Source organism: Ictidomys tridecemlineatus, chromosome 2 (assembly GCF_052094955.1).
Source record: "Ictidomys tridecemlineatus isolate mIctTri1 chromosome 2, mIctTri1.hap1, whole genome shotgun sequence".
In the NCBI taxonomy this organism is placed as follows: Eukaryota; Metazoa; Chordata; class Mammalia; order Rodentia; family Sciuridae; genus Ictidomys; species Ictidomys tridecemlineatus.
In genome coordinates this window covers 106194816-106298153 of record NC_135478.1, presented here as the reverse complement: position 1 = coordinate 106298153, position 103338 = coordinate 106194816, and the positions used below count along the sequence as shown (strand labels likewise).

General features: G+C 48.8%; 2 protein-coding genes, 1 long non-coding RNA gene and 1 pseudogene across 9 annotated transcripts; 1 reads left to right on the top strand and 3 right to left on the bottom strand.

Moving 5' to 3' along the window:
* Nucleotides 1-36312: 36312 nt before the first annotated feature.
* LOC101965185 (translationally-controlled tumor protein-like) lies at nt 36313-36775 on the bottom strand (annotated as a pseudogene).
* Nucleotides 36776-47451: 10676 nt separating this feature from the next.
* Nucleotides 47452-50020, bottom strand: Ran (RAN, member RAS oncogene family). The gene is made up of 7 exons (XM_078039405.1): nt 49873-50020; nt 49654-49699; nt 49483-49567; nt 49291-49416; nt 48278-48465; nt 47946-48116; nt 47452-47852 (listed from the first exon to the last, which is right to left on the bottom strand). The coding sequence occupies exons 2-7, from the start codon at nt 49687-49689 to the stop codon at nt 47808-47810; spliced, it is 651 nt and encodes a 216-aa protein (XP_077895531.1). The 5' UTR covers nt 49690-49699; nt 49873-50020; the 3' UTR covers nt 47452-47807.
* A 4945-nt stretch (nt 50021-54965) lies between these two features.
* Nucleotides 54966-62096, bottom strand: LOC144375286 (uncharacterized). Its single transcript, XR_013434919.1, has 2 exons — nt 61809-62096; nt 54966-61459 (listed from the first exon to the last, which is right to left on the bottom strand). It is a non-coding gene; the product is annotated as an uncharacterized LOC144375286 (long non-coding RNA).
* A 5-nt stretch (nt 62097-62101) lies between these two features.
* On the top strand, nt 62102-102956 carry Stx2 (syntaxin 2). 7 transcript variants are annotated; one of them, XM_078039402.1, is made up of 11 exons: nt 62103-62241; nt 67254-67362; nt 82067-82141; nt 86148-86247; nt 89207-89281; nt 91744-91817; nt 92547-92655; nt 93513-93586; nt 93690-93827; nt 95891-96001; nt 100878-102956. In XM_078039402.1, the coding sequence occupies exons 2-11, from the start codon at nt 67339-67341 to the stop codon at nt 100968-100970; spliced, it is 873 nt and encodes a 290-aa protein (XP_077895528.1). In that variant the 5' UTR covers nt 62103-62241; nt 67254-67338; the 3' UTR covers nt 100971-102956. The 7 variants fall into 7 exon arrangements, with proteins under 7 accessions (XP_077895529.1, XP_077895528.1, XP_077895527.1 ...); XM_078039401.1 differs by having other exon boundaries at nt 67247-67362; XM_021733929.3 differs by lacking the exons at nt 62103-62241; nt 67254-67362 and adding exons at nt 70576-70789; nt 97884-98005.
* The last annotated feature ends 382 nt before the right edge of the window (nt 102957-103338 follow it).

The following is a 103338-nucleotide window of genomic DNA, read 5'->3' as shown; positions in this document are numbered from 1 at the left end:
AGAAATTCAAAAAAATCCTAAACAGTGAAAATGAAGACATGACATACCAAACTTTGCAGGGAACAGATAAAGCAGAGCTTGTAGGGAAATGTAAAGCCTTGAATGACTGTTAGAAAAGAAAAAATATGTCCAGTCAGTGACTTAAGCTTCAGTGATAAGAAACTGGAAAAAAAAATAGAGTGAAATAAATGTAAACCCAACAGAAAGGAAAAGAACCACTTTATTCAGTAATTATGTTTTGGGGCAGGGAAATTGTGGCAGAGCCTAAGTTATCGCTCCAATGCCAATGCCTGGGAGTCTTCGATGATGTCCACTGGGACAGAGGGTTACTAATCTGTCCCTGCAAGTACAGCTTCATGTAACTTCAGCTGTCATCCTGTCCCTCTTCCCAGCCAACCCCATGCTCCAGCTGCAGCTTATCACTCCGCCCGCCCTGGGGGTCCAGCTTCCTCTCGTGAAGGCCACCAGCCCCAGGACACACCCCGCTGATTGCTCAGCGTCCAGGTGCTGGCTGATGCGTCTCACCTGCTCCACTTCATGGGACATTGCTGACCCTTCTGTGCCGTGGCCACAGCAGATCCCACTCTACCTGTGCCACAGCTGGGGCCACGGGAGCTCCTGAGAACGTGCCTTGGAGGCCACCTGCGCAGTTAAATTGCCGTCCACTTTCAGTTTGTCACTCAAGGGGATGGAACTGCCACTTCTCGGTCACGTCCGGGGTGCCAGCCCTGCTCCCAGGGTCGGCCTCACCTGCTCGCAGCCTCCGATGCCTCCTGAGTACCCTCCCTGGGTGTACTCTGCTTGTTTGTCCTCAGTGTGGTGTTTGTTAGTGTCCCTGGAATGAGTCCCTCTTGCCAACAAGCTGGGACAGTGTGGGACAGGAGACAGCCCCCGGCACTGTCAGTTTTCCTTAAAAGTCGCTCCACAAAAGTACGGGCGCTCCCTCTGCAGTCCCTCCTTCTCCGTGTTACTGAACTGCCCAGAGCCAAAGACACTGTCCCCCTGAGGCCCCAAGTCACGGTCATTCCTGGGGCCAGTCTGCCTGTTCCCAGTGCTGTCTCTGGCCTTGCACGGAGAAGACCCTGCTTGGCTGGTGGGTAATAAAGGGGCGAGAGACGGCCGTCAGAGGCCCTCCCTCTCCGGCAGACAGAACCTCACCTGTTCATCTTCTCTGTGCGTGAAGAAGATCAAACACCATTTTCAGAAATAAAGAAAGAAAAGACAATTTTACTGAGAGTCTAGTTGATTACATTGCAAAGAAATCCCTGCACATTTCTGGTCCTAAAATCCTTGGTAATCCTGGCAGAAGAGTTCACAAACTTCCCAGCTGTTAGATTTCTTCCCTGGTTGGCCTCATTTCCCATAAAAACGTACAACTCACTAAGAATTCTGGAGGAGACGGGTCATCTCACATGGCGCTGTCTGGAACAAGGCAGATGCTACTGCCGCCTGCGTGGGTCTGTAACGCCATCGCTGGAAGGGAATGGAGGAGACAGGACCTGGGCAGGGTCTCATGCTGGGGCGCAGTCCAGAGGACAAGCACCCTCACTGAGCAGGAGCCTGGGGTGGCCAGTGCCCACTCAGCATTGGCAGTGGCCCAGCACCCAAGCCCAGGGCAGGGGGAGGCCACAGGGAGCACAGAAGCCAGTCATGCTGATGGCTTGATCCTTTCTACATTTTCACAGCATTGGAGGATTCGTTTAGATGCCCAATCAGTTAACGTTTCTAGGTCTGTCATTTGGTTCATTTCCCTGGCCCTAAGTTGTGGACATCGAGAGCCACACCTGAGGAAGTATCTAAGTCATAATGTGCAGGATTTGGGAAGGGCTGAGCTACAAGCCCTGAACTCACCTGTCTGCCTCTCACATACAAATTCCAAGGTGCTCCACGTCACTAGCCATGCAGTCACCAAGGGTGATGTTTCCTGAGCCAGGGTCCGAGCATACACTCCTGCATGTTGCTCTAGACCAGCTAATTAGCATTAGCTATATTAATGAGCCGGCTGTCCGGAGACCTTTTGCCTCCGCTCCTTTCCCGTCCCTTCTCTGGTGCTCCTGGAATGCAGGAATAAGCCTTCATCTATCGCCTTGGTACGTGTGCTCGGAGATTGTAATTGGACAAAGAGAATGCCAAGTAAAAATTGTAAATGGAGAAAATACTAGTCTGCAATCTATTTAAATTAAGTATATTGAACTACAGAATGGCTTTTTTTCCCCTTGAACTGGAGAGGGAACCCAGGCCTGGTGCATACTCAGCAAATGCTGAGCTATAGCTACAGTCCTATTTTGATTTTCTGGTTTTTTTTTATTTGAGACCAGTTCTCACTTATTTGCTTAGGGCCTTGCTAATTTGCTGAGGCTGACCTTGAACTTGCAATCCTCTTGTCTCAGCCTTCAGAGTTGTTGGGCTCTCAGGCATGCAGGACCGTGCCCAGCATATTCTGAAGAGCATATTCTCCTGACAGCATTTGGTCTAGTTTCCAAACCATATATTGGGTGTGGAGGGGGTAGACTGGCAAAAGTTCCTCAGAGAACTGGGGCTTCCCAGTCTCCCTGACAACTTCAGTGAAAGCTTTCAAAAACCATTTGCAAGAGTAGATGAAATTCCTCTAAGGAGGACAAGCACTGGGAAGGGTGATGTATGAGAGACAAAAGGGGTGAGCTGTTGATGGTGAGCTGGCAAACACATTGTCAGGAGCCTACGGATCCACACACGCCTTCCCCAGACCTACACGAGCAGCTATTAAGTACGGGGAGGAACAGCCCTTGCATGTAGCCTGCACCATAAACACTACTGTGTCCCGACCCATCTGTCTTCCCTTCAGTAGGAAAACAACATTGAAGCCATGTGACTGCCCCGCTGGACATCCAAGACCCCGTGTGCCGCAAGGAGGCAGTGGGATGGTCAAGCCTTAATTCCTTCTAGAAGACAAGAAAATGCAGCCGGAACCGGGACCTTTTGAGGCTGCTAATAACAAGTGTGTCTTTGGTTGCTCCTGAACTCGGGTGGTAGTGTGTGGTGCCGGTAGGAGAGGGCCAGACTGTCCTCCCTTCTGCTTCTCCACCCTGAGCTCCCATCAGAGACAACAGTGTCCTCATCATCGCCATCGCCGTGGCCATCTCCAGCCCTGGAGCAGATGCTCACAGGCCGTAACCCTGCAAGTGGCTCTGGGTGATCGCCAGAGGCACCTCCCTGTGCCCCAGAGCCACCCAGAGAGGTGAGTGCTGCCCCCAGGCTTCCTCCAGGAAGAGGGCTCTGAGGCCCTGCAGGATCTACAGGTAAGGGAGGAAGGTGCAGACCCAGGGAGTCTCACTCCAAGCTCTCAACACCCGGCAGGAAAGGAAAGTTTCCAAAAACTAAACGTGCGTTGATGAGCTCACTGCTAACCCAACGTCAGCCTAACAGTGCACGAGAGGTTCCCCCACCCAGGGTCGCCCTGCCCTCTCACTCACAGCTCAGAGAGGCCTGTGGGCTCAGGAGCTCCACAGGAGGGACTGGCTCTGGGTTTTCTCCTCCACTCCACCTCGACAGCACACAGGTGCGGAGACCTTCCTGGTCTCAGAGCCTCGTCCTCACTGGAGAACACGACTTTCTTCCCCATGGACACTCCTTCGTATCCCATCTCTGCGGAGCCGCTGGGTAACTGACAGCGCATCCCCTGGGCCAGGATGGCAGCCTGCACGCCCCAAGCACTGTCACCCAGAAAGAAGAACGGGTTGCTCTGAACAAATCTTGCCTTTCAACGAATTATTTTTCAAGGCGATGGTCCCGTGGAAGGCAGAGGCAGATTCGTCACACAGCTGAAACACCCCTGAGTTCACTGGCTTTCCAATGGGAGGGGAAATGACAAAGTGGGTGATTAGCCGTGGACTTCCGGCAGGACTGTGAGGATGATCAACGCAGACAAGAAAACACAAGTGTCCCAGGAGGCAGCAAGCCTTCTGGTGTCAATTCTCTGGCCCATTTGAGTTAAAATGATTGTGAAACGCTCGTCAAACGGGTCCTGCGATAGCTGCTCTGAGAAGAGTCATCATCAGGTTGCTTTGGCTGCGTTCCTGAGCCGCTGTGGCCCATAGACAGGTACTTGGAGCCCGGATGGTGCCGTCAAGCCAGTAGCATTCACATCGGGTGTGGACTGTGGCCATCTTTTGGTCTTTGGCGAGGCAGGGTCAGTAGTGAAGAGAGACCGAGCATTTGGGGAGAGGGTACTGCAGCCAGAAGAGCCTGGGAACCCACACGCGCCCTGTGGGCCGGCGCCCTGCGGGCCTGTGCCCTGCTGTTGCCAGTCCACTTGATGGAAGCAAACGGGAAAAGGCAGCAAAGACAGGCTACGGGATGGGCAGGCCAGGGACATGGGTCCCAGCTTTGCCTGGCAGCCTCTGCCTTACCCAACGTTGACAGAGGTGCTGGCAGCTAGGCCTGCCCACCACGGGCTCATTGTAATGGTGCCAGGAGACCAATTTCGGGTATCCAGAGAAGCTGGCATTCGTCATCAAGGAGCAGGATAGAAGGCGCCCAGTGGTTCAGGCAAGTGAATGTGCAGAAGGGGCCATGGCAAGGAGGGGCACTGCCAGTTTTCCCAAGAGGAACCCTGGCTCCCTACAGACCCTGGGGGAGGATCCTCAGGACGATGGGGACTGGGGCAGCCTGAAGAGCTTCAAGACTGCTTCTTCCAGGTGCCAGAGCTAGTCACCCAGCTGCAACCTCGAAGCTGTGGTGCGGGGTGCTGGCCCACAGGCTGCGATACGCAGGCAGTTAAAGTGGCAAGATGTCCAGGTCCTAGCGAGGGCGGATGGCTCAGACAAGAGACCAAGAAAGCCAGCTGGACCAACAGAACCCATTGCCAGAGGTGATGTCCCTCAGCAACTCGCAGGGCTCTGGCCTCCTCTGGTCCAGGGAGGAGGCTGGGAACTGTGGCAGCAGACCCAGAAGGGCACACTGCTCTGAGAGTGCTAGAGGGGCAAAGCCAGAGACCCCAGCCCTTGCGTGGTCCCCTGCATGGCCGAGTCCCGTTCTACAGAGGCTCCTCATTCTAAGAAGCCGGCTCAGGCACTGTGTGTTACACATTCAGTTCCTCCGTCCCCTCTTGCTTTCCAAGTGCCTGTGATTCACTCATAGAACATTCAAGAACCGAGGGAGGCCGCGTGGAGGGCAGCTGCCTCTCAGCCCACCCCACGTGTGAAGCTGGTGTGCCCCTCGCTGCTGCTCAGCAGACAGGGACACTCCCCGCCCGTTTCTAGGAGGTGGAGCAGCCTGAGGGGTGTGCTGTGCCCGGCAGGTTCTGACCCGGCTTAGCCTCTGGGCTGGTGGAACGTAGCAGATTCCAGCCATTGGGGACTCCATCCTGTGCTGCCCTGGGGGAGTACCTGCCCTCACTCGGGATGGTGGGATGACGGAGCAGCTCGAGCTGGAACCACCATCAGGTGGGCAATAGGTCTCAGGATGGCTGGGATGGGAGGGGCGGGGGAGCCACCGAGGCTCCTCACAGTCCTGCTGGGAAGACAAGGGAGCAAGGACACAGGTGACGAGCGGTCCACCCAAGGGCATCGCTGCAAAGCACCGACAGGAGGAAGGGCCGGACAGCAACAGGAGGACAGGGCTGCTCCCAGCTGCCCTGTAGATCAGAGAGTGGCAGAGGATTCCAGCCCGGTCCCCAGGTCTCCCTGCCTGGTGGTTCCCATGTGCTTCAGGATCTTCTCTGGCCCTACCCAGCCCTAGCAGCCCCGAGCCTCTATTCTACTGACAGAAAGCAAATTGGGCTCAATCTCTGCTGCCGGGTTTTTCCTGGGCCCTGATCGAAAGAGCTCAGGTTTCCTGGGCAAGGTCCAGCAGGTGTCCACTGCCCTCTGGCTCTTGGAGGACTTCCAGGGAGCTAGGAGGGGCCCTGCAGGAGAGGCGCTGTCCAGGCATGGCTAGGGTCCCCAAAAGGGGAGAGGTCTGGTTCCAACAATGCAGGAGGAAGCTTGGGAAGCTCAGGGGCCAGAGCTATCCTGGGACAGAGACGCCAGATGCTTGACCTCATTAGTCATAGGAAAACGCAGACAAAAGCCACCCTGACTTCCCACTGTGCACGTCATACCCACAGTGCTGACATTAAAAGACTGGAGACCCCACATGTGGTGAGGACCTGGAGGTGCCTCCCTCCCAGACTGGGTGTGAGCAGGTGGATTTAACTACTTCGGCAGCAGGGTGCTCGAAGGAGAGAGACTACTGGCCTCTAAGCAGCCCTGAAGCCAGCTGTGCCTGCTCTAGACACCTCTCAGATGCCGGGGGTCTTGGGACACAGTCCTCCCTACCAGGCAGAGCCAAGACCCTGTTTCCCAGGATCGGATGGGTTTTATGAGTTCTGTGGAAATGCTGGGAATTCCAAATTATGTGTAAATCCCTTTGACTCTTCATCATTGACAATTCAAATATCCTGAAACTACATACACAGGCCAACTCAGGCCTGGGGCTACCATTTTTCAATCCCTGTAAAGATAGGTATTGATAAATGTTCAAAAAGGATTTGGCAGAATAACACCAATCATGACACTCAGAGAGGGGGTTGTGCTGACAGGGCTGAAGGCTGGAGGCCCAACGTCTAAGTCCAGGGACCCTCCGTGTCTGCTGAGGGCTGCTTCCTGGTGAGCAGATGGCACCTTGTCTCTGCTCGCCAGTGGTGGAAGGGGCAGGGGGCCCTCTGGTCTTTCCCAGTCGGGAGGCCTAATCACTTCCCCCACCTCCTGACCATGGCCTCAGGGTGAAGAACTCAACATGAGTTGGGGGATAGACACAAACACCCAGGCCTCAGCCAAGACCAGCACAGATGTCCTAATACCTAGAGCAGGACCCTGTGTCACCCCTGCTCACTGGTGAGGAAGCCACCCCAGGTGGAGACGGCTGTGCATGGGGTGGCTCGGTGCTGTCCCTGAGAACTACACGCCGCGGGGAGTTTGGAAAATTGATAACCGCTGTCCTGTAATCTTGCTAAGCCCTCCAAAATGGTGTTCTGCAAACCTCAGAACATTTGTTTTTTGACGAGGAAAACAGAATTTTTAACTTGGAAAAAGACAATTTCTGTGTTTCGCTTTCCTGATAATTTTGCATTCCCTGGTGGTGTTAAATGTTGCTTAGATTTATAATAGAAGGCAATTACCAGACAAATCCACCATCTTCAGCTAATACGGTTCCCTTCAAAATGCAATGTTTCTGAAGAAACAGATAAAAGCTGGGCTTAAATGATCACATTTTGGAAGGCAATTCCTTTTATATCTTTTTAAAAGTGATTACAGACAGATTTGCTTTGCCAAAAAAGCCAACGCCTAGTACACTTGTACTTTATTTTTTTGGCATCCCTCAGTCCCTTAATTTTTTTGCAATTAGGGAAATATTTGATGATGGTAACTTCTCGCCCTTGAGTCAGACTGCACCTCCCCATCATCCCTCCCAGCTCCTCCAGCTCATCCAGCCTCCCCCATGCTGACTCTTCGCAGGGCCCTTCAGACCCAGATCCCTGTCACGTTCCTGCACTGCCTGTGGGTTATCTGGATCTGAATTGCTGAGTTTTACTGCAAGCCTTCTGGAGCAGAATGGAGGGTGCTTCAGTTCAGGGGGAGCCTGACGACCCTTATATCAGGTGGAAAACAGAAACTGAGCAAGGGGTGGGAACAGATGCGGCCTGTGGACTGGAGCGGAGCTCAGGGAAGCCCTTGTCAGTGGGTGAGGCCCTGGGTTCCATCCTCAACCCTGGAAAAAGAAGACAGGCAAGACCTAGGTGTGCATCCAAGTTCCATAACTGCTCGGCTGGGAAACCCTCAACGGCCTCTGAACTGAGCTCTCTCAGCTGTAAAATGGAAAGAACAGCATTTACTCCTTAGGTGGTGCTGAGGGCCTGCACAATGCCGTGGCCAGGTGCCCAATGCCGGGAAGCCGTGGAGCCACTCTGCACCCTGGGAGAGGGTGCTCTTTTGAGATCTACCCGTCCTGTCCCTCTGGGAGCAGAGACTGACCCTCTGCCCACCCTGGAACCAGGATGTCCTCCCTCCCTTCATAGGCACCATGGCAGAAGCCCTCAGTACTCACTGGCCCCCTCTGGCCCCCATGCCTCCGGGGCCCTGCAGTGGGTTCCGGGAACTTGAGCAGATGTGAGGCTCACTATCCACCCCACCCGCCACTCCAGCCCAGCCAGGGCTTTTATACTGCGCTTGGTGTGGCCTCACCCTTTTATGCCTAAAGCAGAGGGTGCTGAGACTCAAGGGAACTCACTTTGGAAAGGCCGGGGTCCCCGACTTGCTAGCCCCCACCAACTGGGAACACCTGCATTATATGGAAAAGAAAGAAACTATCACATCAGCCCCTAAAGATTTTGGAGGAATTTGCCATTACACATGGACGGGATAGGAGGCGCCCCGCTGCCATGTGGAGAACCAAAGGGCACCAGTGCCTCTATTTCCCCCTGGGCATGCTGGCGGTGAGCCCGCAACTCAAGCTCTGTGGTGGGCCTCTTCTCTAGGACATGAAGTCTCCCAGAAGCTGTGGACAATGTGTCCTCACAGCATGGCCTCAGCGGGGACTCCCCTGTCCCGACTGTCCAGCTTTCTTAGCTGGCTCTGTTTTCTGAGCCTGACCTCCAGCCCACAGGATTCTGTGAACTCCGGTCCCTCTGTGCCTAAGAAAGCCAGGATCAGCCTGCTGCCTGCACCAAGAGCCCTGACCAACACCCTTGATATCAGAGGGGAAGAATGTTTACACAGACTGTGCCGATTCTCGGCCAAGCTGGCCACGCCCACCTCCCAGCCAGATCTGACACAGCGCCAGAGCAGCCCCACCCTTGGCAAGGCCCGCGCGGACATGTCTTTTGAATTTATGACCGTTCAAACAGCCAGTCCTGGTCATCCTTTGGCCATAGAACACTCTGGCAGAGAAGGTCCTGCAGGCCGTGCCAAATTCCAAGAGCAGCCTCCGTTTTCTGAGCATAAGTGATAAAATCCAACTCCACCAGGAACATAGGCAGGTAACACCCAGTCCAGGCACCAGGAAAGGCGCCTCAGAAGACAAGAGCCTGGCGTGACTTCTTGAGGACCTGCTTGTTGTGTCCCCTCAGCCTGTTGCAGTCCTGCCAATGCCAGAGTCCCCAGGGTCCTCCCCAAACGGCCATGCCCAGGACGTGAGGAAAACCCAACTCTGTGCAGAGGCAAGACCATGCGCTATAACAAACAGCCCCAATTCACAGGGCCCACGGGCCACGGAGCTTTGCTCCCCACCCACAGCCCCGACGGTGCTCCCGAGACGCCCTCCCCAGGAGGTGTCCAGGGACCAGGTCCTTCCAGCTGGGGCTCTGCTCCTGGACACCTTAATCACTGCATCAGATGTGGAGAAGAAAGACAGCAGGGTGGGAGGGAGCGTTTAGAGGTCAGGGCAGGGACCAGGAGGCACCACCTCTGCCACTCAGTGAGGCCAGGACATTAGACCACCCACCAGTCAACCCCAGCCTGGGACAAAGCAGGAGCTGGGGTCAAAGGCCAACGGCCTTACAGAGACCTGACTGCAGAGCGCACGGCAGCAGCCACCCATCGGGGATTTAGAGAAAGAGCTCAGTGACCTCATGGGGCTGGCATATCAGGAGGCACCTGGTCTGCTCCTGGGAGCTGACACTGGTGACAAGACAGCAAAAGTGCAGTCCCTGTTGGTCACCCCGATGTCAGCACAAGATCTGTTTCGGGCATCACTGAGACCATTGTGGGACCGGCATCCTGAACTATGGGCCACTCTGGAAAGTGGCCGGCCCTCCACGCACCAAGATCCTAAGGCCTGTCTCCTCCTCTCTCCACCAAACAACCAGGAAATCATCCATGCTTGCCACACCCAAATGCTCCCCTCAGGTCCAGAACTGGCCACTGGCCTCAGGTCGCCCACCTGAGCCAGGATTCTCCTCCCGCCACAGCTCCCTCCTTCGTATGCAGCTGGGCAGAAGGCAGAGCCCCACCAGCACCCACCAGGTAGCATGAAGACACTGCACACTCCCTGGACTTGGCCACCTGTCCCCACACTTCCCACCCCCCGCCTCGAAGCTAATTGGGGCTCTAATCACCATTGCCATCTGGCGAGCCTCATGAGCATCTGCCAGGCCCTGCCACAGGGCAGGAGGGGAGTTGCCAGGGGACAGGGCAGACATACGCAGGCTCCTGGTGAAACCTGCCCAGCACAGGAGGAGCCCCTCCTGCCCTCTCCACAGCACTGCCCTAGAAAACTGCCATCCTGAAGGAAGGTACAGGGGACAACTGGAATAAACAGGCTGGCGTGGGCGTCTGCCCAGTTTTTCAGCTCCTCGGGGAGGTCTGGAAAAGTCCCCGGGACCCTTGGATCTCATTCAGATCTCATTCGAGGGCTCTCAATGCCTCTGCTCTGCTGCCCCCTGGTGGACAGTCTGGGCAGCCCTGATTTCCTTGGCTCTGGCTGGCAACTGGAAGTGATCCAAGCTGACAAGTGTGTTGTAAGTCTGCCAAAGGAGAGCCGCTGCGCTTCCTGCAGGAAGCGGGGGCCAAGACCCGCTCCCCTTTGTGCACAGCGCCCTCCACTGCCCCCCAAGGCAAGGTGACCTGCTGCCCAGTGTTGGCAGCATCCTTCCCAAACCCTCCCCAGCCCTCACAGCGTTCCAGCCCCTCGGACCTGCAACTCGTCCCACAAGCCCAAAAGGGCTCTTCACACATGGTTCTGCACCCCACCTGTGACTCTCTGGGCTGGCTGGCCCCATGCCCCTGCTAGCCTCCGCGCACGCTCCTGTCCTGACTGCTGGAGCTCCCTCCGGCCTCTGCAGAGCTGGGTGCTCCGGGGCATTAAGGCCAGGACTCACTAGTGTGTGCGAGTCTCCCAGACAAGGAAAGAGCCACCCTCAGGCCAGCTCAGCTGCACTTACCACTACCTCCAGCCCCAGTGAACTGGGCCTCCTGACGCACAGCAGGCACTCAGCGTTCTGGGCCAGGGGCGAGATGGTCGCTGCAGACGTTGCAAATGGGTGCAAGGTGGCCACTGCCCCTTGTGGGCCTCTCTTGGTGACAATGGATATTGTGCCTTTATACAGAGGTGTAGCCCAAAAGTGAGCTGAGTCAGCTGGGAGCTGGCTGGAAAGGTACTCTCAGGCTCAGCTGGCACTGCCAGTCATTTCCTCCCTGAACCATGAGAGGATCTCAGGTAACTCATGTGTGCCAAAGTGTGGGCAGCCTGCGGGGTACACCTGGGAAAGTGCATGAACCAGCCAAGCATCGGCAGCCTTTGCCCCAGTCCCTGTGCTTGGGCCCTGCCCCTTCCTCGCCCCCAGCAACAAGGCCTAATGTCCTCTAAAATCTTAGAAACAGGAGCTCTGGACAGGGTGACAAACCCTTCCACCCCCTTGACCTTCAGAAGGTTTTCCAGTCTAAAGTGAGGTATCTGGTGGCGCTTGGTTAACTAAGCCGCTGTATGGATGGATGTCAGGATCATCTCTGCCTCGAGGCCTGCCAGGAGGTCTCGCTAGAGTTCTATTTTATGTTTTCAATGATTGATCCTCCACTGATTCCATTTAAAAAAAAAAAAAAAAGGCTTCAGAGGCCTCTTTTGTGAGGACGTCGGCTGGACTTGCCCGGGAAGGGTCAGTGCCTTTCAGTGGGGGCTCAGAGGACACCTGGCCTGCTTGCCAAGCACTCACAGATCTCATCAGCTGCGAGCAAATACTGTTCTGAAGACCTAGAACTTGCAGCAAAGGACCCCGTGCCTTGTGGCTGGGCAACCAACTCCCTCTCACCCTGAGGAGGCAAATGGGGGCTTTTCCTTCCCTAATCACATGTAGATCCACGCTGCAGCTATTCCCAAGGACGGGTTTCTCCACCACCCTTTGAGAAGGAGACTGGAGGAGCCACTGTGGCGGACCCTTGGCACCCATTCCCTTAAAAAAGCTGTGGCCAAAGTGTGGAGTGTGAGCGCCCCCACGTGGCTCACAGGGGAAACGTCCCACCAGCACCCTTCCTGAACCGGGAAGCTGAAGTGGGAGGCTGGGTGGTCCCTGCCAGGAAAGGACTTCTCAGCGAGCAGCGGGCACCTGCAGCCAGTAGAGCTTGTGCCTCACTGGGCCAGTCCCCCAGGACGGGCCTCTGTTCATTCCCCAGTGACTTCTGAGCATCTAGAACAGGCGGTGCCCCGAGAGCACGAATCAGAGAAATAAACAAACGCTATCCTAAGACCACAGCAGGCACCAAGTGGTGGCCGAGCTGCTGCAGCGTGGCCCAGAGCCAGGGGTGCGCCTCACTCCTCCGCTCCGTCTGTCCTGTCTGTCTCCCTGTCTCTCTCTTCCTGCCTGTCTGCCGGCCCTCTGTGTCTGTGTCTGTCTCTGCCTTTCCTCTACTTCTGTGTGTGTGTCTCTCTCTCTTTTATTTTTTTTAATGGTGGGGGCAAGTACTGGGGATTGAACCCAGGGGCACCCCACCACTGAGCCACACCCTCAGTCCTATTTGTATTTTATTTAGAGACAGGGTCTCACTGACTTGCTTAGTACCTGTCATTGCTGAGGCTGGTTTTGAACTCGGGATCCTCCTGCCTCAGCCTCCTGAGCTGCTGGGATTACAGTCATGGGTTGCCACCCCCGACATGTCTCTCTCTCTCTCTCTCTCTCTCTCTCTCTCTCTCTCTCTCTCTCTCTCTCTCTCTCTCTCTCTCTCGTTTAAACTGAGACTGGACTCCCAGGAAGGAACCCAGCCTGAGATGGGTGTCTGAGCATCCCCAGGCCAGGGCACCCCATCATCAGGACAGGCCAGCACCAGGCAAGCTCCGTGAGGGTTCCCAGCAGTGCAGTTGAGGGGTGGCCTAGCTGTTGGGTCCCCCCACACAGCCACACCGTCTGCCTTGCAGGACCAGAGTTAAGGAGCTTGCGTGGAAGGTGACCCTGGGTGACATGGTCTGAGCCACAGGTCCCCCCAGAGGGTGCAGGAGGTGGAGGCTGAGACTGGAGAGGGCAGGGGGGCTAGGGCAGTCTAGGGAGGGACGTGAGAGGACTCTCCCTGCAGCCCAGAGGGCACCTCCCTGGAAGACCTACAGGCTCTGCACTGTGAGAGGATGAATTTGTTCTGAGCCACTAAAAACAGAAGAGGAAAGGAGAGAGAGCAGGGGGAAGAGGAGGAGGAGGAGGAAGGTTGGTGCTTCCCAGGCCTGGACACAGCTGGGTAGGGCTGAGTCAGGCCAGGGGCTGACTACTGGCCACCTGTGGGCTTTGAGGAGGGTTGTCTGAAAAATAACTAAAGCTCATTGATTAAAAAAGTAAGCAAGGGTCACCTGGGAGGCCTTCCGTGTCACAGAGTTCTGCTGCAGGCCCAGGGGCTTCCAGAGACATCCCTGGCTCTGCAGTGGAGGCCAGGTCCACACACCCCACCCAGCAGTGGCCAGTCCTCTGAAGGCACAACAGGCTCCACGCTGCAGATCAGACGCACTGGATGGCGAGGGTCCTGGAGACTCACGTCCACTGCAGACCCAGTCCCTCCTCGTGAGGATCTTTACCCCCCCATTGTGGGGCAGAGCCCGGGTGTCCTCACATCCAGATGATCTGGAATTGGGCTAGTGTGGGGACGTGGCCAGGTAAGTCTCCCCGCCATCCTGCTGTGCTACTGCAGAGCCACAGAAGAGACCCCCAAACAAAGTGATGACACATGGGGGAAGTGGACCACTCACTCGTTGCTGTGTCTGTGCAGTGGTGCTGCTGGACAGCCTGCTTCCCTAGGGTCCCCACCTAGGTACACGTCCAGCTGAATGGCTCTTCAGGGAGTACTGTGCACAAACACTCAGCTGCCCAGGAGGAGGATCGAGCCAAGCGTTCACCATGAGCACCTCCACCGGGTGATGTTACTCAGCCCAGGAGGAGCAGGTTCTGCTGGGCCAACCGTGAGCAGGTGACTCTGAGAGCAGGCCAGACACAGGCCAGGCCTGGATGCAGCACCGGGAATAGATGTGCGGTCGCAGGGCCCAGAGCGGCTACCAGGGGGGACAGGTCTCCCTTAGGGACTGCTGAGGGTTGGGTAGGTGTCCCCCAAGCCCATGTGCTGAAGGCCTGCAGTGCTGTTGGGGGGTGGGGGACCTTCAGGAGGTGGGGCCTGGTGGAAGGAGTAGCCCACTAGGGGAATGGCATTGGAGGTGGTATAGGAAGCCAGCCCCTTTCCCAGCTACCATGAAGGGAGCAGCTTCTTCCTGCAAGCACTCCGCCACGCCACAGGCTCAAAGCAACAGGGCCAAGCCACCCTGGACTGAAACCTCTGAAACCTTTCCTCCTTGTAAGTTGATCCTCCTGGGTATTTGTCACAGTCACAGAAAGCTCACTAACACGGGGTGTGGAAGTGAGTGTGGCTGCTACACACTAATCCTACCTAATGCCACTGAACTGTGTACCTGGAAATGGTAGGAATGCCAGTCTCACATGTCCTTTACTATTAAGTGGAAGGAATGATGACCCCATGGTAGGGGGCTACATGTGTTTGGAAGCCAGCCCGTCCAGCCCAGGATTTCAGATCTTGTGCAAGATCCTGGGATGTGCCCAGCACACACCCACTGTCCCTTGACCATGATCTACTCCACTGACCACAGCTTCCCCAGCTGCAGGGTCTGCTGTGGACACGGGCACCAAGCAAATCCAATGCAGGGACACACCGTGGAGGCTCTCTGGGGCTGCTGTAGGGCAGACTCATGCTCCTCTGGCTGGGATCCAGAGGAAGAACTCAGGGTCATCCTGCCGCCCCTTGGAGTTTCTCAGATGAAGCCCAGAGGAGCAAAGAGGAAGCTGAGGGGATCCTGGGCAATGGAGGCCAGCAAGCATCTCTTCAGGCGACTCCTCCACCCACGTCTTCTTGGTCAGGTTCCAGGGTTTGGCCCGTTTCTGAAATGTGGTTGCTCATGTTCTTCCTCCCCCTCGAGTGCCAGGAGTCCCTGATATTCCGGCCACAAGTCCTTTATGAGACAGTGACTCTGGGACCCGCCTCCCCCCGGGGCTCACGGTGTCACCCGAAGGGAAGAAGTCCTGGTGTGAGGACGTCTGCTGGTGGCTTTGTTGCTCTCAGATCGTGTCTGTGGTGCCAGATCTAAGGATTCTTTGCCTCACCCAAGATGACAAAAGTTTTCTCCTTTAAGTCCAGGGATCCTTTTGGAGCTAATTTCACATAGAATTCAAAGTTCTAACCATGGGTTTTCTGCCTCGGGTACGGGTCTCAGCACTATTTGATGGGAAGCACCCTGGACTGCATTCGCACCTCTGTCGAAGATCAACCGGCCACTCTCCTTTGAGTCCACGTGTGAACAGAGGGGCGCCCTATCCGTCTGTCTTTGTGCGCGGCCACACCACCTCGTGCAGGATGGCTCTGGAGTAAGTCCACCACGTTAGGATCTCACACGGAGTCCATTGGCTATTCCAGGTTTCTCATGCTTCAGTAAAAAATTTAGAATCAACTTGTCAATTTCATCAAATTCTGCTGAGATTTTTATTGGAATTGCATTGAATTTGTGGATCAATTTGGGGAGAATTGATGCTGGGGAACCTTGAGGCCTCCAACCCCTGAGGGTCAACGGAGGAGGCTTCTGGCTATGCACTGAATATGTGTCCCTAATATTGGCCCTCAACTAATCCACCACGATGGTACCAGGAGGTGGGGACTTCGGGACATGATCACACTGTGAAGGCAGCCCCTTCCTGAGGTCCTTGCCCTCATCTTGGAGACCTGGGACCTTCCTCACCCTCCCGCCATCTGAGACACAGACAAGAGGGGCCACCCAGCAGTCAGAGGCCCTGATGAGACACTGAACTTCCTGCGCCTTGGTTCTCGGACTTCCCAGCTCTAGACCATGGAAGCTGAGTTTCTGCTGCTCCTGAGCCATCCAGTTCACGGCCTCCTGACGGATCAGCACTGAGAAGTGCCATGTGAGGGTCAGCGCAGTGCGACATTGGGAGTTTCCTATGGTTGGATGAAATGCTGTTTTGGACACTTTGCAAGGAGCTAGCTGGCCTCAGCAAGACGCCTCGCTCCAGGGCTCTGGAACACCCCTGGGCAAGGGCTGGCCTTTTCAAGTGTGTCCACCCAACCTGCCCAGCTCCAGGGAAAGGCGGTCCACAGTCGGCCAGGCAAAAGACCTCTCGGGGCACATGTGGTGGCCACAGGAGGCAGCGACAGGACACGTGGCTGACACTCAGAAGCACCAGCTGTTGAACCCATGGAGCAGACGCTCTTCAGGCAGATGGGTGGGGTGACCGCAGCACACCTGAGGGGAGACAGAACCGAGTGCCAGGAGCAGTGTGTAGTCACAGAAGAGGAAACGGACATGTTGAGGCTCCTTGATATGCTGTCCCAAGTGCCATCAGATGCTCCTGGGACTGACCAGGTGGGGGCATGGCCTGGCTTTTAGAGCTAACACTCTCACTGGGTATGGTGGCCAGGCCTGTTATCCCAGCAACTTGGGAGGCTGAAGCAGGAGGATCATGATGAATTCAAAGCCAGCCTCAGCAAAAGCAAGGCCCTAAGCAACTCAGTGAGACCCTGTCCCTAAATAAATACAAAATAGGGCTGGGGATGTGGCTCAGTGGTTATGTGCCTCTGGGTTCAATCCCTGGTACCAAAAAATATAAAGCCAATGGTCCGGGCTGACCTGGGGGAAGGCGGCCTGGGCCGAGGGGAGCTCCTGCCCACTGGCACACAGTCCCTGCGAGTCTCTTCCTGGGAGCGCACACCTGCTCCTGCACTGCATGATAACTCCCTTATTTTGAATCAAGAGAAGTCCGAGACATCTTACCTGGCATGTGTTATTTAAAGGCCTATCAAAAAAAGGTCCAGCTTGTTTGCAAAAAAAGGAGACACAGAGCATACCCAGCGTGTTTGCAAAGTCAGTCCAGAGGTGGGTAGGCAGCCCCGCTCCCAAGCAGAGGTTGCCTCAAACCCGTCTGATTTTCTCTGGGGACATAGCACCGTCGTGCTACCTAAGCTAAGGAGACTTGGGGTTCCCCATCTGCCTTGGAAAGGTTGACAGCCAGTCGCCGGTGAATTTTCTTCTCTAAAATGTCCCGTCCGGCAGGACACATCAACGGCAGGACACATCAACGTGGACAGCGAACCTAGATGGGGAGGAATGAAGGGACAAGAGACAAGAAAGGTGACAGCAAGACAAAAGTTCTGATCAAGCTGCAAACTTTTATTGTTCACACAGGGGTATTTATATGCTGGGGATGGGGAAGCTCTCTAATCAGCAATTGCTGGATGTGGGTGGGTATTCATATGCTGGGGATGGGGAAGGTCTCCAATCAGCAATTGCTGGATATGGGTGGTAAAACTGCCAGCTGCAAGATGTCTGATGATCCTGATAACCGCAGGATGTTCCAGGGAGATAGGTAGCTGCAGGATGCCTCCCAGGCAGGATGTCTCCCAGGGGGCTGTCAGGCTAATCTTTGAAGGAGAATTTCCTTCTAGTTCCCAACACTAAAACACTTTCATTTTGGGTCTTTCCTTCCCCCTGGGCCCATCATGTCACGACCATTGGATGGAAGCAGGCTGTGACTTGGGTTCAGGGTGACATCAGTAGGTCAATTCCTGAAACTACAGAAAACACAGAAAGGAGGTGGGTGCAGCTGAGTGGCAGAGCATGTGCCTAGCATGCCCGAGGCCCTGCGTTCCCTCCCCAGCACCAAAAAGGAAATGTAGACAGAACTTCACTTCACGTTAAGACCACTAACTCTAACACGAGAGAACGCATCACAGTCAACATTCTCTCTTCAACCTGGGAATAAGTCTCACCCCTTCTTTACAGACAGACAGACAGCTAAAGGAGGAAAGGCACATGGCCTGTGAGCCATGGTCACGGGTCACACCCAGGACAGTGTCCCCAGCTGGTTCCGGTACCCAGGAGGTGAGTCTGCACTGGACATCACCCCTCATCATGACCAACTCAGGAACTCCTGACCCCTCTCCACAGGAATGCCACATAGGAACCAGCAGAGAGCCACCAGGTGTCACCTGAAAGCCTGAGCCCTGGACCCACACTGCAGGGGGTCCAGAGGCTCCTGGCCAAAAAGCATCAATATCCAAAGTGACATCAGAGAAAGGAGGACAACACCAATTATACATGAACAGGAGATAGGGATGCAGGGCGGAGAGAGGTTGGACTTAAAGGAAGCATCCAGAGCCACTGAGATGGAGAAGGCACAGAGGTAAATCTTGAGCAATACGCCCGTGGCCCATGACCTTGTAAAATGAGGGAAAACTGTGAATTTGTGCAGCTCCACCCCAGGTCCACCTCCAGCCCTGCCCCTGATACGGCCCTCCTATAAATACTGGACCCCCCAGCCCGAGGCAGGGCTGCTCCTCACTCTTGACAGCCCGCACTCTCCCTGAAGGTCTATCTACCTTCCTAAATCAGCCTGTCTGCCTCCTCTGGCTCTCACTGAAATTCTTTTCTATCACGTATGCCAAGAACCCTGCTGGTCCCGAGTCCAGTTCCCCCTCTCTTCTAGGAAATCCTCGGACCCTTCTCCAGAGACATCTCTTCCTCCAAGACAAACTGATGCTAAAAACCCGGCTGAATCCAGGCACAGTGGTGCACACCTGTAACCCCAGTAGCTCGGGAGGCAGGAGGGAGCAGAGTTCAAAGTCAGCCTCAGCAAAAGCGAGGTGCTAAGCAACTCAGTGAGACCCTATCTCTAAATAAAGTACAAAATGGGGCTGGGGATGTAGCTCAGTGGTGGAATGCCCCTGAGTTCAATCCCCAGTACCCCCAAACGCAACAACAACAAAAACAAAACCCTGGTGATAAAATTAAGTAACCATTCTAATAAAATCTCTCTACTTAAATTTCCTAAGTGCTAAAAGTTATTTCCCAAAGACCAAGAATAAAGATCACTTAGAAAGGTCAACACTAACATGTTTCCCATTCAACCAGGAGCAGGGATCGGCTGCTTCGGGGTGTGCAGCACCTACTCGCATGCTCAGGCCCAGGTCTGGCCCGGCATTGTCCACACCACCAGGAACCAGACACCAGTGCCCGTGGCCATGTCCATCCAGCATGTTCTAAGCTGGGAGGGAAGGGGGCATCAACAGGAACACCACAGGTGTAGGGCACAGTCGTGACTGCACACAGGGGCAGTGGGAGACGGGTCAGGTGGATATGACAGAGAGAACCCTGTGCAGACGGTGGATCAGAGGTAAGCCTCTAAGATGTTTTCTGTGTATTGACAACACCCAATAAAGCTGAAAAGGAAGAAAATAGCCCATTGGTCGAAAGTGATATAAATCCAATAATAATCTTAAATACAAGATGAATTTTAAAATACAGTATGTTGTAAAACAAGACCTACAGAAATGGAAAATATACTGTATCCCTGGATGAGAAGAATTAATATAAGAAAGACTCTCCTCCATTTATTCTAAGTATCTCTAAAGATGCCAATGGAATCCTTGTTTAAATTGGATACAACGTTTTTAAATACACACAGATTGAGAAATGTTCTTATGTCAGGCCAAAGAAGCCAAACCCGGAAGGTCAAGGGTCGAATGTTTTCTCTCATATGAAGAAGTTAGTTAGAGAGGAAAAAGAACAAGAAAGGTGGTGGAGAGGTTCTCATGGAAACTGAAGGGAGGTCAGTAGAGGACAGGGCAGCAGGGGGGAGGTGGGAGGGAGGGGACCATGTCAGCCCTAGTGTACAGTGACGCTGTGTGCAGGTTATGAATGTGCAACAAAGAATCCCACCATCTGTGCCTGACTATATGCACCAACAAAAAACAGGGGGGAAAATGAAATGTTCAAGGACAGCTAAGGGGATTCTGGAACACAGAAAGGGGATCTGCTCAGCGAGAGCAAGACAGTCCGAAGCCCTGACTAGAGGATGGAGGGACAGGAATAGACTCATGGGTAACAGAACAAGGAACCCGGAGAGAGCCTCAGCTCTAGAGGATAAAGCATAGGGAGGAGCTGTCAGGAGACAGTGGGCAGGGCTACTGGACCCCTCTCCCCGGTAAAACCTGACTCCAAGCAGGTCAGTACTTTACTAAAAGCAAAATGAGAATATTAGGATCCCGTATGAGACCACACGTACAACTTAAAGTTGGGGAAAATGTTCACAACCCATAGAAAAGAGGATGTTATGATCCAGAGAGAAAAATATTTACTCAGGTTTTATTGCGTGGCAAAAAAGGTACGAAATATAAGTAGGGAAAACATTTGCAGTCCGTGAGGCCAAAATTCTCTCCCAACTCAATACCAAATAAAGACCGAAAGATAAGCAATCTGATTTTTAAAGATCTGAGGACACAAAAAGGAAATGCACCGAAGTAAAACTGAAGGAGCTTGTGCCAATCAAAGGATGCAGGACCATCCTGGAGTCAGAGAAATTCAAATTAAAATGGCAACGAAATGTCGCTTTACATCCAGTCCACTCACAATTAGCCAGAGCCACAGCGGCTGCAAGTGAAGCCAGATTTACAGATAGGTAGTTAGTGTAGTTAGGTAAATCTGGTCTAATATCCAGTAAAATCAAGAATGAAGGCCATATTGAGAATGGAGTCCAGGAAAAGGGGAATTGAAATGTTAATTTCAATTAACATCTCAAGGAAATGTTAATGAAGCAGCTCCCAGCAAACAAGGAGATGCTAATCCAAAAGCCCTTCCTGCCCAGATTCCTGCGCACACCTGTCCCCCATCCTTTGGGCCTTCCCACCTACATTCCATCTCTGCAAGATAACAGAACCGAGGACTGGAAGGCATACAACAGAAATGTGGGAAAGCTGAAGGAAGACCTTAGGCATAAAAGAGGGAAGAAAGACATCGCCCTTCCATGGATTCCACCTCTTGGGTCCCCTTCTTCCTCAGGGAGAAGACTTTTCTGCTGTCCTTTATTAAAGCTCCTACTTTCTACTCTACACTTGCCTCGGCATGCTTCTCTGGTGTTATACTTCAGCATTGGGGAAGCAAGGACTCGTCACCGGTAAACAGCGGTACGCAAGGACATAGGAGGAGGCCTGCTGGACACGCTGAGCTGGCGACCAGTCTGGAGGGAGCCCAGGTGCACTGAGAGCTCAGTTCTGTCACGTCCAGCCCTGGAGGGAGAGCACCCGGCAGGGCTATTGGTCCTCAGAGGGAAACCTGGGAGCAGCCAATGAGCCATGAGCTTCATCGAGGGCTTCCCCTCCACAGGGGAGCATGACGCTCCCCGAAGAGATGGAGCATGTGGAGAGGGAGGCTGGAGAGGCAAGCAGAGGCACAGTGAGCCTGGTCCCAGGGGCTCTGGATGGCGGGACACCAGCACGGGGGGGGGGGGGGGGGGCGCGGGGGACACGCATGGACTGTAGGTGGCTCGGCTACATGGTGCCGCAGAGAAGAGCTCATCTTTTAAAAAAAAAAATGGGAAAAGATCACAGATACAAATTTAATGAGCGTTCATATATTCAGAGACATTTTTAAGGAAAAGATCACAACGCCCCTTTCAAAATCAGATTTAAAACAGCAATTAACCAAAAACCACAGGAACTAGGTAAGGAAAGCTGAAGGCGCTGCTGGGACCATGAAGGGTGGGGTGAATTGGCCCGCAGGGCACCCGAGAGCCTGCACCCAGCCCGGGGCCCAGCCTCCAGTCCCAGCCCCACCAGGATGCAGATGGACCTTCTGGTCCCCTCACGGTGCTCTCCTTGCACACACACATTCGCTTTCCTGCCGGGGTTCTTGTCTCTCACCCCAAGGGCCTTATTTGTCTTCACCCGCTCTTCCAAGGCCCTGTCTCCAGATACACAGCACCTTGAGGGCCTGTGGCTTGGGGCTGCCATGTGGGAGTTTCAGGGGACACAGTCCAGCCCTTAACCAGGACTCAATGTTAAGACACTGTTCTTGTTTTTGTTGTTGGGTTTTTTTTGTTTCCTTTTTGGGTGCTGGAGATTAAACCCAGGGGTGCTCAATCACTGAGCCCCAGCCCTTTCTATGTTTTATTTAGAGACAGGATCTCACTAAGTTGCTTAGGGCCTCAGTAAGTCACTGAGGCTGGTCTTAAACTTGTAATCCTCCCTCCTCGACCTCCTGAGTTGCTGGAATTGCAGGCATGGGCCACCGTGCCTGGCTGTCCTGATGTTGATTTATAAACATGACACGTTGCCAATAAGAATAAAACCAGGGGGTTCTTTTGTTGTATCTTGCTTTGCTTCATGGGCACTAGACAAGCACTTGATTCTAAGAATTAGGACAAATAAGAGAAAAACAGGGAAAAATAAGAGAGGTGGCCAGAGACAAATACACTAATGTATGTGGGAAGGAGTCCAAACCCACTGAGATAGAGAGAGGCACTTCAAGCTGCTGTCGTTAAAACCTGTGCATCGTCCAACAGGTGACCGTCACAATTCTACAACTAGTGCAGGAGTGAGCCTGAATACCTTGGTGTGATGGGCGCACCTGTGACTTATCAGAACCATGTGCCTGCCCTTCAGAGACTACCTTGAAACTCGCACAGCTACAGATCGCAACACTAGCCCGGCCTCCACCTCACACTGAGAGCAACCCCAGTGACAAAGATGCAAACAGGAATTTAGAAATGAAATTACAGCCAGACACGGTGGTGCACGCCTGTAATCCCAGCAGCTCAGGAGGCTGAGGTGGGATGACCACAAGTTCAAGGCCAGCCTCAGCAACTTAGCCAGACCCTGTCTCAAAATAAAAAATAAAATGGGCTGGAGATGTGGCTCAGTGGTAAGTGCCCCTGGCTTCCATCTCAAGTACCAAAAGATAAAATTATTTACCAAAATGAAATTACAAGCTAGGCATGATACAAGATCAAAATAAAACAAGAATGGCTAGGGATGGAGGGCTCAGTGGCACAGTCCTTCCTTAGCCTGTGCGAGGCCCTGCGTTCCATTCTCAGCAGAAAGAAAGAAAGAAGAAATTTGATGGACAAATTTGTTTATTACTTTGGGAGAGGAAATTGGTCTTTGTGACTCAGAAGCCATAAATCACTTAAGAAATTGATAAATTCAACTCTATTTTAAAATGAAAAACAAAAGCTAGATTTCAAGATGGAAAAATGTATCTCCAACTCACTGCAAATGGAGTTCTTCATAATGAAGGGCTGCTAGAAAAGGCTAGGGAAAAAAAGCCACCCACCGTGTGCCCACACAGAGGGTGGGTGACAAAGAGGTTCCATCTCACTCAGGTGAGAGAAATGCAAATCAAAACCTCCCACTGCCATCGGGCTGTGGGAGCAGGACTCCTGGCTTTGCCAGGCCCCAGCAGCTGAGAAAGACAAGGAAGGAGGCAGTGGTCAGCCAGGGACAGCAGCTCGCCCCTGGGACCTCTCTGCAGGGTCCTGCACACACACCACAGAACCCGCGAAGGACACAAGGCAGCAGTGTTCACAGTAATACCACCACAGTGTGAGCAGCCCAGAATGAGAACACAGTGGCTCAGTGCCATCACAAAGTGGTCCCCAAGATGCCATTGTGTGGAAAAGCCACATGCGAGGTCTGCATGAGCCAACCTGGGCTTTTTCAAGGGCTTGTTTCTGCATGAACAAACCACAGTGACTACAGGAGGGATCGACAGTGGCCACCTGCGGGGGAGAGAAGTGGCACCCAGGAGACCCGGCCCTGAGACCCAACTCTGGTGGGGTCAGGGGAACGTCCAGTGTACCCTGCACAGAAGCTGAAGACCTGACCCTGGCAAGACGTGCACGTGAGATTACGCGACCAGCCAGCAGGCCCCACCACTGGCCATGTAGGGGAAGGCTGGGAAAATAAGGCCACTGACCCTTGTCCGGGTGTGTGGAAATGGATGAGGCATGAGAAATTGCAATACTCCAGAGCGCTTCTCTCCATGTGTCTGGATGGCTTTAGAATTACCATCCATTCTTGCATACCCAAAAATGGCAATTTCCATTTTTCTGAAAATTCCCAATAAATCAAATTGACATTTGTTCCTCGGATGAAAAACCAAATGAACAGATTTTCCATCATGGCAGAAAACAGCCAGCCCCTCTTTAGGAAAAAAATATGAAAATCAGAAACATGCATTGAAAGGGTAAAGTTTCTAAGCTGGAAAGCTTGAATGTAAAAGATTAGGTATTATTAAGTTCCTCTGTTACACCCAGAACTGAAATTCCTGAGATGGTTAAAACAACGCCCTACTGGCCATTTAGACTAGGGCCCTGTGCAGTTTGTCACAGGGCCCAAACCAATCAGTTTGAATGTGTAACCCGCTTAGGAATGACCAATCACCCCTGCCCGACCTGTTCCCGCCAATGAATGTGCTAATCACGTCTCAGAGTTGTTGTTCAATTTTCCCGCGCCTCATGATGATTTGTTCTGGTGTATGCAAAGCCCACTGCCCTCTCCAGAAAGTGTACTTAAGCTCTGCTTGACCTCTGCTCTGGGCTTCGGGCTGCTCTCCCTTCTTGAGTGAGCACGGAGCCCCAGCGCGCTGGAATGGATCCCCAATAAATCCCCTTTTGCCAATTGCATGGAGCCAGTCTCTTGTGTGGTCTCTTTCTCCGACGCTCCACCGAACCCTTACAGCATGTCCTCTTTAAGAAAGAGGTTTTGGAGCTAGTGTTGTGGCTCGGTGATGGAGGGTTTGCCTAGCATGCATGAGGCCCTGGGTTCGATCCCCAGCACCATATGAAAAAAAAAAAATGAAATAAACAAAATAAAGATATTATGTCCAACTAGAACTAGAAATACTTTAAAAAAGAGAGAGAGAGAGAGAGGTTTTCCTGACATTGAAAGCAGCTTAACACGTGTGAAGCCTGGAGCAGGGGATTCCAAACACCCCTGCATTTTTGTCTTGTCCTTTACTATTTTTTTTAAAACTCTCTTAAAAATATCCCGACACTCAAAAGAGAGAAAAGTAGAATCTTTCTGTGCCTTGGGTACAGTTTCCAAGCTTGCAAACGTTATTTAGATAATTACCTGGTCCTAATGCACCACCCCTGTGAAAATAAGTGGTTTACAAACGTATTTGTCAAGTGCGGACCCCAGATGAGGCTGCATGAGGGACACTGTTCTCTCAATTCTTCCTCGTGTTTAAAATTTTGTAATAAGAAGATTAAAATCCTACAGTAGATATGGTAGCTGATGTCAGAGTGATGGCCTCTGAGCTGTTTCTGAGGCATATATAACTCAGGGCACAGTGGGCGGTTCCTGTAGTACCAAGGCCAAAACCAAAGGTGAGCCGCTGCCTTCCTACCTGGCTCAGGACGCCCCACGTGTGAGCAAATGAAGGCCTTCAGTGTGGCCTTGTCCTGCTGGTCACCGCCCTGCCACCCCTAGGATGCCCAGGACCACTGAAGGGAGAAGCCAGGCACCGCAGTGGGACTGGGAGCCGCAGGCAGTGCTGCACCCTTGCCATACCTAGAGGATGGCCTTGATCCCCTGTCACCAACTCCCTCAGTGTACCACCTCACAGTGACCTTGGAATAAGGAAAGGACAGGAATGTGGCAGCAAGGTGGTGGAGTGCCCGTGGCCTGGTGTAGGATTCACAGGCAGGTGGCTTGAGGCAATCTTGGCTCTGCCACTTGGTGGCCTGCTGCTCAATGTCTAAGTCTCTAAAGTGGGAAAATAAGCTGGGCTTGGTGGCCACACCTGAGATCCCATCAGCTCTGGAAGCAGAGACAGGAGGAAGGCACGTTCTGGACGGCCTGGACAACTTAGCAAGACCCAGTCTCAAAATTAGAACTATTATGACATTGGCACATTACCCATCTGATGTGAAGAAAAGGGGAAAAAATTAAAAATAAAAAGGACTGGGGCTGTGGCTCAGGGGTAGAGCACCCCTGGGTTCAATCCCCAATACCAAAAATACTCCCCCACCCACTCTCGCTATCCACCTGGCTTCCTGCCCCAGCTCCCGCACCAGCCTGGGGCCCCACCTAACTCTGATCAAAACATAACTGCCAAGTCATGAAGGTATTTGAATTGAAATAGTAGTGGTGGTGGTGGTGGTGGTGGGTATGTTAGTCTTGCTCAGGTTCAGTGGGTGTTGGTGAGGCACATAACATCACGGCTGAGGCACACATGCCGTCAACACTGGCTGCTTTATTCCAGGATCAGCTCTTAGGAGCAGCTCACTAACACACCAAGCAGCCAGGCTTTCCACCAAGAAGTGGAGGTAAGCCTACCTCAGCTCAAAACCAGCCCACCCCAGGTGGGACCCTCAGGAGGCAGCAGAGATGCTCCTCAGTGTAGCCTGCAGGCCTACTCCACCCGCCACCCTGGAAGGCATGGCTCTGGTCCTCTCTGACTCTGCCCGGCACCCTGGAGGGCATCACTCTGGTCCTCTCTGAGGTGCTCTGGACTTGCACCAGCATGGCCACACACACCAAAACCAGCCCTCTGAGCGGGGCGGGGGTTCCCACCAGCACCCTCTGCAGGACAGGGTAGCCCTTCTTACCCCAAGAAGCAGAGGAAGCTTCCATCACCACTCTGTTCTCTCTAAGGTGCTGGGACTGGAACGCAGGGCCTCTTAACCACTGAGCCACATACCCAGCCCTTTTCATTTTTAACCTGGAGACAAGGTCTGGCCAAGATGCCCAGGCTGGCCAGAGCAGGCGACCCTCCTCCTCAGCCTCCTGGTAGAAGGATGACAGGTCCTGGATCCAGCATGGAGGAGAGCTCTTGAAATGAGAGCCTCGAGGGAGGCTTCTGCCGTGTGCGTGGGAAGGATATAAGCAGGTGCTTTCCCAGCATCACAGCACCCAGTGCAGCGCAGGGCTCACAGGGCAGAGTATGGCCACCAAGTCCTGGCTGGGAGGCCCCAGGCGGGGTAGCAGGTAGTCATCAGAGGCAGGAGCACCCACTGTATTCCTCAATGAGGTTCCAACGGGAGGCCACAGTCACCAGAACACACTGTCAGTCACAAGTGACCATTGATGAAATGACTCCCAGCCGTCACCCCTGCTGAGCATACTTGTCTCTGTGAATCAGTGAATCCAGCGTGGTGGTCTCGCTCCTCCTGGCCTCTCTGAGGGGCAGAACTGTAAAGATCAGTTGGAAGAGATGCTGTGGATCCGGCAGAAGCAGCAACGTTGGTGAACTGGATGAAAAGTCACACCGGGGACTGTCCAGCCCCCACGTACAGTGTCAGGGAACAGAGTCTGGCAGAACGAGGCCACTGATACCAAAGAAGAGTCCTCCAGGCTGAGGCGCAGGACAGGGCCATCTGAGTGCACGGCCAAGCCAGGCTCTGTGGGAAACTGACACGCCTGTGTTTCTGCTCAAACCTTCTGCTGTGATCACACTGTGAAAATCAAGTGCTCGCTGAAGAATAAGCCATAATTCTACCCCACAAATCATGTCCTTCCCAAATCAATGCAATTCACTTTTAGTCCCTTCCAAGAATTTGCATATTATTCAATTATAAGCTCAAATAGCATAAACACAAAACCTGTCGCAGCTTCGCTCTGAAAAGTTGGCCTGGTGTGAGCAGATTCTTTTCAAGTGACGGCTCTTAATACAATCATCCTAGAATAACAAGGCCTCAGAGCAAACACCAAAGAGCTCTGGCCCTCAGGAGCATTGCTGGGTTTGGATATCACTCAATATTGACTGACTTACTAATTTACATACGTATATATTTTTGGTTTTGTGATTGACCACTGAGCTGCAGCCCCAGCCCTTTTACTTTGAGACAGAGTCTTGCTAAGTTGACCAGATGGGCCTCCAAATTGCGGTGCTCCTGCCTCAGCCTCCCCTGTAGCTGGGATGACAGGCGAGGTCTGCGCCCCTGCGGAGGTTGCTTGTAAACAATCACCAGCCTTCAACAAGCGCATCTCTCTGAACTGCTCAGCAGGGACGAGTTCCCCAGTAAGCACGTCCCAGCCCGCCCTCTGCAGGCCACGAGGCTGCACTGACATGAAAGTGTGCACCCTAGCCCAGCCTTAAGGACAGACCCAGCTCCCTGCCTGTGCAGACACCTTCCCTCCCGCTGAAGACGGTGGGCCTGGGGTCCTCCCACTGCACCCACCCCACGCGATCTCCAGAGTGGAGACCACAACCCTAACAACAGGTCGGCTTCTACATTACGCAATCATTTATGCACTGTGCCGAGCCCCTCCACACCCACATTTCACATTCACACACACCTGCTCACACTCACATGCTTGCATACACGTGTTATCACAAGTCACACTCACATGCAGACACACACACACTCTCACAAAGGTGCTCTGTCTCATTCCCAGGTAATGAAAACCCACACCTATGAAGATTCACGGGCCCCAGGGCCGCGGAACCCAGGCCTGCGCAGACACACAGAGCAGTGCATGTGTGTCCCAGAGGTACAGGGGGCCACCAGCATCCCCTTCCACCCACACCCAATGGGCTGTGGCCACATCTTCATTCCTCAAGAGAGAATGGAAATCCAGACTTTTATGTGAAAATGTTAAAGTCAGGCTGGGGTTTGGCTCAGGGGTAGAGCACTTGCCTAGCATGAGCCAGGCTGTGAGTTCGATCCCCAGCACCGCATAAAAATAAATAAATAGATAAATAAAAGTATTGTGTCCAACTACAGCTGAAAAATAAATATATAAAAAAAAGAAAATGTTAAAGTCATACAGATTTCTAAAAACTCTCACAACCTGAGCAGACCACATTGCCAGAGAATGGCAAATGACAGCAACCATGAAGGTCCGAATTTGGGCCAGTCACTGAGGACATGCCTGTCATCCCAGCTGTTCAGGAGGCTGAGGCAGAAGGATCGCAAGTTCAAGGCCAGCCTCAGCATCTAAGCAAGGACCTGTATCAAAAAAAAAAAAAAAAAAAAAAAAGATTTAAAGGGGCTGAGGATATAGCTGAGTGATAGAGCACTCCTGGGTTTAATCCCCAGAATCCCCACACAGAAAAAATTAAGCCAGGAACTTGACGACACTTAACAAAGCTGACTATGCTGTTACGCTTTTGAGACGGGGATTCAGGGTCCAGCAAGAGACCCCAGCCCTAGAGGAAATGCCTGGAGCCCTGGGGAGCAGAAAGCAGGGTGGTGCAGCTTGAGGGACAGGCCCAGTGGGAGAGGGGTGGGGTTGTGGGGCTCCCCCTGCCCCGCCTCCAGCATGGCCCCTGCCTGCAGCCCCTCTAACACAACAGACCCCAAGCTGGGTGTCCCACTCTCCTGATCCTGCATCTGCTTCCTAGGGGATCCTCCATCTGAGCCTTTGTCCAGCGCCCGCTGAAGTGTTTTTGCCTCACGTGTGCCCAGAGTCCTCCAGTCCTGACGCGACTCCCCTGCCCTCTGGGGGCTGCTCGGACTTCCCCAGAGACGCCTCTCCTCCCATGGGATATGACCCCCCCCACCTCACTTCCATTCTTCTACTACTGAGGAAATGAGCCCTGCACAGAACCTTCCTCCCCAGAGACTGGAAAGAGAGGAGTTCCTTTGCCCAGACGGCCCAGGAGGGGCACCTGTGAAACGTAACCTGGGAGCTGGCAGGTTCAGGACCCGGAGACCAAGGAGGAGTTTAGGAGGGTCTACACGGGACCATGCCTCTATGTCACAGAGGGGCTGTGCAAATACGGGTTGTGCACGCGCACGTGCGCGCGCGCGCACACACACACACACACACACACACACACACACACACATACACCAAGGCACATGACATTTCAAAATATATTAGAAATCTCCATTTTGACCTTGAAAAGGACACAGTGGAAGGATAAACCAAAACCTAAGCAAGTTAGTAACTTGTGGGGAGGGGGAAGCCAGGACAGAGAAGGTGCAGAAACGGGTGGGCTCTCCAAGGTCATCTGCTCTCCTGAATGGTGCGTGGAGCTAGGAATGTGTCCCTTCTCTATATAAAAAGTAAAGGAGAAAGCAACGCTTGAAAAACAACCGTGATAAATGACCCTAATTACATATATAGTTGGTGCTATAACTACATAGACTCATCTCGAGGGATTTTAAAACTCCATTATTTTGACAGCATACAAACAAAGCACAGAGAGGAATCATAAACGCCCCTCCTTGTTGCTGTCTCGGTGGTGATATTGGTATTGTTATTCTAAGACAATGATGTGTAGCAGGATGAAGTAATTAAGTCATCATACTAACATTGCTATAAACAGATTTCAGCATAAGGAAAAGGATGCAGATAAATATCAGAGAAAGTAAAAACCATGTATTCTTAATTTGGAATTGAAAAGAATGGCTTGAACTGAGGATTTATTTTTTCCCCCTTTTCAGAAAAAATAGTGATTTCCGGGCTGGGGACATAGCTCAGTTGGTAGAGTGCTTGCCTCGAATGTACAAGGCCCTGGGTTTGATTCCCAGCACCACAAGAAAAGGAGAAAAAATAACGATTTTCTATGTTTGTCAACTGGCTGGTTAGTGGCAGTGACAAATGTGGCAGCTGCAGTCCCAGCTCCCAGACTCTGGCCTCTAGACAGCATTTCTCAGCAGTGACAGTCGGGCTGGCAGGGAAGCTAGGGATGATCCCAGGATATTTTGTCACACTTGAAAGAAAAAATTGTTCCAATGAGTAAATGGTCCTATCAAAATGACACAGGGACCAACTCAACGAGTCCCCAAGGGCCAGAGATAGTGAAATTGGCCATCAGTAAAGAAAATGATGCCTGCAGTATGACCGAAGCCCAACCCATACGTAGTCGTCCCTGGGTACTTAACGCTGCCACAGTGAAACTGCTGGCCAGCCGCTGGCCATTACTAGGGCACCCATCATAATTCAGGGGTCCATGAGGAGGAAGGCCAAGAACGGGTCCTGCCAGACCCACATGGGCTGCACTTCAGGGCAGCAAACAGCTGGAGGAGAGAAGATTCACCAGCCACAGGGAAGACCTTTGCTGAGCTCTTGCTAAAGTCACAGCTGACACACACCGGGGCCGTGGGACAGGGCTGCACCTCCACGCCACCCTAAAGCACTAGTCTTGGTCACTAGGATGGCTAGAGATGCTTTGAAGGACAGGCACAAAGCTCCCATCCATGAGCCTACCACAGAACGTCACGCCAGCTAAAGACAGCTTCCAGAAAACCCACACCAGAAACTCATAGCGACCTCTAAGAGCTGTCGAACACGGTCAGTATCCCCTTTACTTCATCGGCATCATCATCATCATTATTATTATTAGCAGATATTTTTCTATGCTTTTTAAAATTGGGATCCGAACAAGATTCACAGATTGCCCTCAATTCAGGTGGCTGCCAGGTCTCGTGAGGCTGGGACCTCTGCATGGAAGTCACTGTTCTGCAGTTTCCTACCTCTGGATGTCTCTGCTTTCATCTGAGCAGCATGACTTCACCGAGTCCTCTGACCCTGTGGTAGCCAAGTTCAGGGGCTTGAATGGATTCAGAGTCATCCTTTCGGCCACCCTGAAAGTGGGTGGGGTTCTGCAGAGCAAGGAGCTGCCCCATGGGGCCAAGGAGGCTGGGAACGCTGACACCTGCACCTGCAGGCTCTGAAAGTAAGAGGCTCTCAAGGACAATGTTATAAGCCTTTGGCACCCAAGCCCAGGCTGCAGTGAGGCCGTCTGTAGAGTGAGGCTGAAGGAGGTCAGAGTCCCAAATCCACAAACCAACAAAAGACAAAGATGTCATGATTGACCTACCTGCTTCAAGGCTTAAAACTGCATAAATCAAAGCAGCTTGACTGTCAGAAAGACAGTCACAGAGGTCAAGGGATGGAGTGCACAAGTCCAGGAATGGACCCATTTTGTCAATGATTTTTGCAAGATGTCACGGTAGTTCCACTCAAAAAGGAAATTCTTTTCAACAAGCTGGGTCTACTGGTTATCTACATGGAAAAAAACCTGCTCCCATACCTCATTCCCTAAGAAGATGTCATCCAAAATATAGCATTGAGGTCTATGTAGAACCCAAATGTTTACATAGCCAATAAACACACAGAAAAGGTTCCCGTCCTCATTCAGGAGCACAAGACCTCCACGAGGTGCCAGATGTCACAGAAAATCCTTTTAAAAATGGTATGTTTTCTTAAAACGCTAAACATGTACTACCATCAGACTCTCCCACTCCAGACCTCCCTCTTTGCCCTAGACATGCCCACAGAGGCTGGCGTGCACAGGCTCCTGGCAGCACCAGTCCCCAGCCCCAACCCAATAGCCTGCCTGCTGGTGATGGTGGACAGGGGACATCTGTGCCCTGATGGCCACGGAGGAGAGCCAGCAATGGACACACACAGCCTCATGGTCCAATCCTGGTCCGTCCTGCTGAGCAGGCTGAGTGCAGGAAGCCAGGCCGACAGCACTCCCTGTGCCAACCTCATCAGCCTTCCCACCAGCAAAGAGCAGAGGGCGGGTGGGATGCCAGGACCTGGGGGCGGGGCAGAGGCTGGGGTCTCAAGGGCACTAGACATGTCTGAGGCCACAGAAATCGCTCTTGCCTTGATCGCCACGCAAGTTTCATGGGTGTGAAGCAACACTTACGTCAAACTTTAGACTCAGGTGTGGTGGCACATGACTCGTATCCCAGCAGCTCCCGAAGCTGAGGGAAGAGGATGGAAAGTTCAAGGCCAGCCTCAGCAACGTACTGAGACCCGGCCTCAAAATAGGAAATAGAAAAAGGTCTTGAGTCATAACTCAGTCTCTATCCAGGAACACAGGAATCCCTGGGTTCAATCCCCAGTGTGGACATAATAATGATGATGAAATCGAAACTAGAAGGGAGACCAGTAGAGTTGAGAAAGAGGCCCCCTCGGGGATGTAGAAGGGAAGGGAGGTTACTGGGGAATGACATTGACCAAATTCTGTTTTGTGCAAACACTTAACAATGAATCCTGCTAATATGTATAATTATAATGCACCAAGAGCAATTTCAAGAAAATTCAGAGCCAGGTACAATGGTGCACACCTGAAACCCCAACTTTTTAGGAGACTGAGTCAGGAAGGTTGCAAATTCAAGGTCAACTTGGACAACGGACCTCATCTCAAAAAAGTAAAATAAAATTACAATTGAAATTAAATATAAGTTTACACTGTAAATACCTATATTTAACGTACTTCTTTTATACTTCAATAAAACTGAATTTTATTAATTTTTATAATTTTTTTTAGTTGTAGTTGGACACAATACCTTTATTTTATTTATTCATTTTTATGTGGTGCTGAGGATCGAACCCAGAGCCTTGCACATGCAGGGCGAGCACTCTACTGCTGAGCCACAACCCCAGCCCACATAAAACTGAATTTTAAAATTAATGATGAGGGCTAGGGCAGTGGCTCAGTGGTGGAGCACTTGTCTGGCATGTGTGAGGCACTGGGTCGATCCCCAGCACCACATAAAAAAAACTAAATAAACAAAATAAAGGTATTTTTAAAAATAAAATAAATGATGAGATAAAATGAATCCAAAATAAGGAATGAGTATAGAAGATAAGAATTTTTATATACTTAAATAGATTGACTCACTGAAGAAGATCAAGGCAGTAACAAAATAAAATTAAAAAGTGTATTTTGGGAAGTTTTTCCTGAAATGAAAAAAAAAAGATTTGAAACTAAGTATTAAAAGGGCACACGGATACCTGCATGGATTAACTCCACATGACCTGGTGTCACTGTGGGTCACACAGAGGACAGGACAGCCATGCTCAGGGTGGCCTGGTGCTGCTGCAGGCCACACAGAGGACAGGACAGCCGCACTCAGGTGGTGCCCACACCAAGTTCACACTCCCTCGCAGATTGCAGGATGGCTGCGAGGGAGTCTTAAGGCCCAGCACCCTGGCCATGTCAGCATGGCTGGACTGTGCTGGTGACTGAGCTTTGTCACACAGCTGCCACCAAAGGCAGTGCCTGGAGGAGGAGTGCGGGAGGACACACCGAGTGGAGCTGCACTGCTTCTCCCTCAGGCAACCACCTCGGGGGCAAAGGAAAGTGATCCCACAGCCAGTGGAGGAGAGGGCATCCCGGCTGTTCATGGGGCACAGAGAGCTCACTCCAAAAGCAAGGAACCAAGGCCTAGAATTCCCTAAGACCAGCAGGTCCGCCCAGGCACCATCTGCAAGAGCTGGCTTGCACCGGAGGCTCGTCCAGAGCCATTTACAACAGCCACAAGGCAGACACAAGCTCCATGTCCATCCATGGAGGGAGACTGAAAGGGCACCTTGGTCCTCACAGGATGGAGTTGTGCTCAGCCAGGACAACGGGCACCAAGGCTCAGCAGGAGAGCAGCTCAGCAGGAGAGCAGCTCAGCCAGGCAGCCCAGCACGAGAAGCCTAATGGGCCAGGTGCTACAGGCATCCTGTTAGGAGTGTACAGAAGAAGACAGCACATGCAGAGTGGGAGCAGAGGTGTCGGGATAGGAAAGGGGTAGGGTGATTACTGACTGCACATTTACAATGGTGAAGTTTTAAAAACAGGCTGGGTGTGGTGGCCATGTCTTATAATCCAGAGATTTGGGAGGCAGGGGCAGGAGGATTGCAAGTTCGAGGCCAGGCTGGGCAACTTAGTAATGCCCTGCCTCCAAATCAGAACTATAAAAAGGACTGGGGATGTAGCTCAGTGGTAGAGGACTGCCCCCCACTTTAATCCCTGGAAGAAAAAAACACCAATGATAACAAAAATATATTTGATGAGCTCAGTTCGCAGGTCAGCCTGTGTTGGAGGAGGGTGTGAAGAACAGTGTGAGCAGTTCTGACCTGTTCAGGACAAACACCAGAACATGCACTGCAGGCCACCTCTTCTTGAGAGAGAAGACCTAGCACAGCTCCCCCTGAAACTGGGTACACCCCTCTCATGGTCGGCTGCCCCACTAGGTAGCAGTGCCCCCTTCCCCGTGTTCCCCTATGCTGTAAATAGATCAGCAAACAGAACAAAGGCCACCCAGCTTCTTTACGGCATGAGGAGTTTAATACAGGCCTTTCAATGTGCCCAACTTAGTGGCAGATATTTCAAGATTTGGTGGTGTTTAAAAACACAGACTGCCTGGTTCTTGGCTGTGTACACACTGGCTGACGCCCTGGAAGGTTGGTCTCTACAAGAGGCTTCCTGTGGACACCAGGGACTCCATTATTTGTTTCAAAGATGGCTTTATCATGCTTTGGGAGACAAGTTTTGTGAGTCAATTTACATACCAATTGTTTTAATAAAAGAATCTCAATGGTTATCCATTGACAGATCCTCTATAACAGGATTATCTATATTTAAATCTTATTTGTTACCATTATTTAAAAACAATAAAAACAGAAACCACTATGGGATCCCAGCAGCTCAGGAGGCTGAGATAGGAGGATTGTGATTTAAAGCCAACCTCAGCAACTTAGTGAGGCCCTAAGAAACTTAGCACAACCCTGTTTCTAAATAAAATGTTTTAAAGAAGGGTCAGAAATGGCTCAGTGGTTCAGTGCCCCTTGGTTGAATCCCCAGTAGTGAGGGAAAAACATTTTTTTTTTTTAGAGCAACAAAATTTTTAGGTTCACAGAAAACCTGTGCCAAGTACATATCCAGGCCCCGATTGCTCCTGGCCAACCCAACCCAGCCTCGCTATCCACCAAGCCAAAGGGCACAAGTGCCGAGGAACAAGTCTGCACTGACACACTGCCCAGAGCCCACAGTGGACGCAAGGGCTGGCCTTGGGGTCCTGCCCCTCGGTGGATGTGAGGGCTCATGTTGGGGTGGTTCCTTCTGTGGGTTTTGGTGAATGTAAATGACGTGATCTGCCACCACGGTGTCACAAGTAATGGTTTCCTACCCAGAGTCCCCTGGGCTCCACCTTCCCACCCCCGGCCTCCCCTCCACTCATCTTCCCCTTGTCCCCACTTTCTGCTCTTCTCAGAGGCCGTGGCCTGGACTCAGAGCCTGTTCGGAGGCTAGTCCTCGGCATCGTGCACCTGGGTGGCTCCACAGCTCAGTTCTTCTCTTTTTCCAACTGAGCTAGCATCTTTTTATTCTTTTGGTGATCTCTTCCGGGTCAACTATTTCCATTGTAAGGTCCCACACTGCAAGTGCTGGCTCTGCCGTGAGCACGGTCTTTCCCTTTATTACAAGTCAGAATTCGAATATTGATCCTTGTTTTTCATATTCCAGTTGCAGAAGTGGTTCTCGCTGCAGGAGTTATCTGAAGGCAGTCAGCTTTCCAAGGGGCTCCAGCTTCTCCAGGAACACTGCAGGTTGGACTTAGTGTAGACATGTTTTAAACTAAGAGAACCTCTCTCAGGTGAGTTTAAGTGCACTTTATCTTTAGACAACCCACATGACACGTTTTCTTAAACAACAATGCCTCCACTCCACATAAATCACAGTCAAGATGTGCTCAAGACGACCGCAGTCCCATATGCCTTAAGTCCTGGTGTTGCATGGATGACAAGCAGCAGCCAGTTATGGCGACAGATGATAGATCCAAAGTAACTGTCAAATGTGTTAACATTTTTCCATTTCTAAGCCATCCTTAAAGACAACCACTCTTGGGGTCACACATTCTCAAGGTAGTCCCGGGGAGCAACCCTGCCATCTGGACTCATGTTTTCACCAATAAAGAACTGGTAGCTTCTGAAATTGGCAAGGATGTGCTTGATTTGTTCTGCAGCCCTGTTTTACCCTCTCTCGTCCCTGTTCTTCAAGTTTGCCTTTGGTTGACTTCATGTAATCTTTGATGTACTTCCTGTAGGCTTCTTTGGTGAACTGGTTTCCTGCAAATCATCAACACAGTGATTACTGTGCTTCCGGTTATCTTCGACCTTGGGTCCTTCAGAGGGGGCAGTTCCACCAATGAGCAAGTCATCAATGTTACCCTCTACCCTACTGACCATCTTGCCCTCCATTTTGGGGCAGAGCGCATCTTTGATCTCTTGTATCTTGTAAATGTCGGAGAACATCTCATCATGGGTGACTGGAGGGAGGCAGTGGTGCTAGCTAAGCAGGATCCTGAGCTCAGAGCTAGCTCGGTGCAGCCAGATTGGTACTCTGGAGGAGAGAGGAGCAGGAGGAAAAGACCAACTCCCACAACTCAGTTTTTTGAGTGCTGAATAATATTCCATTTTCTGGACGTACCACAGTTCATCCACCCGCCTACTAATACACACAGTGGTCGCTTCCAAGTTGGGGAAGTCATGAAAAAAGCTTCTACAAACATTCCTGTTCAGGTGTCTGTGAGGACATAAGCTTTTGACCCATTTGGGTAAACAGAAGTCAAGTGATTGCTAAGTTGTGGCAAGACTTGGTTTTTATGAGAAACTGCCAAGTGTTGTCCAAAGTAGCTGCACCGTGGTGCTCTCCTGCCAGCGAGGACCCTGCTGCGGCTGCTCCACACCCTCATCAGCACTCCACACCAGACTGAGTTCTGCATGCTGGCAGGTGAGTGGAGGCAACTAATTTTTACATACTCCCCCAGCCCACCCTAAACTTCAACATATATTATGCTCATTTGCCAGCCTTCTTCAGTGAGAGGTCTGCTCAGCTCTCTTGTCTGGTTTTTGAACTGGTCTGTTCTTTATCTAACTGTTGACGGTCAGACGTTCTTTGTATATTGGATCACAATTGCTTACTCAGTCTGGAGATTGTCTTTTCCTTCTCTTGGAAACCTGGTCCATTTATCTGAATAAAGTGATAACAGAATTCAATTTAAAGGAGGGGCCCTAATTTTGAATACATGTGCCAATGATAAACCCAAATGTATATCAAATTGATAACACCACCACACAGAAGAAAATAATCCAATTAACTTTTGATCACAGTACTGAGACTATCCACACTCAGTGGGGCATATTTTCGAGATAAGAAAGAAATCTTGAATAAATCTTGAATTTAGTATTTCTGTCACAGGAATTCTGAAATGATTCTCTGTATGTCAAAAAATTGAGCAAATAAAATTAACTGCTCTTTGGGGGACCTGGCATCCTCACTGTGAAAGGATGGAGAGTCCAGCCCAGGAACGAGGAGGGAAAGCAAGAGAGCTGGGCACAGGGGGACTGCCAGGCCCAGGGGTCTCAGCACATCTCCCCACCCACGCTGAAGCTGTGCACACCTGGACTGGGCTGGGCACGGACACCCGCCTACCCAAGTAGGTCTGAGCCTAACATCGGTTCCTGTTGTGTGGGTCTCCAGCTTTGCAGTGGATGAATCACGCTGGACACTAATCCGGGGCCACTGGCCAACCTCACCATCACGGAAAAGTGCAGCCAGAGATTCCACTGCCCATGACTACCGGTGGGGAAAAGCCCAGTGTGGTTTAGGCAGGCGAGGCCACGGGTGGGGCCACGTGGGCAGAGCCAAGGAGGCGTGGCCAGTGTTGGGTCAAGTGGGCGTGGCTGGACTGGTCAGGGCGGGGCTGAATTGGGCGGGGCTACGCGGGGGGGGGGGGGGGGTTATTTACACCAAGCTGCTATGTCTCACAACCTGTCCTGGGAGCTCCTGGGTGAGACACCTGCAGCCCCATGGGGAAAAATACAAATATCCAGGGGCTGGGGCTGGGGCTCAGTGGTAGAGCGATTGCCTAGCATGTGTGAGGCACTGGGTTCAATTCTCAGCACCACATAATTGTAAATAAATAAAGGTCCATCAACAACTAATAAGAATATTAAAAAAAAGAAAAGAAAAAAATACAAATATCCAATCCAGACTGCGGGGAAGTCTGCAGGACCAATGGTCCCGTTTCTCAGCAAACAAAGGGCAAGGAAACAAAGCCGGAGAGGAACACTTACCATCCAAGAGTTAGCATAAGACAAAGGCGACATGGGACCCTTGTTGGAACCTCAACGGACATGAAAGCCTTGAGGAAAACTGGAGGTGCGCATGGTCATTAGGGGGCACTGAGGTCATCGGGGTTGTTAGGTGGCCAAGCACTGTAGTTATGTACTGGAGGACTTCCTACTGCATGGTCCCGCAGGGGTGTTTATAGGTTAAAAAAAAAACACCGGCCACTGCGCAAGAGCTTGAGATGGGAAAGTGGGAAGACCAAGCCCCTGCCTTCATGGTACTCATCCAAAGTAAACCGCAAGGTGACGTGGCTTAAAAACCCCATTATCTGTGCTTGCTTTGGCCTGATGATCCCACTCCTCAAAATCAATCCTGGAAAATACATCAATTTCCAAGTTTTCAGCTGTACAACGGGAAAGGATTTCCTTAGTAAAAGCACAAACTGAAGGAGGTTTTTGTTTCTTCCCCCCCCCCCCACATTTAAAGAGAGAGAATTTTTTTAATATTTATTTTTAGTTTTCGACGCACACAACATCTTTGTATGTGGTGCTGAGGACTGAACCCAGTCAGCAACGCATGACAGGCCAGCACGCTACCCCTTGAGCCACATCCTCAGCCCTCTCCCCCACATTTTTTATTGATGTATTATGGTTGCACGTGTTGATGGGATTTGTTGTTACATATTTGTGCATGCACAGGATACACAATATAACAATATGATCTGACAGTATCACTCCCAGCACTCCCGCCCTCCGCGCCTTCCACTCCTGTGCCTTCCTCTCCTGTCCCCCTTTGCTAGCTTCTGCATATGAAGAAACTTAAAACCCTTGACATTTCCAGTTTGACTTTCTCAATATAATGCTCTCAAGTTCCATCCATTTTCCTTCTGTAATTTCATTTTTCTTTATCGCTGAATAAAATCCCATGTGTCAATCCCCAGCAACACACACACACACACACACACACACACACACACACACACCATTGTGTGTGGAGCTCTGGGACTAAACACTCAGAGTCACTCCAGGGGGAAACTGGACTGCACGAAATAACCACACAGAGACAGAGAAATACCTTTTTCTTTGGGTCCTGTAATGGCTCCTCTGACCTTAGGGGTCCGTGGAAAGAGAGAGAGAGGAGCATGTGCTGAACCCTTTTATTGGAGAGAAGCCATTCAAATGAGGCCAGGGGTAGGATTCCAAGGGAACCAGTGAGTGTAGCTCAACCCCTCTGAGTGCCGCCTACACCTAGGGCCACTCCCAGGGCCACACCTTATTATCTTAGTGAGGGAAAAGATTGAGTTAGGAACCATGGCACTACTGCGAAGACTACAGTGACCTTTCAGATCCCTGTGGTGTATCAGGACTTAAAGATGTATGCATTTGGAGTGGCTCCCCACAACTGTGTATATATACACATTTTCTATATCCATTCACCTGTTGAAGTACACCCAGAACTGTGCTGCTATAAACATGGGTATGCACGTATCTCCGTAATAAGATGACTTTAATTCTTCTTCTTCTTCTTTTTTTTTTTTTTTTTTTTTTTTTAGAGAGAGAGAGAGAGAGAGAGAGAGAGAGAGAGAGAAACAGAGAATTTTAATATTTATTTTTTAGTTTTCGGTGGACACAACATGTTTGTATGTGGTGCTGAGGATCGAACCCGGGCCACACGCATGCCAAGTGAGCGGGCTACCACTTGAGCCACATCCCCAGCCCCATGACTTTAATTCTTTAGGATAAATACTAAGGAATGGGATACCTGGGTCATGTAGTGAGGGGGTCCATGCCTAATCTTTTGAGGAGGCCCCATGCAAATTTCTACAGTGGTTGTACTAGTTTACAGTTCCACCAACAGTTTAGCAGTGTTCCTTTTTAGCCACATCCTATCCAGTATTCATTATCGATGGCGGCCATTCTGACTGAAGTGAGTTGAAATCTCAGTGTACTTTTGATTTACATCTCCCTGATTATTAATGATGTTGAACATTTTTTCATGTATTTGTTGGCCATTTGTATCTCTTCTTTTGAGAAGTATCTGCTTGATTCCTAAAAGAGTTTTTAATCAATGAGATCATATTAAAACTAAGACCTTTTGCTAATCATAAAAAGCCTTAAAGTGAAAGGACAAATTACAAATGAGGAAAAGTATTTTCCCAAAAATATTAAAATACATGCATGCCAAAAGAATAATGTCCAAAGTATATAAAGAATGCTTCTTCTATAGTTTAAACCAACCAAAATAAATAAATAAATAAACAGTTCTTAAAAAAAAAAAAGTGACCATCTAATAGACCTTGAGCAGACATTGAAGAGGACGTGCAGAGTTGATAAATATATGAGATGATCCAAATTGGGGACCAATGCAAAGCAAAGCAATGCTACATTGAAATAACTCACTCCATAAGGTTGTCTGCACCATGGGAGTGAGAGAGAGGGTGCAGGTCCCGGACCCATATGTGTGCTGATGGAAGCGTGTCTCTGGGGAGATTCTGATGGCGTCTCTTGCAGTTGAACATTCATGTGTCTTTCATCCAGCTCTTCAACTCCCTAGTGTATATGTGTCCTAGAGGGAACCTGATACTGCCTGAGAAGTTGGCAGTAATGTGCTTTTGGAGACCAGCAATCTGGAGGCCACGCAGTCTCTATCAGGAAACTGCTGTGGGCCGAACCATGTCCCCCAAGAGCCATGCTCAAGGGTTAGCCTGTTCCACCTCAGGAAGTGGCCCTACTTAGAAATAAGGTCCCTATGGGTTTGTCAGTGATGATGAGATTGTATTGAGAAGCAGTGGTCAGCCTTCCTGGTGTCCTTGTTAGAAGAGCAGGGAAGAGGCCAGGTGATAATGGAGACAGAGTGGGAGAGGTATCCCCAAGGCTTGCTCAAGCCCCAAGAAGCCCAGAGAAGGCATGGGTCACATGGTCCCCAGGCCTCAGAGAGAGCACCACCCTGCCCATCCCTCCGTCTCACAATGGTGGCCTCCAGAATGCGAGAGGGGAAGTGTGCTGTTTGAAGACCCCGCTGGTAGCAATTTGCCACGGCAGCCCTGGGAAACTCACGTGAAGAATAGACAAATGTGTTTTTGCATATTTTTTTGTGGGGGGTACCAGGGATTGAACTCAGGGGCACTCAACCACATCCCCAGCCCTATTTTGTATTTTATTTAGAGACAGGGTCTCACTGAGTTGCTAAGTGGCTTACTTTTGCTGTGGCTGGCTTTGAACTCATGATCCTCCTGCTTCAGCCTCCTCAGCTGCTGGGATTACAGGCATGTGCCACCACGCCAGGCTATGTCTGTGCATCTTATTGTCCCAAACAAATGCACAAAGGTGTCACAAGGCACAAGGTTACAGTAAAGATCAGGTAAACAACGGCTGGAGGGAGATCCACTCTTTTAGGACTATGTAGAAGAAATCTAAAGGAGTGGAAAGCTGGGGACAAAAATAGAGAAGCAGGGTGGTGGGACCTGAGGCAGCATGTGAGGAAGGCAGGCAGCAGCCCAACAGGCCAGTCACACCTGGTTTTCATGAAGAGCGGGGGCTCCCTGGGCACCTGATACACTATTAAACGTCATCGGATTAAAACAAAGTGATTATAAAGAATCCAATCAAGATCTCAAAAGAATCATTGGATAATGCCTTATTTATTTGCTTATTTATCTCGTGGCACTGGGGATTGAATCAGGGACGCTCTGCTCTGCCAGAGCCACATCCTCAGCCTTTTTATTTCTAATTTTGAGACAGGGTCTCTCCAAGTTGTCCAGGCTGGTCTGGAACTTTTATTTTTCCTATATCAGCTTCTCAGGAGCTAGGAATATAGGCATATGCACTGCACCTGACTTGGACCAGCCTTTAAAAAACAATGATTTTGTAAAATATTGTGTCCACCTAAAACTTAAGAACAAATGTTTAAAAAAATAATAAAAGCAACGATTTTTATAAATTCTAACCAAATAATCTCACCGCTATTTGTAAGAGAAAGACTATTCAAACCAGGGTTGAGGTGTAGCTCAGCGCTAGAGCACATGCTTAGCATGCAAGGCCCTGGTTCAATCCCCAGCACCAAAACCAAAATGAAAACTAGGTATTCAAACCATGTATACAAAAATGTTCCTTGCAATTATGTAAAAAAATGTAAATTTATTGGTTCTAACAAAGTTTGGAAAATCCATGAACATTTTTAATGCGGTGTGTGACAGTTCAATGACCACCCCTAAAACCATTTCCCACCTGTCCCATTTCCATGCCAAGAGCCCCTGAATTTGTTATAAGGCACAACATGCCCAGTCATGAGATGAATCTTGCTGGTTTGAGGTCACCCCAGTCCTGTCCTGGTGAGAGGGTTTGAGAAGATTTTGCTTTTGGTGGCCCAACCTTGGGCTCTGAGTGAAGTCAGTTATAAGCAGACAACACGCATGGTGCTGGGAGGGGGAGTGGGCAGCTACTTAAGTAGCTTCTGAAACCAGGGGCATCAGGGACAGAGTCTGGAAATAGTCCCCCTGTGTTTAGAGAGAGTGAATTGGGACTAAATATTTTTTTTAAATATTTATTTTTTTAGTTGGACACAATATCTTTATTTTATTCATTTATTTTTATGTGGTGCTGAGGATTGAACCCAGGGCCTCACACATGCAAGGCAAGCGCTCTACCGCTGAACCACAACCCCAGCCCAGGACTAAATATTAAGTGATGAATGTACTAACAGTTTTATGTTAAGACAAAGTTTACTTAATCCTGGAACTACAGGGACTCAGATTAGAAAAAATTCAGGTGACAAGAATTCCTGTGTGTCCCACTTAGCATCCTTCCTCAGTCTGCCCTGGTGGGACATAACCAGCAACAGGAGACGGGAACCATCCTAGAAGTTGACAGGATGCCTCAGACCCTAGTCCTCCTGGCTAGCAACCACGGCCTGGAAGGTAAGACGGCCTAAGTGGCGAAGTGCCACCAGGGCCAGTCAGCTCCAGTGGTCAGCGCATTATGGTCAGCGCATCACGTGCTTTCTTTTAATTTCTTTCACTTTCCTTCTCGTCAGAGTTTTCTTTGGTTAACCCTATTATTCCCTTAGATTCTGTCACTATAAGTCCATCAGTCAATACTTCCCAAGCTCCAATTTGAGCAAAACAATATGAATTCTCCAAGTAGGGAGTGCACACACCTGGCTGTGCATAGTGTCTGAAAACACCAACAGGTGCCTGGTGTGTGGCTCAGCAGGTAATGTCATCTCTGCATCCCACACCATGTCCAACAGCGGGCACACAGCAAACACACACACGATTCATAAAATTCCCATCCATCTGCTGAAGTGGGGCACAGCTTCAGAAGTTGAAATTATCTTGATGGGCTGAGTACTGGGAGAACATGGAAGTCGAAAGCACTGGGAGACTAGGTTCCCTGTGAGAGTCAAGCCACTCTGAAGGCTGCCCACAGATACACCCCTGGCCAGAATCTCAGAACTGGCTGATTTAGGGCTATTCACATTGTGGATCACTAATTATTAAAAATAGTGTGAAACCCTCTGGTGGCACTTAGTAAAGAGTGAAAATGAAGCAGATTAGCTCTGCGGTCCATCTTGTGAGAATCTGGAAGGACACATGGCAAGAGTTCACCAGCTCCTCCACCTTGTGCAAAGTGTGACCGCAAGCTTTGACTCTAAACTTCTAATACATGAAGTATATGGCTGTTTTCACCTTTGGGGAAAAAAATGTTCAGACACATCAGGGCTGGAGAAAAGGCATAAAGCTAATGGTACCCATGCCCTGGCCCCAGTGCACCCGCCAGGCTTTTGTCCTAAGGGCTGGAATCCCATCTTGCCTGCACACGGCCATCTTGCCAGGCTGGTGGATGGCGGAGTCTCTGCACGAATGACGTTAAGAGGCAGCCCCTCCACCCATCTCACCCAGCTCGGGTCAGCAGCACCCTCCTATGAACTAGGTGGTGAAGGGCACGCATGTGGGTTTCAGGGCATCTCACTGAGGTGTTTGATGGTCTTTCTGGAATATTGCCCTATTCCAGTGGAGCAAGGCTACCATCACGGGTCCCTAGGCACCCACTCCTGCAGCCAAACCCTTTAAAAGGTCCTTCAGTGGCTTCCCGCTGTGTTCTGGGTATCAAACCTGTAAACTGACCTCAGAAAGCAGCACGGCAGCCTGCGGCCCTCCTTCCCAGGCCTCTGAGACCAGATTCCAGGGATATTTCCAAGGCATCAGTCTGCCTCTCTGTTGGGATGCACCCCAGGTGATCTGCAGGATTCCTGAGCAAGGACCTGCTCCTCCTGATGCCCCAGCACTGCTCTGGACGTGGGAAGGAATGACTTACTCAATATTCCAAAAGCACCACTTACATGGCATGTCCCACTTCAAGGTAGGAAATCGAGCCTGGTTAACCCAAGATTCCTGCCCTAGGTCCTTTAGCCAAACACGAGGCACTACAGATGGACTCTGGCAGAGCACTGTCCCAATCCTGGACATCCCACCCTTTCCCTACTCCACTAGAGGAAACAAGCTGGATCAAACAAACCAGATGTGAGCTACAAACCCTAGAATGAAGTACCACCCCGACTTCAGTGGTATGATAGATCTGTCTGCCTCCCTCCACTCAGCCCATCTCTATCCCCAGGTCTCATCTTCCCAAGGTTCCCATAGGGCATCAATCAACATCGGGGATGTGAGCACAGAGACAAGACCCTGGTTCTCGTGGGGACTAGCAAGTCAGATAATCACAAATGCATGTTCACTATGCTGGCTGGAGCTAGGAGGGACATGACCACAGACATAGACACTCCACTCTATGCAAAGCCTTCAGGGAGGGAGTGCTGGACGTGCAGGCTGTGCTTCAAGAGCCCAGTATTTTGAAAAGCAGCCACCATCTTTGAATGCCAGGAGCCAGAGCCCCACTTGCAAGACTTCAGGCCATGTCATGTAGCCAAGATTCACTAACTTCACTAACATCCCCAAGGCGTTTTTTGTGGATGGGGTCTTTAAGTCATGATCCTCCTGCCTCAACCTCCAGGAGTTGGAGGCATGCACCACTGTGCCTGGCTTACTGGGGAGGTTTAAGTGGCTTCAACCTTAAGGTTGAAGGGTGTTCTCACCACCAATGCCTGACAACTGTGAATCTAAAATTGGCCTCAAGTTATGGCAATGGGCAGGATGACCACAGCCCCAAGGCCAGAGGCACAAGGACAGCTTGCTCCAAGCATACACTGGCAACTCACCTAAGCTCAACCCTCCACTTGCCCACAGTCCTGACCTGATTTTACCAAAAACAACCCAGAAATTGTTCCTTAGTGGCATGTCAGCAGCCAGGAAACCAATCTTCTTTGCAAGTGGTTTATTTTGGGAAATCTTTGCTCTTTCCAGGACATTTCATGATTTAGAAAACCCAAAGTTCACTCGGGTTTGAAATTACCTTTTTCAGAACACATTTTAATAATGCAAAACGCTCCATTTTTTCCCCGTTTAGACATGATACTTTTTCTTAAGTTACTTTGTTCAAATAAAACAATTTCTAGTATTAACTGTGCAGTATAAAGCCTCCAACACTTTCTCCTTGGGTGCTGACTTCTTACAGCATGGGAGAACCCTTTCTGTTTGTCTCCACAGAACAGAATTGTGCTCCACATACAGTAGACAATCTGCTGTGCGGCCGACCTGACTTTTCACAGAACTAAGATCTATGCTCACTATTCCTACAGCAAATACTAGAAATGACAGAAAATTCAGGCAAAGTAATATATTTTGCAACAATTTGCTTCCAATGAATGACTTATAAGTACTTTCCCACCACACACTGAACAGGTAAGCAGTGTCCAAATTTTAACTGTTACATGAGACAAAATGTCAGATACTTGCATTTTATGTTACAAACGTGTCATTCCAATTATAGGAAAACTTTATTTCACAGGATGCTGACACCTGGTTCTGAACACAGCATACACAGCAAATTGGATTTTAAAACCAATCTGTTCATGAAAGCTTATATAGTAACTACATTAAAACTTATTTTTGCTAAAAAGTGATCATGTCTACCTTCTTCCAAGGTAGGATATTGTCTAAATATAATCAGACATTTAAGAACTTTGCAACTGGACTAGAATAAGCAGCTCTTAATGAGATTCCTAAATGGCATAGCAGTTTTGATGGACTAACTCCTCAGACAAAACAGATCTAATTTCTCTCTTCCCCAATTCATCTTTACACATGGGAACCATGCAAGATAAAGGCTCAATCTGATAAGGCTTCACATCCTACTGTGCATTCTGGTAGTGTTCTTGGCTACTCTTTTATTTACACTACCTACAAGTATTCTTTGGGGTGATGGACACCAAAAGCTCTTGTGTCCTTCCCTTTAAACTATCTAAGTTTGGGAGTACTTGGAAAGCAGCAAGTAAACACAAAACATCTTCCTGGAGTACTGATTTTTGACATTTAACATTAAGAAAAAAGGCAAAATGAAATTCACACTCATTTCTAACAGAACTTCAAGTGGCCCAACTTCTGAATGCTCATCTTAAAAGGGGGTCAGTCACCTTTGCCATCAAGTAAAAGCAACCACCACCTTTTAAAATGTCTATTATCTTTATGCTGACAGGTCTCCTGAGGTTTAAAGTTTTTCCCCAAGTGACCTTGTCTGGCCAGGACGAAGATGGGGCAGACATTGTGCTAGCCCAACTGCACCATCACTATTTACACCTCAATTCCTGATCAGTCACATCCACTTTGTGTGATATGACTCAAACAGGCATAAAGGCAGACACAAAGATTTAAAGTTAAGTCACACAGCAATGACAGTTTAAGAACTAAGATGGCACAAGCTGCCCTACTCTATTGGTTCTGAGTACTTATAAACAAGGGAGGAATTCACTTGCTTAGATATTTGAAATACAACTTTATTCTGATTCTAAACGAAAAGGAATGGGAATGACAGTAACAAACAAGATTCACCACTGAATATTGTGATGTGACTGTAGCAGTCATATTCAAAACTCAAGAAGGAAACAACTGCGTTCCAAACAGCTAAATATGCAGGTCCAAAAAATGAAGGTATTTTTTTTAACTGCCACATTCGCTCCGAAGCCCATTCATCTCCTTCAGCATTCCACAAATGAAGCACATGTCTGCTTAGCTAGATTTTAGTAAAGTGGCACACACGCGGCACCGCTGACGTCACAGGACAGTTGCCTATAAAACTAGACTTCTGACGCCGGGCTCCAGCTTCATCTTCTCACAGGTCATCATCCTCATCTGGTAGAGCAGTTGTCTGAGCAACCTAGAGAAGAAATGGAGAAATCAAAACATTCCAGATTAAAACTGTCAGGATCCAAAACAAATCTAAGCATTAGCCACAATAAGAACAAGATACCTCTAAATCGTGCTCGTACTGCGCCGCCAAAGCAGGGTCCATGACAACCTCTGGTGGGGCAAGAGCAGGCATGGCAACAAACTCCAAGTTAGGGTCTCCAATGAGCTTTCTAGCGAGCCAGAGGAAAGGCTTTTCAAAGTTGTAGTTACTTTTGGCTGAGATGTCATAGTACTATTTAAAACAAAGAAGAAACTTTTAAGAAACTCACCACTGAAACAATGCTCATTCATCCTGAGAACATCCAAGCTAACATTCTTTCACCCATAGTAATACAGCCTTCAACTCCTCCAATCTTATCTAACTTGTAACTCCGAAAGTTGGCGCTAATATACCTGAAGATTCTTCTTTCGGTGGAAGACAATAGACTTTGCCTTCACTTTCCTGTCCTTAATGTCCACTTTGTTGCCACACAATACGATGGGGATGTTTTCACACACTCGTACCAGATCTCTATGCCAGTTAGGCACGTTCTTGTAAGTAACTCTTGATGTCACATCAAACATTATAATGGCACACTGGGCTGAAAAACATTTATGGCAATCAACACAATCCTAGTTTACCACACAAGCAAGGAAGAACCACAAGACTAAAGTTCAACTAATTTTCATCAGCTCTGGGTTATCCCTATACACTCGATTTAAAAATCCCTTCTTCCAATGCTAAAAATGTAAATTTTAAGACACAATATTGATTAAAATACTTCTTTATAAGAAAACATGGAAGACCAGCTTATCCCCCTAAACACTTTGGGGATGATATGCCTCACCCGCAAAACGTATCAAAAGCAATTAGTGCTCGATCAGCACCGAGATCTGCCCGCCTTATTCTGAGAATAGGACCTAGAAGTACACTCTCAAAAGGTCCTTAAGGAGCTGGATGTACTAGAGAACATCACGCTTTTGTTTCAAACACCCCAGGTCAGGCAGTCCGCTGACTCGCGGGGAGGCCGCAAGGCTTCCTAGACAAGGAGCTGCAGGATGTCTACGCTGAAGCAGTTCCTCGGCCCTGAGGGAAACGTTCTGTGTCTATCTGCTCATGCACAAGGAAGGGAAGACATGGAAGGACCCCACCACATTTTCATCACGGCAGGGAAATTCCAAAAGATACTTTTTAGCTGATGCCACAGTACATTTTATAACAGTCACTCCAGTTTCAAAATCGAGCACTAGGGAGCCACATGCAAAACTTGGTGCAGACAGACCCCGGCTCCTCCGCACCGGGGCTACGGGGAAGGCCCCACGGCACCCGGCCGGACAGCGCCTCGGGCGCAGGGCTGCTGCCGCCCGCCCCGCCGCGAGCATGACACAGCATGCGCCAGCGCCTGGCCCGCACGCGCGCGGCCCACCTTGGATGTAGTAGCCGTCTCGCAGGCCGCCGAACTTCTCCTGGCCCGCCGTGTCCCAGACGTTGAACTTGATGGGCCCTCTGTTGGTGTGGAACACGAGCGGATGGACCTCCACGCCCAGGGTGGCTGCAAGGCAGGGCGGTCAGCGCGCGCTCCGGGCCCGCCGCCCCGCTCCCCGCGCGCGGCACCTACCTACGTACTTCTTCTCGAACTCGCCGGTCAGGTGGCGTTTCACGAACGTCGTCTTCCCGGTGCCGCCGTCGCCCACCAACACGAGCTGCGGAGACACGCGCGTGAGCCCCGCCCCGCCCCACCCCGCCCCCCGGGCCCGGGCGCCGCGGGTCTCCGCCGGCCGGTACACACCTTGAACTGCACCTGCGGCTCCCCCTGCGCGGCCATCGCGGCGATCCTGCGGACAGCGGCACGTGGCCTTACAAAGGCGGCGGGGGCCGCGGCGGGCCCGGGGCCCACGGAGGCCCGGCCCGCCGCCCCAACGCCCCGCCGCGCCTCCCCGCCCGCCGCCGCCGCACCCCGGCCTGCCCGGCCCGTAGCCCGCCGCCCCGCACCCGGCCCCGCCGCTACCTTCCAGAAGCGTCTCCGCGCCCGTCCGACTGAGGCTGGAAAGATGGCGGAAGCGCGATTCAAATGCCGGAGACGCAGCCGACGCCGAGCGGAGGGCGGGGCCTCGCGGGGCGGGGCAACGGCGCCGCGCCCAATCACGCGGCTCGCGCGCGCGCACGCACGCACGCACGTACGCAGCACCCGGCTCAAGCGGTCGCCGCTGCCGGCTAGCGCTCAAGCGGCTGTGGGTCACGTGGAGGGGCTGAGGCAGGCGCGCACGCGCGCGCGGTGCCGCGCCCGCCGGCTTGGAGGGCGGGCTCTCGGCACGCATGCGCCGACGGCGGGTGGGGCTCCCTGCTTCCGCTGGTCACGCGGGAGGCGGCCAGGCTGCGCGGGAAAGACCGGTGGGCGGGTGCTGCGGAGACCTGGCTGTCCCGGTGCACTCTCAGGCCCCAGCCGCCGCGCCGTGTCCCCGGACGCTCCGTGGGCGGGCCGGGATAAAAATGAATGAATACTTCTATCCTGCTCGCGGCCCACCGCTGCCTCCGCCTGGGCGGTGCCCGCGCCCCGGCCGCGCCCTGGGCGGAGGCGGCCTGCTGGGTCCGGCGGGCCGGCCAGGATCGTTCTGCTCCCCAGTAGGGCCGGTGGCCCGAGCCCAGAGCTTCAGGCATCCGTGCGCACTGGCCGACCCCACCCCGGCCTCGGGTTTTCAAGGTTCGGGAGATGCCCTGGCGTTAAATTCGCGCGCATCCAGTGACCGCCCTCCCCGCCGCCAGGCCTTTAAAAGGCAGGCAGGCCACGTGTTAACAAGGCTCAGTAGATCCCGAAAGGGCAATGTGGAGAAAAGCAATCACTAAAGGACGTGATGCTGGCTTTATGTACTTAAACACTATTATGTAATCCTACAGAGAGGTTTTACATGTAATATAATGCCATTTGCGCGCAAATATGTGTGTGTGTGTATGTATGTGTATATATATGTACACACACATATATATGCAAACAATTACATTAGTTTTTGGGCTATGTGTGCGTAAGTTTTTTGGCTGCAAGGGTATAGACCATATCCAAGAGAATAGAAAGGGATGGGATGGGATGGGGAGAGATCAAAAAACACTAATTTTACCTTAAGTTATATTTCTTTTTTTCCAAAAGTAATTGAAGCAAAAATTTACACTTGCTACTGTGTGCTTCTGGGTGGAAGAGTACCAGGGGCACCCTGCCACACAAGTCATGGAAAATAGGTCAAGCCAGGAGCTCTAGTACCCATCCTGTTACATGGTGCTCCCAGGTGGCTGGTTTGTTTGCCCAAGAAGAATTTGCAAAGGTCGTCATCATAGAGGTAAGAGAAACAGGAAAGCACTCAATGAGATAGGCATAGGGGATGTTGCCAGCACTACCATCCAGGCGCCTGTGAGCCTGGACATCATGGCTTGGCAGTTTACATAGATACTTGCCTTTGCAAAGTGGATTGCTAACCTATGCTCAACTTGCAGTTTATCAGAATTGCAGCCACTGAGTATGTGCAGGACCCTGGGCCCAATCCCCAGCACCAAAACAAAAGCAAAAACCCCCATCTAAACACAGGTTTGTGCAGACTTGGAAAAAAAGGTGCAAAAGTAGTAGAAGAAATTTCAGCCTATCCTGATTTCCCCTAATGTTAGAATGACTTGATGTTTTCATTTGTCTTTACCATTCCCGCTCTTCTTGAAATATATGTATATAGGTATGATTTTAAAAATTCATGTCTGTGTATGTATATGTATGATTTTTCTTCTGAAATATTTTACAGTGCAGAATGCCCCTTAGTGTGTATTTCTTAAAACCAAGAACATTCTGCTACATAGCCATGTGCATTAATCAAAATATTTTTTTAAAGAAATCAGAAGATGGACATTGTTGTAACTGTTATCTAATGGGCAGACCTAACTTGCCCGTAGTCTCACTTTTATCTGGTCTGGGATCCAACCCAGGCTACCTGTTCCTTTTAATTGTCAGGTCCCCTTAGTTTCTTTCTATGTGGAACCGTCTTTCATGATCTTGACACTTGGGTGGAGTACGGGGTGGGCCCATTCTTCTGTGGAATACCTCCACTACAGCTTGGATCTGGAGTGTCCTCCAAAGGTCATGTGTTAAAGGCTTGGTCCTTAGTGTTATGGGAGACAGTGAAAGCTTTAAGAGGGAGAGCCTAGTTAGTGGGTGTTAGGTCATTGGGGGGCACCCTTGAAGAGATTAGTGGGACCCCAGCCCCTTTTCCTTTTTCAGTTTTGTTTCCTGGCCATAAAGTTAATGTGTTTTATTAAAAATACTGAGGTGCCATAAGAAATTGGGCATGAGCTGGAAAGTGGATGGGCAAGGCATTTACTCCTGTCAAAAGGTGTTCGAGGGGAACCTGGCTAGTAAGCATGTCTGGGTGGCCATATCCTGATTGGGGGAGCTCAGTGATACAAGCTATTCGACTAGCTAATTTTAAAACTGGGGCAGGAAAGGGGATTAGATCCATTAAGGCTCTATTCTGAAAATGGACCACTGGGCTTTGTGTCTCCCACACTTCGCTTCACCGTGCATTCTTCAGGATGTGCAGCCTCACCACAGGCTCAGAGCAGGGGGCAGCAGATCATAGGCTGAAAGCTCCAAACAGCCTGCCGAAATAAACCTGTCCCTTTCTGAGCGGTCACCTCAGGCTTTGTTGTTGCAGAAGGAAGCTTACCAACACAGGGCCTCCATTGGGATTTTCTGATGTTCCTGTGGTTAGATTTGGCTTGTACAGCTTGGTTGGAGACACCACAAGTGTGATGTGGGCCCTTCTTGGCACATCTCAGCAGGCACAGAGCAATCTTTTAAAACCTATCAGGCCACCCCACGTGCCTCCTATAACTGGGCCATAGTTGAGGTTTTCTTGCTCTGGGTAACCTGGCTTGGGCTGGCCTCTGCTGATCCACCCCCTGGACTCCCACGAAGACCTTGACCTTTCAGAATCTCACCCTAGCCAAGTTTGTCTTTGCTGCTTGGTCTTTGCACCTCAGGGTCCCTGTCTGAAAGCTCTTGCCCCTACCTTTGCCTGACCAAACCTTTCTCATCCCCCAGCTCCTTGGACAGCCTACCCTGACCTCCTAATCTCCCCCACCCCCAGGCATTCCCCATGTCACTGCTTGATTTATTTTCCCCACAGCACCTGAAAATATCTCATTTAATTATTTACAGGCTTGTCATTTACTTTCCCACACTAGGACAAATGAAGACCCTATTCGTCATGACATTCAAAGTACCCAGCACAGTACCTGACACAAATATCTGTTGAATTACTAAGCACATTACTCTTAACTCTTTCTGAATACATAAAGAATAACCAGAAACAGCAACAATATTTATATTCTAATAAAATAATGTGATTTAAATATACAAGCTTTTAGTATTTTTATTTTGCTATTACATTCCTAAGTCTAATCATTAAACAAACATCTGCCAAATATAGGGTCCGGCTTTTGTTTATGTAGTTCCCATAAGCCTTGTTGACTTTATAACCAATAAGGAAGCCATCCTTCCTCCTCCTCTTGTTTTTTTCTGGTAGTGCTGAGAAGTAACTTAGCAAGATCCTACCTCAAAATAAAAGGGTCCATGATGTAGTTCAATGGTAGAGTGCTCCTGGGATTAATCCCTAGTACCCCCCCAAAAGCTGAGTCCCCCGGCATGTAAGGTCTCGGGTATGCTAGGCAGGTACTTTGCCACTGGGCTGCACCCCAGCCCCAAGGAAGCTGTTCTCAAAGATGCCATTATCTATTTCATCCATCAGTCCAGCTACATGTCTACAATCATCAAATTAGATATTTGCGGGCTGATGTTGTAGCTCAGTGATAGAGAGCTTGTGTTGCGTGAGTGAGGCACTGGGTTCTAGCCTCAGCACTACATAAAAATAAGTAAATAAAGATATTGTGTTCATCTACAACTAAAAAAATTTTAAATTAGATATTTGCTCATCATTAAATTTTCTTTATTTCTATTTTTTTTTTCTGGTGTTGCTGGGAATTTAACCCCAGGCCTTGCATATGCAAGGTGAGTACTCTACTAACTGAGCTACATCCCCAGCCCTTCATCATTACATTTTTTATAAAGGGAGCACATGGCTGAACAGAATACATGACTTCTTAGCATTAACACAGAATTTGTTTTCCCAAGAGGAAAATGGAAGCCAGGGACCAGATGCATTCCTGTGGTCCAGCAAGAGGTTGAGGCAAGGAAATGGCAAGTTCAAGACTAGCCTGTGCAACCTTGTCCCAAATTAAAAAACAAAATGGACTGGGAATGTAGCTCAGTGGTAGAGTACCCCTGAGATCAGTCCCTCAAACAGAAGCTGAGGTTCTCTGCAAGTTGCAAGAACTGCATCTACCTGTCAGCCAGGTGAGTGCTTCTCAGAAGTAGAGCTTCTAGTCTCGCCCCAGCAACACCTTCCTTGCCATTCCATGGCACCTGGACCCAGCAAGCCCTCATTTGTTCCTGATCCAGGTCTGAAGTGTTTTATTACTGTTTCATGCTGTTACCTTCCCCCGGCTCATTTTGTAGTGCTAGGCAAGTGTTCTGTCACTAAGCTGAGGCCCATCTCTTCAAGCCATTAACTTCTGCAATTTGTTTTACAGTGATAGTTAACTAACAACAAAAAATATGGATGATCTCACATAAAAACCTAGGCATCTGGTTTACTTTGAAAACCCTAAGATTGGGAGACATTGGCCCCATTTCTTGTGTGGCTATAGCCATTTGCCCGTGGAAAGCCAATGTCTCTCAAGGATGGAGCAAGCACTCAGTGGCCTCAGGCCTGGGGCCTTCACACCACTCAGCCAGCAGTGCCATTGACACACAGCTGCTCTGCTCCCTCCCTCACCTGCCTGAGTTCTCCAGCTCCAGTGCAGTGAGCTGCAGGGGTAATGATGGAGGAATGCACGACCTGGGGCTTACAGAGCAGCATCTACGTGGTGCCCACTGTGTACTCAGCACTCTCCAGGACTGGGGCAGTGAATAGCCAGGAGATGAATGTGATGAGTCAGCCGTATAGAGCTGGCCTCCTGCATCCCTGGTTGTGTGCAGCCGTGGATTCAATAAAGGGCAGTTGGAAAGTATCAGGGAAATACAGTGCATCTTTATTGAAGATGTTCAGCTTTTTTCTGTCTTTCTTCTTCAAACAATACACTACTTGCATTGCATGTGCATCGTGTAAGCATTACAAGTGATGGAGAAGTGCCACACACCTGCAGCTTCACTGCCTGTGGGGGTCCTGGAGCCCATCCCACGGGCACTGAGGGACAACTGCAGGAGAGCCAGTGGTGACTGCTCAGATGGAGGAAACAGCAGTGGAAGGGACACAGAGTGTCGGAGAAAGAAGGTGGTGTGCGAGTCGGGTGACCAGCGGCCCTCCCTAGGGAAGGAGCCAGGTGGAGGGGGAGGACTCCAGGGAGCGGCTGGGGTGCAGGAATGCACCTGTGCCTTGGCTTCCATTTTCCTTTTTTCCTGATAATCAGGGATGGCGAACATCCAGCAGCTGGGAGGACTGAGCTCAGAGGTCAGGAGCGGCTCACTTTCTGTGAGCCCCTGCTGTGGTCTGTGTGGGTGTCCCAGGTCCTACCCTGTCCCAGGTCCTCACCCCGAGGTGATGCACCAGGAGGTGGCTTCCAGAGGCCACTAGGTCATGGGTGGAGCCTCATGTCTGGGACCAGGTCCTTCAGGAGTCCCCAGAGAGTTCTCTCCCTTCCACCATGTGAGGGCTCAGAGAAGCGCCGCCTGTGAACCAGGTGGCAGCTCATCCCTGACGCCAGATCCGGGGCACCTTGCTCCTGGACTCCCTGCTTCTAGAGCTGAGAGAGCTGTCTCTGCTGTCCATACACCACTCTGTCTACAGTAAAGGCCATCTCAGCCGGAACAGACTGACAATCTCCCAAACAGGGAGTGCCCACTGCTGTTTAGCAAGAGGAACTTCAGCCACAGGGCATTGGCAGACCACTACAGCACAGTCAGTTTCTACAAAAGAAACCTTCATTCTGTGTCCCAAGCCACCTTAGGAGAAGCTGGTCCAGGGAAGAAGTAGAAAACACTAAGCACTCAGGAGCCTGAGGCAGGAGGATGGCCGGTCTGAGGTCCACCTTAGCAACCTGTCTCAAACAATGAAAAGGGCTGGGGATGTAGCTTAGTGGCAGAGCACCCCTGGGTTCAGTTTCCAGTAATAAAAAAAAAAAAAAGGAGGTGTATGTACTTTTTCAGTTTCAAAAAAACTCTTACCTATCAAGTGGAACTGGGACCTTAGCGCAGGGTGCTTTACCACTGAGCTATATTGCTAGCCCTTTTAATTTTAAATTTAGAGATAGGGTCTTGCTAAGTTACCCAGGCTGGCCTCAAACGTATGATCCTCCTGCCTCAGACTCCCAAGCAACTGGATTACAGGCTATGCACCATAGTGCCTGGCTTGTGGTATATTTAGTTTTTATTTTTTAGTATTGGGGATTGAACCCAGGGGTGCTTTACCATTGAGCTACATACTAGCCCTTTTAAGATTTTGAGACACTGTCAATTTATTAAATTGCTTAGGGCCTCACTAAATTGCCCAGGTTGACCTTGAACCTGCAATCCTCCCACCTCAGCCTCCCAAGATGCTGGGATTACAGGCGTGTGCCAGTGTGTTTGGCTTTAGGTACATTTTAAATGCTTGCTTTTAACAAATGGAACGCTTATGAGACTTGCCAACGGCCAATGAATGTAACGTTACTATTCTATTTATAAGGTAATGACAGGGTAGACATGGCTTCCTAGGGCTACTGTAAGATAATACCACAAGCTGGGTGCCTGAAAATAAAAGAAATTTGCTTTTTCATAATCAAGGCATGGGTAGGACCATGCCCTCCCTGACAGCCCCTAGGGAGTGTGTCCCCTGCTGCTCATAGCTTCTGGCCTTGCTGGCCATCTTCCATGGCCCTGAGCAGTAGGCTACTGGCTTTGGTCAGTTTCTGCTCCTGTATGTCCTGCATCCTCTCCTCCATGAGTCTGTCCCCTTTCCTCCTGAGGACACCAGTTACAGCAGCAGAACCTCTCCTAAAGACCCCATCTTACCTTGATCTCCTGCAAAGACCTTTTACAAAAGATGTCAGTTTTGCCAGGTACCCATGCTGACGAGATGAGCTGGGTTCAAAAGAGCTGGCTGCAACATTAAGCTAAGAAAACAGTGAGAAATCACGCAACACAGGAGTTTTCACGTGGAGGGTAGGACGGCTCTGTGACCTTAAGGGGCAGCTTCCACACTGGAAGGCGCTGGAAAGAGAGTGCACTGGAATCTCTTTATTTTATAGGGGGACACACAAAGGAGATTCGATGGAATGTTCTTTACCAAATAAGGCAGGGGTTAAGGTTTTAAAGGTGGAGTCTTGCTTCATGATGTCTTGTGGTCAGCAGACTGATTGACATCTTGGCAAGTCACACCATTTCAGGTGCTGTGTGGGGCAGCATACATAGTGAGAGGAGAGGGGCACTTACACCGCTCAGCCCAATCAGTGTGCAATGCCAGACCTGTCCCCTCATATAGCTCCAATGTGCAAAGCTCACACACTCAGCTCATGGATGGCTTGCGACAGGTCAGGTTCCTAGGAATGGTGGAGGGAATTTTGAAGATACAATTCAACCTCTAACAGGTTTATTAAAAATTACCCTTTTATATAATGGTCCATAGCTGGGGCACAATTTCAAGGTTCAAGGTTGCCCAACAGGGCTTTTACAGTTCCTGGAGTGAAACTGCTGGGTCAGAATGGACTGTATTTCCTGTTTTCTTCTCCCTGGAAGGTGGGAGAATGGTGTCACACTGTGGTTTGGCTTTTTTCCCTGATAATCAGGGATGTCTAGATTTTTTCTTCCCAACAGCCATTCTTGCCCAATAGGCATCTCCTTGGAAGTGAACTACTTTTAGCATTTCTAGCATCTTTCTCCTGGACAGCATCATTGCTCTTAAGAGACAGACTTGGATTTGAGGAGTGATTCACAATCAGGCAGCACTAGAGCAGGAGCAGCAGGACTAGGTCCCGGAGTGCTGGGGGCACTTTCATAAGTGCTGGAGGAAGTGGCATTTCTGCTGGTAGAAGTGGGATGTTCCTTGTGACCCCTGTTAGAGCTGGCAGTCCCTGGAGGGCTGGTCCTATGCTTCCTACTTCTGTGCACATGGTGTTGAGCTTTGGTTTGCTTACGGAGGAGCCCAGGCAGAATGAGGACCTCCAGCTAATTTTTTAACAATGCTAACCCCAAAATCTTGGTGTGTGAACTGTACCCTGTCTTCTTTTCATTCACACAGTGACACGATGAATAACTCTCTTGACAATGGGACAAGGGTTTGTGTGGCTGGCAGAAAAATGGATCTGGTGACATCCAGGCCCCAGTCCCTAGAACCTGTGAGCCTGCCACTCACAGTGCCAGAGGGAATGTTCTGGATTATCTGAGCTGACAGACTGATCACCAGAGTTCTCAAGCACTCAGGTCATTTCTGGCTGTGGTCAGGGAGAGGGATGTGAGGCCAGAGAAGTGAGTGAGGCTGGGCTACTGCACTGACCTTGGGGGCAGGAAATGGAGTCTTTCCTGGAGCCTCAAGGAGCCAGGTCTGATTCCAGTCCAGTGAGCCTGGGCTAGACATCTGATCTTTACGACCCAAACATAGTAAATCTGTGTTGCCTTAAGTCACTAGGTTTGTGGCAATTTGTGACAGCAGCCATATAAAGCTAATACAGTTACTGATATTATATTTTAAAAGCTATTTCCAGATAATATGTTCAGCCCCACCTTTAAAAGGGTAGCCCATTTCTACACTTCAAGTAATGATAAATTAAGCAAAGCTATTACATTCTCAAATGCCATAAAAGCTGATGCTCATTTAAATCTGCATCAATACAGGAGCTGGAGGCAGATTAACCCAGCTTCTGACGAATGGGCAGAATAAACAATCAGCTAGCAAAACTTCTCATTCGTTATGGCTGTTAATCTGAATGGATTTAAATTATTTCCTTGTTATTTCATTTAGTGCAATAAAAATAAGTTAAAATCACAGGTGTTTCTTGTGGGAAGCCGTTCTCGAATGTGATTTGAGCTACCTTCCTGGCTGGGTGTGAGGCACTTAGATAAGCTGTGTCAGAGCCTTCCCCACTCTTCCCCAGGCGCGAGGGCTTGTCCGTGTTGGGGTGTGACTGACCACTGACCTGAAAACCAATCACTGGCCCTGACCTTGGACTGCTGCTGCCTTCGACCTTCATTGGATGGAATTTTCCCCTGAATTTTTTTGTTCCCCAATAAAAAAGCTCACTCCCTGGCATGTTTTTCTCTCTTGCTGGCCTCTTGTGTAAACCTCGATACCACATCAGATGGCTAGAGGCAAGAGTTGGGAGAAGCCGTCTCTGAGCTGGGCAAACAAAAGGTAAATTGAGAGTCATGTATCTTTAATTTGAACTCACTAGTTAACTTTTATGTTTTGAATCTCTAATATGAAGCTAGCATGCTGGTCGAGTGGCTGAGTTTCTTTCTCTTTTATTGGTGACTAAACCCAGGGCCTTGAGAATGCTAAGCATGAGTTTAGCCACCAAGCAGCATACATCCCTGGTACCGCCCATCACAGAACTGTCAAATAAGCAGAACCCTGCTGCTGACCAGAGGTGCCATCTTGGACAAGCTAGTGGACACCACTGGCTTATGTTTTCCCACTGGTGATGTCAATAAGGCCTTCCCATGGGGAAGGTACCTCAGGGTCAGTACTCTCCAGAATGAAGCCATTAACACATCTGGCCAGTGTATGCACCCTGCAAACAAGGCACTTGAGGCTGGGTAATTCCATAGCTCATTTTTTTGGGGGGTGGGTTCTGGGGATTATACCCAGGAATACTTTACCACTAAGCCACATCCCCAGCCCTTTTTATTTATGTATTTTTAGACAGGGACTTGCTAAGTTGCTGAGGCTGACCTGGAACTCAGGATCCTCCTGCCTCAGCTTCCCAAGTCACTGAGATGACAGGCTGTTTTAAGTATTTAAGATAATTTGTGAACAAAACAGACAAAAATCCCTGTCCTTAAGTTCCCAAGGACATGGGCTGGGGATGTGGCTCAAGCGGTAGCGCACTTGCCTGGCATGCGTGCGGCCCGGGTTCGATCCTCAGCACCACATACAGACTAAGATGTTGTGTCCGCCAAATACTAAAATAAATATTAAAATTCTCTCTCTCCCCCTCTCACTCTTTCTTTAAAAAAAAAAAAGTTCCCAAGGACAAAGAAAACTGCATTTATTTGGGGCTAATTGAGATTGAAACCTGGGAAAACATGAATTCAAGCAGTCTTGAGATGTTCTCCAAGGTTTTACAAAGTGGCAGCTATCTTTACCGTTAACCCCAAGAAGTTGGAAATTATATCACTGTTGGTCAGGAACTATGGTGCTGGCAGAAGTTAAGAAGTCCCTCTCTATCCTAATGTCTATATAAATTATACCTTTCACATTCTAAAATCTACACATTAAGAGATGTAATTATAAATGTATAAATATTATATGCACATCCTGATGGTTGTTTCTTGTGGGAATCCTGACAGAACTGCCACCCTAGATTTCTGGCACATTCTAGTTGTACAAACTTTGTGTTCTGCCTAGTGTCTTAAATGGAGACCTGGCTCACAGGGTGTGTAAGACATAAAGACATGAATACACTTAAAACTCCTAACACCCTGCCTGGTCTGCCGTGAGTTCAACATGCGTTAGTGTCATTGCCTGGATGCAGAAATGGGGGCTGAAGTTCAGAGATTGAATGACTGCAGCCACCCAATTGCTGGAAGGAATCAGGGGCCCAGAGCCCAAGTGCTGAGCCTCTTGATTCCTGCGGACTCAGGACACTGAGATGGCCCTTGGATTGGTGGAATTTTGCATGGTAGGCTGCTACTTTAAGGGCAAGAGTCCCTTTGGGAAACAGCCACCTTTCCTGGAGTACTGTCTCCCGTGCTCTTTAGTATTCTGTCTCCTGGAGGGAGGAGCCAAGAGTATTTGTAAATGTTGGTGCATTTTATGAAGCAAATTTGCCATCCCCTTTTTAGAAGGTAGTCATTTCTTATAACTAGAGCCTTAAAGACTTACGTCCTTAGAGTTTAAATGTTTAAAACAAAAACAAAAACAAAAACCACGGGCTGGGGGTATGACTCAGAGGTACAGCACTTGCCTAGCATGCAGGAGGCCCTGGGTCAGATTTCCAGCATTGCCTCAAATACACACACACACACACACACACACACACACACACACACACGGTATTCTTACCACCCTCTCTCCCATTTACAATTCCATTCCAGCTCTGGCTGGAAAGGGGTGTATTTGGTTGTCAACTCAGTACTATGCAACTGCTGCCTGCGTTATTCTATAATTTGGAATAATCATTGGGGGAAGGGGTCGGGGAAACCAGGCAGGGGCCAATACTTATTGGAGATTACAAGTCCCAGTGGCTGAAGCAAGGTCTGAAAGCGAAGAGCCTGGTCCACTGCAGGAGGACGCCTTCTGGTGGGGTACTTCAAGGGATGGTGAGGAGGGGAACAGGGCATGGTGGTGGTGGTGGGGCCCAAGTTTGGGAATCTATGGGAATCGGAAGAGGAATTTGAGAGTGAACATTATAAATTATTCTCTTCTGATCCTCTTAGAGGTACCTTAATAAAGACTGACATCATTTTTAATTTTTTGACTGAGGGGCACTTTTTCCTTGAAAGAGTCACAAACCCTGGGCACCCGAGCGCCCTGTTCTGCCTCGGGAACGTTCCCGGTTGGACGCGTTCCGTCCAGTTCACATTGGCATCAATGGCTCCCACTGAGAGGACTTTGCAGAGGAGCCCCGCCGGAGCAGCGAAGGCTGCACTCCCAGACCTTCTAACCGCGCAGCACTACGACCCCAGGGCCTTCTTTGTCATTTCCTGGTACATGAACTTACTTTCCCTGGGGTGGAGGTGGCACGGTGGGGACTTCTGCCGCCACCACGTGTTAATGAGCTGCTCCTCCACGTAGGACCCACCTGATCCCCGCCACTACCTTCACTCCCGGGGGCTCAGGCACTTCCCGTCGCAGGTGGTCATGTGACCCAGGTCTGGCCTATCACAGCCCACAGGCCCCTGACCAGTGATTGGTTCGGCGCTAGGCAAATGGTCGGAGTTGATCCAATCAGAGTGCAGCTGGGGAGCGAGCCTGCAGCCCAGGGAGGCGCTCCCGCGAGAACGTCTGCCTGCCATGGGGTCGGCGCTGGGGGTCTCTCCGCGGGCTCGGCGGGACGCCGTCTGCTTCGAGCCCGGTGACGGGGGAGTCAGGTCTTTCCCGCTTGCCTTTGGCGTTCAGGGATCTTTTCGGGAATGGGTCCGTCGGTGCAAACGGTATTGCTCCCACCTTCTGTGCTGGAGGGCGCTGGGCTGTGCACGGGCGGACGCGCGTAACTGCTCCAGCGCGGTTTCTCCGGGCCTCATTCGGAGTGTCCCGGGTTGGTAGAGGTCTGATTCTTTCATCAGGTCTTAAAGTCAGTGCCGAAGCTAAAGGTGGCATTTACCGGCTCACACAGGCAAGTCCCGGGATGTACTCTTTGCATCACGAGCTCAAAGGAAGTGTCCCGAGAGCAGTGCTTTCTAAAGCCGCTCTCAGTTCTACTTCCTTTTGAAAAATTTGCATCCTCCCCCCAACACACCTCTGGAGGGCCCCAGGAGGGCCCCAGGAACTAGGATTAGGCTACACTCCCAGACCTTCTAAAAGACAGGGTCTTACTGAGTTGTCCAAATTGGCGTCTAGCTTGAAATCTTCCTTTTTTCTTTCTTTCTTTTTTTTTTTAAAATATAAACTTAGTGCTCAGACAAGTTCGGGCAGTTATTTCCATCTAATTTTGTAGCTTCGTCAAAATAGAGAATTTTTGTTAAACTCACTTTCATCAAATTATTGGTTTTGATTTTTTTTCTTTTTTAAAATTTTTATTGTTGGTTGTTCAAAACATTACATAGTTCTTGACATATCATATTTCATACATTTGATTCAAGTGGGTTATGAACTCCCATTTTTACTCCGTATACAGATTGCAGGATCACATCGGTTACACATCCACTGTTTTACATATTGCCATACTAGTGTCTGATGTGTTCTGCTGCCTTTCCTATCCTCTACTATCCCCCCTCCCCTCCCCTCCCCTCCCATCTTCTCTCTCCACCCCATCTACTGTAATTCATTTCTCCCCCTTTTTTTCCCTTTCCCCTCACTTCCTCTTATAACAATTTTGTATAACAATGAGAGTCTCCTTCCATTTCCATGCAATTTCCCTTCTCTCTCCCTTTCCCTCCCACCTCTTGTCCCTGTTTAATGTTTTTTTTTAATTTTATTTTTATTTATTTATTTATTTATTTTTTGGTTTTGATTTTAAGATGAACAAATCTCAAAGTAATAAAAAGGCAAGTCTGGCACTAGGTGCACCCAAGTCCAAATCACTACCATCTGTCTTCCAGTTAATTCCTTTTTTTTTTTTTGCACCAGGGATTGAACCCAGGATGCTTAATTACTGAACCACATCCTCAGCCCTTTATTTTGAGACAGGGTTTTGCTAAGTTACTTAGGGCTTCATTAAATTGCTGAGGTTAGCTTTGAATAGAGACTCTCCTGCCTCAGCCTCCTAAATTGTTGGGATTAGCACCACCATGCCCCACCAGCCCAGTTCATTTTGTCTCTGCTTCCTTTACTCCCTGTTACTGACTGTTGTCTTCCCTTCGGAGTCTGATGTTGAAGCCAAATGTGCAATAAGGCCTTTAGGGAGGTCATTAAGGTTAAATGAAATCTGAGAGAGGCCCCATCTGCTATAATTGGTGCCTTAAGAAAGAGGAAGAAACCCTAGACCTTGTTGCCCCACTCTCTGAGCGTGCAGGAAAGGCCATGGGAGGACACATCCAGAAGTTCATCTCCTCTAGTCACCAGAAACTCAATTTGTTCACATTTTCACCATGGACTTGTAGCTTCCAGAACTTGAGAAAATAAATGTCTATTGCTTAGGCCACCCAGGCTATGCTACTATGTTATGTTAGCCTGAGCTTATTAATACAATCCTCCATTAAAAGTTAAGAACGATTACACTATTGGAGTGGCTCTATAGAGCCAGAGGAATGAAAGGTTTTGCTCCATTTGTGTACAATACATCAAAATGCATTCTACTGTAAAATTAATAAATACATAAATTTAAAAAAACCCAAGAACAAAATCAACATAGCACCAAATTCCAAACTCCCATGTGTTGTATGTATAGATTATTCTTTTCAAATATATTTTTATTTTTTTTTTTGTTGGTACTGGGGATTGAACCCAAGACCCGGCACATGCTGGGCAAGTCCTCTATCAATGAACTACACTCCCAGCTTTTTTTTTTTTTTTTTTTTTTTTGAGAGAGAGAGAGAGAGAGAATTTCAATGTTTATTTTTTAGTTTTTTGGCGGACACAATATCTTTGTTTATATGTGGTGCTGAGGATCGAACCTGGGCTGCACGCATGCCAGGCGAGCGTACGACCGCTTGAGCCACATCCCCAGCCCAATTCCAGCCTTTTTTAACTTAATTTTTTGAGACAGTGTCTCCCCAAGTTGCCTAGGCTGGGCTCAAATTTTCTATTCTCTTGCTTCAGTATTGGGAGTAGCTGGGATTACAGGTGTGAGCCACTGCACCAGGCTTGGTCCCTCCTCTTGGCCAACTAGATAATAACAAGATTTAGGGTAGTATCTTTTTCTTACCAAAGGACACTAGTCACCATAGCATATGCACTGAAGATTCAGTAGGAACTTTGAACACTGGCTCTGTTAAGCTTCCCTGGTTGGCAGTACCTTTTCTGTATCAAACAGTGAAAGTACATGGTCCTGATCCTACCAGGAGGGAACAATGGAACCCAGACACGGGGTGTGGGGGGGTATTTCCCCCACCTCTATCCTATGCACTTTTTAAAAAAGCAATATTTTAATTATAGTTAACACATTAATTGTAAAAATCAACGGGATTCACTGGGATATCTCCCCACATGCAAATGTCCTATGTCCATCATGCCTATCCACCCTTCTTCTACTCTCAATCTCGCTGTCCTCCCTTTATTTACTTCTTCCCATGGCTGATGTTAATCTGCATCCTCTCCCTGTAAGCAGTGGTTAACTGTGAATACAGCAGTTTTCAGTGAATTCGCAGTCCTGCCAACGAATTATCAAAGCTGAGAGTGGTTTTGCAAATGCCCAGAACTTGCAGTTGGTGTCTGAAGTGAGGGTGGTCTTGGGGGGCTGTTCCTTGTGTGTGGCTGACCTGTACTGAGCACCTTTCATGACCAGCGTAATCCAGGCACTTCTCAGTTCTCCACGTCACGCCCATCTTGTTTTTCCATTTATTGGTCTGTATTCCTGTTTCTCCCACTGGATGTGCACTCCAGAGCAGAGGTTGAGGTGCTTTACATATGATGAGACTAATCACCATACTCAGGCCCTTTAGGAGTGTGTGCTTTATTTTCTCTTGGCCTTTATTCACATCAGACTGGGTATGGTTCTGATACCACCAGTTATCCCTGACTAGGCCCAGGAATGCTCGGTGGGAGGGCCAAAAGATGGGAACCAGGTGGACTGAAGGAGAAAGGGCAGTGTAGCCAAGGACACATTAACAACCTTATATCTCCCTGTAGGGAGGGGAAATTCCTGGGACAGGTTACCTTGGCAACAGGTTGGAGCAGGGGCAGGTTCTTTATAACATCACTCAGGGGAGTTTCTAACTTCCCAGAATCACTCAAAATTGGCCTCCTAGATCCGGCCTGACTCGATTTACCTATCTACACTGACTGCCTGTCTAATTATGGCTGCATCCCCCATCTAATTTTAGGAACTGCTTACTGCTGTAAGGAGAAGGGGCGACACTTGTTCTGGCTGCTTCAAAGCTAGAGGGGGTGACATGAGGGGGCACGACATGAGGGGGCAAGCAGCTTTGGAGTTCGCTTTTAGAAGTCAGGTTGGATTGAAGTCTGGTTGGGGAAGAGCAGGTTGTAAAGTCATCTGGGGATGGGTGCTTCTATGAGAGAAACAAAACCATGAGTACTGAATAATGTTGCAGCAGCTGGAACACATCACTGTATAATATTAGTCCTCTCACCAGGAAGAGTGAGGACTGAGAAGTTGTCCCCTAACAAAGTTGGAGAGGACAAGGCCTTTATTTAGTAATGTAGATCTTTAACATCCCCAGTTATCAGGAATGTAAACCCAACATTTAACTTTTAATGTTACAGATGTTCATCTCCATAAGATGTAGTTAAATAATTTAATGTCATCTGGTCTTGTAAAATCCTTCTACTGTTATGACCTCTGTGTCTAGTAGAGAACCCCTTAATGCTGTTACTTAGGATGGGATAATCATACTAGCAAACACCAAGCCTACCTGTGTAGGTGAGGAATATCTGTAGGCCTTAAACTAAAAACTACTCTGGCAGTTCCTTTTGATAGTGAGTTTCTTTTGATAGTTAGCAGGCATTCCTGTCTAAGAACCTCTCTTTTGTAGCCTTCAGTCTTACTTATTTTGGGGGCTAACATGAGGTGTATACCTTAAATTTCTTCTTCTCCTTCTCCTTCTTCTTCTTATTTTAAATGCCCAGGAAAGGCTGTTTCAGCTTTAACTATTTTTTGCTAGGTGTTTAAAATGAAGCAGCCAAACTGACTTTTTTGTTTCTATCTATTGTTAACAGTCGGCTGAGTTTCCATGGGAGTCCTCCTGGGGGAACTTGAGAGCAGCTTCTCAGTTCTGCTAGTGCAATTTGCGCTAGGATGGGTCCAGGTCTTGCTTGACCATGTGGCTTCGCTTGGAAGCATCAGGGATGTCTCCCTTCTCTGACGACCCTCCTGTTCATAGCAAGTACACTGATTGGCTTTCTGTTATCCAGGGGTCTTATTAATCTCCCTGATCAGGAGGTTATGTGGCCCAGAGATGCAAAGCTCTTTAGAGAAGTTTCTTGCTCCCTGGATTTAGACTGACTCAGAAGGCAAGAGCCAAAAATATTGATTTTCTTGGCCCTTTTAATTTAATTTTAATTTTGATCTTGATCTTAAACATCTAGCAAATAAATTAAGAGTATTGGGCTTTAATGTCTATAACTTTACAATTATTTACCTTTTTTATTAATTGGGGTCTGCATTATCCTATCTATCCTGTAGGTGATGGCTTATTATCTTAAATTAACCCAGATTGTGTGTTCTTACAGCAATACCTCTTGCAAAAAATTAATAGGCAATCTTTAGACCATTTATAAGGAAAAAAACAAAATAAAATTAACAAGAGTAAAAACATATTTTGTTTGTGTAATAGCTACTTTGAATTTTGGCTGAGTTACATATTATATCCTCTGTTTGAGATCCTAGTAATCTTCAGAAAAATCAATCTTTTGAACACAACTTTAAATGAACTGAAATCTGGCCCACTGTGGAGTCATTCTGATGTAGTAAGATGGGATGCAGAACCTTATCTCAGGTAAGGCAGGACTCTTCATAACTCTTTATAAATCTTAAGTGTTCTAGTTCTGAAGCTGATCTTTGCTTCTTAAATATCATTTTATAAAGTTTATATATATTGTTTCTCAAGATCATAAGAATATTATCTAATACAATATGATATTACATTTAAAACGTGAATTAAAGAAAGGCTGAGAGCTTTTAACCTTTTGTGGAAAAGTAGCAAAATGTTTGTGTTTTACAATATAAACCTTTACACAGTGTAAAAAATAAATTTATATATCTTATTGATAACAGGCCCAGTTATAGAATAATAAATGATATAAATAAATCTCCAATGTTATTCTTGTAAGCTTAAAATTACCATACAACTTTATTTTGGAGAACACCAGTTTTATATGCTCTTTTAAAGCTTCTTATTGAGCAGGTCCATTATTTTGTGTGACCATTCCTAGGGCCTTGCTGACAAATTGGTTAAATTTTGCTCCATAGGTAAGTTGAGAACAGGGGCTCAAATTAAGGCCCCGTTTAATGTCTTAAAGGCTTCCAAAACCTGTTCATAACTCAGAGGGGGAGTAAACTTTTTGGTAAGTTTATCCTTTAAAAGTAGGTGTCCCTTTATGGATTCAGGATTTAGTGTGGTGTTTTTTATTGTCTCCCTGAGTTTCTTATGAAAATAGCAGGGCTTTCCTGGGGTCCCTGAGTAATTTCAGAGACCTTGGAATAGTTAATGGGCTTTTGCTTGATCCTCCTGATGGCTTCCAGGACCAACGTTTGGAAATGTGTATTCTTCTAAGCATCCTGTTCATCATTTGGGTCCCAGTCAGGATTGTTTCTGGGAATCACCTGCGCGAGATAGATGAATAATTAGGTTTGTTTCTAGTTTGTGATGCTGGGGCATGGGCAAGATGTAGGTCCATCTCCAGATTTTTTAGCTACTTGCTTTAGGGTGGACTCCTTCTTATTAGAGGCTAAAGTTTGGCTGAGTAATAATATAATATTTTTCCAGGTGAGGTCAAGCACCTGGCATAAGTTTAGAAACATCCCAATATATTTATTTAGATCTTCCGACAATTTCCCTGAATTTGTTCTTATTTGTTTTAAGTTTGGGGGGGGGGTTGGTCCTCTTGATTTCTCTTCCTCAGTAGATGATTCCTTAAGGCCTTCTCTCCTGGTAGACATTGAGGTTAGTTTGACAACACATGAAAACGTGGCACTTTTCCTGATCTGTGATTTCACAGTGTGTCGAGTAGTGGTCAATCTAAACACTGACTTGAGAGAGAAGCTCCCACCTGAGTGATGGAAAAATTCAAGTTTTCTCCCTCATCAGAGAAAACATTTTATCCACTGTATTAGGGACATCTCCCTAAACTTGAGCTTCATTACCGTCCAGAAAACCCGTCTCTCCTCACCTGGCTTTGCCAAAGTTATTTCTGGCTTCCTTTGACAAAGTGCTAGCTAGGGTCCCTGTTTGCCCTGTGCCAGAGACCCTGGGAGGATTCAGACTTAAGGGCTTTCCTCCCTGCCACCGTAACTCCTGATTATGAAAAACCCATGAAAAAACAGGATAATTGTATATGTCTTAACCTTTTGTGCCTAACTTTTGTCCTGTAGACTAAAGGAATCTCCTGATGGTAAGGGGAACTCTATTGGTTTTAACAATATAACAAACACCACTTTCCAGAGGAATTTATGGGAGGAGTTGGTTAAAATAGATTGCCTCCCTCTTGCAGCATTTTTTAAAAAAGTACAGTAAGTGCATCTGAGCACAGGAACAGTAATGGGAGATTTTAAACTGGCTTGTGAAGGCTAACTATGCGAACAAAAGGAACTAGATGTTATCTCACTAATCATCTTACATTTTCCCTCAGTCCTACAATATTAATTGCTAGTGTTTCTGATTGGTAAAAGGAAGGGAGCCTCCAGGAGGGCATGGATGCAGGGATGGGGAGTGTTGTGTGGCCCGCATAGAGCAAACAAGTAATTGGGGCTTTCCCTCAATTCCATTCATCTACCCATCACCTTAGATACCCTTTAGGGTAGTTGGCAGGAGTTTTCAGAGAAGGAACCTTAAGATTTTCGCCTGAGTGTAGCCCAAGCCAGAAATTCCGCAGTTGTTTCAAACTCCTTCCTCCACCTCCATGCATCCAAGGCATATCGGGACTAGGGACACTGTGCACTCACGCCAATTGCTCTCCAGGCCTGGACAGAAGAGTAGGAAGTGGCTTCAGCAGAACCCAACATGCCTGCTCTGTATTGAACAGGTGATTGACAGCTGCCTAGGCTAGGAAAACTTTCACCTGAGTCTTGAAGAATGGCAGCTGCACTAATGCATTTAAATAGCCAATGGGTGCTCTAAATCCTCCAAAATGAAAGAAGAAAGATGCACCTCAAACAAATGTGTGGTGCATGGAGAGAAGCTTACCTCCGTGTAGACCTTGGTGGAACCTCCAAAAATGATACCACTGCTTATCAGTGCGTCCTGCTTCCCCACATGTTGAAGTTTGAACGTTAGAGAAGCACACCGAGGCAAGCATATGAAGCAGGGTTTATTTAAAAAGGGGTAACGGAGACTTCTCTTGAGAGGGAGAAGGGGGCCATAGCTGGTGTCCCAAGAGGGGAGGTGTTCTGCCCTTTTTATATGTCCTAGGCTTTCTTTGTTCTCCTGCCTTTTCCCTCTTATCTTTCAACTTCCTGCGGACATGACTAGGCCCAGAAATGCTCCGTGGGGTGGCCAAAAGGTGGGAAAAGGTGGGCTGAAGGGGGAAGGGCAGGATGGAGCAGCCAAGGACACATCAACAACCTTATAGCTCCCTGTAAAGAGGGGAAATTCCTGGGACAGGTTACCTTGGCAACAGGTTGGAGCAGGGGCAGGTTCTTGATAAGATCCCTCAGGGGGCAGTCTCTAACTTCCCAGACTCACTCAAAACTGGCCTCCTAGATCCGGCCTGACTTGATTTACCTATCTACACTGGCTGCCTATCTAATTCTGGCTTCAGTTCCTTCAAGAGAAGGTTAGCATTATCCAAATCTGCACTCAGTTTATTCTGATTGCTTTGTAAGGTTGTCAAAACTCAGGGAATGGCGAATTTTAAAATAAATAACATGCTTGTGTAAGTTCAGTAATCAATCCCGCCAGAATAGCACTAACAAGCCCCGCCCCTCCACTCTGACCCCTCCCCTAAGCCCCGCCCACGGACTCCTGCAGGAGGCTTCGCTGGGAGGGGGCCGCAGTGAGCATGCGCACAGCGCCCAGGCGCGGTTGCCGTGGCAGCGCCGGCCCGAGGAAGGGCGGCGGCGCCTGGCCGGACCGTGGCTGGCTGAGGCAGCGACGTTGCCACCCGAGAGCCCGCGGCCTGGCCAGAGGTGGTACCAGACAGGCTTGAGTCGCGGAGTGCTCCTCCCGGCCGACGGGGATGCGGGACCGGCTTCCGGACCTGACGGCGGTGAGCGCCGAGCGGGTAGCGGTCCGGTCTGGCGGGGCGGGGCTCCGGGCGGGGTCTGGGACTCAGCTGGCCGGGCGCGGGCTCCGGGCGGTTCCTGAGGTCCGGACCAGCTGGCAGGGCGGGGGCTCCAGGCGTTCTGGGCTCCTGAGGTCCGGGGCATCTGGGCGGGGGCTCCCGGCGGGTCCTGAGGTCCGGGGCAGCTGGGCGGCGGCTCCCGGCCAGTCCTGAGGTCGGGGCATCTGGGGCGGGGGCTCCCGGCCGGTCCTGAAGTCCGGGGCAGCTGGGGCGGCGGCTCCCGGTGGGTCCTGAGGTCCGGAGCAGCTGGACGGGGGCTGCGGCTCCCGGCGGGTCCTGAGGTCGGGGGCTCCAGGCAGGCTGGGGCTCCAGGCGGTGGTTCCAAGATATGGGATTTTAGAGTTGGGGGCATTGCTGGGATTGGTGTCGGCATGCTGGAGCTCCTGGTAGGAACTCTGGGCTCGGGCTACTGGGGTGGGGCTCACAGCATCCTGGTGCTCTGGGAAGGCTAGACTTACCCGCAGGGTTGGGTCCTCTGGGAAGGGGCTTCCGGGGCTGCAGATCTGAGGTGGATCCCACAGGGAGTTATCTTTGCTGGTTTTGGTATACTCCTTCGGGCTATTGTGGGCCGAGGTTACTCTTGTGAGCCAAGGTCTTGGTGACCCCTCAACAGGTGGGATTCAGGGTGGGGTGACCCAGAGTCTCAGGGAAAGGGCTGGGACCCAGCATGACCCCCTGAGCGGCTGGGGCTGTACTTCCTGGGCCGAAGACTGTTTGGAGCTGAACCATTACGTGGCTTGGCTGGTTCTTTCCATACTTACCACAACCAGAAAGGCCTGGCCAACTGTCCTGCCATGTGAACCCTGGTGCCCCACTGAGCTGGATGGTGGTGGGGTAGGGCGAGCCTGTAGTTGCATCTTGTATTTTCTGTTTCCCTAGTAAATAGTGCACCTGGGGAAGGAGGCTGTGGGTGCTGAAGCTTTCTTAACACACCTGGTAGAGTGCATAGGCACTGCTGAGTGACCAAGTGACCATTGACTCCAGCAAGAGGAAAGTAGCACAGTTGAAAATGGAAAAAGATTTAAAAATACTTTCAAGTGACACATGGTATTGTACCTATTTATGGGGTGTAGTGTGACATTTCAATACATATGTGCAAAATGTAATGTTTAGATCATTGCAATTGACATATCTATCACTTAAGATATTATCATTTCTTTGTGCTGGGAACAATCAAAATCCTTTGTAGTAGCTATTTGGAAAAATACAGTTACTTGTTGTGAACTCCAGTTATCCTGCTGTGCTCTAGAGCATGAGAAGTCATTCCTTCTATCCAGCTGCACCCTGGACCCATTAACAATATTTCTCCATCAGTTCCTCACTCACACCCTTCCTTCCAGGCTCTTATGACCACAGTTCTATTCTCTACTAACTTGAAATCAACCTTTTAGCTTCCACATATGAGTGAGGATACATAGTGTTTGTCTTTCTGTGCCTGACTTATTTCACTTACCAAAATGACCCAGTTTCATCCATGTTTCTGCAAATGACAGAATTTAATTTATTTTACTGGTTGAATTATATTAAAAGTGGAGCTATTTTTAATGCATTCATGTGTGTATGGGTGACAATGCTGTGAATGAGATGGGGACAGCAAAATTATGGTGGAAGTTTAATAGATGTTCAAGGTGAAACATTTTAGCCAACATAAATAGTTATGATTTTTCCCTCTCTTAAAAATGCAAGTACTAATTCATGCTGGGTATTCATTGTCTTGCTTTTCCTGTACACAAATGTAACCTGTGTTCTCCAAATGGCTGCATAGAACAGGGTCTGAGGCCCACTGCTCTGAAGCACCTGTTGCCTGTCGTTCATTAGCTTGCTTCTGGAATGGGGCTAGGTCAGTGTTTAGTGTTGTAGTTGGGAGGAGAGAGGACAGGCGTGGGAGTCATTGTCAGTTCTGTGAGTCCTGTAAGGACTCTGAGGAGAGCACCTGGTCCTCAGGATCATGGGATCTGTGCCTCATACTCCTCCCCAAAGCTTTCTTCATGATGGCTTTTCTTTCTTCCCCTTTGTTAATGGTCAGCTAACCATCTTGATGGTGGTCTGATTGTTTTTTGTGGTGCTGGGTACTGAACCCATGGCCTTATGCATGCAAGGCAAGCACTCTAACAACTGAGCTATATGCCCAGCCCCAGTTGCCACCTCTTAATACCCTGGCTGAACCATTGGTAGTAAGAACATGTCAATTAGCATTGCTCTAAACTGTAGACCTAAAAGGGAAGTCATTGTAGGCGAAGGGACATAGCAGTCAGCAGCCTAGTAGAAGCTTCTGCTGTGGACTTGGCTGGTCTTGACAAATAATTTTTAGCCTCTCATTGCTTGAGCTTTCCTGTATGTCAAAGGGGATGGTAATGTCTTCTCTTGCTATCTTGTGGAGGAAGTTTTCACAAAATTATCTAACGTGAAGCTCTGGGAGAAGACGGGAAGGGAAGTACTATGTAGTTATAAGTGCCACTAATACTTAGTTAGGTTTTTTGTTTTCAGGAAGTTATAAAAAGCAAACTTCTTAGCATAAAATAGCCAAAATTGAATTTGACATGCTTTAGATATGAAGAGCAATATTAAAAAATCTACCTTAGAGCCATCAGATGTAAATTTAATTTTTTTTTCCAGACAGTATGCCTTTCCCAAGTATTTTGGGAGTAGCTGAGCTGGGTGTGGTGGCCCATGCCTATAATCTCAGCAGTTTAGGAGCCTGAGGCAGGAGGATTAAAGGTTTGAAGACAGCCTCAGCAAATTAAGAAATCCCTAAGCAACTTAGTGAGACCTCATTTCAAAATAATATATATATATATATATATATAGCGGGGATATAGATCAGTGGTAAAACATTACTAGGTTCAATTCCCAGTATCAAAAAGAAAAAAAAAGAAAAAATTGGGCGGTAGCTGCATGTATGACCACAGCCGTGTTTCTAAATGGCTGGTGGTGTTCACAGGTAAAGTTTTGATTTTAATTTTGGTAGTTAAAATGGATATCTACAAGAACAAAGTATTTGAAATGCCTTCAAAAGCTTTTTTAGCTCAATGTTACTTCTTTCTGAGAAGGTACAACTACTTGGAAAGGACTTACAAGTTAATTTGTCCAAAGTAATTTTATTGACAGATTTTGCATTAATAGATTTAGTTCCTCCCAAGCAGTGATTTAGGCATTGAGCCATCAATCATTTGGAAACAGAAAGCTTAAGTTAGTGTCTAAGATCTGGACTCTAAATCCAGAGCAAAAGTATTTCTGATTTGCAATACATAAAATTAAGTTCATCTAACAGATAGCTTTGGGTGACAAGTTTCTCCCAGGCAGTGTACTAGGTACAGAGATGTAAAGCTGAATTGAGTGCATGCTGTGGGGAAAGGAAGTCGTGGGGAGGAAGAGTGAAGAAGGCATGCTGGAACACACTTCAGGATGTGAGTAAATAAGAACGGAACAGCCTGTCTGTAAGTAACAGCTCCAACATGTACTGATTGCTTTTTTATAAGAAGTTAATGCAAACAGGCGTATCTTTTATAGTGAAGCGTAGGGACACTACACATTTTAACTGTGGGACTTGTTTGCATGATGATAAACAGTAGCTGGGTGGTATTCATTAATAGATCCAAGAGTAATGAGCAAGTTATTTTTCACCTTGTGGTCAATGTGATGAATTGCAAATATTATTTTTTAGAGGTCAGGAAACACTGCCCAGACATTTTTAGTTATTTTTTGAGAGCTTAGATTTGTACACGTAGTACCGAATGGTGTACAATAAAGACTCAGATACCAGTTAATAAAGTATGAATAGGAAAGACAGTGTAATGGATCTGATGTAACTTTCTTATGTACACATGTGAATACACAGTGAAGCTCACCATCATATTACGACCACAAGACTGGGATCCTAATTAGAATAAAATGTACTCCATGTTTGCTTAAATATGTCAAAATATAAATATACTATAAAGTAGGAACATTTAAAATACTAGGACTATCACAGCATTTATAATTTTATATGTGAAAATATTTGTGATTTTATATCTGTATATGGTAAGTGTAAAATTTCATAATTTATTCAGTCCTGCTAAATGTTTGTATTTTGTTTATTTTTCATAAAAACATTCTCCACAGTGCATCTCTAGTTTCTCTGTTCTTGGCTATAATAAAATTATATGTTTATATATAAATATGTTCTTTCTTTAAGATAGCAGAACCTGTACTTTCCCAAAGATTAATTAACTTCAGTTATATTTAGAACTGGAGGAGTAAGCCTTCTAGGAGGTCCCTGGTCCCGTGGCACAGGGAATGGGGTGTTGCTGTGGTCCTGGCACACGTCGCTCCTCTCTGCCTGTGTCTGCACTGCTGCCTGAGTGCTCCCTGCTTTGGGCCTACCCCATACTTCTCCTGGTCTCAGCTCAGGCAACACCACCTGGAAGTCTTCCAGTCTTCCCTTCCTGTGTCCCAGAACTGGCCACCTTCTTGTCTTGGAGTATTCTGGATGCAGAAGCAGTCAGCTTTTCTCCCAGGACACTTCCAAGATTGGATCTCTTGAGAGCACACTTTGTGCTCAGAGGCATCAGATTTCTCAGGGTGCCTGTTGTAGAGCACCAGCTGGGTACTTGTGGAATCATTGCGTTTCCATATGAAAGTGCCCCTGGGTACGGGACACTTAGATGTGTTTCCATATGAAGGTGCCCCTGGGTACGGGACACTCAGATGCAGTAGAATCTGCTGTTGGTGAGGTTCTTCCCCTTGCCAGGGACCGAAAGCCAGAGCTGACATAGAGAAGGCAGAGTTGTTCAAAGGTGGAATGGTGCCTCCCAGACCTTGAGGGCAGCCCCCAGGGATGGAGCTAGGTGACTGTCCCTCACTGTGTGACTCACTTAGTGTTTGTCCCTGGGTCTGTTCCTTGGTTTCTCTCTGTCCTTTTTGTGCTTTCTCCACTCTCCACCCCTCATCCTCTTAACTCCTCATTCACTCATTCATTCCCCTGACCCTCTCTGAGTGGCTGCCACATGCCAGGCACTGTTAGGCAGGCATGAGTTGGGACCAAGCAGATGAAGTTCTTCACCCTCTGAGACTTGCAGTTAGGGAGCTGGACAGGAAACAACACAGCCAATGGATAATAAGATGTCTTTGTGGCTTCAGCTATTAGGGAACTAGAACACAGTGAGCTGATGTGGGAGTGGGCTACTTTGAACCTGCCAATTTGGGATGGTCTCTTGGAGCTGAGATTTGAATAGGAGGGAGCCAGCTGTGGACAGTTGGAGTGGGTAGTGCTCTAGGCAGAAGGTGCAGCAAGTCCAGAAGTCTTGAGCTGTGAGTGATTGGTGTGGAGGACAGAATGATGACTGATTTGGTTGCCATAGTGTGATGGGGAGAGGTGAATGAGGTTGAAAATGTCAGCAGGAATTGGCCTGTGCTGGTTTCTTTCATGCTCTGACCTTGTAGAAGCGGCCATACTGAACCTCAAGTTAAATGCCCTCCCAGTTAAGCTCCTTGTTCATCCTCTTGGTTCTGATCCTGGTCCTGATCCTGGGGAGGGAACATGTTGGCCCTGTGTGGAGAGGTGGGGGAGGGGGATGCTCTGGCCAGAAGCCATGGTCAGCCTAGCAGTGTCCACTGTGCGCACACCGTGCTGTGGTGTTAACAGCCAAGCTGAGCAGTTTGGCCTTTGTGAAGCTAAGGGTTGCTCGTGCCCTGTGGCTTGGTGTCTCCTGCCCGGATAGGTACGGGTGTGGCATCCCAGAGCATGGCCTAGTGGGGCATGGGGAGATGGACAAGAATATTCTTTGCTGTGCTGGAGCAGCAGCATGTTGGCCCAGGGGAGCCTGGATGAGGACCTTGGTGTAGTCACTCCGTGGAGGGGAATGCACTGGGCTGGACTGCGTATAGAGAGAGTCCCGTGTGGTGGGACTTGAGGACAGGACCACATTGCAGGAACACCAGTACATCTGACACCACTGTGTAGAGTATCACATGTCTGTCAGTCAGTATTTATGTAGCATCAGTGATGGAGTCAAGCAGGTAGCAAAAATACATTAAAATTGTAACATTTTACTATAGAGTATAAGTTATGATGATTATACAAAAATATAATAATTATATATAATATAATTATAGTCAGTCTTTATTTGTATTTAATTACGAACATCTTCCTTTTCTCCCTCAAATGATTAATTTGAAAACAACTTATTGTGTTCTAGCAGCAAAGGCCCTGCAGCCCCTGTGCGGAATTCCAGTGTCCTTCGTGTCCCACAGTTGCTGCCTGTCTGGAAGGCTTTTGGTGTGCGTGTGGAGAAAACCACAGGGCCAGGCCAGGGCTTCTGCCTGCCTGGGTTCTGCTCCTACAGTGTTGTGGCTTCTGTATTCTAAAGGATGGGTGTCTGGATGACAGATCACGTCTGCTCAGTGCCAATGTCTTGGCTGGGCACAAGATCAGGAGGCACCACACAGCTTTGTAGATTCAAACAGCAATTCTTTATCCCGAACTCACACCGGCCTCTACAAACACGTTCTGGGGAAATCTAAAATCTGCCCGCCCGCTTCACCTACTCCATGAGGCTTTTTTCCAAATCCCATTTGAATCTCAAGGCAGCAGGCACGCCCTACTCCCAGCAGAAATAACCTTCAACCTGCAACTTCCCTAAACTCGGATTATCTTAAACCGGGAACACCCTAAACCCAAATTGTCTTAAACCTGGATACTTCCTAAAACCTGCAGGATACACCCTAATCCTGGATCCACCCTGGTCCTTGAGCAGGGTCACCTTTCTCAAAGACACATGCAATGTCCAAGGCAAGTCCATTTAACATGGGGCACGCTGGCAAGGAAATTTCGATGCGTCATTCCTACTTGGCAATGGCCCTCAGCAGCTCAGCAATCTCTAACCCTGACAAAGACTTGCTGCCCATTGCTGGCCACAGTATGCACATGGGGAGATTGTGTTTTTACTATAATGCTGATTTCAAGGAGAATTCTTTTCATATTTCACAGAAATAAAATGTTGAAATTTCAATTTTTTTTTCCTTTTTCTGATGCTGGGGATTGAATCTAGGGCCTGCTTCTGTTGGGCAAGCGCTCCTGCACAGAGCCATACCCCTAGCCCAGTGTTTGAAGGTTAACCCTCACTTTGACACTTTGAAAATCCAGTATGTCCAATTGGAGAGTATTGCCAGTGCTTCTTAGTAAATGTTTGCCATAAGCCGATTTGTTATTTATAATAAACGTATTGTCAAGAAATTTAGATGGGCTATTCCTACCAACTGTCAAAAAATAATAAATGTACTATAATAAATGTGGCTATGGTACAAGTGTCCACACTGTCTCAGAATGAAAGATTGAACCTGAGTGGTTTTTGGAGACAAGAATAATGCAGTTTAGGTATGAAGCCAAAGGTCATAGTTAGGACTGTCCTGAGAATTCCAGGTAGAAGCAAGACAATAGTCATGTGGCTCTTTCTTGGTATACAGGTAGAGCAACAAATTATTTGCATATAGGTGATTGAGTTTGTGAGCAAAGGTGGTGTATGATATGAACTTGGTGAGTTGGTTGGGGATTGGGATTCTATGATGTTATTCTGTGACACTGTGTGGACTGTAGCCATACAGAACGGGGACAGTGTAAGGCTGGAGACCAACTCCTGAGCACTGATGCAGGGATGGCTTTGTCTCTGGGTGGCAGGTGAGGAGCTGGGCTTTTGCTGTGGCTCAGGTGGGATTTGTCTCCAGATGGCAGCAGGGCTTGGCGTGGGAAGTGGGGCCCAGGACAGAATAGGCTGTGCATTGGTGGTTGTTGAAGCTGGGTGAGGGTGACATCAAGGGCTCCTAATAGCATCCCCTGTTAATTTTGTATATTTGCAAATTTTTTCATAACAAAAAGAAAGACTGAGCAAAACTAAAGCATCTTTGAATGTAGAACTGCTTTCAGAGCAACATGGTGTGGGGTTGTCTGCGAGAGGTGTGGGAACCAGGGAGGGGCGCTTCCCATCTCCCTGCACCGTGGGCCCCAGGTGCGTCCCAGCATGATTTCAATCATGTTGTGGTTGAGTTCTTTCCTGACTTCTGTTGAGTGATCAGGTGTCTCTCTGAGACCTGCAATTGAAGAGACAAGGCGAGGAATCACAGGCACATGGTGGCTCCCTGTGTCCAGCTAGCCTTCAGACACTGGGGGGTGGGGGGACAAGCTGAGGGTGCTGGTGGCTGGAGAGTGGGCTGTGCAGGTTCCAGGGAGTAGGGGCCCCACAGGAGGCCACGGTGTTGGCCTACTCAGGAGCCAGAGTGTCTGTAGGGCCCAACGGAGGGGTCTGCAGTGCAGCCCCTCCCTCCCATGGCCCAGGCCTTTTTCAGAGCATGGTGTGGGAGTTGGATGGACAAGGCCACTTCTATGCTTGTGGAGTGTCCTGGGCAGTGCTGTCCTGTGTTTCAGCCTCCTTACTGCAGAAGGGACGATAAAAGTTAATGGGGACATGTGTGTTAATTGTGAGCGTAGGTCAAGGATGGTTCTTAGCTGAGGTAGGAGAATAGTGCAGAAGGAAAAGGGCTTGTAAGTCACCCAGACCTGGCTTTAGCTGCTGGTGAGACTTTGAACATGTTCCTTGGCCTCTGTGTTTGCCCTGCTATGTGGAACAGGTGACATATCTGCTGTCCTTGGTGGTATGGTAGGGTCACCCAACTTGGCGCACCAAAGTGCTCACATCCAGGGTCCAGCATAGGGTCCTTGGCAGCCGTTTCTGCCTCTGTGGTGCAGCCCTGAGGAGGCACTGAGGTGCTGTGGGCGCTCTCTTGCCAGCCCCTGCTGCCGGCTGTGGTATCTTTTTGGTTTTGAGTGCTGCTTTGCTCAGGACTTGGAGCTTGGGTCAGGAGTAGGTGTTAAAACCTGTATTGGTCACCAGTGGGTTTCTCATCCTTACACCTGGCTCTGAAGGAGGTGGACTGGGTGGCAGCTTGGGCTCAGTCTGCTGAGAGTACAGGGCTAGGGTCCAGAGCTTTGAGGAACAGCAAGCCTTCTTTTGGATGTGCAGTTTTAATGCAGAGTTTGGGGAGCAATGTTGGGTTTGTGGCACAGCTGACCAGAAGATGGTGTGGCTATTTCCCAGGCCTCACCTAGGGCACTGGTGTCCTGAGATTGCTGAAAATTGCGACTACAACTGGGTGGCTAAAACCTCTGAGCCAGAGTCGGAGGTCCAGGTGTGGGCACCTCGGGAGCCATGGCAGATCCCCCGTGTCTTGGAGACTGGAGACGGGTGTCACAGTCCTCAGCATTCCATGGCTTGTATTTGCCTCACTCCAACCTGTGCCTCCCTCTCACCTGGCCATCTGTCCTCCTCCTCATGCCCCACCCTGTTCCAGAATGACCCCATCTTAACTAGCGACATCAGCAACAATTCTGTTCCAAATCTGGCCCCCTTGCTGGGGTGCTGGTCCTTGGCCTGTTGGTTGCACAGAGAGAACTCTTAGCACTTCTCCTGAGCTCCAGCCATCTTTCTCCACATCTGCGTCAAGGGGAGCAGAGTGGTGATCCAGCGTGGCCCAGGGCACTTCCCAAAAAGCCGCTCACAAAGGATGCCCACAAGCCAGCTGAAAACGTACAGGTACCCAGACCCTGCGCCTTTCTGTGGTAATCCTCTGTGGCAGCCGCTGCCTCTCCTCTTGCTGGCCGTGGTGTCAGAATGATGCCTGGTGAGGGAGTGTTTGTGCCTTCTGTGTCCTGTTATCTCAGAGCACAGGCTGCTTCCCTTCCTCTGAGCTAAGGACTGTCTTATCTATACAGGCAGCCCGGGATGAGTGCTGACAGACTGAGACTATTAACAATTTTTAGGCCAATCGATTTTGCCCCTGTGAGGGTTCTGTGGGTTCTGAATAATACAGAAAGAAGGATGTTTTGCAGTTTCCTAACACATTTTTTTAAGTTTTCCAAATTTTTCTTAGCTAAATGTTGGTAGGATTTTTTTTTCTTTCCTAAAACTGTCCTAGGTGGTAGAGCAACGGTTCATGCTTTAGGCTGCTCAGTGGGTAATCTTCAGTTTGTGAAGATTCCTGAGATTCGTTGCCAACTCAGGGTCTGTGAGGTCGGAACTGGGCTGACTCGGGGGGCCTATGGCCTCCCCCCCCCCCCCGTCCTTCTACAAGCCAGACCCCGCTGGAGGTGCTGCATGGCAAGGCTAGAACCAGCGTTGTGTGGTGTAGACTCCAGTCCTGTGTTGTTTGTCACCTCTCCCTGAACTTGGCCACAAACTTTCTTGCTCTCTTGGACTTTTGGCTGTTGGTTGCTTTTGACTTCTGAGAATGGTGGCTTTTGGGTGGGTCCTTGCTGTGATGGCCTCAACGTCCCCTGCCACTTGTTCAGATACAGTGCTGGCCAGTCTGGCTGAGGGGGCTGCTGGGTGGGTCAGCATGCGCACTGTGACCAACCCACCCTGCTTGAGAGCCCCCCCCCCATGAGCCTTAGGCATCTTCTAGTGTGTTCTTGGGGGCCTCTGAAACTGGCTCTCGCGAGCAGGGTTGTTCTTGCTCTCGGCAGTATTTGCTACAGCAGCTTTCTTCTTCCCAGTATTACTTGGTACCATCTTCCTTAATTTGTCTTTCTTTGTTAAAGTTTTCTATCATTAAACTTGATGCATGGCTCAGAGAGAGGGAGGAATACCAGCTTATGCTGTTGGTTCTTGGAAGATTATTTTGTATTCTAGGAAAGTTAACTAGTGGTGTCAATTTTTTTTTTTTTTTGTACTGGGATTGAACTCAAAGACACTAAACCACTGAGCCGCATCCCCAGCCCTATGTTGTATTTTATTTAGAGGCAGGGTCTCACTGAGTTGCTCAGTGCCTCACTTTTGCTGAAGCTGGCTTTGAACTTGTAATTCTGTGCCTCAGCCTCCAGAGCTGATGTCAGTATTTTTATACTCTATGAAAATATAAATATGCAGTACAGTTTCACTTCTTGAATCTAAAACTAGTTTGAGTTACATTGACTAGATCGCTCAGTACTGAGGAATGTAGCCTTTGTTTTTCTCCAGAGCTTCTATGTTTCCCGCCTCACTTCCACTGTAATCTGTTATATTGAAAGAGTTGCAGAATTAAATGGTCCTGGGTAGCAATACTTTGCTAGTTTGTTACTTTGGTGCTGTGGTGAGTCAGGGTCCTGAATTGCTTTGTATTTCAATTCACTATTTGTGCTTATGTAAGAATTTTTAAAAATCTGATTTTTACATTTTATGTTTCCCATTTTAGTGTAGGAAAAATGACGATGGAGAGACGACTGTTGTTGTTGAAAAGGACCATTTTATGGATGATTTCTTCCACCAGGTAAAAGCATTTGATGAAACTTAGCCATAGCCTTTTTCTTTAAACACAGTTATGCTGATGTAATGATGCACTTGCCATGTTTGAGATGATATTAAAGTGAGTGCAGTCACACACTGCATGAATATCCTGGACAAAGGAGACTGTACGTTTGATGGTGGACCCACGGGCCATGCTGATTTGTCAGGTATGCTTCATTATGCGCACGCAAGGAACAGTCCTTAATTTGGTCCCATTGTTGAGCGGTGCATGACTGTATTTTTAAAAACTTGTTGTTTGCACTTGAAAGTTCTTTGGATTTTTACAACTATCAAGATGTTAGTTGGTAGTGAGAAGGTTGAAGTGGTGGTTGTGCTCACAGCTGGTGTGAGGGTGGGTGTGCATAGCAGGTGAGGCTGCTCTAGCGAGCAGCAGGACTCCTCCCCAGGCGGGGGGACCTGTGCCCTGGGCAGAGTGGGGCCATGGCACTGCCCACTGTGCCCACACTTGTCTCTCAGTCGGAGCTCATGGTGCCAGACAGTACTTCCTGCCGCTCCAAGCCCCCTCAGGAGACCAGCCAGACCCTTTAATAAATTTTTAAAAGTTCTCACAGGGCCTGAGGGCTCCTTAGTCTTTTGGAAAGCAGAAGTCCTAGCTGCAGAGATTGAGTTGAACTCAGCAAGCACGGCACATACCAGCAGCCACTCTGTTCTCCACAGCCACACAGATCCCCATAGAGTTCCCTGGGGCTAGAAGGGAACATTTGGTATGTTTTTAAGATCTGATGGAAAACTATATTTGCTTACATATAAGACTCTTAGGAGAAAGATTGTAAGTGATCTAGTGACTGGCATTTAGACTGTGGAAGATTGTCAGAAGGGCCATTGTGGAAGCTCTGATCTGACAGTAGCCGCTTGGCCATGCCTCAGGTGTGAGTACCCAGACCCTTGGGAACCACGTCCCTCTAGCCCACAAGGCGTGCTCTTCCCCCACTGCTGCTTCAAGGATTATAACAGGTTTAATATTTGATCTATAATTGCAAATTTTCAAAACTCAGTCAGAATACAAATGCTTAGTTAGTCATGAAGAAAAGAAACATTCAGTGAATTTTTTCAGGGTGGAAGCTTCATTTCCAGGATTCATGTTGATTAGGCAGACTTTGGTCGAGTATTTGCAGTTAACTCCTAAAACAAAGTGGTCAATCAATACATGGGTTTCAAAATACGTAATGTGTTAATAAAAACACACAGAGAGTTGGGTTCAGTCCCCAGCGTTGCAAAAACAAAAATATATAAAAAGTTAACGAGGGGGCTGGGGATGTGGCTCAAGCGGTAGCGCGCTCGCCTAGCATGCGTGCGGCCCGGGTTCGATCCTCAGCAGCACCACATACCAACAAAGATGTTGTGTCCGCCAAGAACTAAGAAAAAATAAATAAATGTTAAAATTCTCTCTCTCTCTCTCTCTGTCCCCCTCTCTCTCTCACTCTCTCTTTAAAAAAAAAAAAAAAAAAAAGTTAACGGTTTCTCTGATTCAACCAGAATTCTTGATTGTTTAAGTCTGCTCACTGGTTTTCAAGTATTTGTTAGTTCCAAATTTTACCTAATGGGAAAAACATAAGAATAAATTGTTAGATATAAGAACTATAGGAAGAAATTAAGAGATTGGATTGCTGACTTTACTTCTTGGAGACAACTCTTGATTGCCTTGGGTCTCTCTGCCACTCAATTATGGTGTTTCCAACACCTTTACCCAGGTGCTCAGCTCTTTGTAAGAATGTATTGTTTTAGAGACTCCCTTAGCATTCAGTAGTGTTGAACACAGTAGGAAAGGTGATACGTAGCCATTCACTGGATGCCACCAGACTATGGGTTTTGCTGATCTGGTCAGAATTCATTTTTGCTATTGCCCTCAGGTTTGCCGGAAAAGCAGTTCACTCATGCTTTGGGACAGTTGAGATGGATTGAATTCCTTTAGTTTCCAACATAAGCTTAAGCTTCCATTTGTTAAATAGTAGCTTTGTTTCACAGATTATTTCTGTGAAATGACTTCTTAGACAAATAGAGAAGCAATTGATATTTGTCAGTGCAAGCTCACTTATAGAAAATATCATTCAGATCTTAAGCAAAACATAGAATACTGCAGAAGACAGGGTTTTGTGGATGACCAGTGTGTGGTTAAGACTGACACGGTGCTCTTGAGTGGCAGGGATGTCCTTTTTGAGAAGATGATTATAATAGAGAGACCCTGTGTGGAGGACTCACACATGCGGGTTGCAGCTGGCACTGCCACCAAGGTGCCTTCCTCCCAGGACGGAGCTCTCAGCCCTCGATTCCCTTTCCTTTGGAGCCCCTTGGGGTGTGTCACAGAACTCTCCATGGCTGGAATCTTCCCTTTGCTTCTCCATGTGCTGTGGCTGTATAACTCTGAAGCTACTTTAGAAAGGGTACTTGCAAATGCACCCTGAAATGTGATAGCCTTCATGATGACATAGAAACATTTTAAAGAGTTTTAATCATAGCATTTTTTACATGATATAAGTAATAAGTGCAAAGTGCATGCTGTCATGCAGACACTGTGTAAGCACACCTGGCCTAGAGGAACAGCTGCTCTTAAAATGCAAAATTGTGTGCTGGACTGTTAATACTGTGACTTTCCAAGTTCAGTCTAGGGTCCCGAGGCCCTCTCAGGAGGCCCTGTGGTCAGAACTACCTTTATAGTAATACCACAGTGTTGTCCACCCTCATTCCTGCTGTCCACTGAGGTGCAGAGGCAGTGTTCAGAGACACACACTGAACACAAGAGGCTAAGAGAGAGTCACACTGCCTTCCACCAGACTAGAAATAGATCTACCAAAAAAAGGTCAGTCACTTTCACTGATTTTATTTTTGGGAAAATATTTTTTCCCATAAAAATATGTTAAATTAGTACATAATATTTGTGTATTGCTGCTGTAACAAGTCACTACAAACCTGAGAGCTTAAAAGAGCACAGATTTATTGTTCTACAGCTCCAGAGTCCAGCATTCTGCAGCAGTCACACAAGCTGAAGAGTAGGTGTGGCCAGGGCTGCGCAGCAGAGGCTGCAGGAGAGCACGCCCTGTCTTTTCCTCTCCTGCCCTGGAGGTGCCTGAAGTCCTTGCCTGCCTGCAGCCCTTTCTTCTGCCCTCCCAGCACACCTGTCAGCCTGATCCCATCATCCTGTCTCCTCCTGACGTTCTGCGTGGAAGGCCTCTTGTGGTTACATTGGATGGCCCAGATAATCCAGGATAATCTCCCAACTCAGAGTCCCTTTGCCATGTAAAAGGATGTGTTCCCCGTGCCAGGAGTGGGATGTGGACATGGGCCACCATGTGTAATGGGTTGTGATGACTGTTTTCCAGTAGATGTGCCTCCTACCTCAGTAGTCATCTGTCCCTCCTGTAGCCATAGCCAGCTCGCCATCCTCTTCTCCCTGAGAACATTGTGACCCTGTCCAGGGCCTGTCTGGATGACTCAGGACAATCTCCCATCTCAAAGTCACATGGGTAAAGGGTGGTTTGCTGTATGAAGTAACGTTCACAGATCCTGGGATTGATCTGGAGGGCCGTTGTGGAGCCTGGAAAGATCTTACAATGGGGACATTAGGTTTTAAATGAATGTTGACCAGTTTAGTCCACTTAGAGAACAAAGGTAATGAACAGGAAAGGCTGGCCATGTGAGCCGAAGCCATCCCCAGGAGGACATTCCTGTAGGCACTCTGCAGGGCGCACCCCTCCCCAACGAGGGCTGGGCCCGTGTTGGCACTACCCACAGTGATGCCTGGGGCTTGATAGTCTGCAGAGTTTGCTGGTGAGTATCGACGCTCATCTTAAAATGCAGGGATATGATACCTTTCTCGCTCTGTTTTTAATGATATCACGAATAGGAAAGGTTCTTATTTCTTTATGTGGTATTTATTCAACTATTTCCCCTCTATTCCTCCTTTTTTAGGTAATGAAAAGTGATAGAAAGTTTGTGCTCGCCCCAGGTGATCCTTTTTGTGTCTCCCCTAGGTGGAGGAGATCAGGAATGGCATAGCCAAAGTAGCTCAGTATGTGGAAGATGTGAAGAAAAACCATAGCATCATTCTCTCTGCTCCAAACCCAGAAGGAAGTGAGTTGTCGGCTGTAAGAAAGCCTGTCTGTCTGTCTCTACTTTCTCTCCTGCTGCCTACAGCACAGGCCTCAGCTCTAGCATCACAGTTGGTGGAGCGAGGTGCTTGCATGAACTCCAGTGTCTATGCCTCCACACAGTATCCCCAAATCTCCGAGTGGCCCAGCGTCCATCCAGGGAGGACCACTGGTGTGAGATCCAAAGCAGCATTGAAATGACATTGCAGAATGGTGATTCGACCTGAAGTCCATGTCTTGGCACTTTTGGACAAGAATGACAGAATTTTGTATTCAGGCCAGTTAGTAGGAGGTAGGGGTCTGGAAATGGCCTTTACTTGTCAGAGCCCGTGGAAGGACAAGATAGGCCTAGAGGGGCTCGGGGTCTGTGGGAAAGCTCCTGTGAGGTGTGTGCGCAGTGTCTGCTGCAGACAGCTTCGAGCAAGTGAGTTTAGGTAGCTGCGGTTGTTGGCAGTGCAGTATCCCCTGGATCTGTGTGTGGACGACCATGCGAGCCATGGCCACAAGCCAGAATCCAGTTGCCATTATGGGGCAAAATTGTTAAAGTATGCTTTTTATTAGATTATTTAGTATCTGTGCACTAGAAAAATAAGAACTTGGTTTTAAATCAAAAGAGAATACATTTTTTAATAAGATTTTGCGTGTCTTATAAAATGATATTGTGGGCTCAGTAGGTGTCCTGTTTCTGACTTAATAGAATGTTTCCCAAAATGTGCTCCTGGAGCCCAGCCAAGGACTTAGATGGTTGGTGACACACGCTCTGAGGCCACGCACATCTGTGGGCTGCTTTGTGGCTGTCTCCTCTTGGAAAGTTTGGCGTCCTCAGCGCAGCAGTGACTGGGGGGGTCCTGCCACACAGATGCCTGTGTGGCCTTGCTTGGTCTGACACTTGTGCCCAGGTAACTTTGTATGTGGCGTTTGTCACCACTCTGCTCAGTTCTTAGGGAGACTTCATGTGTCTAAAGACCAGATATTCTTTTGAGTAATGTTGCCTCCAAAGCTTTTTTTTTTTTTTTTTTTTGCCACTAAGAGCAGATATAACTGTTTTCTGAATGAATTCAGAGCTATTGATATTTCAGAGAAGTTTCTTTTGGGCTTTAGGTAAAACTGCTGCTTTGTCTGCTGTGTGACCGGGTGTGAACCCCAGATTTGGAAGCCATGTCCAGAAGCTTACTTGGTCTCTAAAAAGCAAAGTACGGGGCTGGGATTGTAGCTCAGTGGTTGAGCGCTTGCCTCTCATGCGTGAGGAACTGGGTTCCATCCTCAGCACCACATTAAATAAATAAATAAATGAAACAAAGACATTGTGTCCATCTACAACTGAAAACAATTTTTTAAAAAAGCAAAGTACGGTTACCCCCTTACCCCAGTAATGAGTCCTAGGAGAAGGAGTTCAGGATGGTGCCTTAGCAAAGGGCTCCTGTCCCCTTCTTGTCCTTTGTTCCCAAAGAAACAGGTGGCCCTGATTCCTGCCAGGTCAAACAGGAGGGAGAGAGGAAGTGGGAGAGTTGAGTCTCCAGCTATCCACAGACCCAGGGGACAGGCAGGCTCCTGGGTGTTGCCGTGCAGACAGCAATAGTAGTCTTCTCATGTAGTTTTCAAGAGTAGTCAGAATAGCTCTTGCTGACATCTCCAGAGGTCAGCCTTCCCTCCAGTCTCACAGTAGTGGACTCCTGAAGATCTACTGTGTGCTGGAATTATACAAATGAAAGTATTCCTTAATGCACAGTGGATTCCTGTGTGAATGCCATGTCCCTCTGGAAAGTTTGCAGGTCAGTTCTTTTTGAGTGGTACCATCTAGTGCCATTCCTGGTTCCGGATGCGAGTAGCTTCTCCAGTCTTTGTGAGGAGCAGAAGCACCCCATGCGTTTCAGGTGTGGGTTGGGCAGTATGGAGGAGCACCCCTGGGCCTCTGGAAAGGTGTTCACAGAGGAGGCCATGGGCAAGATGGTCTCTGTGCTTTAGTCTCTGGGTTTTTCTGGTTTAATCTAGTAACAGATAACCTTTCTAAAGTGTAGCTTTTTGGAACTCTTCCTTTGCTTTGAAAACTTCAGTGCTGACTACTGCTTGTGGAAGAAACCAGAAACTCTGGGGCCTGGCCTGTCTCTGGTCACTTCCACAGAGGCTCCCGGCCTTGTGCTGCCTGAGATCTTCTTGCTGTGTTGGGAGCCTGCAGAACCTCTGTTCCCTCTTGCAGGATCCTCCTCCTGAAGGCGGCCTTGGCCTTTCGGCTAATTCTCCTACCCTCCCTTGCTGTCTGTTAAGTTCTGCCCGCTTTGTGTGTCTTTCTGCTCTTCCATCAGACTGTACCAGGACTGGCCTCTGGGGTGAGCCTCCCAGTTGCAGGCCTGTGGCGCTCTCAGTCACTGTTGGGAATTGTTTGATTGTCAGCCAGCTGCTGGCACGGGACCTTCACAGAGAAGAACCAGGCCCCTGATCTGCTCCTGAGGCTCTAGGAGCCAGGCCTGCCTCAGGGCAGTGGGGACACTGAGGTCCTGAGGAGGGGCAGGCACAGTGCCTGGCCACTGCCCTGTGGTGGGAGGCAGCAGTGTCTCTGCCACCTGTTTCATCAGGTCATGGGCGGGGGCTGGAATTGTGCCCCCTCCCAGGTTCTGGTGGAGAAGGCTCTGGCACTGAGGGCTGTGTGGTGGCTGAGCCCTGTGGTCTGACTTGAAGGCAGCTGGGCCGTGGGCCACCCTTGGGGAACTGCCATTGAAAGTGTAGGTTTTTTGTTTTGTTTTGTATTGTTTTGGTGCTGGGGAACCCAGGGCCTTGAGCATTCGAGGCAAGCACTCTGCCAACTGAGCTGTGTCTCCAGCCCTGAAGGTGTGGGTCTTCTCAAGGAAAAAGAAGCTCTGCCATGGAGATTGTTTTGTGTAAATTGATTGGACATTAGTTTCGTCGAATTTTATAGCTCAGTGCCTTCTTTTACATTTTTAAAGAAATAAAAGATGAGCTTGAAGATCTGAACAAAGAAATCAAGAAAACTGCTAACAGAATTCGAGCCAAGTTAAAGTGTAAGTTTGTTTATTTATTTATTTATTTTAAAAAATATTTATTTTAGTTGTAAATAGACCTTTATTCTATTTATTTGAATGTGGTGCTGAAAATCGAACCCAGGGCCTCACACATGCTAGGCAAGCACTCTACACTGAGCCCCAGCCCTGGCCCCTAAGTTTAAATGCAGTCTTATGTATGATTATTGATGGTGGGAATGTGAACTGTTGCTTTTCTCTTCCTTACAGTTTTTTAAAATACTTTTTAAAAAAATATTTATTTTTTAGTTGTAGTTGGACACAATACATTTATTTTATTTATGTATTTTTATGTGGTGCTGAGGATCGAACCCAGCACTTCCTACGTGCTGGGTGAGTGTTCTATTGCTGAGCCACAACCCCAGCCCCTCTGCCTCACAGTTTTTTAATTAAAATTGTGACCTCTTTAGAGCATCTGTGTGTATTTGGATGCACTGACTCATGGCCAGGGGCTGAAGCACTTAGCATTATTGTGCTGTTGCTTGATGGCCTTCCGGCCACACTGCAGGTGTCTGAGGACAGCAGCCACCGTGACACTCAGTGTTATAGCCGTGGCTGCTGCCGGCTCCAGGCTTGGGCAGGATCAAACAGAGGCTGCCTTTTCCTGGTCTGGAGAAAGATGTGCTGCAGCAGATGTGTGCCTGCTGTGCCTGACCGGGACCAGCCCTGCTCCTGGGGTGACCGTGCCATTCAGTGAGCTGAGAGCGATACTCAGGAGCCAGGGCCAGCCGATGGGGCTAGCACTGCTGGACACGCCAGTGGCTTGGCCCCTTCTTCTGGGTCTTTGCAGTGAACAAAACTTCCTTTTTCTTTCTTTCTTTTTTTTTTTAATGTGTGTGTGTGTGTGTGTGTGTGTGTGTGTGTTAGTTGTTGATAGATCTTTATTTTGTTTATGTATATGTGGTACTGAGAATTGGACACAGTGCCTCACACGTGCCAGGCAAGTGTGCTGCTGCTGAGCCCCAGCCCCAGCACCTCCTTTTTTTTTTTTTTTGATAATCATGATTTCTTTCTTTCTTTCTTTCTTTCTTTCTTTTTTTTAGTTATTGGCAGACACAACATCTTTGTATGTATGAAGGCACAAATGGTGTGAACATACTTTATATACAACCAGATATGAAAAAATTGTGCTCTATCTGTGTAACATGAATTGTAATGCATTCTGCTGTCATGTATAAATAAAAAAATTAATTAAAAAAAGAGTGTGAGCACCTAAGACAGTCATTTGTTAAATTTTTTGTGTTGCTGTGGATGGAACACAGGGCCTTACACATGATAGGCTAGTGTCCTACCACAGAGCTCCAGCCTCAGCACTTTTTGTTTTGATTGTTTTTGGTAGTGCCAGGGATTGAACCCTGGGACACTTTACCACTGAATTACATCCCCAACCCTGTTTAAAAATTTTTTAAAAAAATTTTTGAGACAGGGTAATACCACAAGTTGTTGAGGCTGGCTTGCATTTGTGAGCCTCCTGCCTCAGCCTCCCAAGTAGCTGGGATCTCTGGTGTATACCACCATGCCTGGCAGGGGTTTAATTTTTTGGTCACTTGTTTGTCCCTACATATACCTTAATGAGCTATACAGTCAAATTCCTGGGTTTTAAGTCACTTTGAATAGGTCTTTTCTGTGTGATGATGTCGCTAAATAACTTGATCTATAGTCAGGTTTATTTCATTCATTTTCCTTTAATTCTGGAGATTGCAATTTTTTTTTTTTTTTGTGGCACTGGGGATTGAATCCCTGGGTGCTTGACCACTGAACTATATCCCAAGCCCTTTTTATTTTTAATTTTTAATTAAAAAATGTTTTAATTGTCAATGGACCTTTATTTTATTTATTTATATGTGGTGCTAAGGATTGAACTCAGTGCCTCACACATGCTAAGCAGGTGCTCTGGTACTGAGCCACAACCCCAGCCCTTTCACTTTTTATTTTAAGAAAGGGTCTTGCTGAGTTGCTTAGGTTCTCACTAAGTTGTTGAGGCTGGCCTCAAAATCATGATTCTCCTGAGTCAGTGGGATTATAAGTGTGCACCACCAGGCCCAACCAGAGATTGCTTTTTAAAACATTTAATTTTGCTTTATAATTATGTGAAGTATTTATGTCATTCTAAAGTAAAATCTATAAAACAAAACATATGCAAGAATTTGGCTTCCCCTGTGCCTCTTCCAGCCTTATTTCTCCTTCCCACTCCATGGCAACTGTCTTTGAGATGTATGGTTGTCTTTCTGTGCACATGGATAGCCACACATACATATTTACTAAGAGTAGTAAAACAATCTCTCTTGATGGACAGTCTTTCCAGGGGATTATTTTAAAAGACAGCCTATTCTAGTTTTAAGAGAAGATATGTTTCAAAGAGTAAGAAAAAAACAGCTGAGATTAGGCTCAAAATATTTCAGTTTTTTAAATTTAAAAAATAACTCTGTCCTGTTTGTTCCTAGCCATTGAGCAAAGTTTTGATCAGGATGAAAGTGGGAATCGAACATCTGTGGATCTTCGGATACGAAAAACCCAGGTTTGATTTTCAGCCTTACTTAGATTGAAGTAGTGAAGAGTAGAACCTTTTAGTGTGTGGCACTGGGGGTTGGACCCAGGACCTTGCACATGCCAGGAAAGCTCCCTACCACTGAGTCCCATGCCCAGCCTAGAGTAAGTCATTTTACTTTCAAATTCAAACTAATTCTGTCTTTACTGTCGTGTTTATCCTCAAGACATTTTTGTGTGAAACTGTAGTGTCATTTATTGATGACATCTTTTCCGTATGGAGAAGTGTTTTCAGCCCTTAGTGGGCTTCTCTTCTGTGAGCAGAGCTCTGTCAGTGGTGTGGTCTTGGCTTCAGTGGATCCATGCTATTCAGAGAGGAACCAGAGTGCAGAGCCCTCCCTACAGTGGTGCTGCAGCTCATGAGCTCTGGCCAGCCTGCTTGCCCTCAGCCTTGCTCTGCATTAGTAAGGCTTGTGACTGGGAGTCGTAACCTCTGTGAAGCACGGTGGACACGTGTGGACAGTGGAGTTGTTTATGAAAGTTAGGGTGGTGTACGTGGTGCTTGCATAGGTTCTGTTACAGGGCACCGCTTGGCTATTCTTACTTACCGTTTGAAGGAGTAGCATAAATAGTATGAGTTTCTGAACTATAAGGTTTTCACAGACCATTTAATAGAATAATGGTTTTATTATATGCTATATGTTAATTTTAATCATTTTATATATTAATTGTATGTTCATTGATTTCTTTTTCATGTTAGCATTCTGTACTGTCTAGAAAATTTGTGGAAGTCATGACAGAGTACAACGAAGCTCAGACTTTGTTTCGGGAGCGAAGCAAAGGACGCATTCAGCGCCAGTTGGAAATAAGTGAGTAAGAAAAACTGTTGAAAATGCTTCCTTGGGCTCGAGGCATAGCTTAGCTGGTAGAGAGCCTGCCTTGCATGCACAAGGCCCTGGGTTCAAGCCCCAGCACTACAAAAGAAAAAAAAACCCCTCCTCTTTCCTTGAGGCCTCACTGCAAAGTACTTTCACTCCAAACTACTAATTCCATCTCTGTTGTCACCAATGTCATAAAAACTAAAGGCCTCTCCTCGCGCTTCTTGGACCTTGAATCAATCAAACCTGTCATTTATTTACACCAAAAAAATTCTAAGCAAGTGTATTTTATTTTCTGATTATTGAAATTTTGAAAGTTTTAATCTAGTTATAGATTGACAGAATGCCTTTATTTTATTTGTTTATTTTTATGTGGTGCTGAGGATCAAACCAAGTGCCTCACGCATGCTAGGCAAGCACTCTGCCAGAGCTATAGCCCCAGTCGAAAGTTTTAATCTAATTCGGAAACTTCACTCATTATGTGTTTAAGTATTTCTGTCCTGGAGCCCCTCCCACCCTGTGGATGGGAGATGGGCCTCTCACAGTTTGCTCCTCCATTTGACCTGCTGCGCTAGCTCCGCCCCCTTTGTAGGAACCCCTGCTGTCCTCTCCATAGGACTTAGTGCTGTGTGGCAGGACAGGCGGCTGCATGACCCCACCCTGACACAGCTGCCCCATGCTTCTGATTCTCCAGGTGGCATTGTTAACAGCTGCCTAGGAAGGTGCATGGGGAGGTAGAAAAGCTGTCCAAAGCATTGGTGCCTCAGTCAGGGTTTAGACTTTAGGCTGAAAGCCTTGTCTCTGAGTGACGCCACACCCTGAGCGTGGTCTCCATTGTCACCTCTCAGCCGGGAGGACCACCACAGACGAGGAGCTGGAGGAGATGCTGGAGAGTGGAAAGCCGTCCATCTTCACCTCGGATGTGAGTCCGGCAGCTGCCCCCATCCTTACCCACATAGGTTTTCCTCTCTGTGACTTCCAGACTAGTTGGGAGCTCATTCATATTCTTATTTTTGTTTTTAAAGATTATATCAGATTCACAAATTACTAGACAAGCTCTGAATGAGATTGAGTCACGCCACAAGGACATCATGAAGCTGGAGACCAGCATCCGGGAGCTGCACGAAATGTTTATGGATATGGCCATGTTTGTGGAGACCCAGGTAATCTGGCACCTTCTTTAACCAGGTGCCTCTTGCCAGGTCTCACCTTTGAGCCCACTCTTATGCAGAACAGACATGATTTTGGAGCTAATCTCAAAATTCAAAAGTTAATTATAGTGTTAAGTGTGACTGAGGGCTGGGGCCGGGGCCGGGGCTCAGAGGTAGAGAGCTTGCCTAGCATGGGTGAGGCACTGGGTTCAATTTTCAGCATCATATATACATACATAAAATAAAGGCCCATCAACAACTAAAAAAATAAAAAAAGTGTTATGCTGAAATGCTGGGTACAGCTCAAGGTTCCAACAGCAGGGAGCTTGTCTAGTAAATTGAGTTATGGTGTGCTCGTGTCCCATACAGCCGTTTAGACAGCCAGAGGCAACAGAGACTTTCTGCTTGTGGAGAATTTTTAATGAAATATGCAGATGTTTTTGTAAAATTTAGAAAAATTAAGGTAAATACTAAATTTTTATGTATATATCCATTTATATGTGTAAATATAAATTTTTATATAAACACATATGGCATGAACACAGCTACATAGAACAGTGTTTCCAAAGGAAGGAAATATACCAGTCTGATTAAATTGTGAGCTCCAGGGATGTGGATTCTCCTCTCTGAACACATAGACTTTCAAGTCTCCTCTGAGAGCCACATCCCAGTGACCATGGGGAGTGTCTGCAGGAGTAAGCATCAGGGGCACACAGGCCACGGTGCAGATAGGCTTGTACCCACAGCATTTGGTCTGCCCTGCGTGCAGGCAGAGAGCAGAGGAGGGTGGGGAGACCCCCTGGGAGCACTGGAGAGAAGTGCCATCATAGCAGGTGAACTCCGTGTAGCCATGTGCCTGGGATGAGTCTGGACTGCCCAGTGGCCTTCAGAGCCCTGCCTAGGGCAGTTGCCCCCAGGTGAGGCTGGAGCCTTCCACCAGCCCTTCTGAGCAGCTTCTTCTCCCTTACTGAGAGTGTTTTGGAGGATGCATGCTTCCAAGAAGGCTGACACTGGGTCATTTCCGTGACCACCTGGATTGCCAAGACGGGGTGGGGAACCATTCACACACACAGGTCATTCCCATGCGCCTCACCAGCCTTTTAAAGAGCCCTGTTTATTTTGAGGAGTTTTATCATAAAAAGTTGTGTGGAAAACTGCAGTACCGTGCATTTGCCACAAGAAACCCACAGCCAGGGATGGGTGGGCAGAGGTACCCTTCTGATTTGGGGTGGACCCTTTGCCACTCAGACAGGGCTCAAGAACTAGAGAGGGGTCTGGTGGCGGCTGGGGTCTTATTTCAGGGAGTACATGATACAGTAAGAACAGTAGTTTAATCTTTATAGCTGTAGATACTCCAGGACACCCCAGGCTGTCACTGTCACTGTCCTGTGCGGGCGCAGCGCCTCGCGCACCGCTAGGAGAGCTTCTCGCCCCATGGGGCTGTCGGAGCTGTGCTGCGTGCTCCAGTCCCAGTGCACCTCAGGGCTTCTGGGGGCTGACGCGTGGGTGGTGAGTTGCCTTCCCTCCTCCTCAGCACTTGGCTCGTCTCTGCTGCAGGGTGTCTCCTGGAGGACAGCACCCAGGTAACGCATCCCCCTGGCCTGTGTGGCCCCGAAGGGGTCGGGCTGTGTGTGTGTTCATTCATTCAGTCAAGAATGTCAGACACAGCTGTGGTTAGCTTCCTGGTGTTTCCAAGGACTAGCAGTGGGCTCCCGCCTATTGGAAAGCTGCTGGCCTTGTGTGGACTGTTAGGCTAGTGGTAAAGCATTGTGTGACCCAGAGCTCCCCCTCCCATCCTGCTGTCTGTGGGGCTCACTGCCGGGCCTGCCTGGTGCCTGCCCGTGCCTTGGTCGCCAGCTCTGCTGCTCCCTTGGTTGGTTTTGAATGCGATCCAGTTGGGATGGCTTTGCTTTGCATATTCACGGTGTCCTCCCTCTCACTTTCCTTACATACGCAGACGTGACGTCCATCTCATGCACATCGTGTCTGTGTCAAGACTGTTTGGTGGCTCTCTGAAGACACATAGGTGAGTCATTTTGAAAACGTCTTCTAAGGTTGAAATTTTGTGTTTTAAGGGTGAAATGATCAACAACATAGAGAAAAACGTGACGAATGCTGCAGACTATGTGGAACATGCTAAAGAGGAGACCAAGAAAGCCCTTAAATACCACAGCAAAGCCAGAAGGGTGAGTTCGGTCTCTGACCACTGAGGTGGCTCTCTCTGGCTTGGGTTCAAGTTGGGATGCAGTCATGTAAGTCTGCTGGAGAGGGAGCCAGGAGCACAATCCCTTACCTAGATATCTGGTTGAAAGTTGGTGATCATTAGCACAGTCTTAAAGCACAGCAGGTAAGTGGAGTATGGGCCACGCGTGTTCTCAGTTACAGGAGCTCCTCACTGGATGGAGCCACCACTGACCCGTGGCAGGGAGCACAGGCTTCAGTCCCTGAGTTCTGTTTCCCAGGTGTTATTTGAAGGGAGCTAACTGATGGGATTGGGAGTTTGGGAGTCGTTGGTTACATGTTTTATGCAGTAAACATTTATTCCTCACTCAGATTATTTGATAATTGGTTGGAGGAAAGAACCTGTCTTTTCTCAAAGACAGGTGCCCTCTTGCCTGGGATGGGTGTTCCCAGAGCATAGTTGAAAGCTGCTAGCCAGCTCAGGGCTCTGCAGGCCTGCCCCTCAAGTGGGTATGGATTTCCACATTTGGCTGCATTCAGACAGATGCTGAGGAGCATGTAAGCTTGTCAGTGAGTTTCGACATCTTTACCTGAATCTTAGAAGTGTCACTTCATGTATAGTTCACAAGCTCTTCCAAGGAACCCCGAAACTGGTCTAGGAACCGCCCGTGGTGTGTGCTGGCCAGGCTGCTCGTTTCTTTCCCAGCACTGTGGTGTGTGGTGCCCAGGCTGCCTGTCCCTCTCCCAGCATGGAGCACCAGTCTGCGTGGGATGTTTGTCACGCTCATCTTCTCGGAGGGCTGTTTGGCTTCTCAGTTCCACTCGCCCTCAGAGGCCATGTGCTCAGTGTGGGCTGGGGCATCTCCGTGGGCTGTCCACAGAGGCTCTCTTCAGTGGGGTCGACTGGAGTGTGCACAGAGGCAACCGCAGAGGCATAGCCTGGCACCCCTGCTGGCTTGGCTGAGTGTGTTCCTTAGATTCGAAGTGTAAGGTGTGGTTGCCCACATTGTTCTGTGTCACCCTTCTTTAAGACACTGACTCTTAACATGGACTGAGGGGGATGTCCAGGTATGAAGTGCCCCGCTAGTTCTGGGCACACAGTCGACCTTGACTTTCCTCCCTGTCTCCATGACTTGAGCCTGCCCCTTCAGGGAGGTGTCCGTGGGCAGCTTGGCTCACAGAGAGGAAGGGTGGGGATGTGGCACACGCTTCCTCACGCTGCGGAGAAGCCGGATTGTGTGCTGCCTGGGCTCAGCAGGTTACCTGTGTGCCAGGCATGGCTCCGACATCACCCCTGTTTGTTGGATGAAACGCCTGATAGCCAAAGCTGCCCAGCCTGCTGCCTTCACCCCCAGCTGCTCCATGCTCTGCTCTGTCCTGCCTGCTGCTGAGCGTGTCCTCTGCTGACATCCAGGGCTACCCTGGGGGCTGCACAGTGCCCGAGCTTAGGCAGTGTCCGTGGATGGTCATGTCCCTGTGGTGTGTTGGGAGCAGCGATGACGTACTGCCTACAACACAGGCAAGACAAGGCAGGGCTTCCCAGGCAGGGTGCCTGTTCCCAGTGCCTGGGACTGGCTGTGTGGCTTTGTACACACAGAAAATCACCTACTTCTGTCTGTCAGAAATGTACAGAAGCTATGGGGTTATGCGGCACCCCATCGAGGCACCCAGTGTCCTCGAGTGACTGATCATTTGGTCTCTGTGCAGCCTGATCTTGTAAATCACGTCACTCTCGAGAACCGAAAATTACCTGGCAGGAGTCAGCCGATTTCCTGCAACACAGAGTATAAGATTAGTTCTGAGGACCATCCTGTCTCCAGGAACATGCATCTTTAATGTGGAGATGTGCAGCCAACCATGGGATAACCAGTCGCTTTTCTTTGACAGAAAAAGTGGATAATTGCTGCTGTGGCAGTGGCTGTGGTCGCCATACTTGCTCTAATCATTGGCTTATCAGTTGGCAAGTGACGGTGTGGCTGATGCTGGCGCTTGCCCCCGACAGGGCAGCAGTAAGTAACTAACCCACTGACTCCTCCTTCCCTCCCTTGCTCAGGGATTGCCACCGCCCGGCCCTGAGCACTGCCACCATGTGCATGTGGGCAGCTGCCCAGGCCCATGCAGGTCCGCTTCCTGTGGTGCTGGGACCTCTCACTCCAACTCAGGGGCCTTCAGTGAAGGCCACAGCTGTGCCAATGAAGATGACCCTCCATTAAGAACTAACATTTAACGTTGTAATCTAGCTCCTAAGTCATTACTTTTAGAATAACGTCAACAACTGAAAATCACTTTGTCAGACACACAAACTCATTTTATTGTGGGATTGGAGGTTGGAGCTGGAGTTAGGAGAACATTGACTGGAAGTGGTCCTCCACCAGCCTCTCCACACAGCAGGTGTGTTTCCAGGTCTCTGTTGGAGCTGCAGGAGTTGAGTCACACGCATGGCCATTCTTCAAGGAGTCAGTGTAGAGATCTGGTTTCCCCAAAGTGCCATCGTCTTGTTCACTGAGTTCCTTCCCCGTGCCTGCAGGCTCTGTGTGCAGGGCTCCTTCTGCACTTAGAGTTCCCCTTCCTGCCTGGTGTGTTAGCCTGGGCATTCCCATCACTCACTCCTCTGCGAGAGCTCGGTGACTATGACTGGAGCGTCAGGGCGCCGGGCATGGGGATGCGGTGCTGGGAACGGGAAGGTGGCTCAGATGCTTGGTCTCTTGGTGTCTTGTTTCTGTTTGTTTAAGGTCAGGGCAGAAAGGGATCCTGTCCTGCCCAGTTCCCTCCTGCTTGTCAGTCTGACTCCTTGCTTGTTTCCCCCTGGTGGTGCTGGGGTCCGAGCCGGGGCCCTCACTTGGCACTGCGGCCCTGAGGTCTGCTTTCTGGGAGTGCTGCAGTGAGAGGATGAGAAGCTTTTGCAGTCTGGATCTGACAGGTGCGCAGGCCCAGAGGCCCTGCTGAGTGTCCCTCAGTGTGCGCTGGCTGCTGCTCTTGCCAGCATTTGTTCTCTAGATGTGGGAGGACTCGGCCTGTTTCTGTGTGTCTTTCTTTCCTAATGCTTTCCTCTTGGCTTTGTTGAAAAATGGCATATGTTAAAATAATGGTATTTTTAATAGCTTCATAATTCTAAAATATGAGCTGTACTTTTTTAGCCCCTTGATAGTTGAATGTGTTTGTGCTAAAGTTGCAGTTTCTTGTTTGGGCCCACTGAGATGTACTGCTTTTCATGGATGCTTCTGAGTGTTGTTATTGAGTAAAAGAAGGTTCTTTTGGCGTGGCCCCCCTGGGAGTGGGGCTGAACCTGTACCTCAGGCCAGCTGGCCATTTTGCCCAGTGCCTATAAGTAAGAAGGAGCACAAACTGACCTCCTTCATGTACGTAGTTTTGGACATGAAGGTGGATTGATGACACTAATTATGCTTTTGAAAAAAGCATTTCCTTTTTTTCTTTCACCCTCAAGCAAATCCTGTCCATGCCTTCCTAGAGTCTAGGCACTCCACCTGCCTGCCCTGTGGGATGGGCAGGGCCCAGGTCTCTCTCTGGAGCTGCCTGATCCTGAGAGCTCTGCAGCCCAGAAGAGACACTCGCCTTACACGGGAAGAGATGGGCCCCGAGGTTTAGGTACCATTGGCAGCAGAGCCAGCCCTTCACCAGCTTAGATGAGATGGCTGTTAAATACATGGACGTGGGGTACAGGCGTACACCTGAATTCCTGCTCCCTAAAAGTCACCGTTTTGCAAGCCAGATGTAGCAGGGAAGTGCACACCTGTGTGGCACCAGCTGCAGAATTGCAGGAGAGGGCCAGAGCAGGGGGCTCCCAGGGCAGCTCCAGGCAGAGACAGTCACAGGTCCTGAGGCGCAGGACAAATGGCTGTGGAGGAAGGATGGGAGGCCAGGGCAAGAGGTGCTCGAGGAGGGTGCCAGCTGGAGCTCACAGTGAGACATAGGGGACGACGAGGCACAACACTGTCAGAAAATCCACACCCCGCGCGGACAGGGGGTGCCAAATCCAAAGGGATCTGGTGTCCACAGGTCCTTGGCCCAGAGCTCCCTTGCAGGTGCCTGGGGGTCTGGCCTTGGGTAGCTTCATGAGTCTTGCTATAATTGACGGCTCTCAGCTTGCTGCTAATTTGGAGCTGCCCAGGTTCAGCAGATGGGATTTACTTATTTCCTGCTTCCATCCTTTCCTGTGCTGGGGCTGGAATCCAGGGCCTCCCTCTCTTTGCTTCTCCCTCAGGTGGGTTTCTGCGGGAGACCCACCTATAGGTGGTTCAACTTTGTTGTGTGAGGATGCTTGCTCACAGAAGGAAAGTGCCTTGTGTTGTGCCTGCCCTGCGTCTAGACCACGCCTGTGGAGGACCGAGTCAGTGTCTGGTTGATCTCTTACACACGCACATGCTTAGATGAAAAACAGGGTAAATGGGATTTTTTTAGTCAATGAGAAATAAATTGATTCAAGCTTTTAAAAAGATGTATGATATATCCAATTAACAGCAGTTCTGGAATTTATTTTAATCAAAGGAAAGTATTTATCAAAGGAAAGGACCTATTATTACACACAGGTAGCCGCACTGCACCATTCCCCTCCAGAGGCAAATGGTTGCTTTAATAGCACATATTTTAAATTAATAATTGGTTTAGTCTAATAAGCGCATGTCCCCAACTTAATACTTTGACTGTGGAGTTTTCCTTGTTCCCTACTTTTCTCTGATCTGTAGGGATTCTTAATAATGGTCTTTTATTTTAAACTATCCCAAATATCAGGATTTTGTTAGGAGATGACACTGTTGATTTCTTTGATATATTGCAAATTAATGTTTTTCTTTATCTTACAGAAAATGATGTTCATTATTATTTGTGTAATTATTTTGCTTGTGATCCTTGGAATTATCCTAGCAACAACATTGTCATAGCAACCACATCCCAGGAGCTGTTTATCCTTGGAGACTGAGCACGTCTTCAACAAAGTCTGCCTCCTCTCTGCTCTGAGTGACTCTCAGACCCTGTACTGTGCTGGGTGCTGGCTTCTTCCTGGTGAAGCCAGGAGACAGGCACAGTGGGACGTCGTGTGCTGAAAACACCTGCGCCCAAGGGTGTGACGCAGGCCACACAGCCTTGGGCTCCAGATGGTACACCGCAGAGTTGACAGTGTGATGCTTGCTTCAGTGGCCTTGAAATAAGGAATTATTGACAATTTCAATTCTTAAGATATGCAGTGTTGAGAATGCAGGTCAAGTTTAATTAGGGTTACTCCATGTTACGAAGCGTTAGATTATTCTCCCCTTCTCCCAGGTAACGTTTATTAATTAAGAGGCTTTTTGTACTATATGTGTTGATGTCCTGTTTACAGAAATAATTTTTATTATCACAGAGTTGTTTTGTAAGATTTCTATAATTTTAAATGCTTAATATATTAACATCTTCATTTACCGCATTTTTATATGTTAAATATTCCCACATGAAGGAAATTGGAAGCGTCATAATCTGGGGCCATCTTTCAATGGCTGTGTGCTGAGTTGCTGTTACCACAGCAAATGTAGGCATCAGAGCCTTCCTGCCTCTCAGGTGCCTTCTGTGGGTCTTGACTTGGGGAGTGTGATATGCCTGCTGCCCTCCAGGAAAGTCGGACTGTGTAGTTAGCTCATTTCTACCTGTTCCAGGACTCACAGGAATAAATTATTAGTTACTGCATTGTAAAGACAGTGGTCTCTTCTTTGTTCATTAAAGGTAAGGGTTGTGTTTCCCTGACTGTATTGATGGTGTCTGAATTTAAGACAGTGATGTGACTGAAATTTAGCCACTCTCAAAACTCAAAAGAGATTATTCCTAGACATTGAGAAATTCTCATAAATATAAATGTACAAATCATAAATGTGTAAATCACTTAGAGCCTTCCCCCCCCACACTTAAAGTGTCAGGGGTGCTTTACCACTGAGCCACATCCCCAGTCCTTTGTATTTTGAGTCAGGGTCTTGCTAAGTTGCATAGGGCCTTGTTAAGTTGCTGAGGCTGGTCTCAAACTTGCAGTCATTCCTGCATTAGCTCCTGAGTTGCTGGGATCAAAAGGGGTGCGTCACCACGCCTGGCCTTAAATGCTCTTAAGTGCCTGATAGTCTGTGGAACTCTCCAAGTTAATTTTCAAAGAAAACTGTTTAAAACTTTGATGCTTAAACAGTTTTCTTGCTTATTAATGTTTGAGTAGGATGGCTGAGTGGGTGAATGGACAGCTATTGAGGTAGGAGCCAGTCCTGGGCACATGAAGATGCCCAGCGTCTGGGCAGCTTCATGCTCTGAGAGCATATGAGCCCTGACTGTCCCTTGGTGTTGTTGGGTCTGACCTGAGATAGACGTGCTGATTCTGTCACCAAGTGTGAGTGCTGCCCCTGATTGCCCAGCAGGGAGCTCCCTGTTCACCCACGCACACCGTCCAGCCTCAGGCTCTGGCTTCTGTCTTTCCTCACCGTAGACCTCCTAGCACCCAGGTGCCTTGGGATTCTGACTCTACTCTGTGCTGGTCTTGGGGCAGCTGCTGCAAGAGACACCCTACCCGGCTAGAGGTGCTGCCACCCCTGTGTGGGGGTGTCCAAGCCCACCCTGGACACCTCTCCACTCTTATGCCCTGTCCCTCTGAGCAGCCTCAGCCCTCGCCTCCCTCCTGCCGTGGCCGTGTCTTCTGGTGGCGGGCGGGCTCCTGGGATTGTGCACATGCTCTTTGATTTGTACTTTGGATGTTTAAGTCCTTTTCAGGGGACACATTTACATGCCTAGGTCTCCTGTCCCTATTTGGAATCAGAGTTTTAAAAATACATTTGCAGATTAACTTTTTAATCATTAAAAAAAATACCTTGTGTTTACATTTAAGAATTTCTTAGGAGCTAAAAGAAATACTCAACCTCTGTCTTATGATTCCTGGAAAGATTTTTGGGAGATATTTTGTTGTATGTCCATTAATAAATTGTTCTTCTAACACTGTTACCTGTTGTCATTATTGTGCAGGGCAATGTGAACTGATCATTTAAAATGTTATTGATGAAAATTGTTTAATGTTGTCACAATCTTTTGTTCATGTCTAGGACATCACATGAAAAGCTGGGGACATGGCACAGTTTTCCTGCCCTGGCTTCTGTCCTGAGCATGGGTCCTGCTCTCAGGCTCTTGCGTGTCTCATGACTTCTGTCAAAACTGGGCCTTTATGCTCTGACTGACCCTGTGGTCCTTCCCGCCCTTCCCTCCCAACAGTCCCCTTCTACTTGGGGTCTTGTTTTAGATTCCACTTATGAGAGGAAACTTGGGATGCTTGTCTTTCTAATCTGGCTGGTTTGCTTGACCGGAGCCCCTCCAGCCCACCCACTCTCCT

Bases quoted from the DNA above. Each gene is read 5' to 3' on its own strand.
- Ran (XM_078039405.1), bottom strand. From the start codon at position 49,689: ATGGCCGCGCAGGGGGAGCCGCAGGTGCAGTTCAAG. The intron at 49,417-49,482 runs GTAGGTGCCGCG...CCTGCCTTGCAG, and splicing joins GTTCGAGAAGAAGTACGTAG to CCACCCTGGGCGTGGAGGTC. The intron at 47,853-47,945 runs GTATCTTGTTCT...TTTCTTCTCTAG, and splicing joins AGTACGAGCACGATTTAGAG to GTTGCTCAGACAACTGCTCT.
- Stx2 (XM_013363370.4), top strand. From the start codon at position 70,760: ATGCGGGACCGGCTTCCGGACCTGACGGCG. The intron at 86,248-89,206 runs GTGAGTTGTCGG...ACATTTTTAAAG, and splicing joins TGCTCCAAACCCAGAAGGAA to AAATAAAAGATGAGCTTGAA. The intron at 93,828-95,890 runs GTAATCTGGCAC...TTGTGTTTTAAG, and splicing joins CCATGTTTGTGGAGACCCAG to GGTGAAATGATCAACAACAT.